Here is a 122,945-nt window from a genome sequence, read left to right as displayed (position 1 = left end):
AAATTGAAATTGAAATTAATTTCCTTATTATTTTCACCTGGGATGTTCCCATGACAACGCAGCACAGCGTCCATCAGCTGAAGAGCTGTTCTTACCACAGAAATATAATGCTGTCAACATAACGGATGCAAATACATTTTTATTTTTAGTTTACAAAAAAGCTTTTAAAATATGCGTTATATCTGTGTGTCTCAACTTTAAAATTTTGGACCCTACATTACCTAACATTTCTTACGAAACTTTTCTTTATGAAAATGTAATAACATGAAACAATTTGTACAGTGTAACTGATGTATAGATAAATATCTTTCCTTCATGATTTTCTTCTTTATCTTTTTTATTTATTTATTTTAGTTTCCAGCTCATTCTTTTCTCATTTGTATTCTGATGACATTGAACACATTGTTAATACATTTTGTACATTGTATACAAGTTGTATGTCATAAAAAAAATGTAATCTCTGTATGTTTTGCAAAAATAAATAAATAAAGTATAATTTTAAGCTGTAAGCACCAGCACGCATAGATTTATGGATATCTATGCCACTGCCAGCACGCACGTCCCAGCCGGGTTCGTCACTTATTTGGTTCCTCTGGAAACATTTCCGTTGTGCTCTGTGTTATTTGCAGCGCGTTTTCTGTATTTGTGTTGTGAGCTTTTGCAGCGCGTTTGTATTTGGTGGTGTTGTGAGTATTTGGAGCACACGTGTGTTGTGAAACTGATGAAGATGTTTTCTTAATTTGCGGGTGTTTTTTTTATTTGCACGCGTTTTTTTCTATTTGCATGCGTTTTATTTTATTTGCATGTGTTTTTTTGTATTTGCATGTGTTTTCTTCAGTTGCAGCGCGTTGAGCTCTCTCGGCCACCGTAGTTTGCCACTCCAATTTAAATCCAATTCAAATTCAGTAATTCTCAGTTCAACTCTGAATGGCACACAACCCCGCTCATCACTCAAATAACAACTAGGATCTTCTAACTGAAAACAGATTTTGGGGGGGGGGGGGGGGGGGGAGCAGATAGCCCCGGGGAGATGAGTTTCCATTTGCTCGATGTGTCTAGTTAAAAGCAAATGGAAAAATAGAGTAATCAAAAACATGAGCCCCGAGTCTCTAACTGATCTATTGTTGATGGTTCTTCAGATAAATGGATGACAGGTATTTGTTTGGTAGTGCCAAAAAGTTCTCCACAGAGTGTTAGTGCTTCGCATAAGTTAGTCCAGATGTGAAGATTCATTCATAATCCAAACCTAAATGAACACTGACGTCTGCATTTTATTCAAAGAAACAAGCAAGAGTTTTTTCCAAACTCATCTTTGTATTTTTTTTAATAGAATTTGCAACTTGCAAGTACACATAATAATGAACAGCGAACATCGACTCGTTTCAAAGAGGTGTTTGAGAACATGATTTCCCTTTATAGGTCAGTCTGTCTTGGAAGATTCTGGGTAGTGTACCACCTGAATGAATGATCAGTTCAAAGCGTCAGCAAACGTGCGATAAAAATACAATAAATACTGTACAACACATGCCAACACAGAAATAGGCTATTCTTGCCATCAATGACCAGGAAGAAATCTCTTCACAACAGCAACACCAGAAACACGGATAACATCACGCAAATATACATTTCAATAAATGTTAAATAAAGTGCCAGCCGTAGCATGTGCATATTCAGTCTGCATACTCTTAAGAATAATATTTCAGGAAGTATTAAGTAGTTCCCCTGCAATAGTTTCCAAAAACAACAGCAACACGGTACATAAGCATCATATTAAGTATCACATTATAATATTCTCTTTACATTTGCCGGCTCATTCCCTTTTCTGAAATTCTGACACTATTGAAGAACTAAATGAACACTGATTGTTATGGAAAGACTTCCCCTGAGTTGGCAGTTAAATTGTGCCCATTCACCCATAAGTCTAGAGCAGAGGTTCTTAGCCCATTTTGCTTCAGGACCCAGATTTTACATTGGATGGCACTTATATCGACGTAAAAACAGTGGGGTCCAAAGGTCTGAGACCACACTGAATATGTGGGGTTCAAAATCTATTAGGATTAAATGTTCATGTTAAAACAAATCATAATTTTACATATGAATTAAGATGAATAATATAATTCTATACTATTTCTAGGGTAACCAAATAACCAAATGACATTGACTGAAGCACAAGGGATGCTCTTTGGAACGTTCTCAAATCATGCTGGATCACATGATCATCAGGTTTTGCACAAATGTGGATCTCATGAGTTCTGCTGTCGTTCAAACAAAAGGAATACTAATAAATTCTGAAATTCATGTTATTTTTCTGATCATATAATTCGTAATAAAGCTGTATTCAATTATAAAAAAACCTTCAAAATAAAACCTTTTTTACTAGCATTGTCAGACGTTTGCACCCCACTGTATGTGATTGCAGCAGCAGCAACAACTGTTGTACAACAAACATGCTGTATTAATCCTTCCATTCATTTTCCACAATATTCCAAACATCAGAAAAGCTAGAGGCTTTGCGAACACAGTTACGGCAATGCGTTCCACAACACAAGACTGGCTCTATACTGCACACTTAATGCGGCTGGCCGGGGTTTTTATTCATTTGTTTATTTTAATAGGGTTAAGCACCACAGCAGGACGGTGAGTCAGAGGACGGATAGTAATTTGGTGATTTAATATTCTCTGGCCTCCTCCAATTCATTCATGAAAATATCCTGTTGGGGGTTCTCCGTGCAATGCAGGCCATTATTGGGTGGGCGGACTGCATGAAACCTGCTCCAGTCTCCTTTGCACAGTATCCAAGGCATTACATCCACCTTGAAATGCAGCTCTGGAGAGAACTCGGTGCTTATTAGGTTGGGGGTTCCTGCCCCCTTGCCCCTTGTAATTAGATGCTTGTTATCATCATAGCAACAATGCTGGGCAGCCAGAGTGGTGCCATCTTTAGACAGGCTGGAACGCAGGCAGGACTGTGCCGAGGGCTTGTAGATGTCCAATCGTTCCTGTGGGCCGCTAGCATCCCTCCACTGGAAGGTTCGGTCGTGCTCTGCATCCAGCAGACTGACGATATTGTTGGAGGCTTCTGAAGGATAGGTGCACGGGCAGCTGGGTAATTCAGTCAATACCTGCTGCAGGTAACGCTGAAGAAACTCACTCTTGCAATTTAACCACTTCTCACAGCTGTCAACATCTGCAAAGCAACCAAACCCAAAAAGATGACACGTTAGTCAAATCAACTATAGCATAGTGCCATTTGTCTAACAGTAGGTTGTCAGCTATGGGCATGAACGATGAACCATTATTTAAAGGTGCTCTAAGCGATGTCACGCATTTTTTAGGCCAAAACATTTTTTGTCACATACAGCAAACATCTCCTCACTAACCGCTGGCTGCCTGTCCCCTGAACACACTGTAAAGAAACGCGATCTCTGTAGACAGCCCAGGCTCCACAAACGGCAACAAAAACAAACTGGGCTAACCCGCTCCACGAAACATGACAAACAGTTCCAGCCAATCACCGACAAGAAGGACTTGGGGGCGGGGTTTGGGGGGTTAGTGCGCGGATGAGGAGGGGGGAGGGTCTAGCTAGCCTCCGTTTTGTTTGATAATACTTTAAACATCAACAAGAAGTGACGTCACCCGACATCGCTTAGAGAACCTTTAATGTGATGCTATAGTTTTTTTTTTAATTCTCGGTTATATAATGTACAATTTTTGATGTTATATAATGTACAACTTTTGATGTAATTTTTGTATATGATGATGTGGAGTCAATGATGTGTTCAGTCATTGAGTGTGATTGGTAATTGATGGATCTTCGCTGTGATTGGTCAAGATTATATTTTAAATGTGATTGAGCTTGAACACTAACAGTATGTTGTATATGCCTGATGAAGGTATATAGGTATAAACTTAAAGCATTTACCAGTGCCAAAGGGTTCTGTGCCATTCTCCATCTCGAATGGAAAGACATGAGCCACACTGTTCCAATCATCTGGGGAAAAAAATCAGCATTAACATTAAATTACATAAAAATAAGAACAGACACATTTTTGAGTACTGAAATAACCTGGGCATGGGACAAGGTCACAGCTCCGGGACTCAGTGGATGTGCAGAAATCTCCACATGAACGTGAGCGAGTCTGATTGCCATGGCCACAAGTGACACTACAGGGACTCCATGCGCTCCACTCTTCCTCTGCTTCTTCTAAGAGGAAAAGACTGATGAGTTTAAACATTTATGTGTGGTAACTAAGACAAGCATTCCTATTGCTCATATAGGTTCCGAACAAAACCCCTAACCTTAAGTACTGTTCAGTGATCCGATCATAACAATTACCATTAATATTTCCACCTGGCATTAACATGCATTTTCGATGCATTGCCTGTGCCCACTTGTGTTGTCAAGACACGGTGTCTTATTTAACACCGTGGCTAGACTAACAAATAAACAGACATCACCAGAGAAAAAAAAACCGTTACAGTTTAGTAGTAATGATTTTATGAATTATTTCAATGAGAAAATAGAAAGCATTCGAAACACAATTATAAATGTACAATCCTCTATGGTCTCTTATGATTCAGCCTCAATTATCGTCCCTCAAGAACAACTACACCGCTTTGCAACGATAGGACAGGAAGAGCTAAATAAACTTATTATTGCATCTAAACCAACAACATGCTCATTAGATCCAATACCCACTAAACTACTGAAAGAAGTGTTACCTGTAGTGGAAGAGCCTCTTCTCAATATTATTAACTCGTCTTTATTCTTAGGTCATGTTCCAAGAATATTCAAGTTGGCAGTAATAAAACCTCTCATTAAGAAACCGCAACTAGATCCAAATAACCTAGCAAATTACAGACCCATTTCAAATCTTCCATTTATGTCCAAAATACTAGAAAAAGTTGTATCCGCTCAACTGTGCTCTTTTTTGCAAGAAAATGATATCTATGAAAAATTCCAGTCAGGATTCAGACCGCATCATAGTACAGAAACTGCGCTAGTTAAAATTACAAATGATCTACTCTTAGCTTCGGATCAAGGCTGTATCTCAATACTAGTCCTACTTGATCTTAGCGCCGCGTTCGACACTATAGATCATAAAATACTCTTGGATCGACTACAAAACTACACTGGTGTTCAGGGACAGGCATTAAGCTGGTTTAGATCGTACTTATCTGACCGTTATCATTTTGTCTCTTTACACGGGGGAAAATCAAAGTTGACGTCAGTAGACTACGGAGTACCGCAAGGATCGGTGCTAGGCCCTCTGCTATTCTCAATATATATGCTGCCACTTGGTAATATTATAAGAAAACATGGAATTAATTTCCACTGTTATGCTGACGACACTCAATTATATATTTCATCACGACCAGATGAAAACATTACCTCATCTAAATTGACAGAATGTCTCAAAGATATAAAATGCTGGATGACGCGAAATTTCCTGCTATTAAATTCAGATAAAACGGAGGTATTACTTATTGGTCCAAAAAACTACACACAAAACCTCTTACAATACGACTTTAATATAGAAGGATGCCCTGTTACTTTTTCCACTACAGTAAAAGACCTGGGTGTTATACTAGACCGCAACTTGTCTTTCGAAAATCATATTTCATCTGTTACAAGAACAGCCTTTTTCCACCTTAGAAACATTGCTAAATTACGTAACATGCTATCTGTTTCTGATGCAGAAAAGTTAGTTCATGCATTCATGACCTCGAGACTAGATTACTGTAATGCTTTATTAGCTGGTTGTCCTGCATCCTCAATAAACAAGCTACAGTTAGTGCAAAATGCAGCCGCTAGAGTTCTTACTAGATCAAGAAAATATGATCATATAACACCGATTCTATCATCTCTGCACTGGTTACCTATTAAGTTCCGTATCAATTACAAAGTACTACTACTGACCTATAAAGCCCTTAATGGTTTAGCTCCTATGTACTTAACGGACCTTCTTTCGCCCTACAATCCACCGCGTTCTCTAAGATCACTAAATTCAAGGCTTCTGGTCATTCCTAGGATATCGAAGTCCACGAAAGGAGGGAGGGCATTCTCGCATTTAGCTCCAAAACTCTGGAATAGCCTTCCCGATACGGTCCGATGCTCTGACTCGCTGACACAGTTTAAAACTAGACTAAAGACGTGTCTCTTTAGTCAAGCATTCACATAATGCTTACCTTTTAGTCCTCTGCTATGCCATACGGAACCGTTTGCCACTGAAACTGCTTAACGCACCAGTGGGGCTCGACAGCCTTATAGACAAACGGGTCGGTCTGTATGGTTGCGGTTGGGTTGCGGAGAGTTTGGGTTGCGGAGAGTTGTGAGATTATGGTTTTCTAACACCTACTCCCGTGTAATGGAAATCATTATGAACATCAGCTATGCTAATTTTTTTCCCATCTGCCTTTCTGCTGTTATCTCGGGACGCTTGTCCCGAGAAAAATGGCGTTCGTAGGCTCCAGTTTGGTATCCTGCCTCTCACGGGGATTTCGGATGCCTCAACGCCTGTGATGAGAAGACCAACGCCTGTGAAGAGACGACTCAACGCCTGCGAAGAGACGACTCAACGCCGGCGATATGTTATCCCCTAAATATTACATGATTAACTAAATGTATTTTTTCCAGGTACTTTCTGATATGCACTTACTGTAAAGCTATGATTGTTAGCCAGAGGAGAACTGGCCCCTGACTAGCCTGGGTTCTCCCAAGGTTTTTTTCTCCATCCAATCTGATGGAGTTTTGGTTCCTTGCCACTGTCGCCTTGCTTTTGGCTTGCTTAGTTGGGGATATTTAATATTCAACAATATTATTGAACTGTGTTGTACTACTTTCATGTTATCACTGTGAAGCTGCTTTGATGCAATCTGTATTGTGAAAAGCGCTATATAAATAAATGTGACTTGACTTGACTTGACAACCCTGCTTATTTAGGTTCTGACTATCCATATGGGGCTTCAGTGATCCGATCAACAAAAAACTGATGCTAATGCAATGTGTAAATGTAGTCAAATAGATCACTTAGCAGTTAGAAGTGGCCTAGCAATCACTCCAGTAATGTCTTATCAATAATCCCAGCAAATGCATAGCAACACACTAATTGAATTAAAAGTAATGTTAAATTCAATTCAATTCACATTTATTTGTATAGTGGTTTTTACAATAAATATAATTTCAAAGCAGCTTTACAGAAAATGAATGTGTCTACATTACAATTTAGAGTAAATTAATATCAGACTGTGTCCAAGTAAGTCATATATGTCAGAAATGTTCAGTTCTACGATAATACAAAACAACCACTCGCTACTTAGAGATACCACCCCAAGAAGAACACCTTAGCACAAGAGCACCCTGGAAAACACCAACAACAACACTCGAACACCATGATGGCAACTTTTCCACGGACAAACACCGGTAAGCTGAGTAAGTAAGCCTAATATACTGTAGCCCCCAAAACAGGAAAACAGGCCTCAAATAGTTGATTAGCTTTTAGCTTTGGGAGAGATCTCAAAACTCTCTTTACCAAAAGCAGACTGCAGATAATGAATTAAACAAGGACAACAGATGTATTCTTCCTTCTTCTGTAATACAGAGTATAGATTAGAGACTAGCTTGTTTAAATATTTAACTTGAATTTGGGTGGGGTGCCAATGATATTGCACACACAGTGATGGCACCCTGATTACAGACAGACTAGGGAATGATGAAAAGGAGGCGTAGGCTCAGCGACTATTCTAGCTGGCTTTGTAGAAGTGCCAAACTGCGAAACCCACAACAGCCATAGGGTTAGTCTTATATCAGAGGTTAATCAAAGCAGAAACAGCCACTAAATCCAGAGGGTCAAGATTCGGATGGTTAGCATTAGCAGTTACCCCTGCTGGAGTCAAGAACATTTTGAACAGGCTATTATATCGACTCTGTTTAGGACCCCAAAGTGATTCCTTTGGCAGAAAGAACTTTTAAAGGGTCCTCTATTCAGTTCTTGAGTGGACAAATATTTTTTTTTCCATGTTCTTCTAGCTTAGTTGTAGCAGCTAAGCAACCTCTAACAGATAGCTTTCTCCTGTTATATTAGACTAGAAATGTTCCTTCTTATCCGTTAATATCATTTCTGCCCCATCACACTGATCTAAATGTTTTATGAGAATCTGGTCTAGATTGAGGCCATCCTTAATCTCAATCATAATGTCTTTCCTTGACCCCTCAAATTAAATCCCTGTCCCATTTCATCCTTGTCTCCAATGAAACAAGACTCCACAGCTACAGCGTAAAGTGCACAATTCCCACCATGAAACAGACATGTCCTAGAGAGAAAAACAAAAAAGCAACAGAGGCGTTATGTTCTGCATGGCCTTGAAAAGCCTAGGATTCTTGAACAGGCTTAAAAGACCCAGCCGCTCTGGACTGGACGGGGGTGGAGGGGGTGCAGGGTCTGGGGCCCAACCCGCGGGACATAAAAAGTAAACGGATGACCCCTCTCACTCTGTGTTCCCGATCTGCGCTCTAATTGAACACAAGCATGGGCTTATTTGTCCAAGAGAACGTATTCACGCTGCCATTAGTGAGCGGATCGGGCTCGTCTTCAAACAGCGGTCTTCTCCACAGAGTGGGACCAGTGTCTACTTCAAAGGTCCGACACTCACAAATAGCCCGTCGCTGGCTGAAAGTTTAGTCCGAATTAATGCTGTGAAACACTCCTTACCAGCTTGCTCTACCCTCCCTCCCCAATCTCTACATCTCTCTTTCCCTTCAACTACTCTTCAAATCACCTTTGTCTGACTGCTGGCAATCCAGCTTTCTTAAATTCTCCCATCCTCAGTATTTATCTGCTTAAAGTTCTGATTGTGCAAATTCTGGCCTTGCTTAAAAACAGCTGTTTTTTCTCCATTCCCGTTTTACTCAAATACTCTTTTCACAAGTTCGTTTGCCCATATAATCTTTAAGCTATTAATAAACATATTTGGCTTGCTGTCCGCAGTAGAGGGGCTCGAGGAAGCAGTTTAAACTCAAGCTTAGATATAGTCTGGTTGCAAGATGTCTAAATTATGTTGGTGGAGTTTGTGGAGGTGGAAGGACGCCAAAGCAGTTGATTAATTGAAAGATTAGATGGGTTAACTCCTCCTGAAATTACATTTAGGATCTTCACTTAGTTCAAACAGACTAACTTCTAAAGGCTCAAGAACTGTGTGTAGAAACAGCTAATGTATAAGAGAACACTCACCATAATGGCTTTGAGTCCATGGGCTTTCCCAATTGCCATCTGTCTTGCCCAGACCACTAGGGAGGGGCTCCCCGCTGTCATACTCCAGTGCGTAGTCGTCCTCTTCCTCCACTGCTTGGCCAGTACCATCGTCCCCTGAATCTGCATCCGTGTAGCCCCAAAATAAAGGCCAGAAAAGCTTCTTTCCACCTAGCCATTCTACAGTAGAGGAGGGAGAAGATGTGGGCCAGTCATTGCTCCATTCTTTATCCCTCTCCACTTCCATAGGGGGGTCATCCAACACCTCGATGGTCACCTGCAACCAAAGGTGCAAAGTATGCAGAGATTCAAAGCATTGAATCAAAATTTGATTGAAAATTGGGCGTTATTTTAAGAACTTAAAACAAATCATTCTGCATGAGGAACACCTTGCTTCTAGTCTGGAGAACAGTCAGTGGCAGTTAGTTTCAGCAGTGACTCACCGATCGAGTCTCTTGATTTGAGCTCAGGCTCAATATCAAATCAAGCAGAATTACTTCCTCCTCATCTCAAGATGAGATTACTTATTACACTTAATTACATCCTATGAGGAGTGATGACTCACTATGGATGCTGACGAATCCACATTGGATTAGACAGGATTAGACATTAGCCTCAGAGAGGAGAAACCCTGTAATGGATTATTATATCCGGCCCTGCATTTTTGACTTGCCCTGCTTAGTCACCAAAAGTTTTGGAAGAGGGACTCACTAACATGAAGCATTTCACAGAGATGACTACTAACTTAAGATGTGTTCTCTTGTGTGCTCTCACCTGAATGTTTGGGTTTTGGGAGCCAATGTCGGCATTTGCCAGGTCTGGAAAGTTTTTGAGGTCTAGAACAAAGGGTTTTGTTTCTTCCTCAGGCTCAGGCTGTGGCAGGACACCCGTAGAGCGATGCTGGAGCCACCTGTGTTGATGGGGATGTGAGTCTGCCAAATCACTCTGGACCTGGTTCTGCTGGTGCAGGAGATTATGGTCATTGCCAATGTCTCTCAAAGATGTCTGTGGATGTGTCTGATGAAAAACAAACATAACATGCAACAATAAGTGCTAACTGCACCTGCATGTCAGCATTTCGGAACATCTTTCTTGCATATGATGAGTTGACAATGACTTTTCACTATTTGAGGTATAACTCTCAAGCGAAAAGGATCACATGTTGTTCCCTAATAAAAAGCTTATAATGAGTCGACTTGTACCCAATTATCACTGTGATGGTGCTGATGCTCTTGGCCGGTTCTCATTGGGGGAACTGTAAACCTTTCTCAGAACCAGTGTCTACAGATAAGAGAGCCTATCAATGAAGTAACTGCTTATATATACCTTTCACAAGAACCAGGTGTCCATTAACTAACTGTTATGAAGTGCCATCAAACTCATGCTTTGCTCACGGATGATAGTTAGAGAGGTGATGATTTGGTTTTACAGGTTCATTCTCAGTGAGCAATGTGCGATATTGGGGGTTTTGGACGCCTGTAGGAAGCTGTTATGATCACTTTGTGATTGTGTCTTTGGCCTTAGTGGTGAACCTCACACTATTTGAACACTTGTATGTTGCATTTAATTAATTGTAAAAAAAAAAAATTAATTTACAATTACATTTAGGCCTATTCCATGCTATGCTAAATGCTGCCATGTCTTTTTAGTGGTTGAGCGTTTTAACCAACTGGTTACATATCGGTTCTGACCATGAATGTAATAGTGAATCAGAGGTGTCTAAAGTCTAATTTTTGGATACTCAGGGGTATTTGATCTTCTATGTAAAACTTATTCTCAATGTTATCTGGTCTTTTCTTCCTGGAAGTCTCAACAAGAGGGGCCAGGTGAAAGAGTGGTCGCTGTTACTCAGCGTTTAATTTCCTAAGTGTTCAGAATGGAAACCAAATCTCTCCTTACAGCCTTAGTCTGCCTGGGGCCATCTCTTGTCTTTCTCTGTATTGTTAATTCATTGTAAAATCGTCGGTGGAATGTGGCCTGTGCTGCCAGTGGGCTTTCTCACCATCACGAACATATGGCATGAATTCCAGACCCCGACACAAAGCCGTATGCGCTAGCAAAAGACCATGCAATACACACAGCCTCTATTGAGCTCTATGGTGAGACACATGGACACGATCAGCTCACACACTTTATGTTGGGGCATTGGGAAAGCAGTCGGCAGTGCAGCATAGATTTATGTGACCTCCAATATCAAAGTCCCAGGACCACGCCATTTCCAAACCAGTGAAGAAAAACAATAAACTAAGACCCCCTATTCCCTTTCCCTTTGACGACCCCTGCCCCACATGTAAAAACAAAAGAGACATTTAGTAATACAAAACTGAGTAGCAGGACCTTTCTTGGAGAGGTTAGACATGGCCCCCGTGTGCACACACACAAGATCAAGGAGACCAGAATGCAGGAAATTCCACATTAACACAGAAGAGGGGCTAAAAAAACAATTTAGGAGCTGAACTATGACCCTGTGTGAGAGTGAAACTTGTTTTTTAAACAGTATTATGTAAGGCCTCACTATTGTACTGCTCTACTGTATGGGACCTCTCTCTATTTTGGCCCCCTTTGCATGGTGGCATAATAAAAAAAGGGTGGCGTTGAATATATTGGTCTATAAGCAGGGAAAAAACATGTTGCACTGCTCTTGATGAGTAAGAAACTTAATATTTTTTTAAAGATTTGTATTAGTGGGACAAGATGCAACTCTCACCTGTGGGGTGGTTAAGAGTTAAGACAATTCCTTCAACCAAGATATTCAAGATATCTGCCACATTTACACAATGACCCATGGCAAATGATCACTCAATAATAAACAGATTATTCAAAAAGGCACATGGCGATCATTTTAAATGGACAACCATTTTACCATGTTGTGGTAGAGTAAAAAATTTAGTTCTGAAAACTGAGTGCATATCTTTTTTATTACTTTTTTTATAGTGATAGTAGTGCCACTATCACTATTAGCAGATTAACTGTAATACTGTTTCTTTTTCTGAGGGCATAGTTATATCCCCAGCATGCTGTATATTAAATTGTGTAATTTATCTGGAGATGAACACAGTGCACACATTATTAATGCTTGAAGTCGGCATGTAACGGAAAGTTGCTGTAGTCTTTTCTTCCCTATTGTGACATATATATATATATATATATATATATATCTGAGTGAAACAGCTTCTCGAACTGGAAAATATGTAGGGCGGGACTTGACTTTGGGATTTGCTGTTGGTACATCTTATATGAGTGACTCAGTGACATGTCCCGTCATCAGAGAAGAGATGCAATTGCAAGAGGGAGGGGAAGTTATGTTGATTAAAGATGAAAGATTATGAGGGCACAGGAATTTGAATAAACAATGATTTATTACATTTATATGATAAATACCACAATATTTAATTAAACAAAAAACAGAATTGACCATTTGGTGACTTGAAATTAATATAACTTGCACTGTTTGGGTTTAAAAATGACTTTATGTTTCATGGTGCATAACAGTTTCTTCAACTATAGGCAGTTTTGTCTCTGTGTAACTCTCTTAAAACACACTTTTTACAATCATTAGATAATTTATCTGCTAACAATGTCCAACTGTGGATGTACATGGATCAGAGGACAATTCTGTATTTTTTTTTTCCTGAATCAACATATGTTTGTAAATGAGAAGTTTGTAAATGAGTAGTTGGAATAAAATGGATAGACTTATTTGTCATGCTATGGTTAATTTGGTAATAAGGTTTCATTCGTTAACATTAGTTACTTAACATGAACTAAGAATTAACAATACTTCTACAGCATTTATTAATCTTAGTTAATGTTAGTTGTAATTTTTACCAATACCTTATTAAAATCAAATTTGTGAACATTAGTTAATGCAACGTGAATTAACATGAACAGCTGGCATTAACAAACTAACATTAACAAAGATAAATACTGCAACAAAATATTGCTCATTGTTAGTTCATGTTAGTTAATATACATTAATGTTAACAAATGAGACCTTTTTGTAATAGCTATATGCTTATCAAATACAAACACACACAAATAAAATGTTCACACATTCTGAAAGTACAGCTTGTTTGGAAATGATGCACAAAAACAACATTCTATTCTATAAGTGATATTTACATAGATTTTTCACACACATCACGTCCCATATTTCATTTCAAGTATAGCCTATGCTCTTTACTAACATTATTGTCTCTCTGATAACTAAGGACACGATTCATTCTTTGTTTAGATTATTTTAAACATATTTTCTAATGGATTTTATGTGGAGATTTTGTATATAAGACTGAAATCTAAGTCTTACACAAGGGTAACACAATCAAATGTACATGCAAATTTGAAAAAGGCAAAAATAAATGATAAAGGCACGATTTTTTGTTGCTGTTAAAATCAACCCCTGTGACATTGAAGAGGAATCCTAAAACGAGATGAGTGACTTTAGCTCCACTTGTAGCCTACTCACCTCTCTGGAGCCGCCGTGTCTGGATCTCTGGTGTCTCACAGGGAAGCTGCTCGCTCCTTCTATCCAGACAGCCAGAAGCACAATTAAAAGCACCCAGAAACTTTTACGCACTCTTAGCATTTTGCACAGTTGCGTATCTGTCCACTAAATACCGCTAAAATAAAGTCTTTAACGTGCAATCGTTGCTTAGGAAGCTCTGCGCTTTTCCCTCCTGGAAAAGATCTTCTTCGATGCGCTGTTCGTCATCTTCATCCAAACTTCATCAAAACTCGCACAGGTATGAACACTTGATATATTCAGATAGATAACCCTCGCCTGTTCATTCCTTCAAAAATGCATTAATGTGACTCGAAACGTCTTGTTGCACTGGTGTCTGCCCATATAGACTGCTCGTCTCTCAGTTTAAGTAGCGACTGCAGGTCTCCCCCTCTTCAGTCCGCACCAGTGCATCCTTATTCAACTAGTACAAAACTTTGTCTTCTCTTATTCTACAAGATGTCAGAGAGTCATTGCTGACACATTACTATGGTAAATATCACGTGCCAAAAGAGAAGGGTATGGAGTTGAGCTGTAAAGCTGAGTGCGCACGCAGGAGTGGCACAGTCGCAGGACGGTCCGATGATCTCCAGAGGGGTCAGCAATCTCAGCATGGGAGGAGAATCGTTTCCTCGCATGTGACAGAACCAGTGATGCTCGTGTATCTGCAAGGTGTGTGCGAGTATGAACATTCATTTCCGTTCAGGTGAGAAAGTGTTTGTTTCCCACTCAGAACTGAATTAAAAGGGATAGGCCCTAGTTCACCCAAAAATGAAAATGCTGTCATTTACTCACACTCAAGTTGTTCCAAACAGGTATGAATTTGTTTATTCTGCTGAACACAAACTATTTTGAAGAATGTTGGTAACCAAATAGTTGATGGGCCCCATTGACTTTCATAGCATGGAACAAATACTATGGAAGTCAATGGGGTCCAACAGCTGTTTGGCTATACTCATATTATTTTGTGTTCAGCAGAAGAAAGAAACTCATACAGGGTTGGAACAACTTGAGAGTGGGCAAATGATGACAGAATTCTAATTTTTGGGTGAACTATCCCGTTAAGAATCCCTTTTAACTTCCAATTAATTTCGTTTAATTTAAGTTTGAACTGAGTTTAAATCGTGGTAGCAAACAGGAAGTAGAATGCATAACTTGTAGCCTTTGGCTTTACATTTAAGAAAGTAGAATTTGAATTAAGTGAAATTTAAAGAAATGAAAAAAAAAAAAAAAACTGTTTGCAAGTGCATTCATAATTCTGTTTAAAATTAGTCATGAAAGTAACATTTTATTTCGATGGTCCACTTTAAGAAGGATAAAAAACGTTATTGTCATTGTATGCACACAACGGAATGGGGTTAAAGATGACTAAAACAGTAAATAAAATCTAGAATACCAATATAAACAGTATAGTGCAGCCACAGTATAATGTTATCAAGTGAGGTAGTGCAGAAGTACTTTAAAACAACATCAGTGTGACATGTATGTTCAGAGTAAAACAGTATAAACAGTAGGCTATATTATGACGGTAAACAGTATAAACATTGATGCAGCAGCAGTATTTTTATAAAGTGATATGCAAGAGGCAGTACCTTAGCAATACAGTATTGCACATACGTATGTTCATAAATTGTAAATAATGTTCACTGTCATGTGGCATAATCTGTAAGTAAACAGTACGCATTAGCAGAAAATGTGGGTGATTCGTTACATTGTGTGTTCTTCTCAGATTGATTTAGACCGGCCACCGCTGCTGTGCCTTTGTCCTCTGTGGTCAAGGTAAGGTCCTCTGTGGTCAAGGTAAGGTCCTCTGTGGTCCAGGTAAGGTCCTCTGTGGTCAAGGTAAGGTCCTCTGTGGTCCAGGTAAGGTCCTCTGTGGTCCAGGTAAGGTCCTCTGTGGTCCAGGTAAGGTCCTCTGTGGTCAAGGTGAGGTCCTCTGTGGTCAAGGTGAGGTCCTCTGTGGTCCAGGTAAGGTCCTCTGTGGTCAAGGTGAGGTCCTCTGTGGTCCAGGTAAGGTGCTCTGTGGTCCAGGTAAGGTCCTCTGTGGTCCAGGTAAGGTCCTCTGTGGTCAAGGTAAGGTCCTCTGTGGTCAAGGTGAGGTCCTCTGTGGTCCAGGTAAGGTCCTCTGTGGTCAAGGTAAGGTCCTCTGTGGTCCAGGTAAGGTGCTCTGTGGTCCAGGTAAGGTCCTCTGTGGTCCAGGTAAGGTCCTCTGTGGTCCAGGTAAGGTCCTCTGTGGTCAAGGTAAGGTCCTCTGTGGTCCAGGTAAGGTCCTCTGTCGTCAAGGTGAGGTCCTCTGTGGTCCAGGTAAGGTCCTCTGTGGTCAAGGTAAGGTCCTCTGTGGTCAAGGTGAGGTCCTCTGTGGTCCAGGTAAGGTCCTCTGTGGTCAAGGTAAGGTCCTCTGTGGTCCAGGTAAGGTGCTCTGTGGTCCAGGTAAGGTGCTCTGTGGTCCAGGTAAGGTCCTCTGTGGTCCAGGTAATCTGTGGTCCAGGTAATCTGTGGTCCAGGTAATCTGTGGTCCAGGTAAGGTCCTCTGTGGTCCAGGTAAGGTCCTCTGTGGTCCAGGTAAGGTCCTCTGTGGTCAAGGTAAGGTCCTCTGTGGTCAAGGTAAGGTCCTCTGTGGTCCAGGTAAGGTCCTCTGTGGTCCAGGTAAGGTCCTCTGTGGTCCAGGTAAGGTCCTCTGTGGTCAAGGTAAGGTCCTCTGTGGTCCAGGTAAGGTCCTCTGTGGTCCAGATAAGGTCCTCTGTGGTCCAGGTAAGGTCCTCTGTGGTCCAGGTAAGGTCCTCTGTGGTCCAGGTAAGGTCCTCTGTGGTCAAGGTAAGGTCCTCTGTGGTCCAGGTAAGGTCCTCTGTGGTCAAGGTAAGGTCCTCTGTGGTCCAGGTAAGGTCCTCTGTGGTCCAGGTAAGGTCCTCTGTGGTCCAGGTAAGGTCCTCTGTGGTCAAGGTAAGGTCCTCTGTGGTCCAGGTAAGTGGTCCAGGTAAGGTCCTCTGTGGTCAAGGTAAGGTCCTCTGTGGTCCAGGTAAGGTCCTCTGTGGTCCAGGTAAGGTCCTCTGTGGTCCAGGTAAGGTCCTCTGTGGTCCAGGTAAGGTCCTCTGTGGTCAAGGTAAGGTCCTCTGTGGTCCAGGTAAGGTTCTCTGTGGTCAAGGTAAGGTCCTCTGTGGTCCAGGTAAGGTCCTCTGTGGTCCAGGTAAGGTCCTCTGTGGTCAAGGTAAGGTCCTCTGTGGTCCAGGTAAGGTCCTCTGTGGTCCAGGTAAGGTCCTCTGTGGTCCAGGTAAGGTCCTCTGTGGTCAAGGTAAGGTCCTCTGTGGTCCAGGTAAGGAAACGGATGCTAATTCCCGTCCTGGGACCTGGGATAATGAGCTCCTTGGTCTTTCCAGTGTTCAGAAATTGTTCTTCAAACACCAATATGCCAAATTCTGTGCCTCCTCTATGATATAACCTGTGATCAGCCCCACTACAGTTGTGTCATCCGCAAACTTCACTATGGTATTGGTGTCGAGGGAGTACAGGATGGGACTCAGCGCGTACCCCTGTGGTGTGCCAGTGCTCAGAGTGATATTGGGGGATTAAAAGGGGCCCAGTAGCACTACCTGGGAGCGCACTGTCAGGAAATCTTGAATCGTAATGCAGAACAGTGGGCTCAGGCCTAGCTGGTGGAGTTTTATGGTGAGTTTGCAGGGGATGACAGTATTAAATGCCGAGCTAACGCCTGCGTACAGCATACATACGTGTTGTGTGTCTCTGGATGATTCAGAGCCGTGTGGACAGCCAGGGATATAGCGTCCTCTGTGGACCTGTTCGCTTTAAATGCAATCTGAGTCGAGTGAGGCAGGTGTGTGTCTTTGATGTGCGAGAGTACAAGTCTCTCAGAACACTTCATCGCTACTAGAGTGAGGGCCACTGGTCGATAGTCGTTCAGAGAGGTGAGTGTCTTGTGGAGGAGAGCAGGTGCACTCTTGTGATCTGCAAGAGCTCTGAGTCTTTGCCACACACTCGTAGAGTCAGAACTATTGAAGTGGGCCTCGACACGCTGTCTATAGCTGGCTTTTGCTTTTTAATGCCCTTCTATAGGGTCACCCAATTTAAACGCATCATTGCTGGTTTTTTACCTCTTTGTTCATCCACTGTTTCTGATTAGCATACATCTTCATCATCTTCTCCACTGTTACAGCTGCTGATGTGGCTCTGTACCTTGGGTTGCTACTTCTTCAAACAGCTCACAGTTTGTGTGATCACAACAGTCCTGTCGTTGTGCCGTGACATCTTCTGGCCAGATCTTAACAGTTTCATGGTGGATCTCGACATGTGTCAGGAACAGTGTGATGTGATCAGACTGTCCGAGAGGGTCTATTAGGGAAAGCTCTGTGTGAGTCTTTAATGTTGGTGTACATATTATATATATAAAACACTGCACAGGCGGATCTACGGAAAGTGCTCCACAAATTCTATCAGTACGATTAAAATCTCCTGCTTTTATGCAGAGGCTCTGTTCGGGTGAGCATCCTGACGCTTACTAATGACTGAATATAGCGGTGCTAGCGCCTGCTTAGCATTGGCTTGTGGTGGAATGTAAACGGCTACAATGACGACAACAGAGAACTCCAGCGGTAGATAAAACACCCTGCATTTCAACATGAGATACTCCAGATCTGGTGAGCTGTAGCTCTAGAGTGCAGTGTGGTTGATACATTTACACATTCAACTAACTAGAAGTAACTTTGTCTTTGCAACTAAAAAGTGATTGTCAACTTAGTCATTAGAGTATTAGTAGACTGTCTGCTAAATATCTGCTTACACTTTATTTTGATGCTCCCCCAACAGACATTATACTGACTATAAGAAACTTTCCATGTCAACTTAGTCTACTCTAATGAGTTAGCTGACATATAGTTGCAAAGACACTTATAGTTAGCATTGTCTAAAGTGGATCATCAAAATAAAGTGGAACTGCCATAAATATGTCAAATATGTATTACGTTACATATTTGTGGTTGATTCCTTGTTCTACCAGTTGACAGTAACCATTGACTTCCATAGTAGGAAAAAACAAACAATGGAAGTTAATGGTCACTGTTAATTAACTGCTAATTCTGAGATTTGATATTTACTCTGGATTTCTCTGAAAAAACAAACACACTTTAACTGTTCAAGATATGTTTTTTTATTATCTTCAGAAACAAATAGACAGTCACTTTCAACAAATGCCAGTTTTTTTTTTACACGGACGAGTCTGACAACAATATATTTGATAAAAAAAAAATCCAACTCAAAATGGATATGAAACAAACAAACAGGGGGAGAAAAAAAACTGTGGAATGCCCTTTGGTTTCACAGTCGAATGCAGTTCAGTGGCATTGCTTTCATTTATAGAGGCTGTTAATAGCGCATATGCCAACGTCATATCTGCATCTCCTAACAGTCATGTAGCTCTCTGAGGTCAGAGTCCCACTTACAATACATCTGCAGTCAGACATATTTAGAGCTGCCTTTCCGATTAAGAACAAAACTTCAGAACACAAAGAGGGAATAGGAAAAAAACAATGTGTAAAAAAAAAAAAAAAAAAAAAAAGTACATCCGACAGGCGTTCATAAGCCAAATCATCATACATACATTACAGACTTGACAGTGCTCTTCATATATCAGTGACCCGTATTTAAAACTTTTGTTAGAACACAAGACAGGTTTAAATAATAGATTATATAAAATAGATTATCTTAACTCTTAATGTTAAAATAGCAACATGAACATCTTTTCACTCCTGTCTGTTAACAGCAGACATAATGAAATGCTGAATGAACAATGTCAGCCTAACTCTATTGGCTCAAAGAAGATTTCTTTTTTGAAATGCCCTGGCTAAGATATCAAAGCGGTAATCGCGAGAAATGCAAACCGTAACAGATATTCAAGACAGACATAAAGGCACTTTCCACAAATAGAGTACAAATAGTTGGCCTGAAACTCTAAAAACAATATATAAAAATGAAGAAAGGAAAACAACTTTTTACAGATGGTGAGTGAAAGGCAGTTTGACGTTTTTAAGCCCATTACCAAAATTTGGAACGTGTCTAAATACGGTTTAATATCCCAATTTGTGTCATTGTTATTTTCTAGCAATATATATATATATACACACACACACATTTACGAATTAACAATTCGTTACTAATACGTCAGCACATTTTTATTCCCAGTAAATCATGCACACAATAGAATTACTCGTTCTCTGGTTTTCCTAAATCGTGTGCACAATATAATAATTTGTTCCCTCGTTTCACTAAATCATGGCCACGTTGCAATATTTTGTTCCCTTGTTTTGGTTAAATCAAAACTAGAGAGCTAATGATAAGGAGGATACAGATGAGGGGCACCAAACTGTACCCTATTTGTAGAAGGTACCACAATTCAAATTAAGACAAAACATCATAGCTTTCCATAATAGAAAGCTTACTCAATGCAATGAAATGTGCATTTTGAAAAGATTAAGATTTGGAGACCTAAAAGACCAAAGCTAGTATGTTAAATGCAGATACACTGCAATGTATTAATAAAATGTGTCAATATATTTATATGGATATGAAAAGTCACATTCTTATTTACTTAAGCTATACGTTTAGCTATAATAAATTCTCTCCTTCAGAAGTGTATATACCAAGCTTATTTCTCATTAAAAGATGACACTTGCTAAAGGTGCCATCTCTGTGGGAGTGTGTGGGTCAATCATTTTCATAATCAGGATTTCTGTCCTGTTTTCTAGCAAAATCAAAATCTCATTATAGTTAAATTTCCCTTTCCTTAAAGCAAAATGTATCAAATTGTTCCCCATTGGCATATTGTTTAATTTATTATTCTTGTTTAAAGCACAATTTATTTTCTTAATAAATAGTAAGTAAAAGGATTTTTACTTCATATTAATTAACAAAGCATTATTTGCAAATAATCTAACCCTGAGTAAATTCATCTTGTTTTAGATATTTTAAATGGAAAAGAAAACAAAACACCTACAAATATTTTGTATAAAATATCAGAAAATGATTTTGTGTACTCTCGTGTGTTTTTACACAATGTAGAAGGTTGAACAACATGCTAATGCACATTCACTTTTCTCCTGGGTCATTTCTTATGCTGAACACAGAGACGTGAAGTCTCTATATTGCACGTTGAAATGAATATTGGTTACTGAACCCAGAGGTAAGACTTGAAATTTGGTCAAGTAGTGGAATTCAATGAGTATCCACTGAAATGAATCAACATGAAAATGCCAAATAAGTTAAGACACGAAACAGACAAAGAGGGAAAAAAAAACACGTGGCTCTGGGCTGGAAGAACGACCATCGTGAGAAAGCGCTAGTCCTGGTGGCTCTCCAGATACGAAAAACAGTCGGATCCTTCACTCCCCGGCCTGTTTTTTCTTGAGTATTTCAGCTGGAGAAGATCCCCGACTTCACTGATGGCATTCAAAGCCTGAAAGAGTAAAGAGGAGACGCTGGGGTTATTGAACGCGTTTGGTAGGGTGGGTTTGCTAAATGGTGACAGAATGTTTATTTCTGGGGTGAATTATTCCTTTAATGTTTATGTACTCTGGTGGACTGTGAGGTGAGTCAGAGTTTCATAGATGAATGATTTGCGGTCTCTGCCGCTTCGTGTGCTTTGAAAACATTAGCAGTGGGGTTGAGTGAGGACAGATCTAACATAAAAGGTGTTGATTTCGTTGACGATTTTTCCATCATAGTTTTCGTCAAAGTCATTTTTTCCCTGACGAAAAACTGACAAACTTAAAGCACTGTTTATTTCATTTGTATCTTTGTTCTATTGTATTTGTTTGCTCTTATTTTTGTTTCTCTTTGACTGACTTTGATATTTAGCCAATTCAGATGACTTAAATATGACAAACTGAATGGCATTTTAGTCAAACTAAAACTAGATCAAAATTTGCTGTCGAAATTAACAGTTTATGAGAGCCAATAGGTAAAGTTAAGAACTAGTTTGTAAGTTAAAAAGACTAGTTTGTAAGTTAAAAAGGTATTTTTATTCATCATTTGCATGTTTTTTTTCTCTCCATATGCCTAATACATAAACAGATTGATGCGTGAATCTAATAAAACTGATCAAGGACATCTCAGGATACCATTTTATCCCGAAATCAAAATGGAAAAACAAAACAAAGAATTTTTTTGTCATTACTTTTGCAATTATTATTTCATTAGTGTTGATGTGATACTCACTGTGTCAAGCATTTCTCTCGTGTGGGCGGCAGAAACACAGAAACGTGCGCGGGATTCAATGATGGGTGTGGCGGGAAACCCAACCACCACTGTCCCTATGTTCCTCTTCAGCATCTCCCGCCCAAATGCTCTAAACAACGAACACGCAAAAAGTATTCATTAAACACACACACACACGTTTCCATGTTTTTTAAAGGTGACTTTCCATAGACAAAACGTTTTTTTTTTTATACTGTAAGAACTATATCCTTTCACCCTACACTAACACTAGCCCTAAACAATCACAAAAAACTTTCTGCATTTTTACATTTTCAAAAAACTTTGTATGATTTATAAACTGTTTTCCATGTGGGGACCAAAAAAAAAGTCCCCACAAGGTCAAAAATAAATGTCATTACTATCCTTGTGAGGTCCTCAAAACTTACACACACACACATCTACACAAATGCTCCCTGAAAACCATTAAAAAATAATCTGTTTAATCCTCTAGCTAGCATCTTATCAAATACAATAGCCATGATTCAGTTGAACAAAAATTGACACTGACCCGATTTTAGCTGGCATGTAAAGCATCAAGGGTACAACAGGGGAGTCATTGTTCCCATAGATGATAAAACCCATCTCATGTAATCTCCTGCGAAAGTAGGTTGTGTTTTCTGACAGCTGACAGAGTCTTTCCTGACCTGCATAAAAGAGAAAATACAATTCATTATCATCACTGAAAACCAGCTTCTGACCCTTTGTGTTGTTGCTTTTTATTGTTATTAATGGTGCTTGCTTGGTTTAGTGCTTACTATTGCTCATACTTCATATCATAAGTAGTAAATTTCAGCGTGTAACTCATCCCACACTTTTTGCAGCATGAACATGAATTATAGCTCAAATTGTGCGGGTTGTTAAAAGAGAGAGAGAGAGAGAGAGAGAGAGAGAGAGAGAGGTGTGTGGTTACATTTGTAAGTGCTCAGACTTACAACATTCACGTGGTGAAAAAAAATGATCAAAGCAGTGTTTTTGTAATTTTTATTGCGTCGTTCATTCATACATTATTCATATCCAACAACAGGAATGACGAAAAGCTACATTGCAAACATGATACCTCCCCAAGTTCCATACCAGCACATGGCAAATGAAAATGGGGAGGCCGTTTTATCTGAAGCCAAAGGAATTCAAATCCACTTTGAACACGGCAGAATGATCCTCGGGGGAGAGGTCGAGATATACTCTCCTGTATTAGTTTCCACTTGTTTGACATTCCATTCATAGTGAGGGGCTCCTGAGAGAGGAAAGCTCTCTCACAAGATTCAGGATTGAGAATATTGGTAGAGGCTTGAAGAGAAAATTGAAAAACAGCAGCTACGAGGAAATGACTGAACGTGATGATTTCACCAAGTTTATGGATGAACGTCTTTGTTAATCCTGGAACAACATTCCAATCAACCAATCAGATTTAAGGGACAAGTTTACAATGCATGTCTTACAACCAGGGTTAGGTCCACATATCATTTCCCTCTGATTTTAGGGAAAAGTTCCAGGTAGGTTTAGGGGTAGCGAAAAGGGTAGAACTTCAGACAGGAATGTTGTTCCAGGATCAACTAAATATGCTGATCCAGCGTTTTACTGTCGCTCGTAACTTTTAAAAATAAATACATAGTCTTGCTCTAAAACCGCAATGGAACAACTGTTGTATTCAACACGTATTTTATTAGTAAATGAATTAAGTGGCATTCTTCCAGTAGAAGATCAGGTACCAAGTCGGTACTGAAATTTAAAAAATGTGACGATACCAGCAATGGCCAATCAGAAACATACATGTTGAGCGCGTGAACACAGTGGCCAATCAGAGACATACATGTTGAGCGCGTGAACACAGTGGCCAATCAGAAACATACATGTTGAGCACGTGAACACAGTGGGCAATCAGAAACATACATGTTGAGCGCGTGAACACAATGGCCAATCAGAGACATACATGTTGAGCGCGTGAACACAATGGCCAATCAGAGACATACATGTTGAGCACATAAACACAGTGGCCAATCAGAGACATACATGTTGAGCGCGTGAACACAATGGCCAATCAGAGACATACATGTTGAGCGCGTGAACACAATGGCCAATCAGAGACATACATGTTGAGCGCGTGAACACAGTGGCCAATCAGAGACATACATGTTGAGCACGTGAACACAGTGGGCAATCAGAAACATACATGTTGAGCACGTGAACACAGTGGGCAATCAGAAACATACATGTTGAGCGCGTGAACACAATGGCCAATCAGAGACATACATGTTGAGCGCGTGAACACAATGGCCAATCAGAAACATACATGTTGAGCGCGTGAACACAGTGGCCAATCAGAGACATACATGTTGAGCGCGTGAACACAATGGCCAATCAGAAACATACATGTTGAGCGCGTGAACACAATGGCCAATCAGAGACATACATGTTGAGCGCGTGAACACAATGGCCAATCAGAGACATACATGTTGAGCACATGAACACAGTGGGCCAATCAGAAACATACATGTTGAGCGCGTGAACACAATGGCCAATCAGAGACATACACGTTGAGCGCGTGAACACAATGGCCAATCAGAGACATACATGTTGAGCACATGAACACAGTGGGCCAATCAGAAACATACACGTTGAGCGCGTGAACACAATGGCCAATCAGAAACATACATGTTGAGCGCGTGAACACAGTGGCCAATCAGAGACATACATGTTGAGCGCGTGAACACAATGGCCAATCAGAAACATACATGTTGAGCGCGTGAACACAATGGCCAATCAGAGACATACATGTTGAGCGCGTGAACACAATGGCCAATCAGAGACATACATGTTGAGCGCCTGAACACAATGGCCAATCAGAGACATACATGTTGAGCGCGTGAACACAATGGCCAATCAGAGACATACATGTTGAGCGCGTGAACACAATGGCCAATCAGAGACATACATGTTGAGCGCGTCAACACAATGGCCAATCAGAGGTGTTTACAACTCCGATCAACAGCGCTCAAAATGCTAGAGGGAAAAGCTGGTATTGTCACTTTTTAATTTCAATACCGACTTTTTTGACAACTCTACTCTCTGACGTGTAAAGTAAAAATCACCATGAAATTAAAAATTACATTTCCTTTTTTTATGGAATGTTGCAGTATTTATTATATATAAAATAAATTACAATATTATTACAAAAAACAAACAAACAAAACATGTCCCCGCACGAGCGCTGGGTAATAGAGAGCGACAGGAATGATGTCAGAACCCGGAAGACTAATTCGCCGCTGTTTCCTTCGAGATTTTCCTATGGGATTTTATTATGGGGTTATTCGATTCATGTGTAAAATAAAGCCTGTGGTTAACATAACTTGACGATACTTTGACGTTTTGTTCTACAATGTTAAATTACACACACCCATAGCGTAACACTAATTTTGAAACAGTTGTTTATTTTAGAAAACGTACGTTTTTAATAGTAACTAGATGAGACAGCTTAGGGTGTGAGTGTGTGCAGTGTACGTTGTAGAACAAAACGCCAAAGTATCGTCAAGTTATGTTTACCACAGGCTTTATTTTACTCATAAATTGAAAAAAAACATTATACAATCCCATAGGAAAACCTTAAAGGAATCAGAGGCGAATAGACTTGCGGGCTCTGATGTCATCCCTGCACCACTCAACTATACGGTTGTCCAAAAACCAGACCAGTTTACATTTACAGTTTCGATCCTCTCCTCCAGCAACCTGTCGCTCACATGAAACGATCACAGCAAATAGAAAGTGACAACGATTGAACAACCCAATCAATTCCTGATAGACAAAATTAAGTCCTACATTAAGTCCTAAGCCCTCCATTTTATCTCGTTCAAGAAGGTGTTACTCTGACATACCGTACATGCAGACTTTAAAAGTTGTCGGTGATATGATGAACAGGTTTGCCATGTCTGATGGTTATACATTTTGTATTTTAGCATAACAGGAAGTAGGACTGCACAATTAATCGGAAAAATTCCCAATCTCAAATGGCGATTACAGCTGCCGCGATTACCTAAGCATGAAAAGTGTTGATCACAGAGCATAATATTAATTTTACCCCATCTGCATCAAAAGACATAACTTACAATGCGTTTCTGCAGTGTTGAGAATTAGACATGCCTGTTGAGCGCATGAACGCAATGGTCAACCAGAAGTGCTTAAAGCAGCACTAAGTAGGAATTCCGTTTTTGTCAAACAGCGACCCCTAGAGTCGCTGTGGAGTACTTGTACTGTTGTGAATAGCACTCACGCAGAGATGGCTCGCACTCACGGCTGGATCCCCTCCCCCTGTACACCGGTACCTATTCAGTAGGATGGACGCTGTAACGAGTGGAAATAAGGTATGGCCCCTTTAAGAGCTGCGCGCGCCCTGCGCCTAGAACACCACATGTATACGGCGCCGGGTTATTTCTGTTTGATGCTCATTTTATCAGAATTTTATCAGATCTGTTTTTTTGCCGTAAAGCAATTCTTTATCTCGCGAGACCTGATATCACACGATACTTCCTAATAGGGATGGCCCGATACCGATACTGGCATCGGGGATCGGGCCGATACTGTCCTCATATACTCGTACTCATAAAAATTCGCCGATACCACGCACCGATACCACATACATTTTGCAAAACGAAACTGGCCGCCGCGAGTGCTTTGTCGAGGTGAACTGAGGCATAGGAAAGTATAATGTCGGCGGTTTGGGCTCATTTCAAGATAAGGGGTGATGACAACAGCAAGGCAGACTGTGAGTTATGTTCAGCTAAGGTGTCGAGAGGTGGGAAAGAAAGTACATCGTTTAACACCAGCAATCTAATTAAACATCTGAAGACGCATCATAGATCTGATGGCCGAGCGCGCGCGCGGGCGGTAATGCACTCACTCTGTGTGTGCGGGTTACGGGAGAATAAAACGATTCGCGGGACTCCCGCAAACTGGAAATATCTATGAATAAAACATAAAAACTAAACGATTTTTATTCATCTCTTGCAGAAAAGCAACAAGAACAACTACAACAAAATAGAAACGATTTACAGGCCAGAGTTTCTATTCATAACATGGTAACAGCGTTGAGCGATGTAGCCAATCACAGACATATGTGTTGATTTCTGGAACGCAATGGCCAATCAGAAGCATTTAAGATAGACTCCCCTCACCGCTCAAAACGGACTTTTTTGTTCAGTGCTGAATTCTGTATGCTGGCAAATCCTCTAATTATAACAAACAAAGTGTGGATATTATGAAAGATTGATTGTGCAGTCAGCTTCATTGATAATAACAGAGATGTGTGAGATCGCGATGAACTGTCAGCTTTTAGGATTTATTAAGGGAGCGCACTTTGCGCGCATTCAGTCATGCCAGACCATGCACGCAGTAGCCTGCTTGCTTTTATGTTAAATTAACAGTGGTTTGTGTGTTAATACATTTATTATTTTACTAATTTTTATTTATTTTTAGACTTGTTAAAACAAGCAGAGAAGAAAATAAAAACAAGTCTTCTAACCTGTGTTCTAAAATAGTCGTCTTCTTTTCTGGGAGCCTATTACTTTTGCGGTAGAAATATCGGTATCGGTACTCGGTATCGGCAAGTACACAAATGTAAATACTCGTACTCGTATCGGTTTGAAAAAAAATGGTATCGGGCCATCCCTACTTCCTAACACTGAGGCCGGCGGCTCGCCAGCCCAAAGTTGCAAGGGTGGTTTTGCGGCTCACAGGCACCAGGGGGGTTCGAGACGACCACCATTCAACACGAAATCAGTAATATAAACATCACAATGACTCCAAAGCTGTTCGGTTAAGGTAAAAAAGTTACTTAGTTCACCTTTAAATGAGTCACTGCGTGGGATAAATCCGCTTAAAACGGCATAGATTTGTTCAGAGCGAGTTCTACACTTTCTCTCGACACCTCTCATTATAACCAACAAAGTGTAGAGATGTTGTAAATAAGAAATTAATTATGCAGTTTCATAAGCTTCATTAATATCAGGAGTTTTCACATGAGTGCAAAAGTCAGTGAGCTCACGCTGAACTGAAGTGATTGACAGCTTCAGTGATGTAATGTATCAGGCAATGGCCTAATGGTTGGCCCACTAGTGGCCTAATGGTTAGAGAGTCAGACTGGTAACCCAAAGGTTGTGGGTTCGATTCTCAATACCGGCAGGAAATGCCCGAGGCGCCCTTGAACGAGGCATCGAACCCCCAAATGGCTGCCCACTGCTCCGGGTGTGTGTGTGTCCACGGTTTGTAGTGTGTGTGTTCACTACTCACTACTCTTAATGGGTCTCATTCATGAAACATTCGTAAATATGCGAGTGATTTGCGCGTAAAGAGACCTTCCCGAAAACTCTTCTCCTGATTCACAAATACTTCGTAAACGTCAGATGTGATAGTGAAATGTGTGTGTGTGTGTTAATGAATTCCAATCAGTCGTAAAATGGGATGTGCGTGCACGTTCATTCTCAAATACCATAAATCCCGCCCATTAAATCCGACTGACAACTATATATGGGCATCATATTATGACATGAATGTGAATGAAAATAAAAAATTTCTCAGATGCAGAAATTGAAGTTTTATTATCAGAAGTTCATTAAAAAAGCCACATTTATTTTCAAGCGTACATAGTGGCGTATCGGGTCCTAAAAAAAAAGGAAGCTTGGCAGCATATTACAGATGCAGTTAATGGAGTTTCATCTGTTAATCGAACATTCCCAGAAGTGAGAAGAAAATGGTTCGACATTACGCTTGAGAGCAAAAAAACGAATTAGTTCACTTCGGAAAAATAGTATTCAAACTGGAGAAGGACCACCATCGCAGATGCTATTACTGGCTCTCATAATAAGAAAAACCGTATGTAATTACTATATATAGGCCTAATATTTTTTCAAAATGCTGTGCAAATATGTACCCGATTAAGGTGAATTAAAATGCAGCCTTATTAATGAGCAAAACGTTCGGGTGTTAAGCGCACTATTTACGCGTAGCTGGGAGCAGGTGTAGATTTGTTGTGTACCAACTAACATTTGGAGAATACGAACATTTTAATGACTCCGAAAATTTACGCCAGAACCACTTTACACACGATTTACACAAATTTGTTCTGCTCGTGTTTCATGAATGAGACCCAATGCGTGTCACACTGTACATTTTATCAGTATGGGTGATCCCTGGGAATATAACCCATGACTTTGGTGTTCCTAGTGCTGTGCTCTACAAGTTGAGCTCCAGAAATCACCTGGAGACGAGAGGTTTCTTCAAGGTTCTTTGCTGAGAGCCTCAGAAGTCCTTCTCTTCACATAAATATACCATAAGTCCTCTCCAGCACATTCAAGAACTATACTGCCCTAGCGCTGAAGGAACTCTCTAAGTCTTCAAGGTCCTTCAGCATCCACTTTCCCACAAAGAGGAAAGCTCGCCCCTCTTTCTCACGTTAAAGCCTCACAAGGGCTTGAAGAGTTTCCAGACGCGGTGTGTGTGCGTGTGTTTGGGGTATAGATGTGGTTTTCCAAACGAACGCCCTGCTGAATCAATCAGGGGTGAAACTGAGTTTGCTGCCTCAAACTGTCAGCAGAGATAAAGTTAGCATGTGTAACCAATCGCTGAGTCATCGAGTTTACTTTTCCTAAACAAACTCAAAAAGATTGTGTGACTGCTGAGAATTAGCACTTTTCAACACTGGAAATTTTCATGAAGTTCTGGGAATTCAAGTAAATTGACGCAAATAATTCCTGCTAATAGCTACGCAAGCTTGATTTCAGAAGCCAGTGTGTCCCGAAATGCATCAGGATGGACAACAAATACCACAGACACTGGAAGGTTACTCCTTTTAGTACTAAGGGTTTGATACATTTTTGTTCCTGAAATCCAAGGTATTTTCTTTATTTAAAAAGTTTTAAAAAGAGCTTTGAACAACACAAACTTACTATTTGATCCAGATAAAAACCAAGACTGGATTTTGTGATCTAATCGGATTTCAGAATCCTTTTCTTCCCCTTATTTTGAACAACCCATTTTCAAAATTTGATCCAATCAGATAGCTGAGTTTCGATCAGACTACTTTTGATTGCCCAGGCAATTCTTTGGTTCCACTAGTACTTTCTGTATGCTCTTAACATGTGAATATGTGTGTTCACACATGCATTATATTGGAAACGAAGAGTTGTGGTTATTAATAATATAACAAACAGCTATATTAATAAAACTGAAGTACCGGTAGTGATATATGGTCAGGGCTCTAATAAAAGTGAGATTAATTACATCTTTCCCAAAATTCAACAGATAGTAAAAAATCTGGGTGTTTACTTTGACTCAATTTTAAATTTTTAATATCAAATACGATTGTTCAATCTTGTTTTTATTAGTTAAGAAATATTTCCAAGATGGATTTTAAAATTTAAAGACACAAATGCTTGTTCATGCTTTTATTTCATCTCGCCTGGATTATTGTAACACCCTGTTTTCTTCTTTAAATCAAAGTATTTATCACGGCTTCAAATGGGACAAAATGCTGCTGTCAGATTACGGACTCGAACTAGAGCTTTTAATCATATCAGTCCAGTTTTAGCTTCACTACAATGGCTACCAATTCATTTTAAAGATAATATTATTGACATATAAAGCGCTTCATGGTTTGGCACATAAGTATTTAGCAGAACCTTTAAGACCTCATGAAACAGTCAGGTGTCTCAGATCTTCAAATTATGGATTGTTGGCTGTTCCAAGATCTAGATATAAAACAAAAGGTGATGGAGCTTTTGCGGTGATGTTATGGAATAGCTTGAGATCTACGGGATCTCTTTTAAAAACGTATTTGTATGTGCTTTTACTACTTTGTGAAGTATTTAGATTCTTGTGGGTTTTTTATTTTATTTTTATGTATTAATTATGCTCTTGGTTTTATATTTTGTAATGCTCTTCTTGTCTTTTTGCCTTTTGTGAAGCACTTAAAAGTGCTATATAAATAAAGTTATTATTATTATAATAAACATTGTTGCATGATGTACTTTGGGTGACATGCTGTATATTACAAACCATCTTCTGTGATCCTAAACAATGGACTATAAAGATAGCAGGTATATATTTGTTTTTAATTGTGGGTCACATGAGGGGCTAAAGGGACATGGTAATGGGAGAAAAAAAATATATGAGATGGGAGGAAAAATTCATTTTAAAGCTTTTGCATTCACTCTCAATAAGTTTGTTCTTTGCCAATGAGCGCAAAGTTTCTTGGAGGAACGCAAAACGTTTTGCCAAAAAATGCTAAAGCATTCAAATATATAATTTTTCTCCCGTTTCATATATTTTTCCCCATCACCATGTCCCTTTAGTGCCTCTGTAGGGCTCTGACTATTTAAAGAAAATTGAAAAAGGAGGGAGATGTCTGTTTCTATTTTTTCTTTCTCTTCAAATGAAACACTTATAATTCTTTACATAGCTCGCAGCCTAGCACGGGTAAATCCATATTTGGTAAAAGTGGTGATCTAGTCCTATTTTGCTTTGAAAAACCAGCACAAAAGTAAGATGGATTCGACCTCATCCTGGATTGCAAAACATGGGATTTCCACGTCTGGATTATTCTGATCCAAATTAAACTATTTGAACAACTGGGCCTTGGTTACATAATAGGACACTGCATTTTTCAACAGTTTTCTGAGTTAATGCTGCCATCTACTGACTCTTTTTGACATTACACATACTATAAATGTATAATTACACTATAACTACTACATTAGGTACAGTCAAACCAAAAATAATTCAGACGCCAGATATAATTTTTCTATATTTTTTTTACTAGTGGGTGCAGGACACTATAGTTCATTTATGTAAGTGAGGATAGCAAAATCCAGAAAATTGTGACATATTTATACCCAAAAATGTCACTGCCAGTGAAATATATAAAAATTTGGAACCAAAATGTATTCAGACACTTTGAACTGACCATGTTTTGCTGAAGTGTTTTTTCTTTAATTGCTAATGTGACCTTTTTACACCACAGACTGAACAAAATTAATCATTGCTTGGTAATTGCTTGACCTAAATTGGAATTATCTAATTGTGTACTTAAATTTAACAGCCGACAGCTATTCAACCTAATTCATTTGTGAGACAGTCTAACAGAAGGATGGCCAAAACCAGTGAAATATCAACTGATTCGATAATGAGTTCTTATCATATTGTATTACCATTTTCTAAACTATAGTGAATAAACTGTGATAATGTGAAAAATGCTGAAGGTGTCGTAATAAATTTTGGTTTGACTATTACATAACAGATATTATTTTGAACAAAGATTATTCCACCCAAGTAATATTTATTACAACAGATCTTGAATAAAATTCTAAACTCACCTAATGTGGCGCCATCCTCTCCCATAATGCACTTCATAGAAGCGATAATCTGCTGGGTGACTGGTGGGGACATTGAGGTAGCATAAACTGCACTGTGAGAGTGTAACCGGAGGTAATCGATCAGCTCCTATTAAAAAATAAAATAAAATACAAAGAGAGAGAGAGAATTATTCATTACGCCATTTATAAACTCTGGAATTTGGATTGATGGCTTAAACTGAGGACAAACCTTCTTTCCTCCGATGTATCCTCCAGCAGCACCAAAGCTTTTGGTGAAAGTGCCCATCATGATGTCAACGTCAGATGGGTCCAGGCCGAAGTAGTCCACCACACCTCTGCCTCTTGGTCCTAGTGCCCCGATACTGTGGGCCTCATCCAGGTACAGGTAAGCTTTGTACTTTTTCTTTAGGGCAATGACCTCAGGAAGTCGTACTATTGAGCCCTCCATGCTAAAAAAAAAAGAAGAACACAGGTGTAACATTAATGCATACTTATAGAGGACTAGATATTGCAATATGTGAGTCTTTATGATGTTGTGCTTTTGAGCTATTTGATAGCCAGGAAGTAAACAATATTTTCAAAAGATTTGAAAATTCTCTGATTATATAAAACGGTAACTTAAATTTACATTGTCCCATCCCATCCTCCTCTGGCATTACAATGTGCATGTGCTAAATATGATTATTATTATTGCTTGCCTCTGCCAATTTCGAGACAAAAAGAATGAAATGGCCTTCCTCTAAACCAGAAAAAGTATGCAAACCAGCCTCCCTTTGCATGTGCTTTTGCACAAATCACATCAGGTCACTGCTCAAGCCTGAAAAGACGTCTACTGTACCTGTAGATTCCCTCAACGAGGATGAGGATCTTCTTCCAGGGCCGGTGGGTTCGAGGTTGGCCGTGCACGATAGCATCCCGAAGCAACTTCTCCAGACTCTGCATATCTGAAAATAATGGTTAAAAATGTGTATGTATGACCAGGCTTCTCAACTTGCAGATGCCGTTCTTAGAGAGCAGCTTACAAAACATAATTTTATTGCATTATTTTCTCAGAGGTTCATTAATATTGGCAAAAAGGCCTATTCACAGGTACATTTATCACCTATGATTAATTTATTCCGCAACCAAAAGTGTTCAGTAATGAGGGAGTAGCACTGCCCACTGTGAACTCACATCGGTCCACGATCCTGGCTGTATAACATTGAATATAATCCAATTTGGCTCTGATTGTTTTGCTTTTACTTTCAGTGTGGGCAAAAAATTAGCATGAACTTACTGTTGTGTTTGAATACACGGATGGTAGAGCCAGAGATTCGGGCACCCAGAACCAGAGACGTATGATTGAGCTCATCACTTAAGACCAGACAGCCCTAACACAAACACATACACACACACATATTAATTTGAATGAAAAGCAAGAATGCACATTAAATAACACTAAAGCGGTTGGCTGAAGTCCACAGTGCTGAGTTGAGATAAATCTCAGGAGATGACTCATGTTCATGTCATGACTCATGTCATGCTACACATAACCAGTAACAGCACAAGGTTTGACATACTTAAAGGTGCACTATGTAACTTTTGTGTTCAAAATTCGCAACATTTAAATAATGAGCCAATACATCATCAACCCTTCTTCCAAAACGCGTTTTTGTATTACCCAAATTCACTATGGTAAGCCTATTAAAAGTGTTTATATTTTAGACTGGGCGGGATTGATTTCTTGGCAAATTGTGTACATGCGTCACTCGCCTGAGAATGATTTTACTCAACAGGTGAGTAAAGTATTTTATTGAACAGATAGATTGTCATATGCAGCTCTTTAACAGAGTTCACTGTAACACGTTATCTATTGTAAAAGGACATTTCATTATTGTTGTTGTAAAGCTGTGGAAGCTCTGGAATTTATTTTCAAGGTACCGTGTCTATAAATGGGTATAGGTGCAGTAAAGTCAGCTTGAGATATTTTTCATCCAAACTGGTTATACCTCTTAACCCTAGTAGTGAAGGTTTTATGAGCAGTAGGATAATCTCTCTTTTTTAATTATGAGAAAGAACCATATTCATCTGCAGTCACGCAGAGCCAAAGCACAACCAAAACAATGTTCTTACACAAAATGCATGCAGTTATTTTTTTTTTTTAACAGCTAAAGGGCCAAAAGTTGTACCTTTAAGTGTATTAGTTTTTCTGGTGTTTAGACAATGATATCTGTACTTCCTCATTACTTTAAAATGACAAGATGAGTTAAGTTTCTGAACACAGATTAAGCGTCATTGACATGGAAAGTCATGTGTCAATGTACTCGAGGTTTATAACAAGAAATCCCAAACTTTCAGAAAGAGTTTTGCAACTCAGTTACAATAAATGTCCCTTATGAAAGTTTTGAGTTCTGAAAATAACAGAATGTTTTTAAAGTTTATGAAGCTCTTGCCTTACGTTTTTATTTAACATCATAATGATTTTATTTTGTTCTTTATATTACATTTTGTATACTGGATTCGAAATCAATGTGTACTTTTGAAGCCCACTGAAGTAGTTCTTTTCCTGATTTAACAGGATTTCCAGGTGGGGGAAACATGTTGTTTCATTTTGTATTTGGCAGGACAAGTTGGAATGTTAATCAAAAGTAATCAAATCTTTTGTGAATGAAACCAGGAATGTGTGTACACATTCTAAAGCTTTCAAGAACATGTTACGTGACAAAATACCAGTGTGAGCCAAATAAATCTGTCAAGGAACAGATATGGCCATTGGGAGTATTTCAATAAAAGAACAAAAACAGAACGGCCAAACCCCAATGTTCCTTCCCACCCTGCTTTGTTTTGAAGTCAAAAGGAAATTCATAGCATTCCATTTGATTTAATGTTTGAGCTTATAGTAATACCCTTACTTTTCCCGTCAGCGCAGGAATATTCATGGAGTTTGTAGCAAAGCCCATTCCAAACACCATGGATGACTCCACCCCTAAAAACCTGGCCACCAGCTTCTCCAGCTCCTCGTGCTTGTCAAGATTTCCTACAAGAGATAACAAATATCTCAATGATGCAACATTTCCAACACAAATAAAGCACCAAAAACAGCTCTATTATTATAAAGATCCATTATGGAGGTATCATACTTCAATATTAACGACTCAAAACTCCCCAGTTCACACAAGCCATTTATGACCAATGTAAAACTTTTTTTGTTTGTTATTTAAAAATTAATTTGTTCATAAATTAGCACAGATTTGACTAAGAATTAGCATCGATTTGACTAAGAATTAGCATCGAGTAATTGTGTAGTTCACACAAAAAGAAAACTCTATCATCATTTACTCACCCTCAAGTTGTTCCAGACAAGTTTCTTTCTTCTGCTGAACACAAAATAAGATATTTTGAAGAATATGGGTAACCAAGCAGTTGAAAGCCCCCATTGACTTCCATAGTATGGGAAAATATACTATGGAAGTCAATGGCTACCGTCAACTGTTTGTTTACCGTCATTGTTCAAAATATATTATATTGTGCTAAGCAGAAGAAAAAAACGCATACAGGTTTGCAGCAACTTGAGGGTGAGCAAATGATAGTAAAGGAACAGAATTTTCATTTTTGGGTGAACTATCCCTCAAGTCTCAACTGAGCGACACGTTTAAAAAATAAGTGATGAAAATCAGCTCTCTACCGTCAAAGAAGTTGCAGAGAAACAATGATTAAGGTCTGATAAGAAATAAGAGTCGTTCATAGTGCTGCACATTTCTTTTCCACCATTTCACCATAAAAGCATATCCTCATCCCATGGGAAGAATGACTCTAACAAGAACTGAATATATGAATAAGTATTCTAAGGGTCAGTGAGAGGGTATAAAATAAAATTATCATGACAACGTGAAATTAAGGACAAAGTCTTGATTAATATTATAAGAGGACTAAGTATATGGTCCTTTAAAACCTACCCCAAAAGTGTCAGACCATTATTTGTCCCCTATTAAACCAGAGAAGTAACGGCTGTAAAGATTGAGAGAGATTTATTACCCATCTCCTGCCTGGTGCTGCTCACCCCCGCGCCATATTTCACAGTGCACTCAGAGGCAGCGTCGGCGCATGTGCCGGAGTTCTCCGCAAAGCCCAGGTAGTTATACGAGCCCATATTAATAACATCCTTCAGAACCTTCCCTGTGTGTCTGCAGGAAAGAACATGGAATAACCTGAGCATCTGAAAAATACTAATTAATTCTAATACTAATAACAATGACAGACATCACCTTTAAAGGTGCAGTAAGCGATTTCTGAGAAACACTGTTGATATTTGAGATCAACCCAAACAAACACACCCCTCCCTTCATTGCTCCGCCCCCAAATGTGGACGTCTTATTACCATAGCTGAAGCGAAGCAAATTAATGCTTCGTGAAAAATAAAGCGAAGATGACAAATGTATCCATTCCTGCTGTTTTGTCTTTTTAGCTTTATTACTTTTAGGGTAAAAGTACGTTTAGGGTATCAGACTAAAGTTTTAGATTTCAGACAAACAGATGTCTTCTGACGGGATCTGGTAGACTGGATCATATCCTGGCGTAGGCATAATTGAACATAATTTCACTCAAAGGTCCAGTTGCAAGTCGCTTTGGATAAAAGCATCTGCCAAGTGCATAAATGCAAATGTACTTTCCACATATATATATAGGGCCTACTCATTTGAATAATTTTATATATTTTCTATTACTGTTCCAGTAATCTTATGTTGTGCTCTACGGTTCCTACAAAAGTAATAAACGAATGGTCTCCATCTCAAGTGGTTAACATTTTTACTTACCCTGCCAAAATTGGCCCCATCACAAACAAAGTAATTAATAATAAAATAAAATAAAATAAAATAAAGTAGGCCTAGTAATTGTTTTAGTTGTTTTTGATCCATGTAACCTTAATAAATAAGGTTATGACACCAAAAACTACTAGCTTTAATATACATTTTAAATATTGTTAAAGACAGTCAGTAATAAAATAAGAAAAAATAATCAAATTATGAGCAATAGCACAAATAAATACTACAGAACAAACATATAAAAATGAAATAAACAGTTCTTTTCAGGTTTTTCATGTAGGTCTAAACAAGATTTTCGGGTACAGAAATAGTAATGAACTATAAAATATCACTGCATAAATATAGATAAAACCTTATATCAGTTATTCAGTAAAGAGCAGTGAGCGCATTTTTTCAGTCGTTTGTTTGATTAACATATAATAACTGTCAGCAGCAGGGATATTAGGCTGCTGTCACTTTAAGAGCTGCACTGATACAATAAACTGTTACACATACATCTTATCTCACATGTTTAAGTTCACCTAAGACATAACCGACTATGTTTACGATGATACTCGACAAGATGGAAAACTTTGTGTGAAAATGTCATTTTCCATTGACTTTGGTTTGGTAAAATAACACTTGTCGAATTTATAGTGGTCAGACGAAGTCACACTGAGCACTGAGAAAGACGCAACTAAGATCATTCAATAAACTCTGCTAATGTTTACTAGGGGTGTAACGATATTTGAACCGAACCGAAAAACCGCGATACACCACCCACGATACGTATCGCGATACTCTCATGGCGAACCGAACACGCCCGCCCCTGCTGCCCCGCCCAGCCCCGGCTCATTGCACCTCATGTGTTATGTGTACATAACACAACGAATACAGGGCTGTTGCCTAACCACCATTAACCGCATATAATCGCAATAAGCTCAGTGTTTTGTTACTTTTGATAATAAGCAAGGTGTAATCTTTCAAATTATGTCTATTTGATCACGAAATGCAAACAATAAATGCCGTTTTGGCGCTCTTAGATGTGGCGTGACAGATATCACTGTATGCATGCGGCAGCGCGGAGCGCGATCATCTCTTCCTCAGTTACAGAATAAACATGAATGGACACCCGAAGGTATGTTGAAAGATACAGTATACTTACTGAAAGGCATCATAACTCGTGTAAACACTCAATGAGTGTTTCAACAGCGGAAATACGTCAATAAAACGCTTAGTTTTTCACATAGCTTTATATTTACCTCAGGCAAGTCATTCAGTGTCCACAGCTTGCTGGTTTGCTAACTCTTTCACTAAATAAATGCTATATATTAGCCTATATATTATATTTTACTTAACCTGTTTATGATATCTTGATTATTTAATGTATGTTTAAAATAGTTGTCATGAAAATAACAGCAACTGTGTAAATTATTATATAACAATAACAAATTAAAGTAAAAACATCTTAATGCAAAAATTGCCTTATGTGCAGTTTACATGTTTTCATACAATTTGTTATTTGAGTGTTGATTATTATTATATCATTTAGGCTAAAAGTCTAGGCTCTGTTGTTAAGCTTTAATGTTATAGTAATGTGCAAGTAAGGGCTGTAGTTTACAGCATTAGCAGATAATTTTGTTATCCTTGAGAAACGTTTACTTGTAATTGAATTAATTTAAAGACAAGGACACAATTTGTTCATTAAAGCACTGTTTAATAAAAAATAAAAGCAATTTTAGCTTTCTAAACCCCCCCACCGAAATGAACCGAACCGAACCGAACCGAGACCTCAAAACCGTGGGACGAACCGAACCGTCAGGTGTGTGTATCGTTACACCCCTAATGTTTACGGCTGACTAGTTTGGAAATCAGACAGACTTGCATTTAACTGGTTTAGGGTATCAGACTAAACCCTGCTGATAAGTTTTAGATTTCAGACAAACAGATGTCTTCTGACGGGATCTGGTAGACTGGATCATATCCTGGCGTAGGCACAATTTAACACTCACTCAAAGGTCCAGTTGTAGTCAGGTGTGACCTGCTCCACCAGGTCCATCTTGGCGCCAGGGACGCTGCATATGGGCCTGTTCCAGTTATCTCTGATCCTCATGTACAGATTCCTGGTGTAGAAGTTCTCAAAGTCCTGGTACAGTGGAACAAAATCCTGGGAACACAGCATCAAAAGAAACATATAACAAGAGCCAGGGGTGTAAACTTTTGAACATGGTGATTGAGGTAAATTGTTCTTATTTTGACCACAACTTCTTATTTTTTGTTTAGTAGTGCTCTTCAAAAGCTACATAAGATGGTTACATGTTTCCCAGAAGACAAATTTAGCCCCTCACCCAGCGTTGGCTTCTCGAACATTGATATTTACAGTCCCTCAATTGTCCTCAGTGTGGAAAAATTGATCTTAAAATCATTGCTGTTGTTGAAATGTTTCAAACAACCCTGAGGATTTTTATGAAGAACAGTTTAACTGATCAGGGACAAACAAGGGACTCATGAACAACTATCACAAAACATAAAAACAGTCGTTGAACATCCAGGTGACAAAAAAAACTTTTGAACAGGGAATTTTGTGTATATTCAGTTTTGACTTTATTTAACATCTGTTATGTGAAATGGCTTATTAAGCGCAAAACTAAATAAATTTGAAAAAATTGCAATTCTTATTAATAAGGAAAGCGCTACAAACAAAAAGCAAATCTTGATTATTTTAACTCTACCTTCTGCTGTTCTCTCTCTCTGGCCAGATGACACTTCTCAAACTTCCAGTCCCTCAGGAAATCTCGCAGATAGCCAAAAATGGTAAGGATGCCGTAGCCCACGTAAGTGAGGACGGCCACCAGTAGTGGCGTCTCCTCAAACGACTCGGCAAACGGCTTGTTGTAAAGCGGTGAAGCGCATGAAGCATGATGGTTCTGTTGGGAGAAAAAATGAATATCTAAACATACAACTGATTGATTACAAAGTGTGCCACATAATTAAAACCAAAGCACACATCAACAGCATAAAAGCAACATTAATGTGCAGCTTATCTGATAAAATAAAGATTACAGTAGACTTATTTTGTCCGCTGTAATCTTGTCCTTGTGTGTTTACTGTTTAAGATTAAATATTAAACATTGTTACATTTATTTAAGGCACGTACTGTGCATTCATTCATGCACATTGGTGGTGGTTGAGGAGATTCCCCCTTCCATGTAAAGCACTTTGAGTACCCAGAAAAGCGCTATATAAATATAATATAGTATATAAATAACAAAGAAAGTAAATTAATAACTTTTCTCTTTTTTACAACAAAATGAACCATCACTGAACTTACTTAAGCTGTACTGTGATGCTATTTTCTTCTGGAAACAAACTTTGTTGCATTATTTTCCTGTTTCTCTGTAAAGCTGCTTTGAAACAATCTGTATTGTAAAAAGTGCTATATAAATAAATGTGACTTGACTTGACAAGCACACACAAGCAATCATTTTCAAATTCATTTAAAAATGTAAACTCAACAGGTATGAAATATGATCAGCAAGAGAAAAACACTTAATGAGAAGACGAGCACTGGACTGCTCCAGGTTAGTAGGGAAATATATTTATTTATTATTCAGAATGCACAGTTGGAAAGAAAATATATTTAGAAGAACATTTCAAAAGGATCAAGTCAAGATAATTAATGTTAACGCATAGAACATGATTAATTGTTTTAATAAATTGACAGTCGTAGTAGTAATCTGCGTTCTCATGTTTGTAGGTGCGCTGAACGCCGTTACCGGAAACTCTGAGATGTAATAAGTAGAACGCGGAAGTAGTGCAAGAAGTCCATTGCATAATAACAGTTGAATCACTCACTCACATTCTCCATTAAAAATGTGAAATGCAGTTTGGACTGAAACTGCTCACAGCATGTGATCAAGTCACGGCCACACTACTCTAAAACCTGTCCTTCCGGTAAGGAATGCCTCGATTCCACAGTTCCAGATCCTGAATCAGCCCTCTTACGTAAGCTGAAGCATGTCAGGGTTAACACAGTTTGTGGAAGCGCTGAGCGGGAAAGGCTTTTTGGGGAAAACCTACATTGCTAAATATGGGGAAGTCTTATATTTACCCAACCAGTTATCAAAACTGTTCCTTCCTGAAACAAGGCAGACAAAGCCATTCTTTAAATATGGATAAGTAATGTTACCGCAAACTACTGAAACTACGTATAGTAGGGCTGCTGGACGATATATTTGAATGATATTTATTACATTTATCCGTTTATGTATGGATTTCTTTTTTTTTTCCTGTTTATTGAGTTTTCTTTTTTAAAGTCAAGAAACACAAAAATACAAAGCAAAAAGCAACTATACAAATCTGGAACCCACCCCACACCATCCCACCCCTGGTAGACTTCAAGAATATAAAAATAAAAAAGAAGCGAGGGTGTAGCGAGTGTGGCGACTGAAAGTAGCTTTTGATGAGTTCAACCCGAGTTCGAATCCACCTTTTGCAGAACTCGCCAATCTCCCTTTTCCCATGACATATCAGATCATAAAGGCATTTATTTTCAATAAAAATGAAGAAAATACTTGAAAATGTGCCTAACGACTGTTTAATAATAAAGTGTTTATCGGTTAGGGGCCGGGAGGGCTTTATTGTCCCAATAAGGTGGCATCCATTTAATAATTTTAATAAATATAGTAATTTACACTATATTATCCTGTTACTGTACAACAATACTGAGGTGCAAATAGTATCTGCCTCTATTTAAGCAAACAGCTATAGGCTATTTGCACTTATTGCAAAGAACTGCTACTTTTATATAGTGTAAATAGAATAGGCTATATTGCTGTGTAGCTGCTGCCTTAAGGAGCCCAAACAGCATTTGTATTGGTACCAAATTGATTCAGAATGTTTAATGGAGGGATATGCAAAACTATTTGACTAGGGGTGTAACGATACCCTCATGTCACGATTCGATACATATCACGATACGATATTATTGCCAATGCCATAGTGCAAGACATATGATAAAAGGTTAACAAAAAATGTAATGTTGATTAAAATGCTAAATTTGATATTGCATTGTGGGTGTAAATGAATAGGCTTGGACTTGGTGCTGGAAACCCAAGGCACAGGACAATGGTGACACCAGAATAAAATATTCATAATTCTGAAGCTGAAAATACAAAATAATTTTAGACAAATATGCTTGCACTCTGTCACTGACTAGATATATTTAAAATAATGTAGGCCACTTTTTACTGGTAACATTTGGCATGATCAGGCCCACAAATATTCCCCCATTGCATTATAATACATTATATATAGTAGTTTAAAGTAGTACTGACACTAAACTTGAAATTTTTCTCAGTAATTTTTATTTTGGGTGAACTATCCACAATATATATTGTCTATTGTCTAATAGAGATACGGTTAATAACGGAGAAATTTTAATGTTTTAAAATTTGTTATTGTGTTTTCATTATTGTGATTTGTTTAGCACCTCTCGGGCACCGTATCGTTCCTATATATATATATATATATATATACACACACATGTAAAATAGTATATCAGTCTGGTGAGTAAACAAAAAAAATGTACTAGCCAATGGCGATTCTATTGCCAAGGTGTGCGTAGAGGGTCGTGTATAGATCACTGGTGTGTGCGCTTTTGGTGTGAGTGCGAAACCTCTGGGAATTATGTTAACATAATGTGCAATACAAGCACTATTCAACTGGAGTGAATGAGACGAGTGAGTGAGAGGAGGCGGGTGTGTGTCAATGTGCTGTCGGAGAGAAGAGAGGAACCGTTTAATATATTTCAGTATCAATACATATCGAAATATCGATATTTTTGACAACACAAAACAAACAGATTGACAGATAGATATGGTGTCCTGGGTAGTTGTTAAATTTCCGTTTAAACATGAATGAAATAAGAATAAAATTAATTAAAATCGAATTAAAAATGATCATTAATAAAGGCATGTTTACAACACTATTTTTACTAAATGGAACACAAAGATTATTATTTAACAATTTTTATTTCTGTACACCAATACAACAATATATGATAATTAACAACAATATTTACCTATATACTGTAAATTGTTTTACTAAAACATTTTAATACATGGAAAAAATTCCACACAGAGACTGTCATGACATTTTTGAACAATGAACAAATTGTTCAGAATGTTTTTTAATCAGTTCACTGAAACGGAAAGTCTTACAAGTTAGTCATCACATTTTTTTCTTTAAGACGGTTCAAAATTGTTTTAATGGGATAGTTCAACCACAAATTTAAATTCTGTCATTAATTACTCACCCTCATGTCGTTCCAAACCCATAAGACTTTCGTTCATCTTCTGAACACAAATTAAAATCTTTTTGATGAAATCTGAGAGTTTTCTGCACCTCCATTGACAGCTACGCAACTACCACTTTGACGCTTCAAAAAGTTCATAAAGAGATCGTAACATTAATCCATGAATCGAGTGGTTTAGTCCAAAATTTCTGAAGAGATATGATGAACAGATTGAATTTAGGCTTTTATTTCACATATAAACATTCATCAACACACACATCAGTTGTAGTAAACTGAAGCTCAAGCATGTTCGCATGACGTGTGTGAACCGATGATGTTCATTCTCGTGTTACGCATCACGTTTGAGCTTCAGCAAGAGGTTTGTTCTCGCGCATCAAGCAGGTTCGGTTGAGCTTCTGTTTATGTTCGCTGATCAAAGTGTGAATAAAAGCCTAAATTCAATCTGTTGTTCATCATATAAAGCGATCGAGTCTCTTCATAAAATTTGGACTAAACCGCTCAATTCATATGGATTGGGTTAACAATGTAAAAGCTGTCAATAGAGGGACAGAAATCTCTCAGATTTCATCAAAAATGTCTTCATTTGTGTAAAGAAGATGAATGAAAGTCTTACAGGTTTGGAACGACATTAAGGGTGAGCAATAAATGACAGGATTTTCAGTTTTGGGTGAACGAACCCTTTAAGTCAGTTACATAAACGTAGATTGGTATAATTTGATACTAAAAAGTAAGACTGACTGCCCCTTGACTAACTGCTAGTTGGTCATACTAGTTCTTAAAACACAGTCTTAAAGGGATACTCCACTTTTTTTGGAAATAGGCTTATTTTACAAGTCCCCCAGAGTTAAACTGTTGAGTTTCACCGTTTTTGAATCCATTCAGTCGATCTCCGGTTCTGGCGGTACCACTTTTAGCATAGCTTAGCATACATCATTGAAGTGGACAAGACCATTAGCATTTCTAAAAAAAAAATGACCAAAGAGTTTCGATATTTTTCCTATTTAAAACTTGACTCTTCTGTAGTTACATCGTGCACTAAGACAAACGGAAAATGTAAAGTTGCGATTTTCTAGGCTGATATGGCTAGGAACTATACTCTCATTCCTGCGTAATAATCAAGAAACTTTACTGCCGTACCATGAGTGCAGCAGGCGTAATGATATGACGCAGCGCCTGAAAATAGTTCCGTTGTGTTGATGGAAGGTAGCCTATTTTCAGGCGCTGCGTCATATCATTACGCCTGCTGCACTCATGGTACGGCAGTGAAGTTTCTTGATTATTACGCAGGAATGAGAGTATAGTTCCTAGCCATATCTAGCCACTATTTAATAAATTAAATTAAAATGTCAGTTCCAAAAATTATGTTTATGTTAGATTCCTTTCTGTGAATCACTTGCATAAACATAGCCATTATGTTAAAGGGATACTCCACTTTTTTTGGAAATGGGCTCATTTTACAACTCCCCCAGAGTTAAACTGTTGAGTTTTACCGTTTTTGAATCCATTCAGCCGATCTCCGGTTCTGGCGGTACCACTTTTAGCATAGCTTAGCATACATCATTGAAGTGGACAAGACCATTAGCATTTCTCAAAAAAAAAAATGACCAAAGAGTTTCGATATTTTTCCTATTTAAAACTTGACTCTTCTGTAGTTACATCGTGCACTAAGACAAACGGAAAATGTAAAGTTGCGATTTTCTAGGCTGATATGGCTAGGAACTATACTCTCATTCCTGCGTAATAATCAAGAAACTTCAATGCCGTACCATGAGTGCAGCAGGCGTAATGATATGACGCAGCGCCTGAAAATAGTTCCGTTGTGTTGATGGAAGGTAGCCTATTTTCAGGCGCTGCGTCATATCATTACGCCTGCTGCTCTCATGGTACGGCAGTGAAGTTTCTTGATTATTACGCAGGAATGAGAGTATAGTTCCTAGCCATATCAGTCTAGAAAATCGCAACTTTACATTTTCCGTTTGTCTTAGTGCACGATGTAACTACAGAAGAGTCAAGTTTTAAATAGGAAAAATATCGAAACTCTTTGGTCATTTTTTTTTTTGAGAAATGCTAATGGTCTTGTCCACTTCAATGATGTATGCTAAGCTATGCTAAAAGTGGTACCGCCAGAACCGGAGATCGGCTGAATGGATTCAAAAACGGTAAAACTCAACAGTTTAACTCTGGGGGAGTTGTAAAATGAGCCCATTTCCAAAAAAAGTGGAGTATCCCTTTAACATAATGGCTATGTTTATGCAAGTGATTCACAGAAAGGAATCTAACATTAACATAATTTTTGGAACTGACATTTTAATTTAATTTATTAATAAATAATCAATATACTGGCCAGATCTACTTATGGTCTGTGCGTGTGCATTTGCATTTAGCTTAAAAAAAAAAAAAAAATGCTTCACAGCACACCTGACCCAAAGGTCCATTTCGAGGAAAACTAGCTTGCCAACACGCTAATTTTCTTGGAAAAATTGTTGCCCCCATGTGCTCTGGGCAAACATCCTCAGGTTGCAAAGAACAAAGCGCTGCTCTCTCCAGTTACATGACAGAACACTACACAGTTATTTTCCAAGCTTGTGTCAATACATACACAACAGAGACAAGCAAACGCTAGTGAACACTAACCCCAAACAACTCAATCTATCCATCTCATAACCACTCATCACAATTTAATGGGCCGCTGATGCTTTTCATGTTGAGCATTAAAAGTAGGCAGTGTATAATAACTTCATAATAACCAAGTCATTAACAAACCTTATATAATGTTTAGATCATGTACATTTAAATGTGAAATACTTAAAGATATATTAGAGCAAAGTTTCGGTACACATCCAACTACTTTAACGCACATTAACTATCAATTTATGTTATAAAACGGGTAGTTCTGGATGCTGACTGTTAATATGGAGCTCAGACTGTATTAAAATTCACAATACAGTAGCAGCTATGACATGAAACATATGTTTAACATACTGTATGTGCACAAGAAGACCAATATAGAACAACCACTAATCTCAGTTTACAGGTTAAGGTAAGGACAGTTCATTCTAGCAGAAGAATAACAATTAAAATTTTTGCTTAAAATATATTAATATTCTATCCTTAATATTTTTATGATTTAGTATCCTAGCTGTTAAAAAAAAGCAATAAGGCACTTTAGGTTATATAGGAAATTTCCTATACACAGTAAATTTAAAAGGGATGCACGATCGGTATCGATTATGTTCACTATCGTCCATTGGCCAATTGTTTAAAAACAGCCAATGATCAGGGCTGATTTATACTGTCAATCAAAAGGAGGTGGAAAACGTGTCAGACTGCAACTCCTACTGTGTGTGTGTGTGTGTGTGTGTGTGAAGAAAATGTCTCTTGTTGAATTTAGAGCTGTCTGCGTGACAATAACACATTAAGTTAATAAATACAGGGTGTCTACAGATATAAACAATTTAAATTTAAGACTTTTTAAGACCTTTTTAATGCTACTTTGAATGAAATTTAAGACCAAACCTGTGATGGAAATACACATTATATTACAAACGTATATGTAATATTTAATGTTTAACCTAAGTAATTGAAGTAATTTAATATTAACTACTTGTTTATTTCTCATGTGAGTTTTTTTTATGTGTGCTGCTCATTTGTTTTGATTTCTCACTATAAAATCTCTCACAGAGTATCAACAGCGCTACCAGAAATACATTATCATTATCAATCTCTGTTTATGTAATAAAATCAAGATCATTCTTACGATTCGATGCTTCACTGGTTATTTGACGGACATTGGATGCGTCAGACTGGAGAAATTTTAGCGGTAATGTGACCAGAAATATTTAAGACCCATCGAATCTGAATTTACGACATGTTAATACTTTTTAAGGCCTTTTATTAGGAAAACTTTATTTAAGACATTTTAAGACTTTTTAAGGACCCGCGGCCACCCTGAAATAGCAACGTTAAAGCAGGCTCTATTTGACCCTATGATTCCCAGTCTGTGGTTCAAGCCAGGGTTGCCAGGTCTGTGGTTTTCCCTACAGCAAACATTACTTGTAGCACTAGTAGCCTCCCATCCAATAATCACAAAGAGCTTTGTGCTTCGTTACTTGTGATAAGAAACAAAGTCTCAGCCTTTCAATTCTGTCCATTTTATCACAAAGGTCAAACAATAAAGGGTGTTTTGATGCTCTTATGTGACGTAACAGAGCATGGGGCGTGAGGCATCTATTCCTCTTTAATACAAGTTGTTATGGCATGAATGAACATCAGAAGGTATGTTGAAAGATACAGTACAACTTACTGAAATGACTCATGTAATCGCACAATCAGTGTTTCAACTGCGGAAAGACATCATTAAAACAGCTGTATATGTATGTTTGAATAAATTTGTCATGAAGACGAGCGTTTATGAAAACTACCGTATGTGCAACTGAGTTGTGTACAAACAGTTAAACAAATGTTTTTAGTGTAATTATTATATCAGAAAATGAATAGCAGAATGTAAAAGTTTGGGCTCTGTTGTTAATTTTATTTTTAACCTCAAATATTATAGTTGTACCAAATGAGAAGGATCCCTGTGTAGTTTATGGCACACACACACACACACAAAATGTTTTTAGTGTAATTGTTATATCAGAAAATGAATAGCAGAATGTTAAAGTTTGGGCTCTGTTGTTAATTTTATTTTTAACCTCTAATATTATAGTTGTACCAAATGAGAAGGATCTCTGTGTAGTTTTTGGCATTAATTGGGAGATTTTATTTTTTCCTTAAGAAAATCAAACTGTCGGTATCAGTATCGTCAGAAAAAAAATGTATCGATGCATCTCTAAAATTTAGTCTCAACTTCAACAAAATCAGGGTGAGTTATAATAACTATAATTCTTCAGTCAAAAGTGATAACAAACGAGACATAGCTATCTTAAATTATGATCTTTTTGTGAATCAAGATCTCTGAACTGAAATTGTAGTGTCATCATATCATTCATATTTTTATTGTCATATTTTGGTAACACTTTACAATAAGGTTCATTAGTTAACATTAGTTCATGTATTAACTAACATGAACTAACAATGAGCAATACATTTCTTACAGTATTTATTCATCTTTGTTAGTGGTAGTTAATGAAAACACAGCTGTTCATTGTTTGTTCATGTTAGTTCACAGTGCATTAACTAATGTTAACAAATACAACCTTTGATTTTAATAACGTATTAGCAAATGTTGAAATAAATATTAACTAAGATTAATGAATAAATGCTGAAGAAGTATTGTTAATTCTTAGTTCATGTTAACTAAGGTTAACTAATGAACCTTATTGTAAAGTGTTACCAATATTTTAATAGCTGTTGAGTAAAAAACAAACAAAAATCTGATGCCATTAAATAGCATTTAAAACCCATATGTTGTGGAAGATGTGTATATATACATACACACACACACATGAAATCTGTATTTTAAACGTATTAAATGTTATTATTACTTTCAGTTAATTATAAGCATTTAATTTCCAACCAGGCATGTATTAAAAATAAAATGTACTAACTTAACAGCAACTAAATTATGATAAAAAAATATGAATAAAATGATGATTTTGGAATTTTAGTTTGGACACACACACACACACACATACATACATATATATATATATATATAGGCGTGTAAAGATTCTAGTTATTTTCATTTCGGCTGGTTAACTGTTTGAACTGAAGAAAACTCCTGAAACCATGATAGACTTTAATGAGATCACACACACCCAAACACACCCGCACCCACACCCACACCCAACCCACACATAAACACGATCAACGTTCCGCTCAGATAACAAAACCCGTAACGTAACTCACTATAATTTCTGTATGAAACAGAATGTATTTATCTACTGTAAACAGGCAGCTGCTGTGTGTGTACACCGGAGCGTGTTTCCGGATGTGTGTATGGCAGGAGGCGGCCTCACCTTCTCCGCCGGGCGGCGGTATCTCTTCTGCTGCTGCTGGAACACGCAATGGCTCTTCACGAACCCATTTCCGCTCGCTTTCTTGTCTCGTTTCGTCCGGTGAACGGTATCTCCATTTAAAAGCTTACTAGCGGAGTTTTGCGTCATGGCAGGCCGGGGATGTGTTCTTGGTCTCCTGCTTCACTTGTTTAATCTCTCACTGGACTGGAGTTCCCGTATCCTCCAAACCGTCGAATGACTAAGACACGCCCACTCCTAGATTACTGGAAAGACCTCGCCCTCCACACACACTCACGGCCAATGGGGTTGAGGGACGTTTTGTGGGCGTGGGAGTTTGTTAATGAATAAATTTTCCGACTGAAGCCATTGGGGGCGTGAACCAACCAACCTTCTGTCTACGTCACACATTACGCGTTTTTTTATTGGATACGAGATAAGCTCGAGAGTGATGGAAACTCTGGCATTACAGGCTTAGTTAAATATCTAACTGGGTGTAAGCATTATTGAGATCTGTTTTGTGTAAAAGACCATGAAACTTACATTTTCTTGTCTATGATTAAAATAAGCTCATGTCTTAAATAAAAAAAATGAGTTAGAGTTTTAGAGTTTCAGCAGCACCTCTAGGCACTTTTCATAAATAAGGTACAACATACGTTTTTAAAGATGCACTGTATGTTTAAAATAATTGATTGATCTGAGTAGGATAAACTTAAATTAAACAAATTAGTTCAATCAAATGAACTTTTATGAGTATATAGAACTGTATTTTTCGATTGAGTTCACAAAACACATTTTAAGTAATCAGCATTTTTTAATTGTTTTGAGTTTTATGAACTTGTTTATTTTCATTTAAACAGACTTAAATTTAAGTAAAATTGGGCTGGGATTTATATTTCCCAGCATGCTTTGCCATAACACTCTAAAGGAGAGAAAATGTCACTTTTTTTGCCAGATTAATGTGAAGTGGGCATGTTTAATGTTTAGCTAATAGAAGAGTTTCTGTTCTGTTGGTTTTTTTTACAGGTATGTGTTAAATGATTTATATTGCTATACTCATTCAGAAATTTCTATGGTATGCTAATGCTATCGAAGCATCGTGTTATCATTTAGCAAGTTAGCATTTACTGAATTATTTAGTTCAAGCTAACTTATTTCACTATTTAAAATATTTAAATTGAGATTACATGATAATTGTGAATGAAATGTGTGAGTTAGCTTAGCATAATATTTCAAGTTAAGAGAACTTAAAATGTATGAGTACAAAATAAAAACCTGCCAGTTCTGCTTACTTAAACTTTCTTACCTTAGAAATTTTGATGAAACTGATTGCCTTAATTATTATTATTATTTTAGTTTTGCCAACTTATTCAGGTTTACAGTAAAAAAAGATAAAGTCGAGAAAAAGAAAACTCAACTTTTTCAAAATGAGTGCTTTTATTTAACCTTAGCACAATTTGAGGCATTCTGATTGTCTTTGCTATATATTCTAGCAATAAACCTTAACAAAACATAATAAAATATGAAATATATATATATAAAAAAAATATTAATCAAATTTAAAATCAATCAATCTCAGGTTAAAGGCTTGCAGATTCAAGAGTGCACTCATTTATATCATTATCCTCATTTATTTAATATAATATATTAGATGATATTTGACATTTTATTTGACATGCAGTGTGTTTTCCTCAAGGGGGCTGCCATGTAAAGATCACATGTCCAGCTGAATATTACTCTCTTTATCTTGGTATCCCATTATTACTTTCGCTCAGAGAATGTATTAATATGGCTACTGCAAATTTGCCATTTCTACAATGGCATGCAGAAGAGAAAACTATTGCCTGATTATGCATCCAGACAAGGTATCAGTATAAATCCAAGATGACTGCCAATAATACCCAGCACAACATAAACAAAAATGTATATAAAAATAGCCATGCTGTAACTCAGTAGCTCATGGTTTGCATTGCCGTTTTACCCCCTACTGGTGGAGGCCATAACTACACTCTCTGTGTGTGCTTTTTTTTTTCAAGCAAAGTCATTGAGCTCATTGAAAGTGAAGGGCTTGAGCCTTTGCATTCTCATGATGCCATCAACCAATCATCATTGCTATGACACAATTTCCTGTGGCTCTATAGACTGATGAGATAAGAAGATAAGACAAGATAAGAACATGGCTTATAAACACCTCTGTCTTCAGTGCCAGATTTCAAATCACATTCTTCCCACGCCACACACTGCCATTGAAGATGAATGGCAACGCTAACAGCTTTCTCCGTGTATTACAGATCTCCTCGGATTAGCTTTTGGCACCAAATGTTGGTTTAGATAGCCAGTTTCACGACAAGCCTTAAGCCTGGTCCCAGACTAAAATGCAATAAAGATTATGAACTATAAAATCGCATCTTAGTAAGATATATAATTCAACATTTGAACCGCTTTAAAGTAATAAAGAGAAGGAATGCTCTGAGGAACATATTCCAGCATGACAATGTCATGCATTTACTTGAGCCGAGGAAAATATTCAAGTATCCTCTGCGTTGGTTTTCACCACGTAAGAATTTGACATTGCTATTGTGCCGGGTTATAGGTTTAGTATCGTACCGCAGGACTCAACATGTAGAGTGAAAATGTCTCCCTCAATTTCATAACGTAGCCCTATAATTGTTTTATTTTTGTATTTAGTTAATCCTTATAAACCTCAACTTTTGACTCTTGCGTGCAACTTGAGCATTCTCTGTCTGTTCTTCTGAGTTACTCCAGCATTTACAGTATTATGTATGTAATCATTGTGTCAGGGTTCTGTCACTTCTGTCTATTTCTTGGTTTTGTGACAGAGCCCTGACACTCCTGTTTTGTCGTGTCTGTGTGCCTTGTTTCATGTACTTTACTACTTTCATACTTTCGTATGAAAGTGTGTTTTACACTCGCTGTGTGCTTTCATGTTGTCATGTTTTGTGTGAACACATGACTTATGAGTGTCCTCATTGGCTGCGTGTTTCATTTTGTGTGAGCACATGGGCATGTGACTTATTTTACTGGCCATGTGCTTGTGTTCAGGTCATGTTTGGTGTGAGCACATGGCTTGTCATGTATGTTTCCTTGTGCCATGTGCTCTCCTGTTGATTGTCTTTAGCCATTCCCTTCTTGTTACCCGTGTTTGCAGTCCTGTGCTGGTTTGTCGTTGTATGTACACAGTGTGTTTCCCTGCTGTGTGCTTCAGTCAAGTCAAGTCAAGTCTGTCTTGTTTTCCCCCTCGGGGTAGTTTTTGTTGTCTGTTTTGTTTTATTGTATTATCATTAAAAGCCCATCATCTCTGCACCTGAGTCCTCGCTTTATCCCTCACCCACGCACCTGACAGATTGTTGTTTACACATTTAACAGAAATCAACCTAAATCACTTACTGACTTATGATCGTTGTCACTGCAGATTAAGGCAGGATGAGGAAGTATTTTAACATAAAAACGTTGTCATGGTTCACTTTAATAGTCTCTATTAGTAGCCTACATCAGAGTTTTTCACAGGCATAATAAGTCAACATTAAGGATGTAATTATCTAATTTTGTCTAAAACTTTTGTGTGATGGTGTTCAATTTCTTTCAATAATTCTAATTAAGCCTCTCTAATAATCCAAACCCAAAAATTGATAGAGACATACAATTTTTTTTAAATACCATTCCCTGCCTTCTGACGAACACCCTTTTTTAAACTAATTTTCTTCTAACTGTGATGTGATGAGGTGTAATTTATTCACTTTCACTCTCAATATAAAATTCAATCAACTTCATCCTATTATCTAGATCTTCCTCTTTTTATGTTTGCTATACACGCCCATCCTGTTTTGCTGAATTAAAAATATATTAAATCATCTTAGTCAACCAGACTGCACATCCACCCCTTTGTGTTTCTGTTATTTAATATCCCTCTTGATTAACAGATATCTTTACCTTTGTTCTGACAGAACTACTACTTCCCCCCCAAAAATCATCAAAAAACCCTATCCATATATATAAAAATCTATCTCCTATACTCTAATAAATAGCATTGCCCCTTAGCTACAGCTATACTGTCAAGTACAGATTAGCCTTGAATCTGCATTTAGTCCTTTGTATAGTTTGTACTTGTATAGCATTTCCTTTTTTTAAACATTCATGACCCCATAATGTCTTCTCATGAACTCTCATTTGATCTGAATGACAGACAGATAAACGGTTTGTTTATTTTCAAAGGCACAAATCCTCAAATCGACCTCTAAATTACGGTGTTCCCCAGGGATCAATTTTAAGCCCGCTAGTGTTTTTAATCTACACGATTCCCCTTGTAAATTTTTTTAAATGTGCATGAGAAAATTGAATTTGATAAATTAATATACTAGTATTTATCTTCTATCCATATCATCAATTTGCAAAAAAACGCCGACAAATATAGGCTAAATATTGTGTGTTGAGTTAGGAGTGAGGGTGGTCCAATCAGGATTTTTGGGGCTGATTACGATCACTTGAAGCAGCATTGCGACGATACGATCACCAAAATAAATAATACTATACGAAACAACAATGTATTAAACAAATTAAGCAATGAGAAAGTATCATGAATTGACAACTCTTCATCTATTGACAAGCAACATGTGCAACATATGCCATTTCCTCTCTTAGAGGAAAAAATATAGCATTCCTGTGATATATAAAAAAAAAAAAAAAAAACAGAAGTCTTTATCAATAGAAAGTAATCAAATGTAAAACAACACTACATGTATAAATCAGATTACTATAGAGTAATGAGTGATTTTCTATTTGTCTTTTACTTGTTTGATTAACATTAATGGCAGACGGCAGCAGGAATATTAGGCCGCTGCCACTTTAAGACAGATTGCATGGATCTAATATACTGATACACATGCAACTATTTCCCAACTGTTTATGCTCACTTGAGAAAATAAGTTGCAAATATTGTCCTTTTCGGACACCTGGTATACTGCCAGACTGGTGAATGTAATGAAGTAGCTGTGCATAGAAAAACTGCCTTGCAAGTTTTGTCATGTGATCGGCGCGTCATGTGATCGGCTCTTCTGATCGGCATTTATTAAGACCACAAATCAAACATAAAGCTATTATCGGCTGATAACGATCGGAGCACCCTTAGGAGGTTTTAAATAAGTCGCATATGTAATTGTTTCCTTGTTTTTGCAAGAGTTCCTAATGTGAATATATTTGGGCAACCCACATCCTAATCTCGAGGAAAGAGCTCTGCCTCTGTGTACATCAATTTCTGTGAAAGCATGTTTTCATACAGCATTACATTCATCATGGCTGAAAACCCCACACACAGATAGACTACAGCATGACAAATGATGCAATAAGCGAACAATAAAAGCAGGTCTGCCAACTGATCTTGTTCATATCAGTCCATTTGCAGACTGGATTCCCTTCTTTATCAATGCAAAGATTAATGGTTCCATCTTTCCCAGTGTTTTTGCAAGACAAAACGAGAACAGGCTCCGATTTACAGCTGAGATTGAAATAAAATATACTGCAATAATTCTTTGTGGTACATTCATTTCTACAAGTGTCCATGTTTTGTTTTGTTTTTACCTGAGAGAGAGAGAGAGAGAGAGAGACAGAGAGAGAGAGAGATAGAGAGAGAGAGATAGAGAGAGAGAGATAGGGTACTGAATAAAACCACTATAACAATATTGTGACAAATGTTATACTGTCCTTCATCCTGAATTTGTCACAATATTGCAATATTGCGACAAATTCAGGATGAAGGACAATGTAACATTTGCTGATATAGCCATCAATATGTCATTTTTGCAGATTTATGCTGTTTATTCTATGTAATCACAAACAATGCTCGCATACAGGGTGTTGCGTCTACTTTGAGCACTTTTATGTTCCAACCAGGTGATTAAACAGATTTTATTTTCTTTATGTAATGGTAATTAAAACTTTAGCCATGCCTTCATCATTTATTTTTGCTATTTTTCAGATGTATTTTTATGTATTTGTTTTACCTTTGTGCTAAAATCATAAAATAGTAATTGTTACAATGTACAAATGATTATTATTAGGCTACATTGTAATAACGTAAAACATATGTTCTTATTAGCCTATATAAAATATGTTCTTATTATTTAATATTTATTGTGAAAATTATATATCAATCTTTACATCAAAGTCCATGAGTTGTGACGTAATTTCCACCACAGCCCCCAGAATATTTTTATTGTTATTTCAAAGCAAGCTGTAAAGTTGTCAAATTATGCAAAAAGTGTGCGATTAGCATTTAATTGTATAAAATACTAGGTTTTAAAATGAGATTTTGTCTCAAATAATATTTACACCACAGGTATTTCCACAAAATGAGTGGAGATTTATAAGGGCTCAAGTCAATTCTATTTATATAGCGCTTTTCACGATGGACGTTGTTTCAAAGCAGCTTTACAGTACAATTATTTCTCAAATTTAACGGTTCAATTATTGGGACGGAGTTGGATGTTTTTCTACGGGGCCAAAAGTGCACATAGAGAATCACCAATAAACCAATATCACCATTCTTTTCTGAAGCGCTCTGGAGATGAACGCTATTTAAAAGCTCTTTTTGTCTCTGTTCCAAAAGAACAAAAAGCTTTTTCCCCCCAATCGACTGAAACAACCAGCTTGGAATATCGCTGGCTGTTTCTCCGTGGACAGCTGATAAGAACCTATCAATCTTAGCTTTTGTCCGCTTGCCAAAGTTTCCATTATGACACAAAACAATGTGCTGGTTTGTTAGTTCTTCAAACCACACAAAAGCTCGCTAAAGAACCAATTTCCTTAGGCTGTCATCAATGAGAAACTCATTTTTTTCTTGCTCCATGCATTTAGAAATACAAACAACAGAAAAGAGAGGACTCATTATCATGCCTGTCCTGAAGAATTAAATACACCTGAACACTTGGGACAATGCTGGAATCGAAATGAGAAACAAAATGAGAAAGGATATTAAAAAAGATGTATACTACACTGATGCATAAAGCATGCATCTGTTTTTCACTGGATCCTAATGAGCAACATAAAGAATTAAAGGAAAAAGAGTAAAATATTTTATGCGAGAACGGGTTAAACTGAGCTCTCAATAACTGATAATGCTTTATACATCACATGCTTAAGTGTTCTTTTTAGGCCTGATCACTGCACCCCAACTTCCATAGACATTCAAAATGATATGCAAATGGACTGTAAATTAGCTAAACTGTGGATCTGGTGAATGCCAAGTTTCCAGTGATCCATTAATAGTAATCAAAGATGATGAATGGGACTAACGTTGCTTTGAGTAGCACATAAATCCCTAAACTGTTTTTGGAGCAGAGATTTTGTTGTTATTTATTGGCCCTTTAAATTATTGAGGACATTTAATCATTATGCAAATTGGGTGCATTTTTCAAGAAATAAATAAAACGTAGGAACAAAATACATCACACAACTCCAAATTACTCAAGCGTTGAATGTTTCAATTAGGAAACCTAAATCACATTAGAAACTATTCATTGGACAGCAATACGGCCAGAGAAATGATGATTTTTTTTTTTAGTTTTATCAGTTCTTCAACCCTGATTTGATCACCTTTATGGCAGATAATGACAGCCTATGAGGAAATCATGCGGTATCAAAATAATGCAGTTTCAGATGTGATCTTTTACTACTTCAACCTCTGTTAAAACACTTCGGAGTCTGAGCTATGAATAAAAATATTTAAGATTTTCTTTAAAAAAAAAAAAAAAATCTAATTTTATTTGTCTTATCTTGTCATTTTAGTGTAGAATAAATAAAACTGTGAAATTTCACAATTTTGAATTGAAAATATGTGATCATGATTCATGTAATTCATAAATGATTGTGACGAGACAAGAAACATTTGCGTTTTTCAACATATCAGACATTAAAATGAATAAGTGTCAACATGTGCACATTTTAAAATAAAATATTACTTGCAAATAGTTTAAATTGATTACTTCATAACTACAATTATACATAGAACATCTTTTACCACTTATTCCCTAAAATCCCTTTTAATCCTGAAATTATTTCATTCCTTTAGTATTATGTATAACTGAATACATCTTACAATTAAAAAAATATTCATCCATCATCATGTGAGTTTTGATATGAAATACAATGACATTTAGACATTTTTGGAGAAAAGGGAAGTATTTCTAGCTATAAGAGTTGATTAACCTATCACATGAAGCTACTCTAAGATTATGATGTAAACCTATTAAAAATTATAGCATCATGCCATTTATTACTCGGCCATCTGCTCTTGTTTCCTAAATGTTATGCATTTCCATCACGATGGTAAGTAACAGAATGGGACAATGAATATTAGCTGTAAAAATGCTACGGATACTGACATTATTTTTAAATATCAAGTCCAAGTCTGACACATTTACACGCTTTGCTTAAAATCAGGAAGATCATTGAAATTAATAAGAAACATTAAGCATTTACCTTTAAAACATTTAGCATTTTCTCCATTTAAAACAATCCTAGGGAAAATGCCATTATTTAAAGAATTATTCAACCCATTATTAATAGAGGACCAATTTACAGATTATTTCTGCATGAAATGTAAGCTATGCATTCTTTATAAAGCTCCCAAACTAACTAAACAATACTAATCTTCTCCCTTAAACTCAAGGAGAGCTCATGTCTGTTCCAGCAGATGCACTGGATTTATAAGACTAATGGAGAGAGTCATTAAAAATTCATTTCATCTGGCACCCAAGTAGTTAGAAATTACTTTAGACAAATAATCTTTCACATTCAATGAAATCCTCTACAAGACATTTATTAGAATGGCTTTGCAGTACAACAGTTTGAAGTTCACACTTTTGAGCTCAAGAAACATGACTGGAGAAAACATCTAGATTTAAGAGGATGATAAAAAAAAAAAAAAAAAGATGAAACACCATATTACTAATAGTTCATCATTCACTTTACAGCTATAAAAATAGGGGGAGGAGGATTTGACCCTGCATCTGCGGACAGTGGAAGTGTCTCACTCCTTCCTGCGTTTCTTCTCGTGGTCGTAGTCCTTTGAGCGGCCACTAGTGGACGCCCTCTTGGAGCCTCCGTGCTGCTTGGCTTCCTCCAAGAACTTATCCAGACCGAAAGGATCCTCCTCGAACTGCACCGGGCCGTCGCGCCGGGGGCCGTGGTCCGCACCTGAGAACTCCCGATCAGGAACAAACCTGGAGAGAGAAGGGGAATCGTTCAAGTGCATGAACAAGGAGGCTATAATACAATAAACAAACGTGTCAAAGAGACCCAATGCGCATCTGTTGTGATTCTAACCATATTCAGTAGGGCCTAAAGCAAGTTGATTATATGGTTGTAATGATAACCTTTGTATTTTAATTTAATGTGTTTGATGTGTGTAGTTAAAATGCATGCAAATATTGAGTCCAGGTGTCTCCATACCTGCTGCTCTGCATGAGTGTGTCCAGGTCGTCTCCATACACGTCCTTATCCGCGTTCTTCCCGGGCCTGTAGATATTCTGTGCCATGTCTCGGCCACTTCTGAAGGGCTGATCATACACATTATACATCTCATCCTCTCCACCGGCGAAACCACTGTCCATCCCCTGAAAAACACAAACAAACAGTGAGATTTATACCTCACAGCTATGAAAAGTGCATCTTACAGTCATTTGTATTGATTTTTTAAAAACATTTTATAGTTAAAATATATTAAACAAAAAAATTTATATATGCACTAGAGATTGACAATAATTTCCCACGTTCTGAAAAAAAAATCACGATTTGATTACCAATGACCACGATTTGATTTCAATTCCCCTTTTTGACCATTGAGAGCATCCGTTTGCATGAAGCTGTATTTCTGTGCGAAACCAAAAAATAATACTTGTGCGGAACGATGTAGAGCAGGACTTGACTGTATCCAATATTAGATTGGATAATGCAAAACAGGCTTTGATATTACATTTACATTTAATTTAGCAGACACTTATCCAAAACCACTTACAAATGAGAATAATAAAAATAAAGAATAATAGAAGCAATCAAACCAACAATACGCAAGTGCTGTGACCAGTCCCAGTTAGTCTAGCACAGCACATGTAGAAAGCAGTGTTTCCCCTACCATTGTTTTGGCGGGGGCGGCCCGCCCCCCCAAAACGACCCCCCGCCCCCCCTAAAATGCTGACGAAATCCAGTCATAAAAAAGGAATTTAGTGTATAACGCGGAATTTCACGGAATTTGTAAATTTGAGGAAAAAATAGAAAGCAGTTCAGTACACTTGAAATCAAATCGCGATGTAGACAAGTGTGTGTGAATATTAAAACACAAAGACTATTTAAATATGAATCCTGCATGTTCTGTGTGAATGAATGGTGCCGCCGCCGCGCAGTTTCATTTACCACACACACACACTGAAGCACGTGTGACGCTTGTGCTGTTTTTTGGCCTATATGAAGACACAAATGCATGAACTTCCTCTCCAGGCTCTAGATCCACTCTGAAAGTCACTTCGTGATCATTTCAGATTTCACCGCTTCATTTGAGAAAAACTATCATCATGACAAACACACAGAAACTCAAAAGGTCTTCACGGCAACCCGTCAAAATAAAAGTTTGGTTTAACTTGACAGAAATTATATATTACTGTTGTACATTAGAATTTAGATATGTCCCAATGTAATAATACACTAACACTAATCCAAATAAATTATCATCAAAACTGCCATTAAGGAATAATCAACATGACATCATGACTTTGCGTAAACATACACGCCACTTTCAAGTCAAGTGGCGTGTTATCTATACGCATTTTGAGCTATCCGCGTGTATGTCCACACCGAAACGAACCGTCATCTTTTGCGTGTATGTCTACGCCGTTAAATGTCCGAGTGATTCCGCGTGTATGTGTACGCCGTTAAATGTACGAGGGAAACGAAGAAAAATGTATATTTACATCTGTGGAGCAATATTTTTTTCCTAGGATGGTAGGGGAAGACTCATAAATGGTATTAACCCCAGTGACGGGTAGGTTTAGGGACGGGGTTGGGGTAGGTCATATATTTATATATACAGTAATGTAACGTTAAGTCAACGGCGTTGATAAACACGCTGAAAAGTGATTATACGTGTTGATAGCACGCCAAAAATGGAAATACGATTTGGCGTGTCATACATACGCCATTTCATGAGATCAGTCTGGAATAATCCATGTTTTAATTTTAACAGTAGTAGGCTACAGCTCATTGTGCAGCAAGTTCTTTGACAAAAAGTTTATTTAATTTCATATGATTAAAATTTATGATAAAATTTGTGTTTTATGTCTTCATTTTATTACCAGAAAAAACACAACACAGAATTAGAGTGAATTTATTTTTCCATATATATATATAAAAAAAAAAAAAAATGTTGTATAAGTTTAATGATTCATAATACATGATTTCAATTAATAAAAAAAAAAAAATTACACCATGTATCCCCCCCCCCCCCCCCCCCCCCCCGAAACAGAATCGTAGGGGAAACACTGGAAAGGTTTTCTTTTTTAAAGAGATATATAGAATACTAAGTGTTAGTATTAATGGGTCAGGTGTTGACAAAAGACTGAGTCTTCAGTCGTTTCTTATTAGGATTTATAATATTTATAGGCAGAAAAAGGAGGTAAAGGATTATCTTTGTCTTAAATTATGTTTAATTGCGCACTTTAACATTACACTGAACTAAAATCAGTAAGGTGACCAATTTGAGATCAGCAAAGCCTGAGGGTTGATTACCTTGCTCTGATTGAAGAGTCTCTGGTCATACTGAGCCTCACTGGAGGTACGGGGGTTCGGTTGTCCCAGGGCAATGAGCTCACTGATGTCCCTGTCCTGATCTCTTTGTAGCTTCGACCTGGACAGACCAAAATTACACTGACATCAGCTAAACCCACATTAACACCTCACACAAAGAGCCATCACGCTACATTACACGCGTCTCAAACTGGGAGTTCAGGGAATTCGCACACGAACATCTTTTGAGGAAAAAGCATGAATAATTCAAGCTATTACAACCACAGATTAAATGCATTTTAACAAGCATGACAAAATGGGTCTGAATACGGGATGTGTCAAGTTTGTTTCACTAAAAGGTGCCTGATGTAAAAACGAACACCGGTGGGACTTGTGTGAGATCAGAGCACAGAAAATAACGCAAAACCACGTACATTAAAATGGGATGTGCGCACCAGTTCTACCGGCCCATGAATGATTCAGGGCAAGTGTGTAAAAAATGCATGTACCTCTTATCAGGGGCGGCTCTGGAGATGTTCCTGTCGTGCTGCCTTTCTTTCCTCCTCTCGTGACGGATCTCTTCACGCTCCCTGACTTCTGTCTCTTCACCACCTGAGAGAAAATCAAAGACATCGATGGTGATCTCACCAATAGTGACAGCCAGGGTCCGAAATTAACTTTTTGGCTCACCTGCCAAAAAATGAAAAACCATGAAACCATGAAAAAAAATCCACCAGCCAAGCATATTTTTTACCGGCCAAAATAATAAACAGCCTTTTTGTGTCACATATACATTAATTTATATTAGGGCTGCAACAACTAATCGATAAAATCGATAATAATCGATTATGAAAATCGTTGTCAACGAATGTCATTATCGATTAGTTGGTCTGCTTACGTCACGGGGAGCGTTTACTGGTGATTGTCTGAAACAGGCCAATCAGGATGCTCTGTCTTACACGCGCTTCATGAGGCACACACGCAAGGTCTCTCTCCCTCCGTTGCTCTGCCGCGCGCTCGCGCTACACGGTTTGGAGCACAGTCTCTTCTGTCTCGCATGCGCGCTGAAATCCCGGGAGTTTGAACTAATTTGCGAACCGCTATCAATATGCGGGTGACTTCCAGAACTTCCGGGAGACTTGGGATGTCTGTATTTTGCGTCTCGAGCATCAGGTTGCGCAATCAGTTCGCTCGCAACATAAGTGATGGATTAAAATAGCGCTACCGCAGAAATATTAAATTAAAACGGTCTTTACAAAGCGAAGCACTAAATATAAAGGCAGTTAATAACAGCAGCAGTAAAAGATTGTTTTTTAGTCACTGTACTCAGTGGTTTTCAGCGAATGTTTGTGCACTAATGCATCATTTTTCCTGTCTTTTTAATCAAGCCTGTTAGCTTGCTGCGTACCTCCATTACGTTCTCTTTATATAGCATTTGTCTACTATCAGAGGTGGAAAGTAACGAATTACATTTACTCGCGTTACTGTAATTGAGTAGTTTTTTTGTGTACTTCTACTTTAAGTAGTTTTTAAAATCTGTAATTTTACTTTTACTTAAGTATGTTTTGTTTGCAGTATTGTAATTCGCTACATTTTAAAACATATCCGTTACTGAGTAAAAAAAAATGCTTTGGGTGAAAACATCGCGCTCCGGAAACTACAGCATTGATTGATTGAAGGGCGGGAGAACAGACGCGCTAAAATCACAAAACAATATGGAGAAGGTGACGGACAAGACAGACAGTGATGCAGACCCAGCTGAACGCGAAATGCTGTCGAAATCTCACTCGCACACATAACCGGTATGTGAAGCCCTGGTCAGGGAATACTTTTGGATATAGAAAGAAAATGGAATTTACAGTATAACACAGATGTCACGTAAAACATGCAGATAATGGATGAATAAATCGAAAGTAAAGCTGTACAATAAATCAAATCACGCCATGATCTGTGAATATTAAAGCACAAAAGACTGCTATGTAAATATATAATCTGCTTGTTCTGCGTGTCTCTGTGTGAATGAGCTGTGCTGTTTCGTCTACATACTCAAGTACGCGACGCGCTCATGGTGTTTTCAGCGTCTCACAAACAATACGAGTAGGCCTACATGAATACATGAACATTTCCAGAGCTGCTCTGAGAGAACGCCTAATGAGCATTTTCCTAATTTTATTTGAGAAAAACCATTGTCAAATACACTCTGAAACAGGACTTAACAACCCGTCAAAATAAAAGTTCGGTTTTACTAGAAATTATGACTACGATTTTAGGCCTACACAATAGAATGTACTTCTCATAATAATATTAACAACAACAATAATAATACTACAATGTATTTAAACATTATTTAAGGAATATATATTATTTGTCCATGGTTTGAGTAAATCTGTTTTGCAGCACTTTGCCATAAACTAAAAGGATAAAACGTTTGCTAAACTTTTATTTGATTACCACCGTTTTTGATAATATATTTGTATTAAATCATAAAAAGAAAAAAAAATTCTGAATAAGAAACATTTCATAGAACTCTATTTTTAAAAATTTGAATTAGTTATTAATGATAAAAATAAGTTGTTAATCTAATTCATAATCAATTATTGAAATTAGTAGATTAGATATGTTTTATTGAACAAATGTTTCATTTATTTCATTTGTCATTTTAACTGACATAATTTTAATTTTAACCATAATTTAATAATACAGTTTATATAAACCGTGATATTTTCTGAGACGGTTATCATACTGTGAAACTCATCGGTTACAGCTCTGCACGGGAGAGTCCCCCACCCCGCCCCCGCTGTGAAACAAGTTACTCAGCAACTTTTACTCTGAGTAAATTTTAAATGAGCTACTTTTTACTTTTACTTGAGTAGATTTTTAGACCGGTACTTTTACTTGTAATTAAGTAAAATTTTATTAAAGTAATAGTACTTTTACTTGAGTAGAAAATTTTAGCACTCTTTCCACCTCTGTCTACTATTAAGTTTTAATTGTTTTTCAAACGCGATCTACTGCGGCTCTATGTTCACACGCTTGTTTTCAGTCTTTCTATATTTATTTTTACAAATTATCCTTATAATTCAATTAATTTTAAATAAAAATTAAATGAATTATATATTTGAGATGTTTTTAGTTTATATCTTCACATCTGAACAACATGTCTGTAAATTTGTTTTAACAAAAATTGTGTTAAAACAATATGTTGGATATAATTTTTTTTTTTTTTTTTACATTAATCATGGTCGTCAACTTGCCATCAGCAATTATCATTAAAAACAATGCAAATATTGATATTTGTAAAACTCAATGTGTGGCTTTTGCACTTTTTAAAGTACACTTTTACACATAAATATCCTAATTTAGGGTTTTAGGTAACACTTTATTTTACGGTGTCCTTGTTACATATGTTACATGTACTTACTGTAGTAATAACAGTAAATTATGCATAATTACATGCAACTAACCCTCAACCTAATCCTACCCTATTCCTATAGTAAGTACATGTAGTTACTTAATATTACTCTGTACTTAAATATATAATTACACTGTAACAAGGACACCTTAAAATAAAGTGTAACAGGGTTTTATTTAGTCATAATAAACAAAAAATCTAATTGATTTTTTTATCCGATTAATAGAAAAATAATCGTCCGATTAATCGATTATCAAAATAATCGTTAGTTGCAGCCCTAATTTATATATAGGTATATTTAAACTAGTGCTGGGCAACGATTAAAAAATTTAATCGCGATTAATCGCATGATTTTCTTGCAATTAATCGCGATTAATCGCATTGTTACGCACAAAATTGAATAATGAATTCTAAAGTAGTGTATTGCGCACTTTTGATTTAAATGTACTGCTACAAAAGTGCAATAACATGTGGTTGGCAAAAACTTTAAACAAATAAGGTGCTTTTATACCAGCAGTATTCCCTTTACACAGTATGTTTACACAGTGGCCGTTACACCTCGGTGTGCATTATTTTTCTAATAATTCAACGGCCTGAAGTCAATTATTCCGCTTATACTACAGTTACCACACCTCAAAACATTGTTCAGATGATGCATTTCAAGACGTTTGTCAAGTTTTTGTCATTAAAACGCTCTTGTATGTAGGACTAATTTCTTACGCATCTACACCCATGCCTCCGTTGCTAATTCCAAAACGTCATTTTAGAGTTAGTAACGGAGGTTTGAGCCACTGATAGCAGACTAATGATGGGGACACACTTACGACTTGCTGAAACATCCGAAGACTGAATGTTTTCATCGACTGTAGCAGGTCTTAAACACAGACTGTGAATAGACTGAACGCGCTGAACACGCGTTTGGGCATGATCAGTAATAAGTATCAAATTACATTCATAACTGGCCTTAGTCATTGTGTCCCGGCTTTAATAATTAAATAATTGCACACCTTAGAACGTTCTCAACCAATCAGAATCAAGCATTCAACAGCCCTGTAGTATAACAATAAAATATTTCTGGTAAATCTCAACTTAAACATTAATGTAATCAAATCAAATATTTAAACAAAGCTATTTGCCACTGCCAGGGCATTACCTTTTATCTAGCTTGTTAAAAGAGTCCAGTTTTCTTTTTTTCTGAACAGGTATCTTGTATCAGGGAGCAGCAGAAACAGTCTATGTAGTCAAAGGGTCATGATCACTACAGATATAAGTCGACCAACGTTACTTCTCTGATAGCAGCTTAGGTTTGGTCATGGCATGCCATGGTTTCCCATGTAAGATTACATTAAACAGAGGTAATAAGCCCAATTTATACTTCTGCGTCGAACTCACGCCGTAGCTGTGTAGCGCGCGTACCCTGACGTGCATCTCTCCAAAAATGTAACGTCAATTCTACGCGTACCGCAAGCGCTGTGATTGCTAGAACCGCTCCCCGGGTTTCACACTCTCCCTCTGCATGTGTAATTGCGCGTCAACGACGCAGAAGTATACATGAAAACCAACGCGTTGTCTATAGCGTAGAGGCTCCGGCGTAGGTCCGACGCAGAAGTATAAATCAGCCTAGAGTGAGGTGAAGTGGTCGAGCACAGGTGCAGCGACAGGCGGGTGCGTTCCTGTGAAACTGTTGCGGTCATGCTCGCCTCACGCACGCGCCCGCGCGTTGCCGAAGTGGAATTATCTAACTTTTTGTACACGACGCGCAGCACAAATCGTTGGAAGAGAGACTGATCCTCGGCTCGCTGTTTGTGAGTTTCCAGAATCTAAATAGATATCAGGACATCAATAGGAGGGAATTCACATGGCAGAGCATCCCCGCTAAACTAAACGCAGGCCTATCAGGTAAAGTTATGTATAATTTTTATGTAAGTTAAAAAGGCTACAGCTGCGTTGCGCACAGAAGCCGTTGCCATGGTTACTATCCATAGAGCGCCTGTCATTCACTCGCGGAGCGCTGTCTCCCTTTCTGTTCACCTGAGAGAACCTGCCAAAGCCTCTCCACTGCTTGTTTGGGTGGGTTATTTGCTGGCTGACCAACATCCCACCCCTCCTGTGATCATGGTTTGACTGTAGGCCTATGTGTATTCAGAGCCAGTGAGCAACGGACTTTCAAAATAATAATAAAAAAAAACTGCGTTAACGCGCGATAAAAAAATTGTCGGCATTAATTAATAAATGCGTTAACGCGATAACGCGTTAACTTGCCCAGCACTAATTTAAACATTTTTGTCATTTATATTTCTGGTCTATTATTTTCCATTTTTACTTTTATTTACACACATATTACACAATTTACACACATTCAAATAATATTTTTGTGGTGGTGCCTGTGAAAATAGTTATGTACAAATGAAATGTATTAATTGTATATTTAATAAAATATATGCAATAATAATATATCAATTATTTAAAAAAAAATAATTTAGTTTTACTCTGCATATTTTTTCCCTCCATTTACTCTGGACTGATCCGATCAGTAACTGAAGGACTGGAAATATCAGTTGTTTTAACCATTCATTAAAATGAATCGGTTCAAAGGAGTCATTAGTTCGCGAATTGGACGTGTCATTATCGGATGTTTGCGTTGTGTGATTATCCCGGCAGCTAGGACATCCCACAAGTTTTCCGACCTTTTACCATCGTGTCGATTTATTTTGATTAATATGTGCCAGGGAGAGAGAGGGCAAGACAGCGCTTAGGAGACGGTGAAGTCTTGTTTACTTTCGCCTGGCTCCGAAGAGAAAGAGTGCGCGCGCGCGACTCTCTGCTCGTTCTTCAGTTGTGCCCTGTCACACGCGCAGCAGTTCAATTCCCATCCCTACTGGCAAACACAACAAATCCGAGCCCTCATGCCAGATAGTTTATAAACTATGCCCCTGTTTTAACATTACAAAATGCAATTGTAATAAACATTTTATTACATTACTATTTTGGTATGAACATTCACCCGCCAGTGTGGCGGATAGCCTTTTGAGATTTACTCGCCAAACGGAAAATCTACCTGCATTTGGCGCTTAGCGGGTGTTAATTTTGGACCCTGGTGACAGCACTCTGATGACCGAAACCAGGGCCGAGACCAAATCGTCTCCCTTTTCAATTCATGAATTAGAAAACACATTTCAAATAAATATTAACTTTAAACATAAAAGGTGTAGGCAGGATTTCAAACAGCGATAGTTAGTAAAATATCAAATGTTTCAGGAAAATACCACATATGCTGTGTATGAGTAATACATCGACGTTCAATGATGGTGAACGCCTTTTTGTACCTTTGTCACCGTGGGCTTTGATTCCAGCTCTCCTGTCTCTGGCCATCTTAGCCAACTCTCTCAGCTTCTCTTCTTTCTTTTCTTTTTCTTTCTGGGCCATCTTCTTTTCCACTTGAGCTCTCATCTCCACAGCCTCTCTGGCCTGTACACATCACACAACCAACAACATCAGCATAAAAATAAGTCAAAATATTTACCAGCCCTAGAAAGAACTTCATTTTATAAGGATTTATTTGCACTGTAAAAAGCGAGCATTCCCAACCAAAATAAAGCTAGATCTATAAATGCTCTCCAAATTGATCAGAGGAGCTAGGGGTGGGCGGTATGACCAAAATTGCATTTCACGGTAACGATATATTTCACGCTATAGTTATTTATATATGTAGTTATTCTCGAAAAATCTACAAAAAGGACTTTGTATAATAAATAAACCCAAATACTTTAGAAATGAAAAGTACTTCACCTTGTTTGATTTTTCTTTTATTTGGTAAATTATTTATTTGGTAAACTATTTTGATAGCTAAATATAGTAAACAAAACACACTCATCAACTTTTAGATGAACTACCCCCAAATGATTCATATTAAATACAACTCCTATCGGTGCAATTAAACTTTAAATAAAGTGTTGCTGAATAATTTTTCAATCTGATGTTATCGTTTTACTTCATCAATCAGTTTATAATATCGGAATATTTTATATTGAACTATTCTATTCATAATAAATGAGTTACTTCCTTTTAATTTTGTAGGATATTAGTTATACTAGTTATATAGTTATATACTAGTTTAAATGTGTTCCCCGGTACATTTTTGCCATGTCTGCTTATTATACTGCGTTTAAGGGGCTTGTTTTGCTCTTTTTGTGATATCTGGGAACCTGGAGCTTTAATCGAGAGAAGTTCAAGTTCAGAAGTGACTAGAAGGAGCAGTATGAACCGAGCAGCAGCTACTGTTTGTGTTGACTAAATAGTTCAAGTTATACACACCTTGTAACTGCGTCATTATTTGACCATAGCCCGGTGAACAACTGACACGATCGGCGATCGGCTAATTTGAGTGTCAAGTTGTAATCACGGATCGAATCAAAGGAAGATTTTATCAGCTGGTTCAGTGGCCAATTGTTTGGAGTTAGAAATATATAACTCGCGCTACATATTTAGTAATTTTTGCCTCAGATACAGGATTATACGTTCGCTTTAACACGCACGATGTTCATTACCACGGCAACCGCTTGCGTGTCATGCTGAATGTGATTTACGTGTTTAAAAAGTAACTGAGACGGAAAGATGCAGATAACCATACATTATTTAAGGTTATTTCTATTCATTACGATATTAATATAGGACCTGCTATTGTCAAGCTTCATGTTTTCCCCGTTGCGAGCGTGCACTCCTCTAGCCTGGGTGCTAGGGCTGGGAATCGCTGGGTACTTCACGATACGATACGATACATTGTTCACGATACCGATAATATCACGATATGGCGATACTGCGATAATCGACATATTATCAGTAATAACTCACAATCTATCATTTTAAGAAATACAATTTTTTTTTTTAATTAGGAAAATTAATCTCCATTTATTTTTTGGGATGAAACACAATAACAAAAACAACTTGTGTCTCATCAGTTGCAACAAAACAATCACAGACACTATTTTAGTGTAACATTGCTGCAATCAGTAGTAATAAAAATGTTTACGCCGGGGTGTGTCGGCTTCGAGCCAGCACCAACCACGGCTTTCTCACAGAGCTCCGGGTGATGCCGCGTGAGGTGTCTGTACATGTGGTCGTGTTTCCCGTTTTGCGGACTTTTGCAAAGCCAGACATCCCAAGTCTCACGGAAGTTCCGGGAGTCTCCCGCATAATGATAGCGTCTCCCTGATGCCCGCAAATTAGTTCAAATCTCCCGGAATCTAGAGCGCGCATGCGAGACAGAACAGCCTACTGCGCGCATAACATACATAGCACGGCAGAGAGGGAGAGAGCGAGAGACTTTGCGTGTGCCTCATGAAAGCTAGTCAAATCCAGTCAACTCGGATAATGAATAGAGCGTTTTATAACGGCTTTTAAGATCGATACTTGGCAAGAGCGCATCGAGAATCGTTCGCGGGAGTAAATATCGTGATATATCGCCATATCGATATTTTGGCGCACCCCTACTGGGTGCTGCACTGCTCTAGTGACTGCTGTGCCTTTCCCCCCGAAAATATCACATTAACAACAACCCTTTAGAAAGCGTAATTCCTTTGTGGAACCTCTTGATCTGCTTTCTCCATGTTTCTTTGACAAATCTCTGTGTCTCAGTCTCACGCATATGTTAACCACGCCCACTTATTTGTATGTCGCGGTATACACGGAATAAAAAAATCTGTTACGGTTGACATTTTCTACCGCGGTGACGATATATACCGTCATACCGCCCAGCCCTAAGAGGAGCCATGTTTTTTTTTTTATACAGATGTCATCATGAGATAGTGTTACTCCCAGACAGTGCTTCACACATCATTTTGGTCTGAGAAACTGCTCTGTAATGTTGATATAGTGCTGAAGGTTTCTTTACTTCTTAAAAGTAAAAAAACTTAGCAATGTGGGAATTCAGAGTGTTCAGAGATGCAGGAATAAGCAGTCTACCTTTCTGTCTGCAATGTACAAAGCCTCAGCCAGCTTGGCAAAGTTCTCATTGATGTGGACGGTCTGCAGGCCTCGTCCGTCAGCAGCCAAACGCTTGTCCAGAGGAATGGTGTAACCCTGAGAAGCAAAATGAGAGGTGAGAGAAAGCAACACGGTTGTATCCATAATCAATATTTTAAAACAACAGTAAACAGCTGAATAATAGATGGAGGCTCAGCGTTACCTTTGCGTTCTTCCAGTTGGAAATACAGGGTGGAATCTTCCACTCTTGCTGTTCTTTCACAGTCATCTACAAAAAAAGAGAGAGGGGAAAAATGCTTTGAGTTTAGTTGAGATGTTCTCAGAAATGTTTCCTCCAGATAGGTTTCTGAGTGTAAACAAAGCCGATGACTATCAATATTGGGATCGATAGTTGGCGGAAACCAGACTCCTACCTTTCTGCTTGGAGAGTGCATGACTGGAGCAGGAGGGGATGGAGGTCCACGAGGAATTTTCTTATTGATTCTGTAAGAAAACACAAACATTGACTTTCTTGTGCGTTTTCCACACAATTTTACTTAAATCTCAGATTAAGGTCACATACTTGAATCGCGGTGGTTCCATTGGATCTTTCTGCATTTCCACCATACGGATGACCCTCTGTTTCGCTCCAGAGTTAAACGCGAGTCCTTGCTGGGAGGGTGTGTACCTTTAAGAAATAGAAGAACAATTTATGGAACTTTTGTGAACTCAAACACAAACTCAATTTCAAACTGCTGTCAACCTCTTGCAATGCAAACACAATTGCACAGAAACTCTAAGACTGACGTTAAAGGGATACTTCAGGATTTAGCATTAAGCTTTGTATTAGTAGAAAACCTGTAGTATTTTCAAATTACCGGGCTTTCCACCCTCATATCCCCCTGAGACGAGAGATTTCTATATTTTTTGTCTAGAAAAAATCCTCCGATGACGCAAAAATCGCCATTTTGCGTCATCAGAGTATTTTTTGGCCAGAGACTAAAGACTACAGCCAGTAGTAGGGGCTGTCCCGCATGTTCTCAACCCGCCCATAGAGGGTGGGATCTCACTCACAGAATGTACACATAGTGTCAGCCATCTTTTTTGGAAGCTAAGCTAGCAGGCTCTTGTTCTGTGGAGAAAGCTGAGTAGTAGGGGTTACCATCCTCTTTTTCCCGGACATGTCCGGCCGTCGAGATCGTACAAAATGTCCTGGATTCAGCTTCTGCTTTCTGCAGTTGCCATTCATTGTTTAAATGAACACCTTTTGTTTCAATCTAACTGAATTCATTCCGATTGGTGAATCTAAATGTAGTGTTTACATGAACGCTAAACAAGTGATCGGTTGATGTGTGTTTTAACATTGCTAAGAAAATTCCCGCTCCTCCGTGAGAGATACGAGACCGGTGCGTCTCACAGGTGTCGTTCATCGGTAATCACGCCCTCGGCCTCGTCCTGCTCGCCACAGTAAACATGATGAACGGCGACTGTAGAACGCAAAAGCCGAATCCCGGACATTTTGGGCGATCTCGAAATCCCGGGCAGACTCATCACGGAGACTCACTAGTAGCCTAGACTTGTTGTTTAACGACTGCGCTCTGTTAGCAATAGGCGTGGCCTCTTAGGGCAGCGAAGCAAGTGCATTCTGGGAGTTGTTGTCTTTCATCCACATAAGCCAAAAATACATTTTCTGGCTTTTCAGTCTAGAAAGCTCCAAATTCAAAAATGATTTCACATTTCTTCTACATAAATGACCCATTTTAAATACACATTCATCTTTCCAGAGGTGAAGTATCCCTTTAAAGAATTTTTTCAGGTTCAATACAAACTCTGTCGAGAGTAATTGTGGCATAACGTAGATTACTAAAGCAAAAATTGTTACAGTAATGCAGTTAAAATGGAAGCAGAAACTACTCCCACCTCATAACGGATGATTTAGACAGCTTTAATGCTTAAACAATAAATAGGTTTTTACTGAATAATTCATGCTTGTGCTAGAACAAAAATTCAAGCTGCACATTACACCTTTCAACACTGGCTTGCTTTACTTGATTTTAACCAAGGTACAGGTTTAAATCATTTTCTGGTCATCAACATCCTACTGTCGATATAGCTCAACTTGTAGCGAACCCAGAACATTTATTTAAACTCTAGGTTTGGAGCATTTGTCAGTGGAACTGGTCTTACCGAATATACTGTGCTGGGGCCTGTTTGTCTGCAGCACGTACAGGCATGGCCGCTGCAATTTTCTGCGAGACCTGTTTATCCAGAGCTGCTCGGGTCTTTTCTGTAATCTACAGGAGGAGGAAACTGGAACGTTAATGCATGCTGGCTTGGCTTCATCATTATTGAAAGTCATGAGGATTATTGTTTGATTAAAAACAACAACAGTACCAACATTGATCATGTCATTTTAACACCAGCCAACAAAAACCCACTCGAAGTTAGTGATTATGGACCAGCATCTATGCATTACACATTTCTGTGTAAATGAAGCTTAATAAACCTGCTTCTGTCGTCCGTTTACTTCAATACTTATACAAAGCTTACCTTATTTAAAAAATACATGTAGAACTTAATTAGAATAAATATGATGTTAATAATTTAAACGAAGGAATGCATACAGCAATCATCAGAATTCCATTTTTCGCTGGGATAGGCGAAACTGATATTAACGATTATGAAATTCCACTGGAATTGGTATTAACTACTGAAATGCTGTTATTGTCAAAACCCCATTTCGAATATTCGTCGAATTTAAAATAAAAATCCACATTCGAATGCAAAAATGGTCCTTCTAAACAATGCAGAAATAGAGCAGCTCAATGCAGAGAATTGCTGCACGCCAAAACCGCAACCAAGAACGCATTTTCTTCTAATCTTTCTATTGTAACTATGCATGAATACATAATGCTGCTTTGGTCATAATTTCTTATGCAGTTTTTGAAATTATATTTGATTTATAAATGTTATGCTTTCTTTTTTTTCCCCAGACAGTCATGCTATTTTATTGCTTTGAAAAATAAAATTTGGTGCATTACAATTTTTCTCATTGCGTCCTTTTGTGGACACAGGAAACAAACCAAAAGCTAGGGCTGCACGATTTGGGTCAAAATGATAATCACGATTATTTTGATCAATATTGAGATCACGATTAATTATCACGATTATTTGTTGATTTTAACCAAAACAAATTTTATTGTCACGTATAGGCTAATTATAACTGCTTTCACATCCATATTGTGCTACATTCCTGCTAATGTACAACTGTATTGTGCATCAAAATAAAACCGGTCCTTATTCACCGAAATTCAGTGCATCTCCTTAAAGAATAAAGAAAAATAAAGAAAACAATAAAGAAAATGTAGCAAAACTTCAACAGGGCACTATTTTACATTGTGTAAATATATTTTAGGAAGCAAAATATAAACTTGCATTGTACCTGCATAATGGATGTGAATAAAATGCGCAAAATACACAATCAATAAAAAACAAATATTCCACAACAGAATGTAACCAAATGAGAACATGTCAAGGCAGAACTGCACTATGGAAGTTCGATTAATGGATGAAATTCAGAGTCATTGTTATTTGACGCTTAAGAAATGTAAAATGTTGTGGTTCAGTGTCAGTGATTAGTTGTGAAGTCTTACTGCATAAATTTAATCTATTTAATCCTCCATATGAAAGTTTAAGTGCTCGAATTATTTCTATTTATTAAACAATAGTTCAAAACAAGACGTTTGTAGTACTGGTTATTGGAGTCCATTAATCAAACTTTCATGCCTCTTATATAGTAATTATATATTACTATGTAGTATGTACCAATTTACTAATGCAATTTACTAATGCTCACACTCGGTCTCCCACGCGCACTTTCACTCGGTCTCTCTCGCACGCAGACACACTCGGTCTCTCTCGCGCGCAGACACAATCGGTATCTCTCGCGCGCTGACGCTCGCACGCAGACACACTCGGTCTCTCTCGTGCACTGGGGCTCATGGAGGCACGTGATCAGACAGTGGTTTATGGAGCGCTAGATTGGCTTTGCAAAAAAAAACCTTTGATACGGAGCGTTCTGTGAACGGAATGACGCATTTTAAAAATCGCTCGATCACGCGAATTTGATCGTGGGAAGCCAAAATCGTGATCGTGATAAAAATTCGATTAATCGTGCAGCCCTACCAAAAGCGTTTCCCCCTAACTGAAATGATGCCTTTTAAATTCAAATATAATTCGATAATATATTTAAGTAAAAGATTCAAATGTAGTTTTTCAGCCATTTTGACAGCCCTATTTCAGCCTGTAGTAAATATCTACATTTAAACCTGTTCTCAGTCAAACGAGGCTGTGTTGTATCTCACCTCTTTCACCGCCTCTTCATCTGGTTTCTGCAGCTCAGGATGATCTTCGTTAAGTACTTCCTTAGGAAGCATGTCAGTGTATTTGCTGAACACGACCTGAAACAAGCAAACAAAATAATGAAAACGTCCTCTCCAGGTGTGATTCACTGAATATATATTAACAATTCAACAACACAAGAAGATGAGGCACCTTGTCTTTGTTTTGACCTTGCCTAGCAATGGCATCATATTTGATCTTGCCCTCTGCATCCACCTGCACTGCCAGAGCATTGGACGTCCTTTTCTTCCTACCCATTTCCAGAGGATACTGGGCCACGTGGACCTCGGGAAAAGCTCCTCCATCTCCAAATTCCTTTAAAATAATATCATAAGATCACCAAAACAATTTACAGTATGATTTAATCAGTGTAGGAAACTAACACCCGAAGCAAAGACAGTTAGTTATTTTGGCTCATTAGATATAGCATAATCTAGTGAGGTTAAAGTGAATAACATGCATCTGTGCAGTATCTCTCTGCTAATAGCAAAGCAGCAAGTTTAAATACTAATGTATTATATAATTATAGGGCCTATGCCAATACCCACACTCACGACGGTCTTGCTAACTTGAGTGACAGGAAGTGCGTAACATAGGGACCACTGAACAGACATTTAGAAGTCTATTTTAAAGTGCAAAGTATTGGAAATCAAAATGTGTAAAAAAAAAAAAAAAAAAAAACTAGGGATGCACCGATATGAAAATTACCACTTAAAAGGGTTTGACTTATCCCGCTTTCTCGGGTTTGAGATATCTCCGATTCTGAAAACCCAGAGTTTCCCTCATTTCGGGGTTAACATACTTTTCACTTAACCTCATTTCTGAAACAGGCCTCTGCAGTGCTAAGATGGATTTAGTTAACATTGATTTCATTTGAATGGTAACAACAGCCATTTATTAATTACACTTTACTCTCAGGTCTCCTTGTGTATATATATATATATATATATATATATATATATATATACATATATATACATATGTATATATATATATATATATATATATATATATATATATATATATATAAATTAATCCAAAAAAAATCTCTAATCAAATTATAAATAATCTTGTATTGCAGTACCTCTAGTCCCCGGGGTACCCATGATTTCCTGAAGCCGTAGGGAGGAGGTTCTCTGCGAGTGGAGACCAAAGCAGTGGATTGTGACCTCTGAACACGAGACCTCTCCTCCGCCTCTAGCTGGTCCTGGGACAGTTGGGTGGGTGCAGGGAGAAAACTACAAAATGGAGAGAAAAAAAATGTGTCAAGTGAGGTTGACAGAAACTATTAAATCATCAGGTGATCCCTATTAATACGATGTCAATTACAGCTGTATATGGATGTAATGTAAGTGTACATCTTATTAACAGGGATCACCTAGTGATGTTAATAGTATGTGGGTGTATGATGTAGAAACTGTGAACACTGCATGTCAAACAGAGAGAAATTGGATTTAAAAGGTGAAAACAAATGTTTCCTTAACATGGGTAAATTGTATGTCAAATTAAACTACAATTATTCCAATTAAAGTTCAACTGCACAAAGTACAAGAGGTAAGTTACCTATTGCTTTAAAGAATGGAGATGTGACAAATGCATTTACAGCCTTATATATATATATATATTAATATGTGTTTATATATATATAAACACATATTAATCGCGAATTTGATATTTATTATGTATTAGAAATGTTTTTTTTTGCTTTTGCTGTGGTCGTAGCATTAGCTTCTTAGCACTCACTGTGATACAAAGAGTACAACACCGCAGGCCTCAGCGCATCAAATAACATAATTCAGTAAATAAAGAACGCAAATTATAAACAAACACCACACGTGGGCACATAAAAAAACCCCACGTAGACCTCTTTACCTTGAGTTTTAATGTAAAAGTGGAAACAAAATCCCTTAAAACCAGCTCTAGTGCTACTTACCTTGCCAGCGACATCTTGTCCGCTTCTGTGCTCACGTTCTGACGTCACGCCACTGAGATAACGTCTCGCGATGTTTGGAGACGAAAGAGAAGGGTAGGCTGCTACTTCATTGAAAAACTGCATTTAAAGAGTAGGCAGGCCATATTATACGGAATATTATATAACGACATTGTAACATATTTAGATATATGTTAACATATGTATTAGGGGGCCATCTTAAGAGGGCAAGAAGCCCCCCTGGTAAACATTTAGGCTACAGTAGGCTATTATAAATGACTGTTATCATAGATAGACCTATAATTCTTCTTAATATTTATATATACTTAAAGTATCATTATTAGGCTACAAAATACTAAAACATACGTTTATAAGTTAATAATTGAATAACGAAAACAGTCAAGGTGAATTTCCAGTAAAAGAGATTAATCTGAAAGATATACTCATAAAAGTAGGCCTATGTGAATAGGCTAATTTTATTTAATTGCCTATATTTTAATTGAAGATAGGCTACATTAATAGCAACACGATAAATTAAAATGGAATGATTTCATTAAATTAGCTTTTCATTGAACTCATATAATTATTGAATATTAATACCACGATTTACAATAAATATTATATAAATTAACCTCAAAACAGTTTAATCTGACTAAATCTCACAAATATTATATCAGAATCAGAAAGAGCTTTATTGCCAGGTATGTTTGCACACACAAGGGATGTTTGGTGGCAGAAGCTTCCAGTACAGAGACAACAACAGTATCCTTTAGCTACACATGTAAAATAAAGATAAATGTGAATGTGAATAAGACTTCTTAAGCTTCTTAATTTCTATCTTTACATGTAAATGATTCGATAACTAAAAATCAACACTGAGCTCATCATAAGCCATAGATCTATGATCATAAGCAAGTATGTGATAAAAAAATAGGTTCTGTGGCTATGACATCACTTCCGGGGGTGTGGCAACCTATCAAACAACAACCTAGCAGTGAACCGTGATGGTAAAGTAAAATGACATAGCATTCTAAGATGAATAATGTTAAGATTATAAAATTAAACAAACTCATGGATCATTTGTAATTGTTATATATTTTGTAATAGGATGAAATGGTGAATCAGAATTTTTAAAAATCACTTTCATATGAATCTTTTTGTTTTGTTTTTTATGTTATTTTGACACTGTCCCAGATTTGCCAATAGCGTATTGTTAAACTGGGACAGGGTATTGCTGGCAAACTGGGACAGCCATTTAAGTCATTCTAATGGGGGAATTGAGTTCCCTTTTTGTATGCCCCTAATAAATTTAGTTAGTTAGCTAGATATTTCACCAAAGATTGTAAACTGCTTATAAAAAAAAAAAACAATGGCAATAAAAAAAAAAAAAACTAAAACAAGAAAGATGGAGGGTACAAGCTTGGTTGGCCTGGACATTTGCAATATTTGCAAAGCAAGATATGGTGATGAAAATGATCCCAAAAAGAGGATTGGATGCATTGTTTGTGAGGACTATATTTCCATGAGACGTGTGGCGAGGAGAATGGCCTTGTTGAAGACGGGGAGATGTTCACTTGCACTGCAGGCTGTATTGACATGTAGAATAACCTACTACTGTACTGTACAAGAAATTACATTTAGCCTGTGTGGAATAAATTAGCCTATAAGAAGAAATGTTTATGAAGATTCCTCTTTTTTTTTATTAAAATTTATATGAAATAAACTAAACCCAATACAAAATATTGTGGACAGGCGAGGGAGGGATTGAGGGAGGGAGGAAAAGGGTGAATCTGCTGTACCTGCACCCCTCCTAAAAAAAAAGAAAGAAGTGATTTTCATTATTTTTGTTGTTGTTGTTGTTGTTGTTGTTGTTGTTTATATTGTTATTGTGTATTTAATTCACTTTGGCTACATTTGAATAACAATTTAATGTTTGAAGTGTCCCAGTTTGCCAGTAAAGGTGTCCCAGTTTGACAGTAGCGCCTGGAAAAATGTGGTTTGGGGTCAATGTGTGTTTGAGGAAGAGTCATCCATCCTGTGTTTAATGTTCTTTCTTTTTTATTCTGAATAGTAGAGTAGAGCTCTTAAAGGGAAACTCCACCGGTTTTTCATATTAAGCTATGTTATTCCCTTAACTAAGACGAGTTGATACATACCTCTCTCGTCTCAGTGCGTGCACTATATCGCTCTGTATTGCCGCAAAACTATGTTAGCACTTAGCTAAGCCCATTGCATTAAATATGGGCCAAAAAGAGAAGCGACCAAACACTTCCTTGTTTTCCCTATTTAAACACAGTTACTCGAGTAGTGTAACTCGACCTAGGCTGGTGACACAAAATAAAACGTTGTGTTTTTCTAAGCGTTTAAAATTGATGACTATATTGTATGGCGGAATACCATAACAAGTGCTTTTGAGCAGTTCGACTTTGCGCAATAATATCATCACTCGTGAAAAGTCCTCTTACCGGCTCCCGCTTCCTCTCCCCTACCTCTCATTTCCGTCAATACAACCAACGTGACTTTTACTTCGCTTTTACTACCTGTGCTATTAGCAAACTGCAGATCATTTGCAATGGCGGACTTTGTAGATGATTATGACTTCTTTGTAGCAGACCCAGAGCCATATCTGTTTGAACCCGAGTACACGGAGGAGGAATTAGCTCTTATGGACCGTGAGAGGGAAGAAAGATATGATCCAGAACAGACCGGAGCTGGCGAAAGACCACGGGCAAACAGCAATTTTGTGGTGCAAGTGTGACTGTTGCGAACAGATGCCGACCGAAATTGAGAGCCTATGCTGTTTAGAATGGGACCAGGTATTTTTTTTTTTTTTTTTTTTTTTTTTTTACGCTTTTATTGTCAACAACAGGTAGCATGTACAGTGTCATATCTCATATAACAAACAAATAATTCACATGCCTCAACAAGAAGAAAAAAAATAATAATAATACAAATAAAATAAAAAGATGAGAGGGTACATAAGCATCAGTTTACAAATAGATATACATTATACATTTAACAATTCCACAGGGTATTCCAATGCAATTTAAATACAGATAATATACTTTACAGATCAGCACCATTCATTATATTTTATATTTTTATATTATGTGAAAATGTTAAAGGAGGTGCATATATTAATCACTTTAATGCTTTACTATTTTTTGATTTTGACATCATGTCAACATACATTTTAATCTCTTTCCCAAGCACCATAAAAAGAGGTTTGCCTTTTGTAAACTTGCATTTATGAATGTGAAATTTACATAGAAATAAAATAAAATTTATAATAAAACCAACATCCTTTAAAGAGTGATCCTTAATATAATAGCCCAAAATCACATGTTTGTACGATAATTTAAATGTTTTTAAAATATTATCAGCAATGAAAATCTCCACATTATTCCAAAAATACTGGGTATATTGGCAAGACCAAAACAAATGAGAGATTGTTTCAGAGGAGCATTCACAGAAAGAACATTTTAAATCAATATTAATTTTAAATCTTTGTAGGAATACCTTTGTAGGATACACTCTATGAATTAATTTATATGAGATTTCCTTAACCTTATTTGTAAGGAGGAATTTTTGAGGTAATGACCAAACTTGAGTCCAATTTACATTACTAAAGAAACTGTTCCAGTAGAAAATAACATAAGGCGTAGAAATAATCTCTCTTAAAAACAAGGATCTAATTTTGTAATTGTTAGGCTTTAACCCAGAGAAACAAATATTGCCGACATAAGTATGTTCAGGTCTAGGAGGACAGACAGAGAGTGTGGATGTATATACACTGCTTTTGAACAGCATCTGTACACCTGCAGGTATTGCCTTAGTAAGCACCTTGAATTCTTTTAATGTAATAGGTATGTTGTACATTGAGATAAAATCTGCAAACGTAAATAAATTCCCTTCATTATTAAATAACTGATTCACTAATAACAACCCATTACTAAACCAATTATGAAAAAATAAAGACTTATTTCTATTCAAAATGTTGGCATTATTCCAAATAAGAAAACTATGAGGGGAGAAGTTGTGTTTATAAATAAGACTCCAATTAGCGAGTACTTGTTGGTGAAACTTAGAAAGTTTGATTGGTAGTTTTCCAATTTTGTAATTACACATCAAAAGAAATTCTAGGCCACCCACATGAGAAAAGATAAACCGAGGAATTATATTCCAAATAGATGAAGAGTTTTGAAGGTATTGTCTTATCCAATTTATTTTAAAGTTACTGTTTAGAGAACTAAAATCAATAAAATTCAACCCGCCTTTGTCATATGAATTCAGTATTACTGATTTTTTTATATAATGAATTTTGTTTTTCCACAGGAATTTTGTCAATATACCGTCAATTAGTTTACATGTGTGTTTGTCAACAGAGATCGATTGAGCGGCATATGATAATCGAGAAATGCCCTCTGCTTTAGTAAGCAGAACTCTGCCTTTAAGTGATAAATCTCTTAACAACCAATGGTTCAATACCTTACGTGTCTTTTCAATAATCGGAAGAAAATTGGAAGGGCATCTAATTTTATCATCTTTGATTATTTTAACTCCCAAATAAGTAACACTCTCTCTCACAGGAATATTACAAATTAAGGACTCTAGACAATTACCAACTGGCAGTAACTCACATTTGTTTATGTTAAGGCGAAGACCTGAGGCTTTAGAGAAGGGCTCAAGAGTCTCTAATGCTACCGCAACCTGCGAGGTATCCTTTAAAAACAAAACGGTGTCATCAGCTAACTGACTCATTACCACTTCAGTGTCATCAACAGTTATTCCTTTTAAAGGGCTTTCTCTGATATGCAAATTTAGAAGTTCGGTAGCTATCAGAAACAGATATGGGGAGATTGGGCATCCCTGTCTGACTCCCCGATTCAGAGTAAATCTAGGAGAGGTACCACTGCTGAGTTTTATAGAGCTATTGCAATTAGTATAGAGCATTTTAATAGATCTACAAAAGAAGTCACCAAATCCCACCTTGCGAAGAGTCTGCAACAAAAATTCATGCTCCAGGGAATCAAAGGCTTTAGAGAATAAGACTATCATTAGAGAAAAATTCAGAATAATCTAGAATGTCTAAAACCAGACGTATATTATTAAAGATGTGCCTATTTTGTAAAAAGCCAGATTGACATTCATCAATTAAATTATTCAAAACACATTTTAATCTTTTTGATAAAACCAAAGCAATAATTTTATAATCGTTATTCAACAATGTAATTGGCCGCCAATTATCAATTAACAAGGGATCTTTATTAGGTTTTGAAATTAAAGTTATAAGTCCTTGACACAAAGTCGGAGGAAGCAGGGCTCTTTCTATACTCTCTTTAAAAACTTCAAGCAAAAAAGGGGATAAAAGTTTGTTAAAAGCTTTATAAAACTCAGCCGTTAATCCGTCTGTTCCTGGAGACTTATTATTTTTTCAAAGAGTTAATTGCATCAGTAATTTCTTGTAAACTAAGAGAGGCTTCACATATGTTGAACTCTTCATTATTAATCTGCTTCATATTATGTAAGGACTCTAAAAACTCAGTAGTAGATTGTTGACAGAAATTAGAAGCATACAAATTACTATAAAATTCAGAACAAAAATTTGCAATAATTTTAGGGTCCTCCACAATATTATCCTTAATCCTTAATTTTTCAATGTGATTATTTTTAGCTTGTTGCCTCTCAAGTCTAAAAAAATAAGCAGAGCTCTTTTCGCCCTCTTCAAGCCACTTCCTTCGAGACCTAACAAACGCTCCTTCGGCCTTTTGTTTGTAAATCTCCTCTAGTTTAAGCTTCTGTGCAGTAAGTTCTGCTTTATCGACTTCTGATAATTCTTCTATTCTTTTGGATACTAAAGTAGAAATTTTAAGTAAAATGTCATCCTCGTTAGCTTTTCTCTTTTTGGCAAGCTCGCTACAGTGCCTCCTAAAAAAAATTCCCACTTCGAATTTGAGAAGTTCCCAATTACTACAATATTTTTTTTCAATTTTTGCTTTATTCCAATAAATTAAAATAAGTTTTTCTATTCCAGTGATTACTTCTTTATGTTGAAGTACTGAATTATTTAATTTCCAATATCCAGACTTTTGAGTTAAATTTACAGAAGAACTAAAGGGAATACTGATTGAAATAGCCTTGTGATCCGAGAATGGAGATGGTATTATATCAGTAACAATATTAACCAAATCCTTAGACGTAATCCAATAATCAATCCTGGACTGACTAGATAAGGAGTTATTACTCCAAGTGAAGCATTGTTGTGTTGGGTGAGATTTTCTCCATGTATCAATTAAAGAAAATTTCTCCATAAACGTAATTACATAATCAGGACTTAGATTTCCAGCCTGAGGAGGCCATCTATCTAACCTGTTGTCCAGGACGACATTGAAATCGCCTCCAAAGATCAGATAAGAGTTAGGATATAAGGCTAACATACGAGTCACTCGATCACCTAATCTGTCAAAAAAGGCAGTATTTTCTCTTTGTAAGTTGAAACCATATACATTAATGACAATACAGGTTGAATTTAAAGTTTCAAGGGCAAGTAAAATGTAGTGTCCCGACTTATCACACTCAGAACTTAATATTTTCCCTTTAAAACGATTCTTCAAGATACAAACCCCAGCAGAATGAGTAGTGCCGTGAGATAACCATAAATCTAGTCCCCATTGCGACCTCCAGAAATTAACATCTTGACTATCCGAATGGCACTCTTGCAAAAAACAAAAATCTGTATTAAAGCGCTTCAAATACAAAAAAATAGCTTTCCTCTTAACAATGTTACGTAACCCATACAATTAAGAGAAACAATAGATAAAGACATAAACCAAAAGTCTATAGAAAATACAAAGTTAAATCCAGAAGATTCCTATAAAAAATTATAGCAAATCTTAAACGGTTACAACAGGTGAATACCGGGATGAGAACAGCAATCCCTTTTTAATGCAAAGAATTATTTTTATTCACTCTCTTCTCTTCTGCTTTTTAAGTATTATTGCCTCTTTTATAAATGTACAAACCAAAACAATTGAACTAGAGTCTCAGTCTCATTCAAGTCTTTAAACAATATACGGAAAAGAGTATCTCCTTTTTCAAAACAGAGAAATTTTTTTTTATTTTTTTTTTTTATTATTGCCTCTTTTATAAATTTAGCCAACAAAATACTTGAACTGGAGTCTCAATCTCACTCGAGACTTTAACCAAAAAAGAAGGAAAGTACCTTTGTACTGACATCTTCGACAGTAGATATTTTCTTCCAGTTTCATTCACCTTAATTACAGTAGAGCATCCCTTGTAGTTTAAGTGGGTGGATGAATCTCAACGCCGTCTACAAAAGCACGGCCACCAACGAAGAAAGCTTTCTTGTTTTCCTTACGTGCTTTTTCGACAGCAGGCCATAATTTCAGTCTCATTTCTCTATCGGCAGGAGACAAGTCCTCAGAGATCCTCAGGTGGTTGTTCTTCAGAAAGTCTGCATCTTTGGCAGCACGCCAGACAGCATCCCTGAAAAAACGTGAAGTGAACTGAAATATAACTGCTCTAGGAGAGCTGCTTCCAGGTTTGAAACGACCGAGGCGATGTGCAACATCCACGACGTCAGGTAGTTTATCTTTGTGCAGCGGTAAGAGGCATTGACATATTTTGATGACCTCGTGACGGACATCTTCTCCATTTTTCTCTTGGATCCCCTGAATTCTTAAATTCCATCTGCGGGAATAGCCCTCCAACAACGTTAGACGTCTTTCATGCTCTTCGGCACACTTTTCAGCTTGTTTCAGTCGAGGTTTCATGGCATTGACGTCTGTGCAGATAAACTCAATCGTTTCTTTTAACTCTGAGATTTGTTTTGTGTTGACACTGACTTCTGTTTTCATTTCATTTATTACCTGTGAATTTCTTTCCACCAACTTCTCTAGAGCATCCGATCTATCCTGCACCAGCCGAGAGAGGTCCGAGATCTGCGATAGGATGACCGATGTATCTTTATCCACAATTCTGCGTTGTTTGGAGGCTGGCGATTTACAGGGAGTTTCAGGGAGACACGGAAATTCTTCCTCCACCATCATAAATCCTTCTGGATCACTACCTTGTTTATGATAGTCGTGCATTTTGTCTGCAACCAAGTCGCTAGAGGAGACTTTAGTAGAACTTTCGGTCGCCTGCAAACTGCTGCTGTTTTTACTAGCCAAGTTAGCATGTGCAGTTGGTTCGGACTTTCCAGCCTTCTTTCCGGAACTTTTCCTTTTTTCTGAGCCACCCATTTTGGTCTTTGGTGAATCACTGTAATCTTAATTTGAGTTAACTTTCAAAATTGTCTTTGCAATAATGTCATGAAGGTTTGTTTAAATTATTAGGATTGCGAGCTCATCGAAACGCGTGCGTTCAAGGAGCCATCTTGAAAGTCCCCTCTGGGACCAGGTATTGCCATCGAAGGTGGGGGTCAGTGTAGATCCAGAAGACCCTGGACAAATCGCATGTGTCGCGGCAAGCGACGCAATTGCAGCGATGATTCACCCGGCAGTCGTAAAATTTTTCTTCCCTCTCACGGTCCATAAGAGCTAATTCCTCCTCCGTGTACTCGGGTTCAAACAGATATGGCTCTGGGTCTGCTACAAAGAAGTCATAATCATCTACAAAGTCCGCCATTGCAAATGATCTGCAGTTTGCTAATAGCACAGGTAGTAAAAGCGAAGTAAAAGTCACGTTGGTTGTATTGACGGAAATGAGAGGTAGGGGAGAGGAAGCGGGAGCCGGTAAGAGGACTTTTCACGAGTGATGATATTATTGCGCAAAGTCGAACTGCTCAAATGCACTTGTTATGGTATTCCGCCATACAATATAGTCATCAATTTTAAACGCTTAGAAAAACACAACGTTTTATTTTGTGTCACCAGCCTAGGTCGAGTTACACTACTCGAGTAACTGTGTTTAAATAGGGAAAACAAGGAAGTGTTTGGTCGCTTCTCTTTTTGGCCCATATTTAATGCAATGGGCTTAGCTAAGTGCTAACATAGTTTTGCGGCAATACAGAGCGATATAGTGCACGCACTGAGACGAGAGAGGTATGTATCAACTCGTCTTAGTTAAGGGAATAACATAGCTTAAAATGAAAAACCGGTGGAGTATCCCTTTAAGCTATTTAGAATAGTATCATATGAGGGGCTAAGACATTTGGATAATAAAACATTATGCAGAAGGTACATTTTCAGAAAGTGTCCCACTTTACCAGTATTCACCCTACGTGTATATAAAAAATTGACACATTTGTATGTACATGTGTGCTATATATACATATAAATGAATAGAATTAACAGGGAATGGAATAGGAAGAGGTATGGTATTGTTAAATAAATATAAGTTATATAAGTTATGCACATAGTTATCCTTGCAGTGGGGAGAACATTTGCCTGCTCAAGAGGTAGACTTGCATGGGGGAAGAAACTTTTCTTGTGCTTGGTTTTTGTGGTGCTCGGTGGAACAAAAGTTGAAAGAGAAGTGGGCTTGGATGTGAGGGTGATATTTCTGAGCCCTTTTGTTCCCTCTTCTCTTTATGGATACAGTTCCTGGAGGTTGGGAAAGCACCAGTGATCCTCTCGGCAGTCCAACCCGTCCTCTGTATTCTGCTGGTGTTTGATTTTGTAGCTGAGCCAAACCAGACAGTTATTAAAAGTGCAGAGGACAGCCAGCCATGGCTCGTCATGTGTTCAGCATTCTGCAAAGAATATTTTTCACATTTTCTAGACTATTTTAAGTCGTAAAGTGACTAGGATAAATTAAAATTACTCACAGTTTTACCTCATGTAAACCTCGCTCCAGACCAAGACAATATCAGTCTGCTTCAGTTTTGTGTCTGCATCAGGTGAAAGTATAAATCCTCTAGTTTAAATGTGCTAATAGCCTTATAGCCTAGTTCTGTTGTGTTTGTTTTATGTTTGTTCTGAGAATAGAAGTGAGTTTCTCTTCCTCACCGGAATTCCTTAACAACTTTCTAACATTCTAAAACAACATTCAATACAATACATTAAAGTCCCCATGAAATCAAAATGGAATTTTTTTGGCTTTTAGTATGAATATGTTAGCCGTTAGCCTTACTGTTATCTGTAAGCTAGTGTGCTCCAAAACAATGACACAATTCGCATTTAGAAGATATAAACATTCAAAACTTACAGTCTCTCACTTACGCCAATATGGATCAATGATTTTGATGACATCACTCTGCACGCTGTACTGCGGCTAACCGGTAATTTGTTCGCACATTTACTATATTTGATTACTATTGCACTACATAGGGGACAGGGAACAATTCACATAGTGTATGCTTTACAATTGGGCAAATGAAATCTGGTTTCATGTTAGTGTCACGCGAACCAACCACAGCCGCACAGTCTGCTCCGGTCCAGAGACACGAGAGTGGGTCATGTGTGTGAGTTGGCGCATACCAGAAAACGTATTGGACCCATTTAAATTCTACACATTTGAATTCTATTTTAAAGCAATATGGAGGAGAAATGGTTAGATATTAGGAGAAAACTGCAGCTTTACCGAGCTCAACGGCTCTGGCCGAGCTGTGATATAAACAAAACCCTATTGGCTATTTTCGAAAGGGGAGGAGCTGTTCGATATGTCCTGCCTTGTCTTCTTGTTTCAGTGGAAATTACGTCAACACATTGAATAATGCTGTGCGTTTCAAGGCACTTCCGTGGGCCTTTAAGGCAATTCTAAGGGGCTGTAAAACGTAAAACTTTTTATGCGTTTTGGCCGTTCAGTTACACGACAACGGCGTTTTGGGTGCTTGAAAATGCTAACTTTTTTGAAAACGGTCTCCATGTAAATATCTAAAATGCAAATCTCTGAAGACAATGGCATTATGCACATGCGTATTACGCGTTCAATCTATAGTGTTTCACCGCCATCTAATGGCCTGGCAGCAGAATACAGCGTTTTAGTCATTTTCGCGGATCCCTGTGAATGGGGAATGTTTTGACAATGTACATGTAAAAACTTCTCTGTTTTAAGCATATCGTTGTCGTGTAAACGTACGCTAAGAAAGCATTCTATGCATGTGTGTGTATACTTATAGCAAGTTTAAGCCTAATCAACATTACAGCGCCACCCTCAGGCTGAATTGTAGAAGACAAAAATCCGGACAAACTAAAAATTTGTGCCATCCGCAGTGGCATCTTGAGCAGTTTGATTAAAGTCCCTGTAAAGGCAATTTCAAAAAAAAAAATCTAAACACATTATATGCCTTCGTCACGGAAATGCGTACTACCTGGATGCGATCACCGGATCACGTACAAAACAGATCGGTGTCCTTGTTTAAATTTCCGAAAAACGATTACATCAAGAAGAAGTGGATTAATTTTGTGAAGAGCCACCTTGATGGAGAGCTGAGGATCACCGCCAAAACCCGCCTCTGTAAGTGATCATTTTACACTGGATAGTTTTATAAACTTTCGTCGGAGATAACTGTCTGGGATTCACTGATAATCCGCTGTTACTGGTGAATGGGGCCGAACCGACTCCCGCCCTTAGCCTTAATCCTCCCGTCGCGCCGACAACTGGTGCCATTCGGCAGTGCGTGCCCACCGTGCGAGCATCCATTCCAGCTGTAGAGTTGAGTGTGGCGAGTCGACGACGGCAGCTTTCCCGTGAGTGGGCGTGGTTTCAGCGCAGCCAGTGGACACGCCCCCAGCGTTTGAGAGCAGAGATTACTGCTCATTTTTTCAAGATTTTGATAGCTTATTTTATGTACTTGCTGGCTTTTTTTATCATTCAAATTTGGCTGGGTGACTAATAACACATTTTTCTGTGGTGTGACAAACTCAAAACACATACTTAATTTTGACTTTACAGGGACTTTAAGATGAAATGACAAAATTAAGAAGATAATAGGCATTCATTAAACCAAACAACTTTGTTCAGTACAGCCCTTTACACCACCCCAACTTTTCTCCTAAATGACGTTATCTTCTAACAAAGAGTATGATGTAAGCTACAACTGAGAGAACAGATTTTCATAGCATCAGCACACCATTAACTACAAGAATCACATCTGTCACATCATGTTCATCTTGCTGTCAGTCATCCCTTTCTGCCTGTGAAATCAATGTGATATCTTATTATGGGGACACTGTCATTGAGAATTCATGACAAAAAAGTCAAGAAGTAAGAAGACCAAGGTGATCCAATTACTCAGGCAAAGCATTTAAAGACTACTGATCAATCCAGTCTAAACAATTTGCTTAAGTTCAGGGCAGTGATTACTTTCCATTTAAAACAGCATCAGCGTGTATTTCTCATTTGTTACTACTAACTGAATGTAATTCTCAGCTGGTGGGTTACGATGTAAATGTGAAAATAAAATGTAACTCTGTTACCATGAATAGCTAAATATATTGATGTATCCATTTTAAAAGGAAGGAGAAAACTCCCATTTTTTTTCTACTGATGTCAAAGGTGTATTCATGACATTTTGATAATAACCACTCTTATATTCCACACAGGTAAAAGTCATTCAAATGAGGGTGGGTAGATGATTTTTAGTTTGTAGAAAATGATCCATATGACTAGAAACAGCGTTCAGCAATGATCTTGATATTATTCCAGAAGTTGCATTGAAAAATTATGGATAGGACATTTCTGCATTGAATCAAACTCGAATCCATGTTTATCCGTGTTGCATGTGAACCTGTCATCTTTTACCTTCCATAGTTTTGTCCATAGTTTTTGATGAAGGCATTTAATGCAAACTGCTCACCGGTATGCTAGTAACAGCCTATTTTGGATAGATTCAAAATACCACAGAGTATAGGGTTGTGCAGTGGAGCCAATATTTGTATCTGTAGCAATCTCAAAATTATTTGTTTCTGTATCTGTATTCGGATAAAACTGGAAACGGGCAGTGCGTAGACCAGATGTCTATCAAATTACACGAGAAGCCCATTTTAAATGTAATTCTGTTCCCACTATTGTTTTCATTTAACAAATATGCCTTGTATAACTGATATTGTACTGAACACGTTGTGTTTTTCCCAGTTTAAAATCTGGGTAGGCCTACTGATAACTGGTTTAGAAGGGGTTTTATCCAAAGGAGCATATATATAGTGTGCTAATTGCAGGATAGCTCTGTTTGAGGGAACATGGGGTGAAAAGCTAAAAGTGTCTTGCTAAAAGTCCCTACCATGTCTCTCTAATGGGCTATCTGTGTCTGACCAGTAAACTTTCCATTACCAGCCCAGAGCCTTAAAATGCTGTCTACCACCACCCTACATCGTCTATCATACTAAAATCTGGTCTTGGCGACAGCATGGCAGCGTGTTATTGCTAAATGCATTTATGCTTCATGAAAGGTTGTATTTTGTTTCACCTATAGGAAAAGCTATACGATTATAAAGCAGTTTAGAGACATAAGCAGTGTTGTGGTAATACATCACTTCCTCAGCTAATATCTCTTTCCCATCCATCTGTATTAGCCTTCCTGGATATTCCACTGGTTCCAGATGACAGATTGAGTGTTAATTCACAGGGCTGCCGAGCTGTGTGAAGCCTTAGCATACTGATGTGTTGGACTCCTACACCCCGCGTTAGCATTGAGCAATGGGGCAGTTTAACCAAAGAAGACAGTTACCATTATCTCAGCAAAATGGCCACAAGGGACTCCTCCAGCCATGCCAAATGTCAGTTTCCATTTGAAACTATCCACATATTCTGCCCTCAGTACAAAGCCCTGTTCTTCAGTTAGACAGATAGCTTCCTTCTTCCAACACTTTGGCTCATTTGAAAATGTCGCCTTTATTGCACACCATAGACAGTGTACAAACCGCAACTGTACTTAACAGAATAGAGTAAAGATAAATATTATAAATTCAATCCCTCAGTTCATCATTCAGCATTGTCCCAGTACCACGGATATACATAGATCCAACAGTAAAGCCTGACAAGTGGGCAGACAAGTTTAAACTAGCCTGAACATGATAAGGTCAAAAGGATGGTCATTCAGAGAGAGAAAAGACAGTTTTCCTGGCCCTTATTTCAGAACCGACTAAACTGACACCGCATTACCATGTTTTTGATTCCTGATAAATGTCTGCTTCTTCATTCCTCTGCCTAATTAAAGTACTGCTATTATGCTTTTTCAGATATTACCTTCCATGCAGTGTGTTAATAACTGTAGCTGTTTGTGAATGTAAAAGGTCTGCAAATGTAAAAGACCAAAGTGCACAATAAATGGATTTATTGTCTCCCAAAAGAAAGAATGAACCGATTCTGATCTGCCTGAAATGTGTCGTCAGTAATTCCAGTCTTACTTCCTGCGCAAACAGGTTAACAAATTTGCATAATGCCAGCCTATGGTCTTCACTGGCTGTCAGCGAACAATGTCTACTTTGACCCTCAAACACTGTTGTAGCTGAGGCCTGGAAGAGTTTGGTTTGTGTTGTCGACATGTTGAGAAGACGCTGTTTTCTGCACTGCAAAGGAAATGATGAAGATACCATTGTAACTGTTCATGTATACAAGTGCTGAGGAAGCATCCGGAGCTGAAGTTCAGATATGGCAATGGCCGTTTTGTTTCAGACGCACTGTAGACCAATCACAACAGACTGGGTCATTTGACCAATCAGAGCAGAGCAGGTTTAGAGAGACTGGATCCTTGATCGAACTGTTTCAGGCTCTGTATTAAAAGAGGTGATGCTGCAATGTATAGGCCTATTCTGAGAAAATATAAAAGTGTTTTTTGACCTTGAAATGCATGTAAACCTATTGTCAGTGATCTCGAGGGACCTGCATACTGGCACAGGTCCTAACACTGCTAGGAGTTATTGTGCATGTCCAGCACTTGCTTTTGATTATCCACATAGAGTCTGGTCCAGTTTGCAGTTAATTCTGGCCAAGAACCAGCCACTGAGACACAAATTTCTGTCTGACTGAATAAAGGCCTGTTCACACCAAGAACTATAACTATGAAGATAACTATAAATCGATAACTATATTCGCGTCCACACTAGCGGACGATACTATTCTGTTTATTACAAGCACACGGCAGTCATGTCGTCTGCCTCTTTAAATACTCAAGCTCTTTTAAAGTCTGGTGGATTCTGATTGGCTGTCATTGTTTTATTGTTCATCAGCTGGAAATATCTGAAAGTGATTCCAATAATAGGCTATTGTTTCTCTGTGCCATTATTATTATCTCTGTGCTATTCTTTTAAATTTAGAATGATTTTTAGGACCTTATCTTTATTGTTATAGTTATCGTCCTTGGTGTGAACGGGCCTTAATGTCTTCTTATACCAAAATTCAGGTGGAGCATTTTGCCTTTCTTTGCTTTAATGGTGTTTGTGGAGCACATAACATTTATGTAAGATGCTTTCATATACAACAAAAAGCAAGTTTTGCTACTATGAAGATATGATGTCAATAACCTGGTAAACTTCAAGATCCAGTTATTAGTTCCTCCTCAAAAGTGCTCCCCTCTCAGTATTTCAAAGATCAGAGATGAAAATCTTGTGGTAACCAGGCATGATGAAAGTAAAAGCTGCTGCCATTTTTTTTCCTTCTTCTCCATTTTTTTTTCTTATCAGAGGCATTTATTTGAAAAGGAGGCAACACTGGGATCTCTTTGCATTCACACTGGAATCTCTTCTACATTGATCATTGATAAGGCAGGATGAGACACAGATCAACCTGCTCAAAGACAACATGTTCACTTTGCTAAGTAGGCTAGTGGGTTTTTGTCTTTCTGGTAGGGGCAGTTCACTGATAAAAATGTGGGATCCATATTTTCCTTCCTGAGGAAGGATTCAGCCAATCCTGTAGATGTAGTGTAACACTAAACACAACTATTGTGTATTTTTAGGTGGGTTATGTGGGGTTTCAGATTGTCTGTATATTAAAGCTGCAGTCCATAACTTTTTTGTGCTCATAATTAACAAAATTCATATGATAAGCAAGTACATCATGAATCCATTTTCCAAACTGTGTTTTTGTCTTATTCTGAATCACTACGATACACGTGTTTAAATTCAGACAATTGATTGCTGGTACAGGTCGTACCGCTGTGGAGTAGCCCAGTGTCACATGTCTGTCCTGTCTTGTGATGCACATGGGTGTTTTGTTATTTTGAGCCATGTGCTCTTGTCATTGTTTGATCCCTCCACCTTGTTATCTGGTTATTGGTTTATTTGTTCCACCTGTCAGCCTCGTTACCCTCCTTTGTTTGCCTCCCTATTTAGTCTTCCTGTGTTTGTTGTCCTGTGCTCGTTCGTTGTTTATGTTACTTGGGATTTTGAGTTGTGTGTTGTTCTGTTCCTGCCATGTCGTGTTTCTGGATTTAGCAATTAGTTTATCAACCTGGATTTCCTTTGTTTGATTTATGTTTTACTTAATTAAAGGCTTTCACCTCTGCATTTGAGTCCTCGCTCCATTCTCCACAACGCAGCCGTGACAGAACCAACGAGCCATCATGAGGACTCAGCGGAGGAAGAATTCAAAGGAACCACCAGTCTTTCCTTCATCATGTCCGCAATACGAACGGATTATGAAATTCAGGGAATTGACCTCTCTTCGGCAACAGGGGACTAAGGTGAGGGACTTTGCCCGGAAGTTCTCTGCAGTGGCAGTGGGACTGAAGCTTAGTGAGGGGGCTCTGAAGGATCTACTTAATTATGCACTTGATGACCCCATACCTTTTGGTATTATGAGAAGTTTGCAGAGTTTGACGTTTGGGGAATTTATAATACTCCTTGAACGTCATGAAGTTCCTCCTGATTCAGTGGCCTGGGAGAATCCATCCTTGGTGGGCCGAGGGGATCTGACTTCGGTGGTCTCAAGCCCGGTGGTCCAGGAGGATCCGGCGCCGGTGGTCCCAAATCCGGGGGTCCCAAGTCCGGGGGTCCCGAAGGATGCGACTTTGGCGGTCCCAAGTTCGGTGGTCACAAGCTTGGTGGTCTCAAGCCTGGTTGTTCAGGGGGACTTGACTTCGGTGGTCCCAAGTCCGGGGGTTCCTAAGGAGGTGACTTCAGTGGTCTCAGATCCGGTTGTCCCAGAGCGGTTCCCTAACCCTGCAGCGCCACCATTGGTGGCCGAGGAACCTATAAAGACCGTTCGCTCACGTAAACGGAGAAGGAGGAAAGCTTCCAGTCAACCACGAGATCCGGAGGTTGTTCCGAAGCCTTCAGCCGGGACCTCGAAGCATCCAGTGGGAACTGCAACCGAGTCACCCAAACGCCTTGCTCTCCCAGCGCCACCCAAGCGTCTCGCCCTGCTGGCGCCACCCAAGCGTCTCGCCCTGCTGGCGCCACCCAAGCGTCTCGCCCTGCTGGCGCCACCCAAGCGTCTCGCCCTGCTGGCGCCACCCAGACGTCTCGCCCTGCTGGCGCCACCAAAGAGTCTCGCCCTGCCAGCGCCGCCCAAGATCCTTACGTCTGTCGAGCCAGAGACTGTTCGTGTCAGTCACGCCGAGCTGGCGTTTCACGTCAGTCACGCCGTGCCAGAGACTGTCCATGTCAGCCACGCCGTGCTAGTAATTGTCCACGCCAGCCACGCCGTGCCAGAGATTGCCCACGTCATATCTGCCCAGCCAGAGCCTGTCCCTGAACCTGTCTCTCTCCCCAAGATTTGGTTGCGGGGGGGCTATAGGTCACCACCCTGGCCGCCCGAGGGGTCTTCGCCGCCCTGGCCGCCCGAGGGGTCTTCGCCGCCCTGGCCGCCCGAGGGGTCTTCGCCGCCCTGGCCGCCCGAGGGGTCTTCGCCGCCCTGGCCGCCCGAGGGGTCTTCGCCGCCCTGGCCGCCCGAGGGGTCTTCGCCGCCCTGGCCGCCCGAGGGGTCTTCGCCGCCCTGGCCGCCCGAGGGGTCTTCGCCGCCCTGGCCGCCCGAGGGGTCTTCAGCTTCGCCCTGGCCGCCCAATGGACTGTCCGCTTCACCCTGGCCTCCCATTCCCCCCTGGTCTGTCCCTCCTGTCCCACCTTGGTCTGTCCCTCCCGTCCCGCCCTGGTGTTTCCTTCCTGTCCCGCCCTGGTCTGATGGAGCGTCTGGTAGCCGCTCCGTAGGGAGGGGGTAATGTCACATGTCTGTCCTGTCTTGTGATGCACATGGGTGTTTTGTTATTTTGAGCCATGTGCTCTTGTCATTGTTTGATCCCTCCCCCTTGTTATCTGGTTATTGGTTTATTTGTTCCACCTGTCAGCCTCGTTACCCTCCTTTGTTTGCCTCCCTATTTAGTCTTCCTGTGTTTGTTGTCCTGTGCTCGTTCGTTGTTTATGTTACTTGGGATTTTGAGTTGTGTGTTGTTCTGTTCCTGCCATGTCGTGTTTCTGGATTTAGCAATTAGTTTATCAACCTGGATTTCCTTTGTTTGATTTATGTTTTACTTAATTAAAGGCTTTCACCTCTGCATTTGAGTCCTCGCTCCATTCTCCGCAACGCAGCCGTGACACCCAGTACCTGCATGACTCATCAAAGACATAAACAGAGAGAAGTTGCTCCGACCACAATGTTCTTCCGCATGACGCATGCAGTTCTGTTAATTAACCGCTAGAGCGCCAAAAGATACAGACTGCAGCTTTAAATAAACCAAACTGAAAAGTTTTGGGTTTCCCCAAGGCCACATGGGAAAAGCAGTTAATCCTCTTGGGTCGATCAGATATTAAAGACGCTGTATATATAAGTTTCTCTCTATAGCCTGCTCTATTTCAGACCTGACCCAGAAAGGACAGCTTAGGAAAGACATAAGTTTGTTCTTCCTGTTTTGGTAAGAGTTTCCTCTGGGTGCTTCAGTTTCCCATGCAGTACAAGACATGAAACTGTAGCCCATAGGTGTGAATAAAAGTATTTGTGAGCGTATGGTATTCCTGTGATGCACTGGCCATCTGTCCAGGGTGTTTCCATGCCTATAGGACCAATACGCAGGTATAGGCTCCGGCATCCCCCAGGGTCCCTACATAGGACATACGGTTTGGAAAATGGATGGATTGAGTTACTGGGAGTGGGCCATTGAAAACTATTACAAATCTGATTGTCAAGAAATCTAATGTACACAAGGAGGGGACCGCATTTAAATTTAAATGTAGATTAATGTAGATTAGTTTAGAAAATGGAATGCAATGCCCATCAACTGCTTAATTGTTGAGATTCACTCAGACCTAGTAAATAGATAAAGCTGTCTGTGTTCAAACAATGGGTGAATAGCTCAGTTCACTATTTTATGTTTCTGTATAAAAGCCAATGTGTGCTAGGCTACTGCTGTGTGGCACCACACTTAAGCATCAATCAATCAATCAATCAATCAATCAATCAATCAATCAATCAATCAATCAATCAATCAAATTTTATTTGTAGAGCGCCTTACAACAGCCAAAAGGTGCACAAGGCGCTTTCCAGTAAAAACATTAATGGACAACAATAAATAAAAACAGCAGTGTTCATAATAAGCAATTGAATCGGGACGGAAACTACATGTTAAAAGCTTGTCTAAATAAGTGTGTTTTCAACTGCGTTGTAAAAGTACTCAGCGAAGTATTACTTCGTAGTTGAGGTTGAAGTGCGTTCCACAGCCTTGAGCCTTGGACGGCAAAAGACCGTCCTCCAAACTTCTTATATTTAAACTTGGGAGTCACCAAAGAGGTGTGTTCAGAGGAGCGCAGGGTTCTGACAGGTTGATAGACCGTTCATAGTCCTACCAGGTAGGCCGGGGCCATACCATTGATGGCCTTGAAGGGTTAGAAAGCATGCGTTGTGAATGCTGTAAAACTGTTAAAATGGGTGCAAAATAAATATGCAACATTTTTGATCTCTTTATGTATGCGGTGTGAAACAGTCCTCAAAGACAAGAACTGGACATATCCATTCTCAGGGTGTCCTATAGCAGACAAGTCAGCAAAACGCCAACCCTGGGGGCATTATACATGAGCCTAAACCAATCAACAGGAGTAAAAGTTATCTGGTGCAGTTTAGCCAACAACATGAATAAAATATGAATGCTTACTGCTCAGTGTTCAATAGATCACCCATCATAGTGTTTCTGTTGAATGAGGAAGGAAAATTGCATGCTCTGCTGTGTTTAGCGACACTTGGGCTCTTGATTTGTGATGAGCGAGCGCTCTAACCTTGAGCATCCTGCAGCGTGTTCTCCCAGGACTGAGCAGTCTGTCATTCTCATGAGAGACACCAAGTTATTAATGTGACAGTGGGTAAAAGGACGTGTCAGCTGAGATCAATCACACAGCCTCGGCAGGGATAAGCACACTTTTAATAGACCCAATCATCTCCAGACCACATCCTCAGCAGCAAGGCCACACTCGCAGAGTGCCTCCTCAATGGGAATGGTCTTTCAGAGTTTACAAGACTACCTGGTGGTTAACGGATTTAGGTAATTGAATCTTTATGGGATGTATGAAATGTCATGATCAAAACAAAATGCAAAGGTCTAAAGATGAACCTGGGCTGTTAGTAAATGTAATCCAACATGCTGCACAGTAGCAATGTGGGTGATTCAAGTTTGCAACAGGGGGACATTTTAAGGAACATAAAGTAAGGAACATGTACTTAAAAAGTGGTTAAATCTGACCTTTGGACCTTTCTGACCTATTTTTTTTAAATGAAATGAAACTAAAACTGCCAGTAGGTGGCAGTAAATGTCTAAATGAGTAAGTCATTGGGCCCTATCATACACCTGGCGCAATGCGGCACCAGGCGCGACGCCTAGTTTCTAGTTTCAGCCCAAAATATGAGACAAACTGCATTTTTGCCCTCATATCTTGAATTTTAGGGCCATTCTAACTGCATTCTATAGTCTCCATCACGCAGTGAGTTGTTGCCCTGCATTATGTTCGTCACCAATTAACTATGAAGTGTAAGATGACCTGCGTAAGTCTGAGGAGGGGCGGGTGCGTTAAATCATTTAAACACATTATTTCCCCATAAATGATTAAATTAACGCGTTATATTGACAGCCCTAATTTATATGTAAAGTGTGGTTCTAGAAAACACTTTACATACATATAGGCTTACCTACTGTTTGTCAGGAAACAGACTCATATAATATATACAGTAAACACAAATGTGGTTTATTGATGAAAAAACGTGCACACGGTGGGTAAAGGCTTTTGCAGACAACAGAGCAGAGGAGGATATTGCAAACAGTCCAGGTAAGTTGCACCACACACGCACACTTTGAGATGAATGTCGTTGAATAGTTTAAATGACAGTCTTACACTTTCCTTTACAGGTCTTTGGAGATTACCACTGGAGGAACTGACAGGAGACAATACCTGGAGATAGTGGAGACAAAGAAATAACACACAAACGTTAGGTTACTTGCGTAACCCCGGTTCTCTAAGAACAGAGCAAGGTATCTCACTATGGGAAAGTCCCCAGGCGTGATTATGGAAGCACCAATTACACCACATCTTTCTGAAGGACGGACAAATCACAGCTCATGACAAGGAGCCACCATGGGAATGATATAGCCAACTCTCGTAAAGCATGCTTTCCTAAGCCGCTGAACAGACCGGGCAAGAAAGAAAGATAACTATTCAATTCTCTAAAAAGACAACATCGAGAACTGCATGAGCCATAGAAGGTGCAGTGACATCCAGATGGTAAAATCTGATAAATGAATGAGGGGAAGCCCAGCTTGCCGCTGCTCAAATATCCCCCTCCGAAATCCCCTTAAACAATGCCCATGAGGTAGCCGTACCCATTGTAGAATGAGCCCTTATTCAATTACCTCCACCATCCAATGGGAAAGGCGTCGGGCTTAATGAGTGGCACTCCCTTCATATAACGGCATATAAGAGGGTGCTATCCCACTGAAACTCCTTTGAGGCCTACATGACAAGTCGAAATAGCAGCCAGGTAAACTTTAATAGTAGAAAACACTCTCCCATTGTTCATTAAGCTTTGCAAAAAGCAGAGTACATCACTCACTGAGCAGTGAAAGAGAATAACTCCTTTATGAGTACACCAGTCCTCAAACACACGCTATTTAAGGCCATACAGTGATCATGTTGAGAGCGTTTAAATTGAACCCTTCACGGGCCAGTCCCGAATGATCGACTCGTTCCAGGTGTGGGTGAAATATCTGCCCCCCAGCTTGTGACAGCAGGTCCCGGAGCAGCCAGGGCTCTCCCTGAAGGAGCTGGACAATTTCTGCCAGCCACAGCCTCCCCGGCCAACGAGGGGCTATCAGAAGGAGAGATAATCTGTTTTCTCTTACTCAATAAAGTGGGAGAAATTAGACTCAGCGATGGGAAAGTATATAGCAACACGTTCTAAGGTGTGCCAGTGCATCCACACCCAAAGGCGAATTTTCGTCCATGAGAGAGAAATACAGCGGACTTATTGCGTGTGCCTGTGAGGCAAAGAGATCTACGGCAGCCCTGCCGTACATCCCCCAAATCTGATCCACTACCTGCGGGTGGTGCCCCTTGAAAGGAGATCAGCTCCTACATTCGGGACTCCCGGTACGCAGCGAGCTGAAGTGCGCAGTGCCTCAGACAATCAGCTTGCGCGCTAGATTGTGCAGTTGCAATGAACGAGTTCCCCCTTGGCGATTTTTATTAACTCTATTTTGTTAACTCTATGACTCTATTATTCATTATCATAATCTATCATTATTATTAATGAAACATACATTATTAATGTATTTGATTGATTGTTGATTATATTGTATTTGGTTGATTCTATTTAATCAATGGGATTATTTAAATATGTTCAATGCAATCACATGTATTTAACACATGTCAAGTCAAGTCAAGTCACCTTTATTTATATAGCGCTTTTTACAATACAGACTGTATCAAAGCAGCTTCACAGTAATAACATGAAAATAATGCAACAAAGTTTGTGAGAACCCAGACTCAGTCGGGGGCCAGTTCTCCTCTGGCCAACAAAGGAACAGTGTATGATTCGGGCAGCATTACAAGTCAGATTGGATCGGAAGATTTAGAGTATTTATCCATTTCCATCTGTTTGGAAGTCGAAGTAATCACGCCGTTATGGAGACGAGTTGTTGAGGATCAGTGTCGATGGCTGTCGTGTCGATGATGCCTTCACAGGGCTGATGAGGCTGGCACTTCAGGATAAGTTGGGATGGGTCCAGGCGCAGGTCCACCATAGACGGTCCCTCGGGATAAACAGAGAGACTAATATTAGCGTAGACGCCATCCTTCTTATGATGTACCAAGTACATCAGGATTTACGTGACGTGTTCCCGGTTCCGGCTGATCTAAACTATGCAGCCTAATTTTGAATTAAGGAAGTCTATAGTGTGTTATGTGTATGCTAGGCCAAAGAGATGTGTTTTTAGTCTAGATTTGAACGGACAGAGTGTGTCTGCTTCCCGGACAATGTTAGGAAGATTGTTCCAGAGTCTTGGTGCTAAATAGGAAAAGGATCTACCGCCAGCAGTCGATTTTGATATTCTAGGTATTATTAACTGGCCGGAATTTTGAGATCGCAATAGGCGTGAAAGACTATAATGCGTTAAGAGCTTGCTTAACCCTCTGGGGACCAGAGTGTTTTTGGGGCCCTTGGGATGTTTTGACATGCACTGACATTTGTGCTTTTTTCAGTTATTTATAAACATGTTAATGGCAAAGGTGTAAATTCACTCTATATAGCACAAACTTGGCTACCATGAGATCTGAGCAACATGTATGTACATGTTTGTATTTTTAATAGAATAATGTTTATGCGTGGTTATTGAAAAAAATAAAAATGAAAGTTGCTGAAATAAGACCACAAAACACATATTGATTATTTCTTCACAAGACTTTTGAAAATTGTATCACATAGCCTAGAATATTTGCTCCAAAACTATGTGAGAATCATCCTGACTACTCATTCAGATAAGTCAATAAAGTCTTTTACATTTTTAATGACGTGTTTTGTTTGAGAAAGCTTTATGCAGGAGGCTTGATCTCTCATTAATATGTATGGCATTCCACACCTGAGAAAGACAAAGACCCTCCCATAATGGCCCTATTAGGTGCTATCAGGCCATATCATTACAGGAGCCTTGCACAAAGAATGAGGAGATTTAAAAAAGAATGGCTTTTAGATTGTTTGGATATTATAAGGAAAATACAGGGTGCATACGTCTGGACACTTCTATCACACACCCTTCACCATATAGACATGGTTTTATTTCAGTTCAAAGTTAGAGTTGGAAACATCTTGAAAAGAAAATTGTCTTTCTCCATAAATGTCTTAGTTTGATCATACATATTTCAAAGTTGAGGATTCATTATTTTGATATAGCTTGAACAAACACTATAACATCTTAGTTGATTAGTTTATTGACAAAACATACTATATATTTAACATATGAGCAGAAACTCCTAAAAAAGCTTATTTGATGTCTATTTTAGAGTAAAAACTTTATCCAAAACGAGTCAACGAAATGTTGTCTGTTATTTAGTCTGTAACAGTGCGTATCTGTGCGTTCATTCATTCATTCACACACACACACACAAACTGTGTGACACAAACATGATTCACATTTAACAGTATGCTATTTTTCCGTTTACAGACACTACGTTATTCTATATCGCGATTAGAACAAAGCACTTGCAAAAAACACTTACTTCTCAGCTGAATCTGTTCATCCTCGAAGTGAAAATAACCCAGTGGTAAATGTCCCAGGATTGTTCCACATATAGCCGCGCAAGACGACAGTAGATTAATCTGACTAAAAAATAATGTGTGTTTTCAGAGTTCATGGGCGTTAACGCGTCTCAATGTGTTGCTTCACATATTTGCGTTTGAATAGCGCGTGCTCTCCGTAGGCGTGTCACATTACCACAGATAATCAGCTGAGAGAACGATAATGAGATGGGCTGACACGTCTCTCTTTTTATATAGATGACATAAACGGAGAATAATAATTTTAGTTTTGAATCGGATCATTTAAAAGTACAAACTCAAATGATTTAAAAGATATATTGCTTATGGCTGGGTGAATAGTATTAGCTGAGTTGTGTTGAAGATTAGAGACGTGCTCCAGAAAAAAAGTTCACGGTGACCGAGAGGCAGAACGCACACCCTGTTTATTTTCTTTATTTTACAAAAGCACAATATTTTATTTCGATTGTATGTGGGCACATAAAAAAGTAGACATTTAACAGATTATTTTCTCATATTTCTTAACTCTATATGAACAGAAATGATGGTAGTACTTTAAGTCTATTTTTCTGCTATGTGAAAAAAAACGAGCAAAACGCGCCGGCGCGTTTCTGGTCCCCAGAGGGTTAAGTACTGGGGAGCTAAACCATTTAGTGCTTTGTAAGTAATCAGCAATATTTAAAAATGTATAAAATGTTTAATAGGCAGCCAATGCAGTGTTGACAGAACCCGGGCTAATATGGTCATATTTCCTGGTTCTGGTAAGAACTCGTGCTGCTGCGTTTTGAACTAGCTGTAGTTTGTTTATTAAGCGTGCAGGGCAACCACCCAGTAGAGCATTACAATAATCTAGTCTTGATGTCATGAACGCATGAACTAATTTTTCCGCATTTGTCAATGAGAGCATATACGGCGTAATTTAGATATATATTTAAGATGGAAAAATGTGGTTTTACAGATACTGGACACGTGATTTTCAAATGAAAGATTGGTATCAAAGAGTACACCCACCCAGGTTCCTGACCGACGACGAGGACTTGACAGAGCAGCCATCAAGTGTTAGACAGTACGTGTGGAAGTTTTTTGTCCGATAATTAGAATCTCTGTTTTTTTCAGAATTTAGTAGTAGGAAATTACTAGTCATCCAATTTTTTATATCAGCTATGCATTCCGTTAATTTTGTGAATTGGTAAGTTTCGTTAGGTTTTGAAGAAATACAGCTGAGTATCATCGGCATAACAGTGAAAGCTAATTCCATGTTTCTTAATGATATCTCCTAAGGGTAGCATGTACAGAGTGAACAGCAGCAGTCCTAGTACTGAGCCTTGTGGTACTCTATACTGAACTTGTGATCGATAAGACATCTCTTCATTTACTGCTACAAACTGATAACGGTCAGATAAGTATGATTTAAACCATGCTAATGCAATTCCACTAATGCTAACATAGTTTGCTAGTCTATTTAAAAGAATGTTTTGGTCAATTGTGTCAAATGCAGCACTATGATCAAGTAACACTAATAGAGAGATACAACCACGATCGGATGATAAGAGCAAATCATTTGTGACTCTGATGAGAGCAGTCTCAGTACTATGATACGGTCTAAATCCGGACTGAAAATCCTCGCAGATATCATTTCTTTCAAGAAAGGAACACAGTTGTGAGGATACTGCTTTTTCCAGTATCTTTGACAGAAAAAACAGATTCGAGATCGGCCTGTGATTGACTAATGTTGTATGATCAAGTTGCGTTTTTTTAACAAGCGGTTTTATCATAGCCAGCTTAAAGGTTTTTGGCACGTATCCTAGAGACAGAGACGAATTAATGATATTGAGAAGAGGATCTATGACATCTGGAAGCATCTCTTTCAGTAGCTTAGTCGGAATAGGAATAGTTTTTTTCGTTAGTTTAGCCACTGTTTCAAATAAATACCTAGGATTATGTTTATTTTCTTCTAATAGGGTTGAAAAATAAGCAGATCTAGCAGCTTTTAAGGCCTCTCTGTAAGCAATCGAGCTCTCCTTCCATGAAATCCGAAAAACCTCTAGTTTAGTTTTCTTCCAGCTACGCTCCATTTTTCTGGCTGCTCTCTTAAGGGCCTGAGGGTGCTTGTTGTACCACGACTATTTTCTTTAATCTTCTTTAAGCGCAACGGAGCAACTGCGTCTAAAGTGCTGGAAAAGAGAGAGTTAAAAGTTTCTGTTGCAATATCGAGTTCTTCTAAGCTATCCGGGATGCTGAGATGATGAAACTGATTAGGAAGATTATTGATAAAGCAATCTTTAGTGGCAGAAGTTATAGGTCTTACATATTTATAACACGGAGTCGGCTTTGCTGCTTTGGCTAAATGTAATTTACATGAGACTAGATAATGCTCTGAGATGTCATCGCTCTGCTGCAGAATTTCAACGGCATCAACATCTATTCCATGTGATAGTATTAGATCTAGAGTATGATTACGACAATGAGTAGGTCCTCACACGTGTTGTCTAACTCCAATTGAGTTTACAATGTCTTTAAATGCCAATCCCAATGCATCTTTTTCATTATCTACATGTATATTAAAGTCACATATGTGTTATTACCTAATTTGACATGATAACGATATCATCTTTTCTGCTTCCATTTCTGGTTCCGTATTAAACTTGTTTTGATTCCATTTTTCATAAAAAAAAAAAAAAAAATCTGTCCATATAATTATTACTTAATTATTAGGGCCCAAGCCTTGAAAAGGCGAAGGCCCTATTGTTTTCCTAAGGATTATTAGGGCCCAAGCCTTGAAAAGGCGAAGGCCCTATTGTTTTCCTTAGGATTATTATTAGGGCCCAAGCCTTGAAAAGGCGAAGGCCCTATTGTCTTCCTAAGGATTATTAGGGCCCAAGCCCAAAGGGCGAAGGCCCTATTGTTTTCCTTAGGATTATTAGGGCCCAAGCCTTGAAAAGGCGAAGGCCCTATTGTTTTCCTAAGGATTATTATTTATTATTAGGGCCCAAGCCTTGAAAAGGCGAAGGCCCTATTGTTTTCCTAAGGATTATTAGGGCCCAAGCCTTGAAAAGGCGAAGGCCCTATTGTTTTCCTAAGGATTATTATTTATTATTAGGGCCCAAGCCTTGAAAAGGCGAAGGCCCTATTGTTTTCCTAAGGATTATTATTTATTATTATTATTATTATTAGGGCCCAAGCCTTGAAAAGGCGAAGGCCCTATTGTTTTCCTAAGGATTATTATTAGGGCCCAAGCCTTGAAAAGGCGAAGGCCCTATTGTTTTCCTAAGGATTATTATTTATTATTATTATTATTATTATTTTACTACCTTTTGGGCACTTTTGGGGGCCTTAACGTGCTCGAAAACTCTTGAAACTTTGCACACATCTCAGAACCCGCGGCCATCAGGGCCGGGCTGAAGCTGGTACCCGGGCGTGGCAGGGGGGCTCGACAGCGCCCCCTGGAACGGGGTTTGAACACTTGGTCCATAAATCAAACACGCTTGCATGTAATAATATGAAACTCAGTACACATATAGATCTCATCGGTTCATATATACTTCATGCTCTTACTTTTTACCCCAGCCCAACAGGAAGTCGGCTATTAAGGGTTGTTTGGAAAACACATGCAATGGAATGTGAAATACTCCTCCTAGAGAATTCAAACACACGGCACGAAACTCGGTCAGCATGAAGTCAAGACACTGAGGATGAAAAATTGCCAGGGGATTTTTGATATCTCGAACGGTTCGGCCGTGGCGAGTAAACGAAATTATGGCGAGAAACGTGAAACAGAAAGTGTGTTATAACTACTGCATACATTAACTAATCTTGATGAAACTTCAGCAGTGTGTTCGTTGTAAGAGCCCGATCACATGGATGTGACTATTGTGAGTCAAAGTTATAGCGCCACCAACTGGCAGCAGGAAGTGTGTCACTTTCAAAATGCTTTTAAATCACCCTCTTATTTTTACCCGATTTGCTTCAAACTTCATGTGCATAATGTAGACACACGCCAGATGTAGACCTGTGAAAGGATTATTGATATCTTAGATACTGTTGCCATGGCAATGCATCAAACATTAATATTCCTTTTTTTAAGCTTTTTCATGCTTTTTTATGCTTTCGGGCACTTTTGGGGTTCTTAACGTGCTCGAAAACTCTTGAAACTTTGCACACGGGACAAAACCCGCGGCCATCAGGGCCAGGCTGAAGCTGGTACCCGGGCGTGGCAGGGGGGCTCGACAGCGCCCCCTTGAACGGGTCAGACAATTTGGTCCATATATCCAACACGCTTTACCCTATTTGCTTCAAACTTGATGTGTATAATGTAGACACAAGCCAGATGTAGACCTGTGAAAGGATTGTTGATATCTTAGATGCTGTTGCCGTGACAACGCATCAAACTTTAATATTCTTTTTGGATACTTTTGAGATTCTTAGCGCACTTTTGGGGCCCTTAACATGCTCAAAAACTCTTGAAACTTTGCACACGGGTCAGAAACCGCGGCCATCAGGGCCGGGCTGAAGCTGGTACCCGGGCGTGGCAGGGGGGCTCGACAGCGCCCCCTGGAACGGGGTCCGAAAACTTGGTCCATAAATCAAACAGGCTTTACCCGATTTGCTTCAAACTTGATGTGTATAATGTAGACACACGCCAGATGTAGACCTGTGAAAGGATTGTTGATATCTTAGATGCTGTTGCCGTGACAACGCATCAAACTTTAATATTCTTTTTGGATACTTTTGGGACTCTCAGCGCACTTTTGGGGCCCTTAACATGCTCAAAAACTCTTGAAACTTTGCACACGGGTCAGAACCCGCGGCCATCAGGGCCGGGCTGAAGCTGGTACCCGGGCGTGGCAGGGGGGCTCGACAGCGCCCCCTGGAACGGGGTCCGAAAACTTGGTCCATAAATCAAACACGCTTGAATGTAATAATATGAAACTCGGTACACATATAGATCTCATCGATTCATATATCCTTTGTACTTTTACTTTTTACCCCAGCCCAACAGGAAGTCGGCTATTATGGTTTGTTTGGAAGCGTATGCCCCTGGAATTCGATATACTCCTCCTAGAGAATTCAACCAATCGCCACGAAACTCGGTCAGCATGAAGTCAAGACATTGAGGATGAAAAGTTGCCAGGGGATTTTTGATATCTCGAACGGTTTGGCCGTGGCGAGGAAACGAATTTATGGCGAATAAAGGAAACAGGAAGTGTGTTATAACTTCTGCATACATTAACTGATCTTGATGAAACTTCAGCAGTGTGTTCGCTGTAAGAGTCCGATCACATGGATGTGACTATTGTGAGTCAAAGTTATAGCGCCACCAACTGGCAGCAGGAAGTGTGTCACTTCCTAAAGGCTTTGAAATCACCCTCTTATTTTTACCCAATTTGCTTCAAACTTTATGTGTATAATGTAGACACACGGCAGATGTAGACCTGAGAAAGGATTATTGATATCTTAGATACTGTTGCCGTGGCAACGCATCAAACTTTATTATTCTTTGTTGATGCTTTTGAGACTCTTAACATACTTGAAATTGCATGAAACCCGACAGACACATCACATTTATTAGACAGTAGACATGTGCAGAGTTTCAGAAACGGGCGTGGTGAGGGGCTCAGTAGCGCCACCTTTTGTCAAAAGTGGGGGGATTGATTTTATCTACAGTAATAAAAATCGGTATGTGTATTGTTCTCCTCCAGCCAGACAACTTTCTAATTTACACTCAATAGCTCCAACCAACAGGAAGTCAGATATTTTGGTTTGAAAATTGTCATTTTATGTCTCTCTCTCTCTGAGCCTACGTCTATGTGTGTGTGTGTGTGTCTGTGAGTGTGGGGAGGGGGAGGGGGGCTAGATTAACCATTTGACTGCTGTGTGGTTTGGCCTGCATTAAAAAAGAAAAAAAAATGTCTTACGCCTTGTATTTTTTAAATAAGTTGTATTAATAAGTAAAGGCATATAACCAGTTGAATTGTAGTGCATTGAAAATAGTTTTATATAATTAGTTTATTAATTAAATTAACTTGGTCAGAAAATTTGGTCCATAAATCAAACACACTTGCATGTAATATTATGAAACTCTGTACACATATAGATCTCATCGGGCCAAACAACTTTAAGCCAGCCCAACAGGAAGTGGGCTATTTTGGTCTTAATGTGGATGTTTTGCAAAACCAGGCTCTACATTTTTACCCACTCCTCTTAAGTGGTTTATTTTATTCCCACCAAACTTTTTCAACATGATGAAAATACATTAAAGAAGCATAATTGTGAATATCTATTGAATATCTCTAATTGTTTTGCTATGGCGAGGGATTAAAGTCATGTAAAAAAAAATAAACACTAAAAGCCTCATATCTTCTAAAAATTTAATTATACACCATTTATTTCTAGATAAAATTATACAAATATCAGAACTAAACCCATTTTATTCTTGTTTTCAATTTAAGAATAATGTACAAGTTTAAAAACAGCCAGGATGCACTATTCAGTTAAAAAATAAATATATCAAATAATACATAGGGCTATACTGCCCTCTTGTGTTCAAAATCAGGTAGGCCTGTTGTATTTAAATATAGGTAGCTGCTATGTGACTCCGAGAATTTTTTCTCACCGGTTATTTGACGTGTAACACCGGGGGCTTTTATATCGCTAAGTTAAAAGTGAAAGTAAAGTAAGGACATTTATAGTGGTGGCGCTCACAGTGCGCTCGAATGAATTTCTATGGAAGTAGAAATGAAAAAACGTTCGCTCTGTTTTGCTCGCTCGTCGCCATGGACGCGCACCGTAATGAATGCCACTGCAGCCGCATACTTTTTAGTGTCACTTTAAAATTAGTGCAATATCGGGGGCCAATTGCTTGAATTGTGAGTTCAATAGTCTATTATTTTTCACGGAAAACACAACAACAAAAGAGTACAATGATAGATTCGCTTAAATAGGCGCTTTTACATAAAATAGCCTATTCCGTCATCATCTTTTCAGTCAGCTCTTCACTCTCGTGATTAATGAAATTTGACTCCTGTTGCTGATATTTGCTGCAACTTTCGTTCTGCTCACAATTTAGTAAGCAAACACGCTTCAAATGTGTTTTTATTTTATTTTTGTGTGTATATATGTGTGTGTATATATATATATATAGCTTATGTTTCAAATATGAGTTAATTAACAATCGTTTGAAAGAATGATACTTTTAAACATATCACTAAGCCGTCATTAGGTGTCGCCAGGCGACCGTCTTAATGAGCGAGTCATTGATTCATTTGTTCGAACGATTCGTTCGAACGGCTGAGTCATTCATGAATGAGACAGATTATGGATTGGTCATTGAATCTTTGAGTCAACCGATTCGTTCAAAATGCTGAATCATTCAGTAATGAGAAAACACGTTGCTGTGAGATGCTCGATGGTTCTGCTGTGATCTTTGTTTAACTAGTTTCACTGCTGAAACAGAAAAAAGTCAATATTGCATATAAAATGTAAGTGATTTGACTTGTGTGTGTGTCTGTGTGTGTGTGTGTGTGTGTGTGTGTGTGTGTGTGTGTGTGTATGATTGTGTCTGTTACTTTTTGGATATATATCTTTTTATATAAAAAAAAATAGGCATACAACCCATATATTTTAAATGTATTGTTTGCTTTAAATTACATTAAGATTTGTATGTTTGGTAATTGAACCTGAATGAATTTTAAATGAATGTGCTATATTTCAGAGTTTTCCTTAAAATTTGACCTAACACTAACTTTATTCTCATCTGAATGATAGATTATTTATTTCTGTATAAAATAAAAAAGAGATTTTGGTTGGGTGACAGTTGTAGTTTACAGTTTGACAAAAGCACAATGTTGTGTTTTATTGCGATTGTTCACAAATATAAGTAAACACTTATGAGATAGATGTTTATGGATTGATTGGTCATTGAATCTTTGAGTCAACCGATTCGTTCAAAATGCTGAATCATTCAGTAATGAGAACGCGTTGCTGTGAGATGCGCGATGGTTCTGCTGTGATCTTTGTTTAACTATTTTCGCTGCTGAAACAGAAAAAAAGTCAATATTGCATCTAAAATGTAAGTGATTTGACTTGTGTGTGTGTGTGTGATTGTGTGTGTGATTGTGTCTGTTACAGTGATAAGAGTTTAACCCTTGTTAAACTTTAGACCTTGTCTTTTTGGATATATATCTTTTTATATTAAAAAATAGTCATACAACCCATATATTTTAAATGTATTGTTTGCTTAAAAATTACATTAAGATTGTATGTTTGGTAATCGAACCTAAATGAATTTTACATGAATGTGCTATATTTCAGATCATATATTTGTTTTCCTTAAAATTTGAACTAACACTAACTTTATTCTCATCTGAATGATAGATTATTTATTTCTGTATAAAATAAAAACACCTTTGATTTTTCTTTTTTAACCAATGTAGAATGTGTAACTGAAAAAATAAACAGATTAGGGCTCTGTTTGATGACAAGAAATGAAAACCAATGCGATATGATGAATGTCCAAAAGATGGCTCCCACAGACTGTTTTTAAATAGGATTGTTTGATATTTTTTGCTTTTAAACTGTGTGTGTGTGTGTGTGTGTAAGAGATTTTGGTTGGGTGACAGTTGTAGTTTACAGTTTGACAAGAGTTTATAGTTTGACAAAAGCACAATGTTGTGTTTTATTGCGAGTGTACACAAATATAAGTAAACACTTTGCAGTTTGAATAATGTCCTGTATGAACAAAAGGACGGAGTATGTCTTTATGTCTACATTGTTCAATTACGCCACACACACACACACACACACACACACACAAACACTATTTTTCTAATCAGATCAGGCAAGTAATATTCTGTCTTGTCTCTTAAAAAAACAATATATATATATATTTATGTATATATATATATATATATATATGTGTGTGTGTGTGTGTATATATATATATAAATATAGCTGCGAGCAGCGTGAAAGGGCCAAAGCCGGCGGCACCGCCACCCCGGTTATAGCGCCACCAACTGGCAGCAGGAAGTCTGTCACTTTCAAAAAGCTTTGAAATCACCTGATTGCTTCAAACTTCACTACTATGATGTAAACACACGGCAGATGTAGACCTGGATGTAGACCTGACCTTTCAGAAGGTTGCTCTCGCATACTTTGTGGTTGACATGTGCCCTCAATGCACACTTTTGCAGAGCCCACACTGATACAAGCTCTACAGCACACTTCTTTTCGACAGTCAAAGCAGGGTTACGTTTTTGCACGTCGTGCACAATAACCCTAAAGGCACCAGGGTGGCGGTGCCACCGGCTTTATATATATATATATATATATATATATATATATATATATATATATATATATATATAAATAAATATAGCTGCGAGCAGCGATGAAGGGCCAAAGCCGGTGGTACCGCCACCCCGGTGCCTTTAGGTAACTAAAGGCACCGGGGTTGCGGTGCCACCGGCTTGGGCCCGTAATCGCTGCTCGCAGCTATATTTATTTATTATTATTATTATTTTACTACCTTTTGGGCACTTTTGGGGGCCTTAACGTGCTCGAAAACTCTTGAAACTTTGCACACATCTCAGAACCCGCGGCCATCAGGGCCGGGCTGAAGCTGGTACCCGGGCGTGGCAGGGGGGCTCGACAGCGCCCCCTGGAACGGGGTTTGAACACTTGGTCCATAAATCAAACACGCTTGCATGTAATAATATGAAACTCAGTACACATATAGATCTCATCGATTCATATATACTTCATGCTCTTACTTTTTACCCCAGCCCAACAGGAAGTCGGCTATTAAGGGTTGTTTGGAAAACACATGCAATGGAATGTGAAATACTCCTCCTAGAGAATTCAAACACACGGCACGAAACTCGGTCAGCATGAAGTCAAGACACTGAGGATGAAAAATTGCCAGGGGATTTTTGATATCTCGAACGGTTTGGCCGTGGCGAGTAAACGAAATTATGGCGAGAAACGTGAAACAGGAAGTGTGTTATAACTACTGCATACATTAACTAATCTTGATGAAACTTCAGCAGTGTGTTCGTTGTAAGAGCCCGATCACATGGATGTGACTATTGTGAGTCAAAGTTATAGCGCCACCAACTGGCAGCAGGAAGTGTGTCACTTTCAAAATGCTTTTAAATCACCCTCTTATTTTTACCCGATTTGCTTCAAACTTCATGTGCATAATGTAGACACACGCCAGATGTAGACCTGTGAAAGGATTATTGATATCTTAGATACTGTTGCCATGGCAATGCATCAAACATTAATATTCCTTTTTTTAAGCTTTTTCATGCTTTTTTATGCTTTCGGGCACTTTTGGGGTTCTTAACGTGCTCGAAAACTCTTGAAACTTTGCACACGGGACAAAACCCGCGGCCATCAGGGCCAGGCTGAAGCTGGTACCCGGGCGTGGCAGGGGGGCTCGACAGCGCCCCCTTGAACGGGTCAGACAATTTGGTCCATATATCCAACACGCTTTACCCTATTTGCTTCAAACTTGATGTGTATAATGTAGACACAAGCCAGATGTAGACCTGTGAAAGGATTGTTGATATCTTAGATGCTGTTGCCGTGACAACGCATCAAACTTTAATATTCTTTTTGGATACTTTTGAGATTCTTAGCGCACTTTTGGGGCCCTTAACATGCTCAAAAACTCTTGAAACTTTGCACACGGGTCAGAAACCGCGGCCATCAGGGCCGGGCTGAAGCTGGTACCCGGGCGTGGCAGGGGGGCTCGACAGCGCCCCCTGGAACGGGGTCCGAAAACTTGGTCCATAAATCAAACAGGCTTTACCCGATTTGCTTCAAACTTGATGTGTATAATGTAGACACACGCCAGATGTAGACCTGTGAAAGGATTGTTGATATCTTAGATGCTGTTGCCGTGACAACGCATCAAACTTTAATATTCTTTTTGGATACTTTTGAGACTCTCAGCGCACTTTTGGGGCCCTTAACATGCTCAAAAACTCTTGAAACTTTGCACACGGGTCAGAACCCGCGGCCATCAGGGCCGGGCTGAAGCTGGTACCCGGGCGTGGCAGGGGGGCTCGACAGCGCCCCCTGGAATGGGGTCCGAAAACTTGGTCCATAAATCAAACACGCTTGAATGTAATAATATGAAACTCGGTACACATATAGATCTCATCGATTCATATATCCTTTGTACTTTTACTTTTTACCCCAGCCCAACAGGAAGTCGGCTATTATGGTTTGTTTGGAAGCGTATGCCCCTGGAATTCGATATACTCCTCCTAGAGAATTCAACCAATCGCCACGAAACTCGGTCAGCATGAAGTCAAGACATTGAGGATGAAAAGTTGCCAGGGGATTTTTGATATCTCGAACGGTTTGGCCGTGGCGAGGAAACGAATTTATGGCGAATAAAGGAAACAGGAAGTGTGTTATAACTTCTGCATACATTAACTGATCTTGATGAAACTTCAGCAGTGTGTTCGCTGTAAGAGTCCGATCACATGGATGTGACTATTGTGAGTCAAAGTTATAGCGCCACCAACTGGCAGCAGGAAGTGTGTCACTTCCTAAAGGCTTTGAAATCACCCTCTTATTTTTACCCAATTTGCTTCAAACTTTATGTGTATAATGTAGACACACGGCAGATGTAGACCTGAGAAAGGATTATTGATATCTTAGATACTGTTGCCGTGGCAACGCATCAAACTTTATTATTCTTTGTTGATGCTTTTGAGACTCTTAACATACTTGAAATTGCATGAAACCCGACAGACACATCACATTTATTAGACAGTAGACATGTGCAGAGTTTCAGAAACGGGCATGGTGAGAGCAATTAGAGAATAATGTTTAAGTTTAAAAACAGCCAGAATGGTTGTTTAGTCAAAAAAATTTTTTTTCCAAATCATACATAGTGTTATACTGCCCTCTTGTGTTCAAAATCAGGTAAAAAGCGAAAGTAAAATAAGGACGTCTGCACAATTCATTAATAATGGTGCAGAGTAGAGTGAGCTTTTTCAATTAATTCCTATGGAAGTAGGAATGAACTAAACAACGTTCGCTCTGTTCTGCTCGTCCCTCACCGTGGGCGCGCAGAGTTATGAATGCCCGTGCAGCCGTGAGCATTTTAGTTTCATTTTAAAATTAGCGCCATTTCGGGGGACGTATTACTTTAATTTATTTAACAAAAACACAATGTTGTGTTTTATTGCGAGTGTACACAAATATAAGTAAACACTTTGACGTTTGAATGATGTCCTGTATGAAGAAAATGACGGAGTATGTTTCACTGTTCAATCGCGCTGAGCCACCCAGACCCCCACACACACACTGACACACACACACACACACACACACAAACACACACACACACACACACACACACACACACACACACAATAATAAAACATTCAACCTAACATATACAAATTACACTGCTATGTTGAAATAGTCAGTAGTACAATTTGTATCATTCACAGTAAGCACCGCTCCACTGTGATTTTTCCAAGCACATTTTTGCACAAGTGAAGAGGATGATTTTTTCCGTCGATATTGGAACGTGAGTGAAGTACAAAGCCTGTAATAAAGAATAGTTTAGCATCCAAATACATCGCAAATGTTGCAACATTTAGATTCTAAAGAGAGATTTACGTGAGCCTAACACCACTTACTTTTACTTTTGTTTTAAATTATTTCGTTTTGGCTTTATTATAGTTATTTTTTTATTCGTGTTCTGTTCTGAATATCATTAAATTTAAAGGATTTGTTGTGGAATATTTTGAGTGTATAATCAAATAACACTAAACCGTCACTAGGTGTCGCCAGGCGACCGTCTTAATGAGCGGGTCATTGATTCATTCGTTCAAACGATTCGATATCAGTACGAATCAACGAATCATTCAGTAATGAGAACGCGTTGCTGTGAGATGCTCGATGGTTCTGCTGTGATCTTTGTTTAACTATTTTCGCTGCTGAAACAGAAAAAAAGTCAATATTGCATCTAAAATGTAAGTGATTTGACGTGTGTGTGTGTGTCTGTGTGTGTGTGTGTGTGTGTGTATGATTGTGTCTGTTACAGTGATTGTTTAACCCTTGTTAAAGTTTAGGCCTTGTCTTTTTGGATATATATCTTTTTATATAAAAAAAATAGCATACAACCCATATATTTTAAATGTATTGTTTGCTTTAAATTACATTGAGATTTGTATGTTTGGTAATTGAACCTGAATGAATTATAAATGAATGTGCTATATTTCAGATCATATATTTGTTTTCCTTAAAATTTGAACTAACACTAACTTTATTCTCATCTGAATGATAGATTATTTATTTATGTATAAAATAAAAACACATTTGATTTTTCTTTTTTAATCAATGTAGAATGTGTAACTGAAAAAATAAACAGATTAGGGCTCTGATCGAGGACAATAAATGAAAACAAATGCAATATGATGAATGTCCAAAAGATTTTTTTTGCTTTTAAACTATGTGTGTGTGTGTGTGTGTGTGTGTGTGTGTGTGTGTGTGTGTGTGTGTGTGTGTGTGTAAGAGATTTCGGTTGGGTGACAGTTGTAGTTTACAGTTTGACAAAAGCACAATGTTGTGTTTTATTGCGATTGTACACAAATATAAGTAAACACTTTGCAGTTTGAATAATGTCCTGTATGAACAAAAGGACGGGGTATGTTTTTATGTCTACATTGTTCAATCACGCCACACACACACACACACACACACACACACACACCAACTATTTTTCTAATCAGATCAGGCAAGTAATATTCTGTCTTGGCACACTTCATATAACTTTCAAACTTGTGTACTTATTTCATGTGTCCATTAAGTCCATGAGACCGTAGGGTGTCTCATTTTTCATTTTAGGTTTCAGAAGGTTGCTCACGCATACTTTGTGGTTGATATGTGCCCTCAATGCACACTTTTGCAGAGCCCACACCAATGCAAGCTCTACAGCACGCATCTTCTCAAAGGTCAAAGCGGAGTTACGATATTGCCCGTCATGCACAGTAACCCTAAAGGCACCGGGGTGGCGGTGCCACCGGCTTGTTTATATATATATATATATATATATATATATATATAAAGGCACCGGGGTGGCGGTGCCACCGGCTTGTTTATATATATATATATATATATATATATATATATATAAATATAGCTGCGAGCAGCGATGAAGGGCCAAAGCCGGCGGCACCGCCACTCCGGTGCCTTTAGGTAACTAAAGGCACCGGGGTTGCGGTGCCACCGGCTTGGGCCCGTAATCGCTGCTCGCAGCTATATTTTATTATTATTATTATTATTTTACTACCTTTTGGGCACTTTTGGGGGCCTTAACGTGCTGGAAAACTCTTGAAACTTTGCACACATCTCAGAACCCGCGGCCATCAGGGCCGGGCTGAAGCTGGTACCCGGGCGTGGCAGGGAGGCTCGACAGCGCCCCCTGGAACGGGGTTTGAACACTTGGTCCATAAATCAAACACGCTTGCATGTAATAATATGAAACTCAGTACACATATAGATCTCATCGGTTCATATATACTTCATGCTCTTACTTTTTACCCCAGCCCAACAGGAAATCGGCTATTAAGGGTTGTTTGGAAAACACATGCAATGGAATGTGAAATACTCCTCCTAGAGAATTCAAACACACGGCACGAAACTCGGTCAGCATGAAGCCAAGACACTGAGGATGAAAAATTGCCAGGGGATTTTTGATATCTCGAACGGTTTGGCCGTGGCGAGTAAACGAAATTATGGCGAGAAACGTGAAACAGGAAGTGTGTTATAACTACTGCATACATTAACTAATCTTGATGAAACTTCAGCAGTGTGTTCGTTGTAAGAGCCCGATCACATGGATGTGACTATTGTGAGTCAAAGTTATAGCGCCACCAACTGGCAGCAGGAAGTGTGTCACTTTCAAAATGCTTTTAAATCACCCTCTTATTTTTACCCGATTTGCTTCAAACTTCATGTGCATAATGTAGACACACGCCAGATGTAGACCTGTGAAAGGATTATTGATATCTTAGATACTGTTGCCATGGCAATGCATCAAACATTAATTTTCGTTTTTTTAAGCTTTTTCATGCTTTTTTATGCTTTCGGGCACTTTTGGGGTTCTTAACGTGCTCGAAAACTCTTGAAACTTTGCACACGGGACAAAACCCGCGGCCATCAGGGCCAGGCTGAAGCTGGTACCCGGGCGTGGCAGGGGGGCTCGACAGCGCCCCCTTGAACGGGTCAGACAATTTGGTCCATATATCCAACACGCTTTACCCTATTTGCTTCAAACTTGATGTGTATAATGTAGACACAAGCCAGATGTAGACCTGTGAAAGGATTGTTGATATCTTAGATGCTGTTGCCGTGACAACGCATCAAACTTTAATATTCTTTTTGGATACTTTTGAGATTCTTAGCGCACTTTTGGGGCCCTTAACATGCTCAAAAACTCTTGAAACTTTGCACACGGGTCAGAAACCGCGGCCATCAGGGCCGGGCTGAAGATGGTACCCGGGCGTGGCAGGGGGGCTCGACAGCGCCCCCTGGAACGGGGTCCGAAAACTTGGTCCATAAATCAAACAGGCTTTACCCGATTTGCTTCAAACTTGATGTGTATAATGTAGACACACGCCAGATGTAGACCTGTGAAAGGATTGTTGATATCTTAGATGCTGTTGCCGTGACAACGCATCAAACTTTAATATTCTTTTTGGATACTTTTGAGACTCTCAGCGCACTTTTGGGGCCCTTAACATGCTCAAAAACTCTTGAAACTTTGCACACGGGTCAGAACCCGCGGCCATCAGGGCCGGGCTGAAGCTGGTACCCGGGCGTGGCAGGGGGGCTCGACAGCGCCCCCTGGAACAGGGTCCGAAAACTTGGTCCATAAATCAAACACGCTTGCATGTAATAATATGAAACTTGGTACACATATAGATCTCATCGGGTTGAACATCTTACCCCCGGTCAAGTTTTACGCCAGCCCAACAGGAAGTCGGCTATTATGGGTTGTTTGGAAAACGCTTGCTGTGGAATGTGAAGTACTACTCCTAGGCAATTCATTCAATCATCGCCAAACTCGGTGTGCATGAAGTCAAGACATTGAGGATGCTAAATTGCGGACGGATTTTTGATATCTCGAACGGTTTGGCCGTGGCGAGGAAATGAATTTTCATGACTAAAAAAGGACATATAAAGTGTGTTATAACTTAGTTAGTTTTACCTACAGTTACAAAACTCAGCGTGTATATTCTTCTCTTCAAGCCAAACAACTTTCTAATTTAAAGTCATTACCTCCGACCCTCAGAAAGTCAGATATTGTGGTTTGAATATGGTCATGTTCTCTCTCTCTCTCTCTGAGCCAATATGGCAAGCCGTTTTAACATTTAATAATTTTAACCTACTAGTCTCTATTTTCATGCTACTAGTACTTATTTTTTAGATACTAGTATCTATTCCATTAAGTAATAGTACTTATTCATTTGCGACTAGTGCTTATTCTTTAGTACTAGTGCCTATTCTTTAGATACTAGTGCTTATTCTTTAGATATTCTTTTGAATACGTATTAGTAGCTAATGAATAAGTACTGGTATCTATTTAATAGGTACTAGTATTTAATGACTTAGTACTAGTATTTATTTAATAAATATTAGTATCTATTAATAGGTACTAGTATCTAAAAGGTCATTTTCTCTCTCTCTCTCTGAGCCAATATGGCAAGCCGTTTTAACATTTAATCATTTTAACCTACTAGTCTCTATTTTCATGCTACTAGTACTTATTTTTTAGATACTAGTATCTATGCCATTAAGTACTAGTACTTATTCATTAGCGACTAGTGCTTATTCTGTTTAGAATATTCAAAGTGCTTATTCAATTTTTATGCTTATTTATTTTCAGAGCAGAAAATCCGATTTTTCTGCTTATTCAATATTGCATCTAAAATGTAAGTGACTTGACTTGACGTGTGTGTGAGAGAGAGAGAGAGAGAGAGAGAGAGAGAGAGAGAGAGAGAGAGAGAGAGAGAGAGAGAGAGAGAGAGAGAGAGAGAGAGAGAGAGAGAGAGAGAGAGAGAGAGAGAGAGAGAGAGAGAGAGAGAGAGATTGTGTCTATTACAGTGACAAGAGTTTAACCCTTTAAGGCCTTGTCTTTTTGGATATATATCTTTTTTTTATTAAAAAAAGAAATTGCATACAACCCAAATATTTTAAATGTATTGTTTGCTTTAAATTAAATTAAGATTGTATGTTTGGTAATTGAACCTAAATAAATTTAAAATTAATGTGCTATATTTCAGATCAATATATTTGTTTTCCTTCATTTTAATCAACACTAACTTTATTCTCATCTGAATTATAAATAACTTATTTCTGTATAAAGTAAAAAATCCAGAATAATCCAGACCAACCAGAGCGCACTATTTCTACAACATCATCAGTGCTGAAGCGGAACTACCAGAGCCGTTCGGCAGATAGCGAGCAGATATTTTGTGTCACGTCGGGCACAATAACCCTAAAGGCACCAGGGTGGCGGTGCCACCGGCTTTTTATATATATATATATATATAAATATAGCTGCGAGCAGCGATGAAGGGCCAAAGCCGGCGGCACCGCCACCCCGGTGCCTTTAGGTAACTAAAGGCACCGGGGTTGCGGTGCCACCGGCTTGGGCCCGTAATCGCTGCTCGCAGCTATATTTATTATTATTATTATTATTTTACTACCTTTTGGGCACTTTTGGGGGCCTTAACGTGCTCGAAAACTCTTGAAACTTTGCACACATCTCAGAACCCGCGGCCATCAGGGCCGGGCTGAAGCTGGTACCCGGGCGTGGCAGGGAAGCTCGACAGCGCCCCCTGGAACGGGGTTTGAACACTTGGTCCATAAATCAAACACGCTTGCATGTAATAATATGAAACTCAGTACACATATAGATCTCATCGGTTCATATATACTTCATGCTCTTACTTTTTACCCCAGCCCAACAGGAAGTCGGCTATTAAGGGTTGTTTGGAAAACACATGCAATGGAATGTGAAATACTCCTCCTAGAGAATTCAAACACACGGCACGAAACTCGGTCAGCATGAAGTCAAGACACTGAGGATGAAAAATTGCCAGGGGATTTTTGATATCTCGAACGGTTTGGCCGTGGCGAGTAAACGAAATTATGGCGAGAAACGTGAAACAGGAAGTGTGTTATAACTACTGCATACATTAACTAATCTTGATGAAACTTCAGCAGTGTGTTCGTTGTAAGAGCCCGATCACATGGATGTGACTATTGTGAGTCAAAGTTATAGCGCCACCAACTGGCAGCAGGAAGTGTGTCACTTTCAAAATGCTTTTAAATCACCCTCTTATTTTTACCCGATTTGCTTCAAACTTCATGTGCATAATGTAGACACACGCCAGATGTAGACCTGTGAAAGGATTATTGATATCTTAGATACTGTTGCCATGGCAATGCATCAAACATTAATATTCCTTTTTTTAAGCTTTTTCATGCTTTTTTATGCTTTCGGGCACTTTTGGGGTTCTTAACGTGCTCGAAAACTCTTGAAACTTTGCACACGGGACAAAACCCGCGGCCATCAGGGCCAGGCTGAAGCTGGTACCCGGGCGTGGCAGGGGGGCTCGACAGCGCCCCCTTGAACGGGTCAGACAATTTGGTCCATATATCCAACACGCTTTACCCTATTTGCTTCAAACTTGATGTGTATAATGTAGACACAAGCCAGATGTAGACCTGTGAAAGGATTGTTGATATCTTAGATGCTGTTGCCGTGACAACGCATCAAACTTTAATATTCTTTTTGGATACTTTTGAGATTCTTAGCGCACTTTTGGGGCCCTTAACATGCTCAAAAACTCTTGAAACTTTGCACACAGGTCAGAAACCGCGGCCATCAGGGCCGGGCTGAAGCTGGTACCCGGGCGTGGCAGGGGGGCTCGACAGCGCCCCCTGGAACGGGGTCCGAAAACTTGGTCCATAAATCAAACAGGCTTTACCCGATTTGCTTCAAACTTGATGTGTATAATGTAGACACACGCCAGATGTAGACCTGTGAAAGGATTGTTGATATCTTAGATGCTGTTGCCGTGACAACGCATCAAACTTTAATATTCTTTTTGGATACTTTTGAGACTCTCAGCGCACTTTGGGGGCCCTTAACGTGCTCAAAAACTCTTGAAACTTTGCACACGGGTCAGAACCCGTGGCCATCAGGGCCGGGCTGAAGCTGGTACCCGGGCGTGGCAAGGGGGCTCGACAGCGCCCCCTGGAACGGGGTCCGAAAACTTGGTCCATAAATCAAACACGCTTGAATGTAATAATATGAAACTCGGTACACATATAGATCTCATCGATTCATATATCCTTTGTACTTTTACTTTTTACCCCAGCCCAACAGGAAGTCGGCTATTATGGTTTGTTTGGAAGCGTATGCCCCTGGAATTCGATATACTCCTCCTAGAGAATTCAACCAATCGCCACGAAACTCGGTCAGCATGAAGTCAAGACATTGAGGATGAAAAGTTGCCAGGGGATTTTTGATATCTCGAACGGTTTGGCCGTGGCGAGGAAACGAATTTATGGCGAATAAAGGAAACAGGAAGTGTGTTATAACTTCTGCATACATTAACTGATCTTGATGAAACTTCAGCAGTGTGTTCGCTGTAAGAGTCCGATCACATGGATGTGACTATTGTGAGTCAAAGTTATAGGGCCACCAACTGGCAGCAGGAAGTGTGTCACTTCCTAAAGGCTTTGAAATCACCCTCTTATTTTTACCCAATTTGCTTCAAACTTTATGTGTATAATGTAGACACACGGCAGATGTAGACCTGAGAAAGGATTATTGATATCTTAGATACTGTTGCCGTGGCAACGCATCAAACTTTATTATTCTTTGTTGATGCTTTTGAGACTCTTAACATACTTGAAATTGCATGAAACCCGACAGACACATCACATTTATTAGACAGTAGACATGTGCAGAGTTTCAGAAACGGGCGTGGTGAGGGGCTCAGTAGCGCCACCTTTTGTCAAAAGTGGGGGGATTGATTTTATCTACAGTAATAAAAATCGGTATGTGTATTGTTCTCCTCCAGCCAGACAACTTTCTAATTTACACTCAATAGCTCCAACCAACAGGAAGTCAGATATTTTGGTTTGAAAATTGTCATTTTATGTCTCTCTCTCTCTGAGCCTACGTCTATGTGTGTGTGTGTGTGTCTGTGAGTGTGGGGAGGGGGAGGGGGGCTAGATTAACCATTTGACTGCTGTGTGGTTTGGCCTGCATTAAAAAAGAAAAAAAAATGTCTTACGCCTTGTATTTTTTAAATAAGTTGTATTAATAAGTAAAGGCATATAACCAGTTGAATTGTAGTGCATTGAAAATAGTTTTATTTAATTAGTTTATTAATTAAATTAACTTGGTCAGAAAATTTGGTCCATAAATCAAACACACTTGCATGTAATATTATGAAACTCTGTACACATATAGATCTCATCGGGCCAAACAACTTTAAGCCAGCCCAACAGGAAGTGGGCTATTTTGGTCTTAATGTGGATGTTTTGCAAAACCAGGCTCTACATTTTTACCCACTCCTCTTAAGTGGTTTATTTTATTCCCACCAAACTTTTTCAACATGATGAAAATACATTAAAGAAGCATAATTGTGAATATCTATTGAATATCTCTAATTGTTTTGCTATGGCGAGGGATTAAAGTCATGTAAAAAAAAATAAACACTAAAAGCCTCATATCTTCTAAAAATTTAATTATACACCATTTATTTCTAGATAAAATTATACAAATATCAGAACTAAACCCATTTTATTCTTGTTTTCAATTTAAGAATAATGTACAAGTTTAAAAACAGCCAGGATGCACTATTCAGTTAAAAAATAAATATATCAAATAATACATAGGGCTATACTGCCCTCTTGTGTTCAAAATCAGGTAGGCCTGTTGTATTTAAATATAGGTAGCTGCTATGTGACTCCGAGAATTTTTTCTCACCGGTTATTTGACGTGTAACACCGGGGGCTTTTATATCGCTAAGTTAAAAGTGAAAGTAAAGTAAGGACATTTATAGTGGTGGCGCTCACAGTGCGCTCGAATGAATTTCTATGGAAGTAGAAATGAAAAAACGTTCGCTCTGTTTTGCTCGCTCGTCGCCATGGACGCGCACCGTAATGAATGCCACTGCAGCCGCATACTTTTTAGTGTCACTTTAAAATTAGTGCAATATCGGGGGCCAATTGCTTGAATTGTGAGTTCAATAGTCTATTATTTTTCACGGAAAACACAACAACAAAAGAGTACAATGATAGATTCGCTTAAATAGGCGCTTTTACATAAAATAGCCTATTCCGTCATCATC

At 38.6% G+C, this 122,945-nt stretch overlaps 3 protein-coding genes across 3 annotated transcripts; all 3 read right to left on the bottom strand.

The window, feature by feature from the left end:
* Positions 1-2,186: 2,186 nt before the first annotated feature.
* Positions 2,187-14,108, bottom strand: ism2b (isthmin 2b). The gene is made up of 6 exons (XM_056262620.1): positions 13,714-14,108; positions 10,023-10,265; positions 9,231-9,525; positions 4,067-4,204; positions 3,923-3,991; positions 2,187-3,187 (listed from the first exon to the last, which is right to left on the bottom strand). Exons 1-6 carry the CDS (start codon positions 13,831-13,833, stop codon positions 2,670-2,672), a joined length of 1,383 nt encoding a protein of 460 aa, XP_056118595.1. The 5' UTR covers positions 13,834-14,108; the 3' UTR covers positions 2,187-2,669.
* A 6,558-nt stretch (positions 14,109-20,666) lies between these two features.
* Positions 20,667-49,635, bottom strand: sptlc2b (serine palmitoyltransferase, long chain base subunit 2b). Its single transcript, XM_056262619.1, has 12 exons — positions 49,424-49,635; positions 39,880-40,074; positions 39,160-39,314; positions 36,381-36,529; positions 35,258-35,382; positions 33,643-33,736; positions 33,205-33,310; positions 32,596-32,815; positions 32,367-32,493; positions 22,517-22,652; positions 21,970-22,099; positions 20,667-21,208 (listed from the first exon to the last, which is right to left on the bottom strand). Exons 1-12 carry the CDS (start codon positions 49,568-49,570, stop codon positions 21,092-21,094), a joined length of 1,701 nt encoding a protein of 566 aa, XP_056118594.1. The 5' UTR covers positions 49,571-49,635; the 3' UTR covers positions 20,667-21,091.
* Positions 49,636-58,351: 8,716 nt separating this feature from the next.
* On the bottom strand, positions 58,352-76,994 carry snw1 (SNW domain containing 1). The gene is made up of 14 exons (XM_056262618.1): positions 76,918-76,994; positions 76,069-76,222; positions 75,138-75,299; positions 74,948-75,043; positions 72,771-72,877; positions 71,167-71,271; positions 71,018-71,087; positions 70,807-70,872; positions 70,584-70,700; positions 67,949-68,090; positions 61,720-61,822; positions 61,214-61,331; positions 58,886-59,049; positions 58,352-58,656 (listed from the first exon to the last, which is right to left on the bottom strand). Exons 1-14 carry the CDS (start codon positions 76,929-76,931, stop codon positions 58,464-58,466), a joined length of 1,611 nt encoding a protein of 536 aa, XP_056118593.1. The 5' UTR covers positions 76,932-76,994; the 3' UTR covers positions 58,352-58,463.
* Between the last annotated feature and the right edge of the window lie 45,951 nt (positions 76,995-122,945).

This window comes from Rhinichthys klamathensis, unplaced genomic scaffold, assembly GCF_029890125.1.
Source record: "Rhinichthys klamathensis goyatoka isolate OS25496 unplaced genomic scaffold, OSU_Roscu_1.1 h1tg000196l_1, whole genome shotgun sequence".
Taxonomy (NCBI): domain Eukaryota; kingdom Metazoa; phylum Chordata; class Actinopteri; order Cypriniformes; family Leuciscidae; genus Rhinichthys; species Rhinichthys klamathensis.
Note: the sequence above shows the minus strand (reverse complement) of the source record. Positions and strands in the feature narration are given on the sequence as shown.

Coding starts and splice junctions, on each gene's coding strand:
- ism2b (XM_056262620.1), bottom strand. CDS start 13,833: ATGCTAAGAGTGCGTAAAAGTTTCTGGGTGCTTTTAATTGTGCTTCTG. Junction 4,205..9,230: donor ATGGACTCAAAGCCATTATG/GTGAGTGTTCTC, acceptor TTTTCCTCTTAG/AAGAAGCAGAGGAAGAGTGG. Junction 3,188..3,922: donor CACAGAACCCTTTGGCACTG/GTAAATGCTTTA, acceptor GTTGCTTTGCAG/ATGTTGACAGCTGTGAGAAG.
- sptlc2b (XM_056262619.1), bottom strand. CDS start 49,570: ATGACGCAAAACTCCGCTAGTAAGCTTTTAAATGGAGATACCGTTCAC. Junction 36,530..39,159: donor GACTACAACTGGACCTTTGA/GTGAGTGTTAAA, acceptor TCTTTCCTGCAG/ACACACAGGGAAGGTTCTGA. Junction 32,494..32,595: donor GATACATCGGAGGAAAGAAG/GTTTGTCCTCAG, acceptor ATTTTTTAATAG/GAGCTGATCGATTACCTCCG.
- snw1 (XM_056262618.1), bottom strand. Junction 70,701..70,806: donor CCAACTGGAAGAACGCAAAG/GTAACGCTGAGC, acceptor TTTGCTTCTCAG/GGTTACACCATTCCTCTGGA. Junction 61,332..61,719: donor AGAGCCGCCCCTGATAAGAG/GTACATGCATTT, acceptor TGGTCTGTCCAG/GTCGAAGCTACAAAGAGATC.